This window comes from Oncorhynchus gorbuscha, linkage group LG15 (assembly GCF_021184085.1).
Source record: "Oncorhynchus gorbuscha isolate QuinsamMale2020 ecotype Even-year linkage group LG15, OgorEven_v1.0, whole genome shotgun sequence".
NCBI classification, from domain to species: domain Eukaryota; kingdom Metazoa; phylum Chordata; class Actinopteri; order Salmoniformes; family Salmonidae; genus Oncorhynchus; species Oncorhynchus gorbuscha.
In genome coordinates, this window is record NC_060187.1 from 3,482,658 (window position 1) to 3,611,478 (window position 128,821).

The 128,821-nt window shown below is 44.8% G+C and overlaps 1 protein-coding gene and 1 pseudogene across 2 annotated transcripts; one reads left to right on the plus strand and one right to left on the minus strand.

Annotated features, from left to right (window-relative positions):
* The first annotated feature begins 21,063 nt into the window (after positions 1–21,063).
* On the plus strand, positions 21,064–103,220 carry LOC123996527 (annotated as a pseudogene).
* An 8,487-nt stretch (positions 103,221–111,707) lies between these two features.
* Positions 111,708–116,432, minus strand: LOC123996503. 2 transcript variants are annotated; one of them, XM_046299879.1, is made up of 5 exons: positions 116,191–116,427; positions 115,400–115,471; positions 114,660–114,764; positions 112,139–112,210; positions 111,708–112,031 (listed from the first exon to the last, which is right to left on the minus strand). In XM_046299879.1, exons 1-5 carry the CDS (start codon positions 116,206–116,208, stop codon positions 111,789–111,791), a joined length of 510 nt encoding a protein of 169 aa, XP_046155835.1. In that variant the 5' UTR covers positions 116,209–116,427; the 3' UTR covers positions 111,708–111,788. The 2 variants fall into 2 exon arrangements, with proteins under 2 accessions (XP_046155835.1, XP_046155836.1); XM_046299880.1 differs by lacking the exon at positions 115,400–115,471 and having other exon boundaries at positions 116,191–116,432.
* Between the last annotated feature and the right edge of the window lie 12,389 nt (positions 116,433–128,821).

Consider the following 128,821-nt stretch of genomic DNA (forward strand, 5'->3'; position numbering starts at 1 on the left):
CCAGTGGACAGCCAGTGAAAAATGCGCTCTTGCAACAGATGCATCGTGCAGAGCCAAGCCTATAGAATAACAGATGCATCGTGCAGAGCCAAGCCTATAGAATAACAGCTGCATCGTGCAGAGCCAAGCCTATAGAATAACAGATGTATTGTGCAGAGCCAAGCCTATAGAATAACAGATGCACCGTGCAGAGCCAAGCCTATAGAATAACAGCTGCATCGTGCAGAGCCAAGCCTATAGAATAACAGATGCATCGTGCAGAGCCAAGCCTATAGAATAACAGATGCATCGTGCAGAGCCAAGCCTATAGAATAACAGATGCATCGTGCAGAGCCAAGCCTATAGAATAACAGATACATCGTGCAGGGCCAAGCCTATGGAATAACAGATGCATCGTGCAGAGCCAAGCCTATGGAATAACAGATGCATCTTGCAGAGCCAAGCCTATAGAATAACAGATGCATCGTGCAGAGCCAAGCCTATGGAATAACAGATGCATCGTGCAGAGCCATGCCTATGGAATAACAGATGCATCGTGCAGAGCCAAGCCTATGGAATAACAGATGCATCGTGCAGAGCCAAGCCTATGGAATAACAGATGCATCGTGCAGGGCCAAGCCTATGGAATAACAGATGCATCGTGCAGAGCCAAGCCTATGGAATAACAGATGCATCGTGCAGAGCCAAGCCTATGGAATAACAGATGCATCGTGCAGAGCCAAGCCTATAGAATAACAGATGCATCGTGCAGAGCCAAGCCTATAGAATAACAGATGCATCGTGCAGAGCCAAGCCTATAGAATAACAGATGCATCGTGCAGAGCCAAGCCTATAGAATAACAGATGCATCGTGCAGAGCCAAGCCTATAGAATAACAGATGCATCGTGCAGAGCCAAGCCTATAGAATAACAGATGCATCGTGCAGAGCCAAGCCTATAGAATAACAGATGCATCGTGCAGAGCCAAGCCTATAGAATAACAGATGCATCGTGCAGAGCCAAGCCTATAGAATAACAGATGCATCGTGCAGAGCCAAGCCTATAGAATAACAGATGCATCGTGCAGAGCCAAGCCTATAGAATAACAGATGCATCGTGCAGAGCCAAGCCTATAGAATAACAGATGCATCGTGCAGAGCCAAGCCTATAGAATAACAGATGCATCGTGCAGAGCCAAGCCTATAGAATAACAGATGCATCGTGCAGAGCCAAGCCTATAGAATAACAGATGCATCGTGCAGAGCCAAGCCTATAGAATAACAGATGCATCGTGCAGAGCCAAGCCTATAGAATAACAGATGCATCGTGCAGAGCCAAGCCTATGGAATAACAGATGCATCGTGCAGAGCCAAGCCTATAGAATAACAGATGCATCGTGCAGAGCCAAGCCTATGGAATAACAGATGCATCGTGCAGAGCCAAGCCTATGGAATAACAGATGCATCGTGCAGAGCCAAGCCTATGGAATAACAGATGCATCGTGCAGAGCCAAGCCTATGGAATAACAGATGCATCGTGCAGAGCCAAGCCTATGGAATAACAGATGCATAGAGCCAAGCCTATAGAATAACAGATGCATCGTGCAGAGCCAAGCCTATAGAATAACAGATGCATCGTGCAGAGCCAAGCCTATAGAATAACAGATGCATCGTGCAGAGCCAAGCCTATAGAATAACAGATGCATCGTGCAGAGCCAAGCCTATAGAATAACAGATGCATCGTGCAGAGCCAAGCCTATAGAATAACAGATGCATCGTGCAGAGCCAAGCCTATAGAATAACAGATGCATCGTGCAGAGCCAAGCCTATAGAATAACAGATGCATCGTGCAGAGCCAAGCCTATAGAATAACAGATGCATCGTGCAGAGCCAAGCCTATAGAATAACAGATGCATCGTGCAGAGCCAAGCCTATAGAATAACAGATGCATCGTGCAGAGCCAAGCCTATAGAATAACAGATGCATCGTGCAGAGCCAAGCCTATAGAATAACAGATGCATCGTGCAGAGCCAAGCCTATAGAATAACAGATGCATCAGAGCCAAGCCTATAGAGCCAAGCCTATAGAATAACAGATGCATCGTGCAGAGCCAAGCCTATAGAATAACAGATGCATCGTACAGAGCCAAGCCTATAGAATAACAGATGCATCGTGCAGAGCCAAGCCTATAGAATAACAGATGCATCGTGCAGAGCCAAGCCTATAGAATAACAGATGCATCGTGCAGAGCCAAGCCTATAGAATAACAGATGCATCGTGCAGAGCCAAGCCTATAGAATAACAGATGCATCGTGCAGAGCCAAGCCTATAGAATAACAGATGCATCGTGCAGAGCCAAGCCTATAGAATAACAGATGCATCGTGCAGAGCCAAGCCTATAGAATAACAGATGCATCGTGCAGAGCCAAGCCTATAGAATAACAGATGCATCGTGCAGAGCCAAGCCTATAGAATAACAGATGCATCGTGCAGAGCCAAGCCTATAGAATAACAGATGCATCGTGCAGAGCCAAGCCTATGGAATAACAGATGCATCGTGCAGAGCCAATGCCTATGGAATAACAGATGCAGCAGATGCCTATGGAATAACAGATGCATCGTGCAGAGCCAAGCCTATGGAATAACAGATGCATCGTGCAGAGCCAAGCCTATGGAATAACAGATGCATCGTGCAGAGCCAAGCCTATGGAATAACAGATGCATCGTGCAGAGCCAAGCCTATGGAATAACAGATGCATCGTGCAGAGCCAAGCCTATGGAATAACAGATGCATCGTGCAGAGCCAAGCCTATAGAATAACAGATGCATCGTGCAGAGCCAAGCCTATAGAATAACAGATGCATCGTGCAGAGCCAAGCCTATAGAATAACAGATGCATCGTAGCAGAGCCAAGCCTATAGAATAACAGATGCATCGTGCAGAGCCAAGCCTATAGAATAACAGATGCATCGTGCAGAGCCAAGCCTATAGAATAACAGATGCATCGTGCAGAGCCAAGCCTATAGAATAACAGATGCATCGTGCAGAGCCAAGCCTATAGAATAACAGATGCATCGTGCAGAGCCAAGCCTATAGAATAACAGATGCATCGTGCAGAGCCAAGCCTATAGAATAACAGATGCATCGTGCAGAGCCAAGCCTATAGAATAACAGATGCATCGTGCAGAGCCAAGCCTATAGAATAACAGATGCATCGTGCAGAGCCAAGCCTATAGAATAACAGATGCATTGTGCAGAGCCAAGCCTATAGAATAACAGATGCATCGTGCAGAGCCAAGCCTATAGAATAACAGATGCATCGTGCAGAGCCAAGCCTATGGAATAACAGCTGCATTGTGCAGAGCCAAGCCTATGGAATAACAGCTGCATTGTGCAGAGCCAAGCCTATGGAATAACAGCTGCATCGTGCAGAGCCAAGCCTATGGAATAACAGATGGGGCTTTTATTGCTCATTCTAATTCATGCTGATAAAAATAATCCATAAGACTAATGGACACATGATCACACTTGTACACTTTAGATATACTTAAATGGGCAATCTGTAGTTGTCACATTCATTTTTTATATTTTACTATTTTCTACATTTCTACATTCCACCAAAAGCTGCCTGAACAAGGAGAGGGACCGACTTCGGTGTGGAGGTACCCCCCTCCCTTGACCCACGTGCCGACACTGACCTCGGGGACAACCCGGAGGACGAGGCGCAGGGCGATCCGGATGGAGATGGTGGAACTCCCGCAGCAACGAAGGGTCCAGGATGTCCTCCACTGGCACCCAGCATCTCTCCTCCGGACCGTACCCCTCCCACTCCATGAGGTACTGAAGGCCCCTCACACGACGCCTCGAGTCCAGGATGGCTCAAACAGCATACAGCGGGGCCCCCTCGATGTCCAGAGGGGGTGGAGGATCCTCCTGCACCTCAGCTTCCTGGAGTGGACCAGCCACCACCGGCCTGAGGAGAGACACATGGAATGAGGGATTAATACGATAATCCGACCACGGCTGTTGTGGAACGGGTAGGAGTTGGAATTTCCCTCTGGGCAGGTGCCAGGGAGCCTTGCACTGGGCGCTCACCGAGCAGGAGGAAATATAAAACCTCATGTCCTTGGCCAAGGTGGGCCACCAGTACTTCCCACTAAGGCAACGCACCGTCCGACCGATGCCAGGATAACCAGAGGAGGGTGACATATGGGTCCAATAGATCAAACGGTCGTGGACAGCAGACGAAACAGACAGGCGCTCAGCTGGACACTGGGGGGAAGTGGGCTCTGTGCGTAATGCCTGCTCGATGTCCGCATCCAGCTCCCACACCACCGGTGCCGCTGGGCAATAGGCCGGAAGTATGGGAGTGTGATCCATGGTCGCTCCTCTGTGTCATACATCCGGGACAGAGCGCCTGCCTTAGCGTTCTGGGAACCTGGTCTGTAGGATAGAGTGAAAACAAAAATGGGTAAAGAACATAGCCCACCTTGCCTGTCGAGGGTTCAGTCTCCTCGCCTCCCGGATGTCCTCCAGATTGCGGGGATCAGTACAGATGAGAAAAGGGTGTTTAGCCCCCTCAAGCCAATGTCTCCACGCCTTCAGAGCCTTGACAGCCAACAGCTCCCGGTCCCCCCACATCATAGTTTCGCACTGCCGGGCTGAGAGTGGCCGACTTATCGCACAAACCCCCCGTCGATGAGGTGGTAATTTAGTCGCCCTCTTCTTACAGAAGGCTAGAGCCAAATCGACGTATTCTTATTACCCAACCAGGGTCAGCTCAGCACCACAGGAAACACAGGAGAACCAGGGTCAGCTCAGCACCACAGGAAACACAGGAGAACCAGGGTCAGCCCAGCACCACAGGAAACACAGGAGAACCAGGGTCAGCTCAGCACCACAGGCTACACAGGAGAACCAATGAGGAAGAGACGGATTCTCTCCTTATGACCCTCCTGCGTAACCATGTCTAGTGGAGAAGTGGCCTCCCTAATCAGCCCTGACCCTAATGGTCGACTATCTAGGGCGGGCACGGGGAAGGGCAAAGCCACAGGAACAAGGGGAATCCCTAAACTATGAGCAAATGAACGGTCAAAATCTACGAGCGCCTTATGCTGGGAATGAGGGGAAAACTCAGGAAATGAAATAAACACATACATGTGAGCAACAGGGGGCTCTGGGTGAGCCTGGTGCCGACTCACCTGGGGTGACACGATAGTGCCCTGCCTGCTGCCTCGACTCCCTGAGGAACCACCCCAGCACCGACCAGCAGTGTGCCCTCTGCGGCCACAGATTGTGCAGGGAATGGCCCTTCCACCGGTCGCCCTAAGCGCAGCACCTCCCAGCTCCATGGGCGTCGGAGCGGAGGTGGATGGAACTGACAGGTCCCGATCCGGACTTCCGCGGGTAGCCAGCAGGTTGTCCAGCCGGATGGACATGTACACCAGCTGGTCCAATGTGAGGGTGGTGTCTCGGCAGGCTAATTCCCGACGGACGTCCTCGCACAGACTGCACCTGTAATGATCAATCAGGGCCCTGTCGTTCCATCCCACGCAGGCGGCCAGGGTCCGGAAGTGCAAGGTGAAATCCTGCGCTCTCCTCGCCCCCTGCCTCAGGTGGAACAGACGTTCACCCGCCGCTCGACCCTCAGGCGTGTGGTCGAACACTGCCCGTAAACGCCGGGGGAACTCTGCGTAATGGTCCAACGCCGCATCTCCCTCACTCCATACGGCGTTGGCCCACTCCAGGGCTTTGCCTGAGAGGCAGGAGACGAGGACGGACACGCTCTCACGTCCCTAAGGAACAGGTGGAGTTCCAGCTGTAGTAGGAACCCCTTTCATCTGGCAGCCGTCCCATCATACTCCCTCAGGAGCGCGAGTCGGATCCTGCTGGAACCGGGTGAAGGAGGAGTGGACAGTGGGACCTGTTGTAGTGGGGCTGGTGGAGGCGCTGGACGACCTCCTCCTCTCTCCCAACGATCCATCTTCTGCAGCACGCGATCCATGGCGGTGCCCAGATGTTGCAATATGGTCGCGTGCTGCTGGACGCGCTCCTCTATCTCTGAAGGGAGGGCGTCTGCTCCTGCTGACTCCATTCTTTCAGGTGAGTGATTCTGTCAGGAGGTCTATGTGTAGCTGGTGTGTAGGAGTCAGGCGCAGGACAGCAGATGTAAGTAAATAAACTTATTTTACTCAACATAATATAAATGCACTACAAAAACAGAGCCCACAATAACGGACCTTCCTACATAGAAACAATCACTCACTCACAAACATGGGGGAACATAGGGTTAAATAATGAACACGTAAATGGAAAATGGAAAGAGGATCCGTGGTGCCTAGAAGGCCGGTGACGTCGACCGCCGAACGCCACGGAGAGGGACCGACTTCAGTGGAAGTCTCTACTGTATATAGCCTATCTACTGCATGTAGCCTCTCTACTGTATATAGCCTCTCTACTGTATATAGCCTCTCTACTGTATGTAGCCTCTCTACTGCTTGTAGCCTCTCTACTGTATATAGCCTCTCTACTGTATATAGCCTCTCTACTGTATATAGCCTCTCTACTGTATATAGCTTATCTACTGTATATAGCCTCTCTACTGTATATAGCCTCTCTACTGTTATAGCCTCTCTACTGTATATAGCCTCTCTACTGCATGTAGCTTCTCTACTGTATATAACCTCTCTACTGTATATAGCCTCTCTACTGTATATAGCCTCTCTACTGTATATAGCTCTCTACTGTATATAGCTTATCTACTGTATATAGCTACTCTATATAGCCTCTCTACTGTTATAGCCTCTCTACTGTATATAGCCTCTCTACTGTTATACTGTATATAGCTCTCTACTGTATATAGCCTCTCTACTGTTATAGCCTCTCTACTGTATATAGCTCTCTACTGTATATAGCCTCTCTACTGTTATAGCCTCTCTACTGTATATAGCCTCTCTACTGTATATAGCCTCTCTACTGTTATAGCCTCTCTACTGTATATAGCCTCTCTACTGCCTCTCTATAGCCTGTATATAGCCTCTCTACTGTTATAGCCTCTCTACCTAGCCTCTCTACTGTATATAGCCTCTCTACTGTATATAGCCTCTCTACTGTATATAGCCTCTCTACTGTTATAGCCTCTCTACTGTATATAGCCTCTCTACTGTATATAGCCTCTCTACTGTTATAGCCTCTCCACTGTATATAGCCCCTCTACTGTATATAGCCTCTCTACTGTTATAGCCTCTCTACTGTATATAGCCTCTCTACTGTATATAGCCTCTCTACTGTATATAGCCTCTCTACTGTTATAGCCTCACTACTGTATATAGCCTCTCTACTGTATATAGCCTCTACTGTATATAGCCTCTCTACTGTATATAGCCTGTCTTTTTACTGTTGTTTTATTTCTTTACTTACCTATTGTTCACCTAATACCTTTCTTGCACTGTTGGTTAGAGACTGTCAGTAGACATTTGACTGTAAGGTGAAACACCTGCTGTATTTGGTGCACGTGACAAATAAACTTTGATTTGATTTGAAACTGGCTTTCATGAGGACGGACACAGGAAAGGAAGACCCTGAGTTACCTCTGCTGCAGAGGATAAGTTAATTAGAGTTACCAGCCTCAGAAATTGCAGTACAAATAAACGCTTCACAGATTCCAAGTAACAGACACATATCAACATCAACTGTTCTGACCTTTATTTAACTAAACAAATCAGTTAAGAACTAATTCTTATTTACAATGACGGCCTGCCCCGGTCAAACCCGGACGATGCTGGGCCAATTGTGCGCTTCCCTGTGGGACTCCCAATCACGGCCTGATGTGATACAGCCTGGATATGAACCAGGGACTGTAGTGACGCCTCTTGCACTGCAATGCAGTGCCTTAGACCTCTGCACCAATCGGGGTGAAATTGCTGCAAAAACACCACTAATTAAGGACACCAATAATAAGAAGAGACTTGCTTGGGCCAAGAAACATAGAAATGGACATTAGACCGGTGGAAGTCTGAGTTCAAATTTGAGATTTTTGGTTCCAACTGCAGTGTTTTTGTGAGACGTATAGTAGGTGAACGGATGATCTCTGCATGTGTGGTTCCCACCGTGAAGCATGGAGGAGGAGGTGAACAGATGATCTCTGCATGTGTGGTTCCCACCGTGAAGCATGGAGGAGGAGGTGAACGGATGATCTCTGCATGTGTGGTTCCCACCGTGAAGCATGGAGGAGGAGGTGAACGGATGATCTCGGCATGTGTGGTTCCCACCGTGAAGCATGGAGGAGGTGAACGGATGATCTCTGCATGTGTGGTTGCCACCGTGAAGCATGGAGGAGGTGAACAGATGATCTCTGCATGTGTGGTTCCCACCTTGAAGCATGGAGGAGGAGGTGAACGGATGATCTCTGCATGTGTGGTTCCCACCTTGAAGCATGGAGGAGGAGGTGAACGGATGATCTCTGCATGTGTGGTTCCCACTGTGAAGCATGGAGGAGGTGAATGGATGATTTTTGCATGTGTGGTTCCCACCGTGAAGCATGGAGGAGTTGAACGGATGATCTTTGAATGTGTGGTTCCCACCGTGAAGCGTGGAGAAGGAGGTGAACGGATGATCTCTGCATGTGTGGTTCCCACCGTGAAGCGTGGAGAAGGAGGTGAACGGATGATCTCTGCATGTGTGGTTCCCACCGTGAAGGCGTGGAGGAGGTGAATGGATGATCTCCGCATGTGTGGCTCCCACCGTGAAGCATGGAGGAGGAGGTGAAAGGATGATCTCTGCATGTGTGGTTCCCACTGTGAAGCATGGAGGAGGAGGTGAACGGATGATCTCTGCATGTGTGGTTCCCACCGTGAAGCATGGAGGAGGAGGTGAATGGATGATCTCTGCATGTGTGGTTCCCACCGTGAAGCATGGAGGAGAACTCATGATGTGGTACTGTACATCCATTGATTCTTAAAGAATATAACTTATAAATACCTCGTGAGGTTAGTTCAACTGTCGTATACCATCAGAACCATAAAATATAAGCTGGTTTTACTCCAATGTGTGTAAAAATGGTAAATGTAAGCAAACACTGTATAGCCTCATAACATGGTTCTAACTATAATGTTGATATCATGGATGGTCCGTCCTGTATAGCCTCATAACATGGTTATAACTATAATGTTGATATCATGGATGGTCAGTCCTGTATAGCCTCATAACATGGTTATAACTATAATGTTGATATCATGGATGGTCAGTCCTGTATAGCCTCATAACATGGTTATAACTATAATGTTGATATCATGGATGGTCAGTCCTGTATAGCCTCATAACATGGTTATAACCATAGTGTTGATATCATGGGTGTGTTAGTAGAAGTCTACATAACCAACCCATAATGTAACATTTAACATCCATATGTGATCAGCTATGTAAACTTTAACATCGATTTACCCTGCAATAGATGTTGTCTAATTGGTAACATACATTTATGTCGTCTTCTAATGCCTCTTAAGGGAATACCTAGGATAGGATAAGTAATCCCTCTCACCCCCCCCCCCTTTAAGATCTAGATGCACTATTGTAAAGTGACTGTTCCACTGGATGTCATAAGGTGAATGCACCAATTTGTAAGTCGCTCTGGATAAGAGCGTCTGCTAAATGACTTAAATGTAAATGTAAATGAAAGTAATCTAAAAGTAACTGAATGTAATCAGATTACGTTACTGAGTTTTGGGTAATCCAAAAGATACTCTACTGATTATAATTTTGGGCAGGTAACTAGTAACTGTAAGGGATTACATTTAAAAAGTAAACTACAGTACCCTGCTGGTCTCTCTGAAACACACGGCCCTTCTGATTGGTCTCTCTGAAACACACGGCCCTTCTGATTGGTCTCTCTGAAACAGTACCCAACCCAGAGTATATACAGTATATGTCCTGGATGGCAGGAAGCTTGACCCCAGTGATGTACTGGGCCGTACGCACTACCCTCTGTAGCGCCTTACGGTCGTATGCCGAGCAGTTGCCATAAAATCCTGGACCCTACATTCCCAGACAGACGCAGAGCTTTATGGTGTGGAATGATCATCCTCTCCTGCTCTCAGAAGTCATTTCTTCCTCCACTTTGCCTCTATCAATGCAAGCCAATGCAAAGCGTGAGATTAGGCTCCCATTAACTGTAACAGTGCAGATAGCAGATGTCAGGGAACATACAGTCGACACCAGACAAAGCTGTTTACCAAATGGCACCCTCTTCCCTGCGTAGTGCACCTAGAGTCCACAAGACTCTGGTCAAAAGTAGTGCACTATGTAGGGAGTAAGGTGCCGTTTGGAGACGCAGATTTAGTTATTTCAGAGCGCACAGCTAGATTACAGATCTCCGTGATAGCAGGTAAAGAAATTATTATCGTATACTGACAGTTGGAGAAAAGGTTATCGTGCAACACAAACAGAACTCAACGCTCCACCTACTGCATCAAACAGATCATATAATAATAATAGATAAATCATAGACCTCTGTGTCCTAAACGGCACCCTGTACCCTATATAGTGCACTACTTTAGACCAGGGTCAGTAGGATTCTGGCACCCTATTCCCTATATAGTGCACTACTTTAGACCAGGGTCAGTAGGATTCTGGCACCCTATTCCCTATATAGTGCACTACTTTAGACCAGGGTCAGTAGGATTCTGGCACCCTATTCCCTATATAGTGCACTACTTTAGACCAGGGTCAGTAGGATTCTGGCACCCTATTCCCTATATAGTGCACTACTTTAGACCAGGGTCAGTAGGATCCTGGCACCCTATTCCCTATATAGTGCACTACTTTAGACCAGGGTCAGTAGGATCCTGGCACCCTATTCCCTATATAGTGCACTACTTTAGACCAGGGTCAGTAGGATTCTGGCACCCTATTCCCTACATAGTGCACTACTTTAGACCAGGGTCAGTAGGATTCTGGCACCCTATTCCCTATATAGTGCACTACTTTAGACCAGGGTCAGTAGGATTCTGGCACCCTATTCCCTACATAGTGCCCTACTTTAGACCAGGGTCAGTAGGATTCTGGCACCCTATTCCCTACATAGTGCACTACTTTAGACCAGGGTCAGTAGGATTCTGGCACCCTATTCCCTACATAGTGCACTACTTTAGGCCAGGGTCAGTAGGATTCTGGCACCCTATTCCCTACATAGTGCACTACTTTAGACCAGGGTCAGTAGGATTCTGGCACCCTATTCCCTATATAGTGCACTACTTTAGACCAGGGTCAGTAGGATTCTGGCACCCTATTCCCTACATAGTGCACTACTTTAGACCAGGGTCAGTAGGATTCTGGCACCCTATTCCCTATATAGTGCACTACTTTAGACCAGGGTCAGTAGGATTCTGGCACCCTATTCCCTACATAGTGCCCTACTTTAGACCAGGGTCAGTAGGATTCTGGCACCCTATTCCCTACATAGTGCACTACTTTAGACCAGGGTCAGTAGGATTCTGGCACCCTATTCCCTAACATAGTGCACTACTTTAGACCAGGGTCAGTAGGATTCTGGCACCCTATTCCCTACATAGTGCACTACTTTAAACCAGGGTCAGTAGGATTCTGGCACCCTATTCCCTATATAGTGCACTACTTTAGACCAGGGTCAGTAGGATTCTGGCACCCTATTCCCTACATAGTGCACTACTTTAGACCAGGGTCAGTAGGATCCTGGCACCCTATTCCCTATATAGTGCACTACTTTAGACCAGGGTCAGTAGGATTCTGGCACCCTATTCCCTACATAGTGCACTACTTTAGACCAGGGTCAGTAGGATTCTGGCACCCTATTCCCTAAATAGTGCACTACTTTGACCAGGGTCCGAGGGCTCTTTCTGATCAAAAGTAATGCACTACACAGATGTAAGATCTTAATTTGATCACCCTGTTGTTGCAGGAAATGTCCCGCAACAACAGGGCATACAAACTAGTAGTCTAGGAACCAAGGACTGATCACTCCAATCCATACAAGTGGAGACAAATATGACACCAATAACTACCGTGGAATATGTGTCAACAGCAACCTTGGGAAAATCCCCTGCATTATCATTAACAGCTGACTGATACAATTCCTCAGTGAAAACAATATACTGAGCAAATGACAAATTGGCTTTTTACCAAATGGCTGTACGACTGACCACGCATTCACCCTGCACAGCCGAATTGACAAACAAACAAACCAAAACAAAGGCAAATTCTTCTCATGCTTTGTTGATTAAAAAAAAGAGCTTTTCACTCAATTTAGCATGAGGGTCTGCTATACAAATTGATGGAAAGGGGTGTTGGGGGAAAAACATGATAAAATACATGTACACAAACATCAAGTGTGTGGTTAAAACTGGCAAAAAAACATTTCTTTCCACAGGGCCGTGGGGTGAGACAGGGATGCAGCTTGAGCCCCATCACCAGTGATGTACTGGGCCGTACGTACTACCCTCTGTAGCGCCTTATGGTCAGATGCCGAGCAGTTTCCATACCAGGCGGTGATGCAACCGGTCAGGATGCTCTCGATGGTGCAGCTGTATAACTTTTTGAGGATCTGGGGACCCATGCCCACACACCTCCAGGCTGTATAAGGGCTATTTGAACAAGAAGGAGAGTGATGGAGTGCTGCATCAGATGACCTGGCCTCCACAATCACCCGACCTCAACCCAATTGAGATGGTTTGTGATGAGTTGGACCGCAGAGTGAAGGAAAATCAGTCAACAAGTGCTCAGCATGTGGAAACTCCTCCAAGACTGTTGGAAAAGCATTCCAGGTGAAGCTGGTTGAGAGAATACCAAGAGTGTATTAAGCTGTCATCAAGGCAAAGGGTGGCTACTTTGAAGAATAAAAAATATAAGGATTGAGGATTGTACATCATTCAGAGGGTTAATGGGCTAGACACAAGATTTAAGTGCCTTTGAACGGGGTATAGTAGTAGGTGCCAGGCGCACCGGTTTGAGTCAAGAACTGCAACGCTGCTGGGTTTTTCACGCTCAACAGTTTCCTTTGTGTATCAACAACGGTCCACCACCCAAAGGACATCCAGCCAACTTGACACAACTGTGGGAAGCATTGGAGTCAACATGGGCCGGCATCCCTGTGGAACGCTTTTCGACAACCTGTAGAGTCCATGACCCAACGGGCAAAAATGGGGAGCAACTCAATATTAGGAAGGTGTTCTTAATGTTTTGTGCACTCAGTGAAGATACATTCTACTGCCCAGGTCCAGGACTGAAACGTTCTGTGTTGTTCAAACAGTTATGATACATTTCACTGCCCAGGTCCAGGGCTGAAACGTTCTGTGTTGTTCAAACTGTTATGATACATTTCACTGCCCAGGTCCAGGACTGAAACGTTCTGTGTTGTTCAAACAGTGAAGATACATTTCACTGCCCAGGTCCAGGACTGAAACGTTCTGTGTTGTTCAAACAGTTATGATACATTTCACTGCCCAGGTCCAGGACTGAAACGTTCTGTGTTGTTCAAACAGTGAAGATACATTTCACTGCCCAGGTCCAGGACTGAAACATTCTGTGTTGTTCAAACAGTGAAGATACATTTCACTGCCCAGGTCCAGGACTGAAATGTTCTGTGTTGTTCAAACAGTGAAGATACATTTCACTGCCCAGGTCCAGGACTGAAACGTTCTGTGTTGTTCAAACAGTGAAGATACATTTCACTGCCCAGGTCCAGGACTGAAACGTTCTGTGTTGTTCAAACAGTGAAGATACATTTCACTGCCCAGGTCCAGGACTGAAACGTTCTGTGTTGTTCAAACAGTTATGATACATTTTACTGCCCAGGTCCAGGACTGAAACGTTCTGTGTTGTTCAAACAGTTATGATACATTTTACTGCCCAGGTCCAGGACTGAAACGTTCTGTGTTGTTCAAACAGTTATGATACATGTCACTGCCCAGGTCCAGGACTGAAACGTTCTGTGTTGTTCAAACAGTTATGATACATTTCACTGCCCAGGTCCAGGACTGAAACGTTCTGTGTTGTTCAAACAGTGAAGATACATTTCACTGCCCAGGTCCAGGACTGAAACGTTCTGTGTTGTTCAAACAGTGAAGATACATTTCACTGCCCAGGTCCAGGACTGAAACGTTCTGTGTTGTTCAAACAGTTATGATACATTTTACTGCCCAGGTCCAGGACTGAAACGTTCTGTGTTGTTCAAACAGTTATGATACATTTCCTTTTGTTTTATCTGTCATAATAAATAGATGTAGTTTTTTTTCCAAAAGCTAGAAATAAATCCAATAACAATATTTGTGAAAACTCTTCCTGGTCAGTTTTGTTGAAGTTCCAGACTTCTCAGGGTGGATGGTGCCCTGTGATACTGCTCAATACCAAGAGGGATGATTGGTCATATAGAACTACTCAAAAGGCCCTCGGGGAGTCAATGTAAAGTCAATGTAAAGGAAATGTAAAGGCAATGTAAAGTCAATGTAAAGGAAATGTAAAGTCAATGTAAAGGAAATGTAAAGTTAATATAAAGGAAATGTAAAGTCAATGTAAAGTCAATGTAAAGTCAATATAAAGTTCATGTAAAGTCAATGTAAAGTCAATATAAAGTTAATGTAAAGTCAATGTAAAGTCAATGTAAAGTTAATGTAAAGTCAATGTAAAGTCAATGTAAAGTCAATATAAAGTTCATGTAAAGTCAATGTAAAGTCAATATAAAGTTAATGTAAAGTCAATGTAAAGTCAATGTAAAGTCAATATAAAGTTCATGTAAAGTCAATGTAAAGTCAATATAAAGTTAATGTAAAGTTAATGTAAAGTCAATGTAAAGTCAATATAAAGTTCATGTAAAGTCAATGTAAAGTCAATATAAAGTTAATGTAAAGTCAATGTAAAGTCAATGTAAAGTCAATATAAAGTTAATGTAAAGTCAATGTAAAGGAAATGTAAAGTCAATGTAAAGTCAATGTAAAGTCAATATAAAGTTAATGTAAAGTCAATGTAAAGTTAATGTAAAGTCAATGTAAAGTCAATGTAAAGTCAATATAAAGTTCATGTAAAGTCAATGTAAAGTCAATGTAAAGTTAATGTAAAGTCAATGTAAAGGCAATGTAAAGGAAATGTAAAGTTAATGTAAAGTCAATGTAAAGTCAATGTAAAGTCAATGTAAAGTCAATAAAAAGTTAATATAAAGTCAATGTAAAGTCAATGTAAAGTCAATGTAAAGTAAATATAAAGTCAATGTAAAGTTAATGTAAAGTTAATGTAAAGTCAATGTAAAGTCAATGTAAAGTCAATGTAAAGTTAATGTAAAGTCAATGTAAAGTCAATGTAAAGTTAATGTAAAGTCAATGTAAAGTCAATGTAAAGTAAATATAAAGTCAATGTAAAGTTAATGTAAAGTCAATATAAAGTTAATGTAAAGCACTAAGCTAAAAAACATCAACTGACATGCGTGGAACTGTATCTCTGGGGAATAAGATCATTAATCAAATAGTCTCCTAACCCTAACCCTAACCCTAACCCTAACCCTAACCCTAACCCTGTCATGTTGACACGCCAGGAGGCGAGGTCAGTACAGGGGCCTCATCCATATATTTATATATTCTTCTTCCTTGTTGTGGACTTGTTACATATTACTGGTTTGATATTGCTACACTGTCGGATTTAGAAGCACAAGCATTTCTCTACACTTGCAATAACATCTTCTAGCCATGTGACCAATAGATTCAAGTGGCTCCCGAGTGGTGCAGCGGTCTAAGGCACCGCATCGTAGTGCTGGAGGCGTCACTACAGACCCTGGTTCGATCCCGGGCTGTATCACAGCTGTCTAAGGCACCGCATCGTAGTGCCGTAGGCATCACTACAGACCCTGGTTCCATTCCAGGCTGTATCACAGCAGTCTAAGTTTGTGCATCGTAGTGTTGGAGGCATCACTACAGACCCTGGTTCCATTCCAGGCTGTATCACAGCAGTCTAAGTCAGTGCATCTCAGTACCGGAGACATCACTGCAGACCCTGGTTCGATCCCAGGCTGTATCACAACCTGGCCGTGATCAAGAGTCCCATAGGGCGGTGCACAGCGTCATCCGGGTTCGGGGAGGGTTTGGCCGGGGTAGGCCGTCATTGTGAAATAAGCATTTGTTCTTAATTGACTTGCCTAGTTAAATAATATGTATAGTATATCACAAACGTGAGTACACCCCTCACATTTTTGTAAATATTTGAGTATATCTTTTCATGTGACAACGCTGAAGAAATGACACTTTGCTACAATGTAAAGTAGTGAGTGTTCAGCTTGTATAACAGTGTAAATTTGATGTCCCCTTAAAATAACTCAACACAGCCATTAATGTCTAAACCGCTAGCAACAAAAGTGAGTACACCCCTAGGTGAAAATGTCTAAATTGGGCCCAAAGTGTCAATATTTTGTGTGGCCACCATCATTTTCCAGCACTGCCTTAACCCTCTTGGGCATGGAGTTCACCAGAGCTTCACAGGTTGCCACTGGAGTCCTCTTCCACTCCTCCATGACGACATCACAGAGCTGGTGGATGTTAGAGACCTTGCACTCCTCCACCATCCGTTTGAAGATGCCCCACAGATGCTCAATAGGGTTTAGGTCTGTAGACATGCTTGGCCAGTCCATCACCTTTACCCTCAGCTTCTTTAGCAAGGCAGTGGTCATCTTGGAGGTGTGTTTGGGGTCGTTATCATGTTGGAATACTGCACTGCGGCCCAGTCTCCGAAGGGAGGGGATCATGCTCTGCTTCAGTATGTCACAGTACATGTTGGCATTCATGGTTCCCTCAATGAACTGTAGCTCCCCAGTGCCGGCAGCACTCATGCAGCCCCAGACCATGACACTCCCACCACCATGCTTGACTGTAAGCAAGAAGCACTTGTCTTTGTACTCCTCACCTGGTTGCCGCTACACACGCTTGACACCATCTGAACCAAATAAGTTGATCTTGGTCTCATCAGACCACAGGACATGGTTCCAGTAATCCATGTCCTTAGTCTGTTTGTCTTCAGCAAACTGTTTGCGGGCTTTCTTGTGCCTCATCTTTAGAAGAGGCTTCCTTCTGGGACGACAGCCATGCAGACCAATTTGATGCAGTGTACAACGTATGTTCTGAGCACTGACAGGCTAACCCCCACCCCTTCAACCTCTGCAGCAATGCTGGCAGCACTCATACGTCTATTTCCCAAAAACAACCTCTGGATATGACGCTGAGCACGCTCACTCAACACTGCAAAATGTGTGATAAAACCCAAAGGTTAATGTCAGAACATGTGATGTAAGAGTCATATTAATACTGCCTCTGTTTTCTGGGGAATTACTGTTAATCTGGAAACTGGCAGCCCTGCCCTGCCCTGCCCTGCCCTGCCCTGCCCTGTCCCCTGCCCTGTCCCCTGCCCTGCCCTGCCCTGCCCTGCCTCCTGCCCTGCCCTGCCCTGCCCTGCCCTGCCCTGCCCTGCCCTGCCCTGCCCTGCCCTGCCCTGCCCTGCCCTGCCCTGCCCTGCCCTGCCTCCCCTGCCCTACCTGCCCTGCCCTGCCCCCCCTGCCCTGCCCTCGCCTCCCTCCCCTGCCCCCTGCCTGCCCTCGCCTGTCTCCCCTCCCCTGCCTGCCCTCCCCTGCCTCCCCTACCTCCCCTCTCCTGCCCCCCTCCATCCCCTCCCCCTCCCCTCCACTCCCCTGCCCCCCTGCCTGCCCTCGCCTGTCTCCCCCTCCCCTGCCCCCCCTGCCTGCCCTCGCCTGTCTCCCCCTCCCCTGCCCTGTCCCCTGCCCTGCCCTGCCTGTCCACTGCCCTGCCTCCTGCCCTGCCCTGCCTGTCCCCTGCCCTGCCTCCTGCCCTGCCCTGCCTGTCCCCTGCCCTGCCTCCTGCCCTGCCCTGCCTCCCCTACCTCCCCTCCCCTGCCCCCCTGCCTGCCCTCGCCTGTCTCCCCCTCCCCTGCCTGCCCTCCCCTGCCTCCCCTACCTCCCCTCTCCTGCCCCCCCCATCCCATCCCCTCCCCCTCCACTCCCCTGCCCCCCTGCCTCCCCTACCTCCCCTCCCCTGCCCCCTGCCTGCCCCCATGTAGTGGTAGGACCAGGTTGGAGTGACAGCTGGAGTGATGTAATACACCACCCCACCAACAGACCAGTTATAAAGAGCAATATCCAGTTCCAGGGTTGAGATCAGCTTAGGTAGATTAAAGCTCTAGGACACTGCCGTGTTGGTTGTATAAAAGCCGTGTTGGTAAACAATGTGTCGTTGCTGTATATGAAAGATTGTAATCTGGCAGATGGCTTGAGGTCCAAGAGAGAGCTGCTCCATATTACAGGCAATGCTAGTCCAAGGTTTAGACTTCATATGACTTCATGGGATTTCAGATTCCTTATCATTCAAACGTATTATTGAAAGATAGAGAGAGGTAAAGAGGTAAAGAGAGGTAGAGAGAGAGAGAGAGAGAGAGAGAGAGAGAGAGAGGTAGAAGAGAGAGAGAGAGAAGGTAGAGAGAGAGAGAGAGAGGTAGAAAGAGAGAGAGAGAGAGAGGTAAAAGAGAGAGAGAGAGGTAGAGAGAGAGAGAGAGAGGTAGAAAGAGAGAGAGAGAGAGGTAGAGAGAGAGAGGTAGAGAGAGGTAGAGAGAGGTAGAAAGAGAGAGAGAGAGGTAGAAAGAGAGAGAGAGAGAGAGAGGTAGAAAGAGAGAGAGAGAGCTAGAAAGAGAGAGAGAGGTAGAAAGAGAGAGAGAGAGAGGTAGAATAGAAAGAGAGAGAGAGAGAGAGAGGTAGAAAGAGAGAGAGAGGTAGAAAGAGAGAGAGAGAGGTAGAAAGAGAGAGAGAGGTAGAGAAGAGAGAGAGAGGTAGAAAGAGAGAGAGAAAGAGAGAGAAAGAGAGAGAGAGAGAGAGAGAGAGAGAGAGAGAGAGAGAGAGAGAGAGAGAGAGAGAGAGAGAGAGAGAGAGAGAGAAAGAGAGGTAGAAAGAGAGGTAGAAAGAGAGAGAGAGAGGTAGAGAGAGAGAGAGGTAGAAAGAGAGAGAGAGCGGTAGAGAGAGCGTTGGAGAAAGAGTTAGAGAGAGAGAGAGAGAGATTATTGCACAGATCTCTTCTTTTATATGGAGCTGGCCTCGTGGTTTTAACATTCGTGGAAAGTGAACCGACCAAGGGAGCGTCGACCGTCCGCCCGACCAAGCGCCACAATCAATGAACACTAGAGTGCAGGCAGCCTATCAGCTGAGAGTACCTGACCTATCACCATCGATGCCCTGTGGACCGTTTCGCTAACATGCATCTCGCTCAGTCGGCTCGACTCACTTCAACTCTTCTGCTGTGCCGCCTTTCGAGAAGCGTTTCCATCCTGTCAGGGAAAGATTTCTCCAGATCAGCCGCTCTCTCTGCTCAGTCAACACGCCAGACGACCGCAGCTAGCTGATTGAGACACGAAGCCCCTCCTCCTACCACCAGGACAGACAGCTGTCCCCCCCCAAAGAAGCCCTCCTCCCACCACCAGGACAGACAGCTGTCCCCCCCCCCAAAGAAGCCCTCCTCCCACCACCTGGACAGACAGCTGTGTCCCCCAAGAAGCCTTCCTCCTACCACCAGGACAGACAGCTGTGTCCCCCAAGAAGCCTTCCTCCTACCACCAGGGCAGACAGCTGTGTCCCCCAAGAAGCCTTCCTCCTACCACCAGGACAGACAGCTGTCCCCCCCCAAGAAGCCCTCCTCCTACCACCAGGACAGACATCTGTGTCCCCCAAGAAGCCCCTCCTGCCACCACCAGGATAGACAGCTGTGTCCCCCAAGAAGCACTCCTCCTACCACCAGGACAGAGAGCTGTGTCCCCCAAGAAGCCATCCTCCCACCACCAGGACAGACAGCTGTGTCCCCCAAGAAGCCCTCCTCCTACCACCAGGACAGACAGCTGTGTCCCCCAAGAAGCCCTCCTCCTACCACCAGGACAGACAGCTGTGTCCCCCAAGAAGCCCTCCTCCTACCACCAGGACAGACAGCTGTGTCCCCCAAGAAGCCCTCCTCCTACCACCAGGACAGAGAGCTGTGTCCCCCTAGATGCCCCTCCTCCTACCACCAGGACAGAGTGCTGTGTCCCCCTAGATGCCCCTCCTCCTACCACCAGGACAGACAGCTGTGTCCCCCAAGAGGCCCTCCTCCTACCACCACCAGGACAGATAGCTGTGTCCCCCTAGATGCCACTCTATCTGAGCCTCAATCTGACATCTTGTTTGGTTTCTGAATTCTCCAAGCATTTTTCTGCCGCACTGTCTAAGAATCATCTCGCTTTGCCTCTCTCTGAACCCAGGACATCTCCTCTCTGAACCCAGGACATCTCCTCACTGAACCCAGGACCTCTCCTCTCTGAACCCAGAACATCTCCTCTCTGAACCCAGGACCTCTCCTCACTGAACCCAGGACCTCTCCTCTCTGAACCCAGGACATCTCCTCTCTGAACCCAGGATATATCCTCACTGAACCCAGGATATATCCTCTCTGAACCCAGGACATCTCCTCTCTGAACCCAGGACATCTCCTCTCTGAACCCAGGATATATCCTCACTGAACCCAGGACCTCTCCTCTCTGAACCCAGGATATATCCTCACTGAACCCAGGACATCTCTCTGAACCCAGGATATATCCTCACTGAACCCAGGATATATCCTCTCTGAACCCAGGACATCTCCTCTCTGAACCCAGGATATCTCCTCTCTGAACCCAGGACCTCTCCTCTCTGAACCCAGGACCTCTCCTCTCTGAACCCAGGACATCTCCTCTCTGAACCCAGGATATATCCTCTCTGAACCCAGGATATATCCTCTCTGAACCCAGGACTTCTCCTCACTGAACCCAGGATATATCCTCTCTGAACCCAGGATATATCCTCTCTGAACCCAGGACTTCTCCTCACTGAACCCAGGATATATCCTCCTCCTCAGCACAACAGCTAAGTGAGCTCTGTGGCTGAGAGTCTAGCTCTCCCGTCCTGTTTGGTCTCTCTGAAGACATTTGGACTCAGACCAGAAGCCTTCTTCTTCTACAAGTTCCAGAACTCAGCCGACCCAACAGTCGGGGTTCCACTGAACAAGCACCTTCTCTTCTGACTGACGTCTCACCTCAGCTCCCAGAATGCCTCACTCCTTCCAGCAGAAGCAAGGTGAGAACTTTGCCTTTACCTTAGAGTCGTTGGTGTAGACCACTCCACCTTAGTCGTTGGTGTAGACCACTCCACCTTAGAGTCGTTGGTGTAGACCACTCCACCTTAGAGTCAACGGTGTAGACCACTCCACCTTAGAGTCGTTGGTGTAGACCACTCCACCTTAGTCGTTGGTGTAGACCACTCCACCTTAGTCGTTGGTGTAGACCACTCCACCTTAGAGTCAATGGTGTAGACCACATCACCTTAGTCGTTGGTGTAGACCACTCCACCTTAGTCGTTGGTGTAGACCACTCCACCTTAGAGTCGTTGGTGTAGACCACTCCACCTAGAGTCGTTGGTGTAGACCACTCCACCTTAGAGTCAACGGTGTAGACCACATCACCTTAGTCGTTGGTGTAGACCACTCCACCTTAGAGTCAACGGTGTAGACCACATCACCTTAGTCGTTGGTGTAGACCACTCCACCTTAGAGTCGTTGGTGTAGACCACTCCACCTTAGTCGTTGGTGTAGACCACTCCACCTTAGTCGTTGGTGTAGACCACTCCACCTTAGTCGTTGGTGTAGACCACTCCACCTTAGAGTCGTTGGTGTAGACCACTCCACCTTAGTCATTGGTGTAGACCACTCCACCTTAGAGTCAATGGTGTAGACCACTCCACCTTAGTCATTGGTGTAGACCACTCCACCTTAGAGTCAATGGTGTAGAACACTCCACCTTAGTCATTGGTGTAGACCACTCCACCTTAGAGTCAACGGTGTAGACCACTCCACCTTAGTCGTTGGTGTAGACCACTCCACCTTAGAGTCAACGGTGTAGACCACTCCACCTTAGTCGTTGGTGTAGACCACTCCACCTTAGAGTCAACGGTGTAGACCACATCACCTTAGTCGTTGGTGTAGACTACTCCACCTTAGTCGTTGGTGTAGACCACTCCACCTTAGAGTCGTTGGTGTAGAATGTCTTTAGATCACGTAGGATCTCATTGATTAAAGTTTAGACATATATTTCATCAAATGAAGCCATTTTAATTCAGTGACAGATGAGCACTTATTGTGTAGATAGGAAGCAAAAGAACATAGTCGTTTCACATCAGATTGTGTGTAATAATAATATATGTCATTTAGCAGACGCTTTTATCCAAAGCCACTTTCAGTCATGTGTGCATACATTCTACGTATGGGTGGTCCCGGGGATCGAACCCACTACCCTGGCGTTACAAGCGCCATGCTCTACCAACTGAGCTACAGAAGGACCACTATGTAAATATGGCAGAAGTCCCAAGATTAAAACTATTATCATAGAGAGATGAAACTCATTCAATATACCGATACGATTAATGCAAAAACATACAACATGGATTTATATTGTTTAAAACATATATATTACTGTCTTTTTAGAGGGTTGTATATGTGCGCTTTGTGCATGTATATGTGTGTGTGTGCGTATGTACAGTATGTTTATGTGTGTGTGTGTGTGTGTGTGTGTGTGTGTGTGTGTGTGTGTGTGTGTGTGTGTGTGTGTGTGTGTGTGTGTGTGTGTACAGTGTGTGTGTGTGTGTGTGTGTGTGTGTGTGTGTGTGTGTGTGTGTGTGTGTGTGTGTGTGTGTGTGTGTGTGTGTGTGTGTGTGTGTGTGTGTGTGTGTGTGTGTGTGTGTGTGTGTGTGTGTGTGTGTGTGTGTGTGTACAGTATGTTTGTGTGTTTGTGTGTTTGTGTGTGTGTGCGTATGTACAGTGTGTGTGTGTGTGTGTGTGTGTGTGTGTGTGTGTGTGTGTGTGTGTGTGTGTGTGTGTGTGTGTGTACAGTGTGTACAGTGTGTACAGTGTGTACAGTGTGTACAGTGTGTACAGTGTGTGTGTGTGTGTGTGTACAGTGTGTGTGTGTGTGTGTGTGTGTGTGTGTGTGTGTGTGTGTGTGTGTGTGTGTGTGTGTGTGTGTGTGTGTGTGTGTGTGTGTGTGTGTGTACAGTATGTATATATGTGTGTGTGTGTGTGTGTGTGTGTGTGTGTGTGTGTGTGTGTGTGTGTGTGTGTGTGTGTGTGTGTATGCATACGTGAGAATGTGTGTGTTATTATAACACTGTGTGTTGTGCACAACTCCTAGCACCATCATCCCTGTGGAGGGTAATACAGGTGATCCCTTATAGATCAACAATCTGTAGCGCTGGCATTGCTACAACGTGTCTTTAGTCCAAATAACCAAAAGTGTAAATAGATATGATCCATTAATTTCACACCTTCAGCGTTAACCATCCAGCTGTATCTGTGTATACAAACAAACAATGTTCATTGTTAATCTACTCTTCTTTTTTTTAAAGAAAACACAAATATCCATCTGTGTCACTCAACTCAATCAGATTAATGTCTAATAGGATGAGAATGAGCAGAGATACTGCAGTAGGAGAGCAGAATATCAGTGGCATTTACAGTAATTACATCTTTTGAGATACAGCAGGGATTTACAGTAATTACATCTGTTGAGATACAGCAGGGATTTACAGTAATTACATCTGTTGAGATACAGCAGGGATTTACAGTAATTACATCTGTTGAGATACAGCAGGGATTTACAGTAATTACATCTGTTGAGATACAGAAGGGATTTACAGTAATTACATCTGTTGAGATACAGCAGAGATTTACAGTAAATACATCTATTGAGATACAGAAGGGATTTACAGTAATTACATCTGTTGAGATACAGCAGGGATTTACAGTAATTACATCTGAGATACAGCAGGGATTTACAGTAATTACATCTCTTGAGATACAGCAGGGATTTACAGTAATTACATCTGTTGAGATACAGTGTCATGTTTTGTCATTTATTATCATGTCTTGTCCCTGTGCTTCCCATTCTATTCGTTTCCCTCTGCTGGTCTTATTAGGTTCTTTCCCTCTTTCTAGCCCTCTCTCTCCCCCTCCCTCTCTCACTCTCTCGCTCTCTCTTCTCTCTATCGTTCCGTTCCTGCTCCCAGCTGTTCCTATTCCCCTAATCATCATTTAGTCTTCCCACACCTGTTCCCGATCCTTTTCCCTGATTAGAGTCCCTATTTCTCTCCTTGTTATTCGTTTCTGCCCTGTCGGTTCCTTGTCTAGAATTCACCGTGCTGTGTTTGTGTATCGCCCTGTCGTGTCGTGTTGTCCTCAGATGCTGCGTGGTGAACAGCAGGTTGCCTCGGGAAGGCACTTGAACCAAACAGACTCAGACACCTGCTCACCACGCAGCATCTGAGGACAACACGACACAACAGGGCGATACACAAACACAGCACGGTGAATTCTAGACAAGGAACCGACAGGGCAGAAACGAATAACAAGGAGAGAAATAGGGACTCTAATCAGGGAAAAGGATCGGGAACAGGTGTGGGAAGACTAAATGATGATTAGGGGAATAGGAACAGCTGGGAGCAGGAACGGAACGATAGAGAGAAGAGAGAGCGAGAGAGTGAGAGAGGGAGGGGGAGAGAGAGGGCTAGAAAGAGGGAAAGAACCTAATAAGACCAGCAGAGGGAAACGAATAGAATGGGAAGCACAGGGACAAGACATGATAATAAATGACAAAACATGACATACAGAAGGGATTTACAGTAATTACATCTGTTGAGATACAGCAGGGATTTACAGTAATTACATCTGTTGAGATACAGCAGGGATTTACAGTAATTACATCTGAGATACAACTGTAAAACTCTCTCCACTGTAATTGTTACAGTACATTGAAATTACAGTAAATATCTTGATATAAACTGTTCTGAAATGGATTATATTCTGGAACAAGGTATTCCCCAGAAATGGACTCTTTCAAGCCAAACATCTCTTATCTTCTGTATCCCACAGATGTCTTGTGTTTAAGTCTGGCAAGGAAAGTGAATAAATATTTAATGTTGTTCCCATTAAGCAAAAAAAATGTCCACTAAATGTTAATCGGGATATTGAATTGATGGGACACTATTCAAGCTCTTCAATATTCCGGCTCTTAAATTATATGTTCATATTTTAAAAACTCTTCCTATGATGTTTGTCCATCTGTCACAACAGGTAAGTGTTTTTATAAGTGCAGACACAAAACCACAATAAGTTTTTACATATTTTGTAAAAATGGGAATGAAAAACATCAATTTTTATTAATAACCTTCTAGAGTGGTGAGTCAATCTAAGTAACATAATAAAACAATCCCCGTTAAAATCCGTCAGTTTAAACTAAAGATGTGGTATATGTCTGACCAGAACTCCTCTCAATTGTCTTGCATTGAGTGTCTTGCATGGAAAGATTTAATAAAAAATAAGAAAGTATTCCACTGGCACAATATCAGTAAATTTATTTAACATCTCCTCAAAATGTATCTAAACTCTGAGGAGTTTTGTTCTGTTTATACTCCAGTATTGTTTAGAATGTTATTTGTGGTCTGTCTGCTCTATTTCCTGAGTAGGTTTTAAAACCCCCGAAAGTCTATTGACGCATCGGTGGGTCAATCTAAATCCGTCAGTTAAACCAGTAGAGATACCTGTTTGTCAGACTAGTAGAGATACCAGACCAGTAGAGATACCAGACCAGTAGAGATACCTGTTTGTCAGACCAGTAGAGATACCAGACCAGTAGAGATACCTGTTTGTCAGACCAGTAGAGATACCTGTTTGTCAGACCAGTAGAGATACCAGACCAGTAGATATACCTGTTTGTCAGACCAGTAGAGATACCAGACCAGTAGATATACCTGTTTGTCAGACCAGTAGAGATACCAGACCAGTAGAGATACCTGTTTGTCAGACCAGTAGAGATACCTGTTTGTTAGACCAGTAGAGATACCTGTTTGTCAGACCAGTAGAGATACCAGACCAGTAGAGATACCTGTTTGTCAGACCAGTAGAGATACCAGACCAGTAGAGATACCTGTTTGTCAGACCAGTAGAGATACCTGTTTGTCAGACCAAAAGAGATACCTGTTTGTCAGACCAGTAGAGATACCTGTTTGTCAGACCAGTAGAGATACCTGTTTGTCAGACCAGTAGAGATACCTGTTTGCCAGACCAGTAGAGATACCTGTTTGTCAGACCAGTAGAGATACCAGACCAGTAGAGATACCTGTTTGTCAGACCAGTAGAGATACCTGTTTGTCAGACCAGTAGAGATACCAGACCAGTAGAGATACCAGACCAGTAGAGATACCAGACCAGTAGAGATACCTGTTTGTCAGACCAGTAGAGATACCTGTTTGTCAGATCAGTAGAGATACCTGTTTGTCAGACCAGTAGATATAACTGTTTGTCAGACCAGTAGAGATACCTGTTTTTCAGACCAGTAGAGATACCAGACCAGTAGAGATACCAGACCAGTAGAGATACCTGTTTGTCAGACCAGTAGAGATACCTGTTTGTCAGACCAGTAGAGATACCTGTTTGTCAGACCAGTAGAGATACCAGACCAGTAGAGATACCCGTTTGTCAGACCAGTAGAGATACTGGTTTGTCAGACCAGTAGAGATACCTGTTTGTCAGACCAGTAGAGATACCTGTTTGCCAGACCAGTAGAGATACCTGTTTGTCAGACCAGTAGAGATACCTGTTTGTCAGACCAGTAGAGATACCTGTTTGTCAGACCAGTAGAGATACCTGTTTGCCAGACCAGTAGAGATACCTGTTTGTCAGACCAGTAGAGATACCTGTTTGCCAGACCAGTAGAGATACCTGTTTGTCAGACCAGTAGAGATACCTGTTTGTCAGACCAGTAGAGATACCTGTTTGCCAGACCAGTAGAGATACCAGTTTGCCAGACCAGTAGAGATACCTGTTTGTCAGACCAGTAGAGATACCAGACCAGTAGAGATACCCGTTTGTCAGACCAGTAGAGATACCGGTTTGTCAGACCAGTAGAGATACCTGTTTGCCAGACCATTAGAGATACCTGTTTGTCAGACCAGTAGAGATACCTGTTTGTTTACATGGGACGTGTCTCAATCCACTGCATCCTCAGATGTCGTCCCTTCCACATCTGCGGTGGAAAGTGGCAGCGCTACGGCTGGTTGTCAAACCAGTAGACATCCCGAAAATAGGTCTTCTCACGAAAACCTCTGTTGCATCCGAACGTTTTTTCCTCTAACCATCTGAAGGTATCCCATGCAACTGAATGGAAGTATGGAGGTAGTTACAGTGGGGCAAAAAAGTATTTAGTCAGCCACCAATTGTGCAAGTTCTCCCACTTAAAAAGATGAGAGAGGCTTGTAATTTTCATCACTTCAACTATGACAGACAAAATGAAAAAAAAAATCCAGAAAATCACATTGTAGGATTTTTTAAATGAATTTATTTGCAAATTATGGTGGAAAATAAGTATTTGGTCAATAACAAAAGTTTCTCAATACTTTGTTATATACCCTTTGTTGGCAATGACAGAGGTTAAACGTTTTCTGTAAGTCTTCACAAGGTTTTCACACACTGTTGCTGGTATTTTGGCCCATTCCTCCATGCAGAGCTCCTCTAGAGCAGTGATGTTTTGGGGCTGTTGCTGGGCAACAAAGACTTTCAACTCCCTCCAAAGATTTTCTATGGGGTTGAGAACTGGAGACTGGCTAGGCCACTCCAGGACCTTGAAATGCTTCCTTCGATGCCTGGGCGGTGTGTTTGGGATCATTGTCATGCTGAAAGACCCAGCCTCATTTCATCTTCAATGCCTTTGCTGATGGAAGGAGGTTTTCACTCAAAATCTCACGATACATGGCCCTATTCATTCATTCATTTACACGGATCAGTCATCCTGGTCCCTTTGCAGAAAAACAGCCCCAAAGCATGATGTTTCCACCCCCATGCTTCACAGTAGCTATGGTGTTCTTTGGATGCAACTCGGTATTATTTGTCCTCCAAACACGACGAGTTGAGTTTTTACTAAAAAGTTATATTTTGGTTTCATCTGACCATATGACATTCTCCCAATCTTCTTCTGGGTCATCCAAATGCTCTCTAGCAAACTTCAGATGGGCCTGGACATGTACTGGCTTAAGCAGGGGGACACGTCTGGCACTGCAGGGTTTGAGTCCCTGGCGGCGTAGTGTGTTCCTGATGGTAGGCTTTGTTACTTTGGTCCCAGCTCTCTGCAGGTCATTCACTAGGTCCCCCCGTGTGGTTCTGGGATTTTTGCTCACAGTTCTTGTGATCATTTTGACCCCACGGGGGGAGATCTTGCGTGTCTGGATCTCCTAAATATAGACAGACACATCATAACCTTATGATACGTTTTCTGACTGTCCGTTTTTCTATTTATGAATGTGTTATTCAATGCGTTTCTATTTGCCACGGTAGTAAAGACCGAATTCAAATCATGTAAAAAAAATACAATCTAAATCAAATTGCTAAATGATCCATGGTATGACCTTCTTAAAACAATTCCATATATCAGCTTAGAAAAAAAAACCTTGTTGTATCAGAACCGTCTGTTGTATTGGGTGTGTTGTAGATCAGTTGTAGAAGCCGAGTCTAGACAGGGCCAGAGAGATTAGAAGCAGAGTCTGTACAGTGACAGAGAGGTTAGAAGCAGAGTCTGTACAGGGACAGAGAGGTTAGAAGCAGAGTCTGTACAGAGACAGAGAGGCTAGAAGCCGAGTCTGTACAGAGACAGAGAGGTTAGAAGCAGAGTCTGTACAGGGTCAGAGAGGTTAGAAGCAGAGTCTGTACAGAGTCAGAGAGGTTGGAAGCAGAGTCTGTACATAGACAGAGAGGTTAGAAGCAGAGTCTGTACAGGGTCAGAGAGGTTAGAAGCAGAGTCTGTACAGGGTCAGAGAGGTTAGAAGCAGAGTCTGTACAGAGACAGAGAGGTTAGAAGCAGAGTCTGTACAGAGACAGAGAGGTTAGAAGCCGAGTCTGTACAGGGTCAGAGAGGTTAGAAGCAGAGTCTGTATAGAGACAGAGAGGTTAGAAGCAGAGTCTGTACAGAGACAGAGAGGTTAGAAGCAGAGTCTGTACAAGGACAGAGAGGTTAGAAGCAGAGTCTGTACAGGGTCAGAGAGGTTAGAAGCAGAGTCTGTACAGGGTCAGAGAGGTTAGAAGCAGAGTCTGTACAGAGACAGAGAGGTTAGAAGCAGAGTCTGTACAGAGACAGAGAGGTTAGAAGCCGAGTCTGTACAGGGTCAGAGAGGTTAGAAACCAAGTCTGTACAGGGACAGAGAGGTTAGAAGCAGAGTCTGTACAAGGACAGAGAGGTTAGAAGCAGAGTCTGTACAGGGACAGAGAGGTTAGAAGCAGAGTCTGTACAGAGACAGAGAGGTTAGAAGCAGAGTCTGTACAGAGACAGAGAGGTTAGAAGCAGAGTCTGTACAAGGACAGAGAGGTTAGAAGCAGAGTCTGTACAGGGACAGAGAGGTTAGAAGCAGAGTCTGTACAGGGACAGAGAGGTTAGAAGCAGAGTCTGTACAAGGACAGAGAGGTTAGAAGCAGAGTCTGTACAGAGACAGAGAGGTTAGAAGCAGAGTCTGTACAGGGACAGAGAGGTTAGAAGCAGAGTCTGTACAAGGACAGAGAGGTTAGAAGCAGAGTCTGTACAGGGACAGAGAGGTTAGAAGCAGAGTCTGTACAGAGACAGAGAGGTTAGAAGCAGAGTCTGTACAGGGTCAGAGAGGTTAGAAGCAGAGTCTGTACAAGGACAGAGAGGTTAGAAGCAGAGTCTGTACAGGGACAGAGAGGTTAGAAGCAGAGTCTGTACAAGGACAGAGAGGTTAGAAGCAGAGTCTGTACAGGGACAGAGAGGTTAGAAGCAGAGTCTGTACAGAGACAGAGAGGTTAGAAGCAGAGTCTGTACAGAGACAGAGAGGTTAGAAGCAGAGTCTGTACAGGGACAGAGAGGTTAGAAGCAGAGTATGTACAAGGACAGAGAGGTTAGAAACCAAGTCTGTACAGAGACAGAGAGGTTAGAAACCAAGTCTGTACAGGGACAGGGAGGTTAGAAGCAGAGTCTGTACAGAGACAGAGAGGTTAGAAACCAAGTCTGTACAGAGACAGAGAGGTTAGAAGCAGAGTCTGTACAGGGTCAGAGAGGCTAGAAGCAGAGTCCAGAAAATAAACGCTCACACGTAACACAAAGACAATCCTGCACAAAACAAGGGCGGGTACACATACTTTAAATAAGGAAGCTCATTAAGCACATACAACAGGACACAGGTGAAACGAAAAAGACAAAACAAACAGACAAACGAAAAAGGGATCGGTAGTGGCTAGTAGGCCGGTGACGACGACCGCCGACCACCGCCAGAACAGGCAGGGGAGGGAGCAAACTTTGGCGGAAATCGTGACAGCCCCCATGTTTTGTTATGGCAAACGGGGTACTATGTTAGCCATTGGCGCAGCCCTCTGTGCCCACGAGGGAGCTGGGCTTCATGCAGGCTATACAGTCTCACAGAAGCACAATGTGTGTTGGAAGCACCACACATTCCTGTGTGTTCACCGGGTTCACTATGTATGTTAATCTCCCCAGGGTGGGAGTAATATGTTGGGCGATTCACTCTGTCCACAAGGGGGCATCACTCCTCCATAGGTGGCTCATTACTGGTGTTTATTGCGGATTCCTGCCTGTAGCTCACTATTCGCTATGATATGACTGGTGATATAGGTTATGGGCCTGGTAGGTGATTGGTTGTTGGTAGTGGAGAGGAGGGAACAAGCAGGGTGTTTGGAGGATTTATTGGCACGGCTGTTGTTAGATAAATCCATAACAATGATCTAAGGAGACGTGATTTCACCTGGCATAGAACATGTGCTCTCTCATCAGGACACTGTTGTTCAGAGGAGCTAGCCAACAACACAGCTAACACAATCACTTCAAACTGAAGCTGGAAAGACTGCAAAACTAGCTGATTTATGATTTCGACTGGCTGACAAACGCTGCATGCTGCTCTCTCTCTCGTCCCGACTCCCAACATGTTCATTACTATGGGACAGTTGGAGATCGAATTTGAATATTCAAACAATGTTTCAAATGTCGAAGAGACAGACAGTAAGGTTTATACAATAAATATCCACTGTTGAAAACTAAATGTTAGTCTAAAAGAAATGTGATATAATATCGAGAGGCTTTTTATTAGTGGAGATCAAGTTTATAAATTGCCTGGCTGGGCTGATGAGACAGTGGATTGCGCAGCCAGATTGAACATAGTATATAGCCATTTTAACGTCATAGATTTACCTAGTGGTAACTTGTGGAATAGACACCAGTTGGAATGTGCTTTTAACCCATCAGCATTCAGGGTTAGAACCACTAGTTGTATAATTTCCCCACATACAGTCTCTCTGGTTCATATGAACCCCCAAATTAGCATTTCTTTCTCCAGCTAAGCGCTTTTCATTCATTGGAATTAGATTTGATTACAAATTGCCCGTCTGTTAAAATAGTCCGGTTTTCCAATTCCCAGCAAGGCGCTTTGCTGGCAGTACGTATGACTGGTCAGGAGGGTAACCTCCATGATAAAAATGTAAAAATGTGTAATGCTTGCGGTCCAATGCCAGCTGGTTACCAGAACGCAGAGAGGCCGCCCCCAGGTGGTGAAGGTAGGAAGCAACACCGCCACTTCGCTGATTATCAACACAGGGGCCCCACAAGGGTGTGTGCTCAGTCCCTCCTGTACTCCCAGTTCACCCATGACTGCGTGGCCACGGATGCCTCCAACTCAATCATCAAGTTTGCAAATGACAACAGTTATAGGCCTGATTACCAACAATGATGAGACAGCCTACAGGAAGGAGGAGAGGGCCCTGGCAGAGTTGTGCCAGGAAAATAACCTCTCCCTCAACATCAACAAAATGAGGGAGCTGATCATAGACTCCAGGAAACAGTGGAGAAGGTGAAAAGCTTCCTCTGCGTACACATCCCCAACAATCTGAAATGGTCCACCCACACAGACAGTGTGCCGAAGAAGGTGCAACAGCGTCTCTACAACCTTAGGAGGCTGAAGAAATTTCTTGGCCTCTTTTACAGATGCACAATTGAGAGCATCCTGTCGGGCTGTATCACCGCCTGGTACGGCAACTGCACTGCCCGCAACCGCAGGGCTCTCCAGAGGGTGGTGCGGTCTGCCGAACTCCAGGACACCTACAGCAACTGATGTCACAGGAAGGCCAAGAAGATCATCAAGGACAACAACCACCCGAGCCACGGCCTGTTCAGCGCGCTACAATTTGTTATGCGTCCCCCATGCTTCTGCAAGGTCATTACGCTGATTGTGCTCCAGAAGCAGGCAATCCGATTCCTATGTCCAAGGTCCAGGACGGCTGTTCCAGCCGGTATTTCCTGGTTCGGAAAAGGGACGGGGACATTGAGTCCCGTTCTGGACTATGTTCCCTCAGCCAGCACCCCAGAGTCTACATACTCACAATGCTCACGTGCCGCCGACTATTAAAACCGATTGGCTGGTGGCGGTGGAGTCAAGGGGGAAAGCAGTGTTACACATATCCTCCATGCTACCGACTCCACATCAGCGCATTCTGTTTCTGGGACTAAATCGCTTAATCGTCATTTTCCATCCCCACGGAGGTTGTTTTGGGTTCCGGTGTTGCTTAGCTGGATTTCATCTGGGTCACACAGCGTCTACGCCTACTGGGGATGATGTCTTCTATGATGGAAGTCGTTCTGGTGTTGCTTAGCCGGATTTCATCTGGGTCACACAGCGTCTACGCCTACTGGGGATGATGTCTTCTATGATGGAAGTCGTTCTGGTGTTGCTTTGATACGGCCTTTCCAGAGCATATTGCAGCCAAAAGCCGGTCTCCTGTCAGGTCCATGGGCCCAGTGGTGGAAGCCTCTGTTACTGTCAGGGTTGTATCCCGCAAGGTGATCACTACAGACGCACTGGTGCAGAGCGCATCGCACATCAATTACCCAGAGTTCCTAACCCAGAGTTCCTAACCCAGAGATCCTAGCCCAGAGTTCCTAACCCAGAGTTCCTAGCCCAGAGTTCCTAACCCAGAGTTCCTAACCCAGAGTTCCTAACCCAGAGTTCCTAGCCCAGAGTTCCTAACCCAGAGTTCCTAACCCAGAGTTCCTAACCCAGAGTTCCTAGCCCAGAGTTCCTAACCCAGAGTTCCTAACCCAGAGTTCCTAACCCAGAGTTCCTAGCCCAGAGTTCCTAACCCAGAGTTCCTAACCCAGAGTTCCTAGCCCAGAGTTCCTAACCCAGAGTTCCTAACCCAGAGTTCCTAACCCAGAGTTCCTAGCCCAGAGTTCCTAACCCAGAGTTCCTAACCCAGAGTTCCTAACCCAGAGTTCCTAGCCCAGAGTTCCTAGCCCAGAGTTCCTAACCCAGAGTTCCTAACCCAGAGTTCCTAGCCCAGAGTTCCTAACCCAGAGTTCCTAACCCAGAGTTCCTAACCCAGAGTTCCTAGCCCAGAGTTCCTAACCCAGAGTTCCTAACCCAGAGTTCCTAACGGTGTATCTGGCACTCAGGCACTTACCCCTGGTATGTCAGTGGTGGCGTCAACAGATGAGGAGAGACGCCATGTTGCCTAGGAGCAGTGCACACATGCTCTCACTTTGGGCGAGGCATGTCCCCGGATGCCTCAACTCGGGCACAGATCTTTTATCCAGGTGGGGGCCTCTCCTCTCTCTCTCTCTCTCTCTCTCTCTCTCTCTCTCTCTCTCTCTCTCTCTCTCTCTCTCTCAGGAGTCGAGGCTACATCCCTCGGTGGTCTCCCAGGTGTGGGACATATGACAGGACCGACATCAATCTTTATGCATTGTGAGAAAACGTGTCATATATTTTTCTTGATGAGGGACCCAAGTGCCATGTTGGGAATGGACACTCTGGCTCACCAGTGGCCTCGGGCCCTCCTTTATACCAGTGGCCTCGGGCCCTCCTTTATACCAGTGGCCTCGGGTCCTCCTTTATACCAGTGGCCTCGGGTCCTCCTTTATACCAGTGGCCTGGGGCCCTCCTTTATACCAGTGGCCTGGGGCCCTCCTTTATACCAGTGGCCTCAGGACCCTCCTTTATACCAGTGGCCTCGGACCCTCCCGTATACCAGTGGCCTCGGACCCTCCCGTATACCAGTGGCCTCGAACCCTCCCTTATGCCAGTGGCCTCGGGCCCTCCTTTATGCCAGTGGCCTCGGGCCCTCCTTTATGCCAGTGGCCTCGGGCCCTCCTTTATGCCAGTGGCCTCGGGCCCTCCATTATGCCAGTGGCCCCGGGCCCTCCTTTATGCCAGTGACCTCCTTTATGCCAGTGGCCTCGGGCCCTCCTTTATGCCAGTGGCCTTTGGTACTGATCCAGCCCACATTGGAGAGAGAGCGCTCACTGGGAGGGATTACCATTGACTCTTGTGGAGATCATTCACCTTTTAGATGAGGATCCGTGGCAACTCCCATTGGGCAGGGACCTGCTGCCCCAGTCGCACAGGCAGGTTTGGCAAGCAAGGCCAGAGATTTAGTTCCTATTGGCCTGGCCCCTGGAAGGGCCAATCTGATGACTAAAGGTTTACCTCCAAATGTTATTGCTAAGATTCAGTCTGCAAGGGCGCCCTCCACGAGAGGGCTATATGAGTATAAATGGCACGGTCTGGTGCCAAGATAAAGGACTTGTTCCTTTTCAGTACTCTGTGAGGGACATCCTTATGTGTCTACAGGAGCTTTAGGAGCAGATAGCATACTCCATGTTAACAGAGCTAGCAGCAAGGGGCGGTGTACCCGTCCACTCCACCAGGGAGTCTTGGCAGCGTATTTGGGTTGTCTATTGGAGACATTTGTGCAGTTCGCCCCGGGCAAGTCTAAGGTTAGTGTTGGGTCTAAATGTGGCCTGCGCCCAGAAAGGCATGGCTGTTTGAACAGGTTCTCCTTAGCTTTTGACCTAATTCTCTTTTTACTCCTCCTCCTGTTGCTTCTGAAGAGCAACAGAGGTTACATGTTCGCTGTAGCGTTACACACGTACCTTGAACGAACCCAGGATATCCTGGTTACGTGACCAGTTTTTTGTTGTCTATTTTGCTAATCCAGCTCGCGGCATGACACTCCCTAAGCAACGACTCTCCCACTGGATTGTGGGGGATATCTCCCTGGCATATAGCAGCAAGGGGCGGTGTACCCGTCCACTCCACCAGGGGTCTTGGCAGCGTATTTGGGTTGTCTATTGGAGACATTTGTGCTGCGGAATGTTGAGGCATCACCACACACTGTTGTGATGTTGTAATCACTTGGATGTCACTGCTCTTAGTTTAGCCCATAGGCCCATAGGCAAGTTACGACTATAACTACTGTTCCCTGAAGGAGGGAAATGAGGTACACCTGTTTGTCCCCGTGTTGCCCGTTCCTGGCCTCGGTGTAGAGCGGAATTAAATTGAGGGAATGAATCTGAGCCTCATGCTTGTAACGTGTGGAAGTTGGGCCTTGTCAGGCATGATTGTAGATCCTTCAACCGGAGGTTGGAGCGAGTCTCCCCTCCTTCAGGGAACGGAGGTTATATTCATAACGTTACATTTGCTTCTTATTCTGTGTCCGTTTGTGTGGCTGTGATATAATGTTATGATCTCAAAGATAAAGACAGAGAGATTTTATTTAAGAGCTTGTCAACAGGTTGTGTTTGTGGCTTAAAACATTTTATAAATCTGAAATAGAGTCTATAATTTATTAGATAATTCATGTTCATAGAAAACAAAACACATCAAATAAATGTTATGCTAATGGCTTGGATTTAGTATTCATATTCGTAATATATTTTTTCATAGTTATTTTGGAATAACCTCCCCCCCCGTAAAATAATTTGTAAATCTGACCCCTCCTCCTAAATCCCATGTAAATTGATATGTTATAAAAAATAAAAAATAAAAATTAAAAGTCCTTCATCCCCAACTTGGGTCAGTGGATTTGTTCAGGAGTTGGAAAACATCCAAATCAAATATATATTTGTTTTATTATAGGGGGGTTTAATTTATTTAGGGGATGTAAGGGCTTGGTGGGATTGCTTTCATCCTGCTGGCCAAAACCCATACTCCCATGTTGCCATGGATTATAGTCCGTTTACTGCCCCGTCGAGATGACACAGTAATAAACAACTCCACACAACATTTGTACCTGTGCTACAACTGGCCTAATGGATGGATGCTGCCCGGTCTCTCAGGCATTTGGTGGCGGCGGGGCGGAGGGGGTGGAAGGGGGGGGGGGTGCAGATGGAGCTTTCCTCTTTTCAGATATTAAAATATGTTTTGCTGTGACAGATTTAACTTATTAAAAAGCATGTAAGCCTTAAAAAGGTGAATGTCTTAAAGGGGTAGCTCAGAGAAATGACACGACCACACAACATCACAGTGATACGGAGGTGATTGAGCTGTTGTAGTTCAGAAATATGCTGACAAAGTTCTGTGACGTCTATTGTTCTAAACTAACCAGTTTTTTTGGGTGGGGTTGCGGACTTTTAGGGTGAACTATTTCCTGGTTACACCCCCCCCCCCCTCCGATCTCCCAATCAAAATTAAGTAAATGTATAATTTAGGTGAACTATCCCTTAAATGACAACACAAATGAATTAGTTAGCAGTTTTGTTTTCCTCACCGTCTGGTATAGACACCACATAGAGGCATGTTGAGCGCTGCTCTGCTCTACACCCCAAAATGGAATGTTTCTTGTGTTAAAACAGATAGTCTTGTTTCTGTTGATCTAAGGAGAGTTGTTTTAAAAAAAATGTTGTGTAATGTTATTGTGTGTTATTTGTGTAGCGCAAATATAATGCGTGATGGACAATATAATCAGCAGCACCTGAAGTGTTTTTTTTTACAACCTTCCTTTTGTTTTCTCTAGAGGAGTCTTTCACAGCCGGTGGAAAAGTACTGGGGGAAAATCCATTTGTATTCAATGATCTTCTTGGCCTTCCTGTGACATCGGGTGCTGTAGGTGTCCTGGAGGCAGTTGGTCCCCCTGTGATGCGTTGGGCAGACCGCACCACCCTCTGGAGAGACCTGTGGTTGCGGGCGGTGCGGTTGCTGTACCAGGCGGTGCGGTTGCTCTACCAGGCGGTGCGGTTGCTGTACCAGGCGGTGCGGTTGCTGTACCAGGCGGTGCGGTTGCCGTACCAGGCGGTGCGGTTGCCGTACCAGGCGGTGCGGTTGCCGTACCAGGCGGTGCGGTTGCCGTACCAGGCGGTGCGGTTGCCGTACCAGGCGGTGCGGTTGCCGTACCAGGCGGTGCGGTTGCCGTGCCAGGCGGTGCGGTTGCCGTGCCAGGCGGTGCGGTTGCCGTACCAGGCGGTGCGGTTGCCGTACCAGGCGGTGATGCTGTTTTTGACAGCACCGCTTTTGATTTGAACAAGACCTTCCATACATGTAGCAGTCGGAAAGTATTCAGACCCCTTGACTTTTTCCACTTTGTTACGATACAGCCTTGTTCTAAAATTGATTAAATTGTTTTTTTTCCCAACCTCAATGTACACCTTGAATATGTGGACATCTATAAATACCTAGGTGTCTGGCTAGACTGCAAACTCTCCTTCCAGACTCATATCAAACATCTCCAATCGAAAATCAAATCAAGAGTCGGCTTTCTATTCCGCAACAAAGCCTCCTTCACTCACGCTGCCAAGCTTACCCTAGTAAAACTGACTATTCTACCGATCCTCGACTTGGGCGATGTCATCTACAAAATTGCTTCCAACACTCTACTCAGCAAACTGGATGCCGTTTATCACAGTGCCATCCGTTTAGTCACTAAAGCACCTTATACTACCCACCACTGCGATTTGTATGCTCTAGTCGGCTGGCCCTCGCTACATATTCGTCGCCAGACCCACTGGTTCCAGGTCATCTACAAAAGTCGCTCTGGATAAGAGCGTCTGCTAAATGACTTAAATGTAAATGTAAATGTACAAGGCCATGCTAGGTAAAGCTCCGCCTTATCTCAGTTCACTGGTCACGATGGCCTTTTGGCAAACTCCAAGCGGGCTGTCATGTGCCTTTTACTGAGGAGTGGTTTTCATCTTTTCACTCTACCATAAAGGCCTGATTGGTGGAGTGCTGCAGAGATGGTTGTCCCTCTGGAAGGTTCTCCCATCTCCACAGAGGAATTCTAGAGCTCTGTCAGAGTGACCGTCGGGTCCTTGGTCACCTCCCTAACCACCTCCTCTCCCCTGGTTGCTCAGTTTGGCTGTGCAGCCAGCTCAAGGAAGAGTCTTGGTGGTTCCAAACTTCTTCCATCTAAGAATGATGGAGGCCACTGTGATCTTGGGGAACTTCAATGCTGCAGACATGTTTTGGTACCCTTCCCCAAATCGGTGCCTCGACACAATCCTGTCTCAGAGCTCTACGGTCAATTCCTTCGACCTCATGGCTTGGTTTTTGCTCTGACATGCACTGTCAACTGTGGGACCGTTTATATAAACAGGTGTGTCCCTTTACAAATCATGTTCAATCAATGGACTTTACAACAGGTGGACTCCAATTAAGTTGTAGAAACATCTCAAGGATGATCAATGGAAACAGGATGCATCTGAGCTAAATTTCTAGTCTCATAACTGAATACTTATGTAAATAAGGTACCTGTTATAAAAAAAAAATGTTTTAATAAATTTGCTAAATTTTCTACAAATCTGTTTACTTTGTCATTATAGGATATTGTGTGTAGATTGATGAGGAACAAATTGTATTGAATCAATTTTACAATAAGTCTTCAGCGTAACAAAATGTAGAAGTCAAGGGGTCTGAATACTTTCCAGATGTTTCAGTAGATAAAGGACACATCCTTGTCTTCATAACTAGAAAACATAAAGGGTCATGATTGATATAATTTACAATCTAACAAACTATTTGATCATTTCTGGATTTAATTTTAAACAAAATAAAAATTATAAAAATGATGTACTTTTCTAACCTTTAAATGTCAATTGTTAAAAAGAAATGGGTAAAACTGTTTCTCATATTTGCATAATGTTGTAGCTTAAACCCTGTTTATCATCACATCGTTTTTTGTTGTTGTTGTTGTTGTTGTTGTTGTTGTGTTGTCGGGGCCTTGAACACAGGGTCGGTGTCAAGTTTTTGCCTGATAAATGTACTAAAATGGGAATGTCAACTTTCAAATGGCGGTTGGAGGTCCACTCATCAGAGAACGTTGACTTGAATAGGAATATCTGTTGTTTAAAATGGTACTGTCAATCCTCCATAGGAAACCTATTGAAATCATAGACGTATAGATAATAGAACATCGATTCCCATTTAAGTTGCCATTCAAATGGTGGCTGGACCGGGCGGTCATCTTGTGGTAGTAATTAGAAGTAAAAACGTCAATACAATTCTATGAAATATATTTCTGTGATTGAAATGACACATCCATTAAAGAGCATGTTGTGTCTCAACCAATAGCGGACAAACACCTCAGACAATGTGGGTCTGAGCTACAACATTATGCAAATATGAAACTAATCGGAATTCATCTGTTTTTAGATAATTTACCTTCCAAAATTACAATGTATTTTCTATTTTTTTTTCAGGAATAATAAAATAGTTTGCAACACTGTTTGTATGTAAGCTTTTTAAATGATCAAACTCAACCATTTATCTTTGTTTCGTGATGACTTCATGGAAAAATGGGTCAACTTTGAATTTGAATTTTGAAAGTGAATTTCTGACCACATCTATGAAAAAGTTTTGTTTAAATGAAAAGGGATGTTTTCAAAAAACAGATTGAATTCAAAATAGATTAACTGGCAAAGCTGTAGATACAAAATGGCACCCTCTTCTCTATGTAGTACACTTATTTTGTCCTCCCGAGTGGTGCAGCGGTCTAAAGGCTCTACAGACCCGGGTTCGATCCCGGGCTGTATCACACCTGGCTGTGTTCGGGAGTCCAATAGGGCGGCGCATAATTGACCCAGCGTCGGGGAGGGTTTGGCCGGTCGTCAGATGAGACATTGGTGCAGCTGGCTACCGGGTTAAGTGGGCGGGTGTTAAGAAGCGATTTGGCGGGTCATGTTTCGGAGGACGCTGTCACGTTCTGACCTTTATTTCCTTTGTTTTGTCATTATTTAGTATGGTCAGGGCGTGAGTTGGGTGGGCAGTCTGTTTGTTTTTCTATGATTTGGGGTATTTCTATTTTTCGGCCTAGTATGGTTCTCAATCAGAGGCAGGTGTCATTAGTTGTCTCTGATTGAGAATCATACTTAGGTAGCCTGGGTTTCACTGTGTGTTTGTGGGTGATTGTTCCTGTCTCTGTCTTTGCACCAGATAGGACTGTTTTGGGTTTTCACTGTTCTTGTTAGTTTGTTCATGTGAAGTGATTTATTAAAACATGAATCAAAACAACCACGCTGCACTTTGGTCCACCTCTCCGTCAATGGAAGAAATCCCTTACAGACGCATGACTCCATCTTCGCCTCTCGAGCCCGTTGGGGAGTTGCTGCGATGAGACAATATCGAAATTGGGGAGAAAAGGGGGTAAAACCCCACACAAAACACACATGGAATATCCCTTTGAGCATGGTGAAGATCTTAATTAGGCTTTGGAATATGTGTAAATACACCCAGTCGCTACAAAGATACAGGTGTCCTTCCTAACACAGTTGCCGGAGAGGAAGGAAACCGCTTAGGAATTAAACCATGAGGCGATTGGTGATTTCATTGTTTAATGGTTGTGATATGAGGAAAATTGAGGATGGACCAACAACATTGTAGTTACTACACAAGACTAACTCAAATGAAGAGTGAAAAGAAGGAAGCTTGTATAGAACAAAAATATATAAAAACTTCCTGTTTGCAACAAGGCACTTATTTAACACTGCAAAAAAAGAATTTGCAAATAAATTAACTTTTTGTCCTGAACACAAACTGTTATGCTTGGGTCAAATCCAATACAACACATTACTGAGTACCACTCTTCATATTTTCAAGCTTAGTGGTGGCTGTATCATGTTATGGGTATGCTTCTCATCAGCAAGGACTAGGGAGTTTTTTAGGGGGATAAAAATAAACCTTTCAGCAAGACAATAACCTAAAACGCAAAGCCAAATTTTTACCAAGACAACATTAAAGGCTCCTGAGTGGCATAGTTACAGTTTTGATTTAAAAACGTCTTGAAAATCTATGACAAAACTTATATTATCAACAACTAATTTGATAGTTTGAAGAATCATTTTTGAATAATGAGAAATATTGTACAATCCAAGTGTACAAAGCTCTTACAGACTTACCCAAGAAGACCTTTAATCTCTGCCAATATCACAGCCGTCAGAAGAAGTGGACCAAGGTGCAGCGCTGTGAGCGTACATTTCCCTTTCTATTTAAAATGGCGCCAACAAAACAACATACGAAGACAGAACCGTGAAGCTTAACAGGGCTTTAGTGCCACTAACAAAGACAACTACCCACACTGATAGGAGGGGGAAAAGGGCTACCTAAGTATGATTCCCAATCAGAGACAACGATAGACAGCTGATTGAGAACCATACCCGCCCAAAACATAGAAATAAAGAAACATAGAAAACAAAACATAGAATGCCACCCCCACATCACACCCTGACCTAACCAAATAGAGACATAAACAGGCTCTCTAAGGTCAGGGCGTGACAGCCAAAGGTGTTTCTAACATGTATTGACTCAGGGGGATCAATACTTATTTAATCAATATATTAATACTTATCTAATCAAGGTGTATATATCAATACGTATCTAATCAATATATCAATACTTATCATTACTTATCTAATCCATATCTAGGCTTGACGTAACAAAGGTGTATATATCAATACGCATCTAATCAATATATCAATACTTATCTAATCAAGGTGTATATATCAATACGCATCTAATCAATATATCAACACTTATCTAATCAAGGTGTATATATCAATACGTATCTAATCAATATATCAACACTTATCTAATCAAGATATTAGTGTTATATTTTTCATACATTTTAAATAAATGTTAGAATGTTTCTTCCACTTTGACATTACACAGTATTTTGTATAGATTGTGGATTAAAAAAAGACAATTGAATCCATTTTAATCCCACTTTGTAACACAACAAAATGTTTAAAAAGTCAAAGGGTGTGAATTTAGGGACAATGGTGACGTTTGAAACACAGTCTGGTGTTAATGCTCACCCACAACAATCTGTAGAAATGTACCTTTGGAGGAAAGCAGGCATATCTGTCATACTCGATTCCCTTTCCAAGAGAAATCAGTTTCATAAATTCAACAAAATGAAGAAACGTTTCATTTTCAACCGCGTTCTGCACAGCTCGGTATATTCAACAAAATGAAGAAACGTTTCATTTTCAACCGCGTTCTGCACAGCTCGGTATATTCAACAAAATGAAGAAACGTTTCATTTTCAACCGCGTTCTGCACAGCTCGGTATATTCAACAAAATGAAGCAAATTTGAATTCAGGCCAAACTGAATCTGAGAAACCACTGCATTCTCTTTGCTGTCATCAGAGGAATCTAGTGGACAACTCACTCAGCCACAAAGTATAACAATAGAATGAGCACTACATTTTAGATAAGACAAACGTGTTGCAGGATAACCACTGTTATTTTAGTTCACTTTGAGTGTGTTAGTGTGTTTTTGCCCCAGAGCAAAAAAAGCATTTTAGATTGACACTGCATTTCTGAGATAGATTTAGTCAGCATTATGTCTCCGTTTTCTATCGGGTTATATTAAAATGATGTCTTAGATTTTTAAATTATAAATGAGTAATGATTGTGTTATGTTACTATAACAACAACAAAAAACGGTTATGTGACTATGCCATAAATTTTGTATGCACTGAATAGTTAAACTATGAAGAGACTCTAGAGCAGTGTTTCTCAATCCTGGTCCCGGGGACCCAAAGGGGTACACATTTTAATCCTGTTCCCCTAAGGGGTACACATTTGAATCCTGTTCCCCAAAGGGGTGCACATTTTAATCCTGGTCCCGGAGACCCAAAGGGTTGCACATTTGAATCCTGTTCCCCAAAGGGGTGCACATTTTAATCCTGGTCCTGGGGACCCCAAGGGGTACACATTTTAATCCTGGTCCCCAAAAGGGTACACATTTTAATCCTGGTCCCCAAAAGGGTACACATTTTAATCCTGTTCCCGGAGACACAAAGGGGTACACATTTGAATCCTGGTCCCCAAAGGGGTACACATTTTAATCCTGGTCCCCAAAGGGGATCACATTTTAATCCCGGTCCCGGGAACCCAAAGGGGTGCACATTTTAATCCTGGTCCCGGGGACCCAAAGGGGTACACATTTTAATCCTGTTCCTGGGGACCTAAAGGGGTACACATTTTAATCCTGTTCCCGGGGACCCAAAGGGGTACACATTTTAATCCTGGTCCCCAAAAGGGTACACATTTTAATCCTGTTCCCGGGAACCCAAAGGGGTGCACATTTAAATCGAGGTCCCAGGACTCAAGGGGGTACACATTTTAATCCTGGTCCTGGGGACCCAAAAGGGGTACACATTTTAATCCTGGTTCCCAAAAGGGTACACATTTTAATCCTGTTCCCGGAGAAACAAAGGGGTACACATTTGAATCATGGTCCCCAAAGGGGTACACATTTTAATCCTGTTCCCCAAAGGGGTGCACATTTTAATCCTGGTCCCGGAGACCCAAAGGGGTGCACATTTTAATCCTGGTCCCGGGGACCCAAAGGGGTACACATTTTAATCCTGTTCCTGGGGACCTAAAGGGGTACACATTTTAATCCTGTTCCTGGGGACCCAAAGGGGTACACATTTTAATCCTGGTCCCCAAAAGGGTACACATTTTAATCCTGTTCCCGGGGACCCAAAGGGGTACACATTTTAATCCTGTTCAAGGGGACCCAAAGGGGATCACCTTTTAATCCTGTTCCCGGGGACCCAAAGGGGTACACATTTTAATCCTGGTCCCCAAAAGGGTACACATTTTAATCCTGTTCCTGGGGACCCAAAGGGGTACACATTTGAATCCTGGTCCCCAAAGGGGTACACATTTTAATCCTGTTCCCCAAAGGGGTGCACAGTTTAATCCTGGTCCCGGAGACCCAAAGGGGTATACATTTTCATCCTGGTCTCCAAAGGGGTACACATTTTAATCCTGTTCCCGGGGACCCAAAGGGGTACACATTTTAATCCTGGTCCCCAAAAGGGTACACATTTTAATCCTGTTCCCGGGTACCCAAAGGGGTACACATTTTAATCCTGGTCCCGGGACCCAAAGGGGTACACATTTTAATCCTGGTCCCGGGGACCCAAAGGGGTACACATTTTAATCCTGTTCCTGGGGACCTAAAGGGGTACACATTTTAATCCTGTTCCTGGGGACCCAAAGCGGTACACATTTTAATCCTGTTCCCGGGGACCCAAAGGGGACCATATTTTAATCCTGTTCCCGGGGACCCAAAAGGGGAACACATTTTAATCCTGTTCCCGGGGACCCAAAGGGATACACATTTTAATCCAGGTCCCAGGACTCAAAAGGGTACACATTTTAATCCTGGTCCTGGGGACCCAAAGGGGTGCACATTTTAATCCTGTTCCTGGAGACACAAAGGGGTACACATTTTAATCCTGTTCCCGGAGACCCAAAGGGGTACACATTTTAATCCTGTTCCTGGGGACCCAAAGGGGTGCACATTTTAATCCTGTTCCCGGGGACCCAAAGGGGTACACATTTTAACCCTGTTCCTGCGGACCCAAAGGTGTACACATTTTAATCCTGGTCCCCAAAAGGGTACACATTTTAATCCTGTTCCCAAGGACCCAAAGGTGAACACATTTCAATCCTGTTCCTGGGGACCCAACGGGGTACACATTTTAATCCTGGTCCCCAATAGGGTACACATTTTAATTCTGTTCCCGGGGACCCAAAAGGGTACACATTTTAATCCTGTTCCCGGGCACCCAAAGGGGTACACATTTTAATCCTGTTCCCGGGGACCTAAAGGGGTACACATTTTAATCCAGGTCCCAGGACTCAAAGGGGTACACATTTTAATCCTGGTCCTGGGGACCCAAAAGGGGTGAATTTTTTAATCCTGTTCCCGGGGACCCAAAGGGGTACACATTTTAATCCTGTTCCTGGGGACCCAAAGGGGTACACATTTTAATCCTGTTCCCGGGGACCCAAAGGGGTACACATTTTAATCCTGTTCCCGGGGACCCAAAGGGGTACACATTTTAATCCTGTTCCCGGGGACCCAAAGGGGTACACATTTCAATCCTGTTCCCGGGGACCCAAAGGGGTACACATTTTAATCCTGTTCCCGGGGACCCAAAGGGGTACACATTTTAATCCTGTTCCCGGGGACCCAAAGGGGTACACATTTTAATCCTGTTCCCGGGGACCCAAAGGGGTACACATTTTAACCCTGTTCCTGCGGACCCAAAGGTGTACACATTTTAATCCTGGTCCCCAAAAGGGTACACATTTTAATCCTGTTCCCAAGGACCCAAAGGTGAACACATTTCAATCCTGTTCCTGGGGACCCAACGGGGTACACATTTTAATCCTGGTCCCCAATAGGGTACACATTTTAATTCTGTTCCCGGGGACCCAAAAGGGTACACATTTTAATCCTGTTCCCGGGCACCCAAAGGGGTACACATTTTAATCCTGTTCCTGGGGACCTAAAGGGGTACACATTTTAATCCAGGTCCCAGGACTCAAAGGGGTACACATTTTAATCCTGGTCCTGGGGACCCAAAAGGGGTGAATTTTTTAATCCTGTTCCCGGGGACCCAAAGGGGTACACATTTTAATCCTGTTCCCGGGGACCCAAAGGGGTACACATTTTAATCCTGTTCCCGGGGACCCAAAGGGGTACACATTTTAATCCTGTTCCCGGGGACCCAAAGGGGTACACATTTTAATCCTGTTCCCGGGGACCCAAAGGGGTACACATTTCAATCCTGTTCCCGGGGACCCAAAGGGGTACACATTTTAATCCTGTTCCCGGGGACCCAAAGGGGTACACATTTTAATCCTGGTCCCGGGGACCCAAAGGGGTACACATTTTAATCCTGTTCCCGGGGACCCAAAGGGGAACACATTTTAATCCTGGTCCTGGGGACCCAAAAGGGGTGCATATTTTAATCCTGTTCCTGGAGACCCAAAGGGGTACACATTTTAATCCTGTTCCCGGGGACCCAAAGGGGAACACATTTTAATCCTGGTCCTGGGGACCCAAAAGGGGTGCATATTTTAATCCTGTTCCCGGGGACCCAAAGGGGTACACATTTTAATCCAGGTCCCAGGACTCAAAGGGGTACACGGTCATAACAAATAGAACACGAGTGTTGATCGTGGTTCATGAGGGCCAACTTGGCTTTGTGAAGCTGAAGCAGAGCTGTCCATAACCTGGTGTGATGACCTGGCATTGATTGAAGTTATTGATGGGTTCGAACCTGACTGTACTCCTTGCATTGTCAGCGTAAAGACAGGTTCACCTCCACCACTGGAGCCACTGGCCTGACCCTCCCATCCATGGAAACACACCCAATGTGACGTGACATCTGCGGTGCACTCTACAGTCGTGGCCAAAGGTTTTGAGAATGACACAAATTTTAATTTTCACAAAGTCTGCTGCCTCAGTTTGTATGATGGCAATTTGCTTAATATACTCCAGAATGTTATGAAGAGTGATCAGATGAATTGCAAAGTCCCTCTTTGCCATGCAAATGTACTGAATCCCTCAAAAATATTTCCACTGCATTTCAACCCTACCACAAAAGGACCAGCTGACATCATGTCAGTGATCCTCTCGTTAACGCAGGTGTGAGTGTTGATGAGGACAAGGCTGGAGATCACTCTGTCATGCTGGTTGAGTTTGAATAACAGACTAGAAGCTTCAAAAGGAGGGTGGTGCTTGGAATCATTGCTCTAAACCTCTGTCAACCATGGTTACCTGCAAGGAAACACGTGCCGTCATCATTGCTTTGCACAAAAAGGGCTTTACAGGCAAGGATATTGCTGCCATTAAGATTGCACACAAATCAAACATTTATCGAATCATCAAGAACTTCAAGGAGAGCAGTTCAATTGTTGTGAAGAAGGCTTCAGGGTGCCCAAGAAAGTCCAGCAAGCTCCAGGACCGTCTCCTAAAGTTGATTCAGCTGCGGGATCGGGGCACCACCAGTACAGAGCTTGCTCAGGAATGGCAGCAGGCAGGTGTGAGTGCATCTGCTCGCACAGTGAAGCAAAGACTTTTAGAGGATGGCCTGGTGTCAAGAAGGGCAGCAAAGAAGCCACTTCTCTCCAGGAAAAGCATCAGGGACAGACTGATATTCTGGGGTAAAGTCCTTTTCTCTGATGAATTCCCTTTCCGATTGTTTGTGGCATCCGGAAAAAAGCTTGTCCGGAGAAGACAAGGTGAGCGCGACCATCAGTCCCGTGTCATGCCAACAGTACAGCATCCTGAGACCATTCATGTGTGGGTTTGCTTCTCAGCCAAGGGAGTGGGCTCACTCACAATTGTGCCTAAGAACACAGCCATGAATAAAGAATGGTACCAACACATCCTCCGAGAGCAACTTCTTCCAACCATTCAGGAACAGTTTGGTGATGAACAATGCCTTTTCCAGCATGATGGAGCACCTTTCCATAAGGCAAAAGTGATAACTAAGTGTCTCGGGGAACAAAACATTGATATTTTGGGTCCACGGCCAGGAAACTCACCAGACCTTAATACCATTGAGAACTTGTGGTCAGTCCTCAAGAGACGGGTGGACAAACAAAAACCCACAACCTCTGACAAACTCCAGGCATTGATTATGCAAGAATGGGCTGCCATCAGTCAGGATGTAGCCCAGAAGTTAATTGACAGCATGCGAGGGTGGATTGCAGAGGTGTTGAAAAAGAAGGGTCAACACTGCAAATATTGACTCTTTGCATCAACTTCATGGAATTGTAAATAAAAGCATTTGACACTTCTGAAATGCTTGTAATTATACTTCAGTATTCCATAGTATCAACTGACAAAAATATCTAAAGACACTGAAGCAGCAAACTTTGTGGAAATGAATATTTGTGTCATTCTCAAAACTTTTGGCTACGACTGTACAACGTGCCACGTCACAAATGCTTCCTGGTGGTTGCGTATGACCTACATTCAAAAGGACGGTCTCACCAGTGGGTTCCGTCACATTACGGACCATCATAAACGGGATATTCCTGGATATTTATTTGATTGAACCTTTATGTAACTAGGCAAGTCAGTTAAGAACAAATTCTTATTTACAATGACAGCCTAGGAACACTGGGCTCCGCCCCTATGAGACTCCCAATCACAGCCTAGGAACGCTGGGCTCCGCCCCTATGAGACTCCCAATGACGGCCCACCCCGGACGACGCTGTGCTCTGCCCAATTATGGCCAGTTGTAATAAAGCCTGGAATCGAACCAGGGTCTGTAGTGACGCCTCTCACACTGAGATGCAGTGCCTTTAGACCACTGTGATACAGCCTGGAATTGAACCAGGGTCTGTAGTGACGCCTCTAGCACTGAGATGCAGTGCCTTTAGGCCGCTGAGCCACTGGGAAAATACTCTTTACTCACTGGGGATTGACCCACTCTGACCACGGACAACGGCCCTCAGTTGGTCTCTGCCAAGTTCGCAAGTTCAGCAAGAGGACGTCAGAACAGCCTACTACCACCCCCGGGTGTGGAGAGGTTCAATCAAACCCTGAAAAAACGGACTGAGAGCTCACCTCGTTCAGGTTTGCTCCTTCACTGAGTCATTGTCGAAAACTCTGCTGCGCTACAGAGCTGCTCACCACTCCACCACCGAAGTCTCTCCTGCCAAGCTGATGCTATGATCCAATTTGTAAGTCGCTCTGGATAAGAGCGTCTGCTAAATGACTTAAATGTAAATGTAAATGTGAATTACAGATGCCCTTAGACAGGCTCCATCCCTCTGTTGGCAACCCTACAGGCTCGACAGTCAAACCAGCAGCGTAAAAGTCAGGAGCACTACAATAAATGAAAGAGAGCACGACTTCTTTTAATCCAAGTGAGGGATTGGTCAACACCATGTCAAGTTTAAGTTGAGTTGTTTTCAAATATAAGACCAGTCATTCTGAATAGAGGCTAAAGACTGCTTTACCTAAATGACAGTATAGTGGCATGGAAATAAAATGGCATTGGACAAAGAAGGTAAATATTTAGAAGGAAACAACTTTGTCATTGTCATCATGTTGTCAAATGTACTTTGGACAAATGGCAATGATGTCATTAGCTAGAACATTTTGCACAGTATAGTTAAAGTCCAGTGATTTTCCCTCAATCTTATCTAGCTAGCTAGCAATATACTGCATCTAAAGACAATCTTAGCTAGCTAGCTAGCAATAAACTGCATCTAAAGACAATCTTAGCACGCTAGCTAGCAATATACTGCATCTAAAGACAATCTTAGCTAGCTAGCTAGCAATATACTGTATCTAAAGACAATCTTAGCTAGCTAGCTAGCAATAAACTGCATCTAAAGACAATGTTAGCTCGCTAGCTAGCAATATACTGTATCTAAAGACAATCTTAGCTAGCTAGCTAGCAATAAACTGCATCTAAAGACAATCTTAGCTAGCTAGCTAGCAATAAACTGCATCTAAAGACAATCTTAGCTCGCTAGCTAGCAATATACTGCATCTAAAGACAATCTTAGCTAGCTAGCTAGCAATATACTGTATCTAAAGACAATCTTAGCTAGCTAGCTAGCAATAAACTGCATCTAAAGACAATCTTAGCTAGCTAGCTAGCTAACAATATACTGCATCTAAAGACAATTTTAGCTAGCTAGCTAACAATATACTGCATCTAAAGACAAACTTAGCTAGCTAGCTAGCTAACAATATACTGCATCTAAAGACAATCTGGCGACATCAAAAATGATGACAAAAGGTTTTTTCTTCTAATTATTTGCCTCCTTTTGAAATGTTGTTGTATTTCCAAGCCACTGTAATGCTCTTTGAATTAAATCTTAATCAGCACTCTTTGAAAATGCATTGAGTAGAATACTCAGTAGGGCATCAGGGGAGGTGAGAGGAGTACTAACAATACTCAGTAGGGCATCAGCCCTGAAAATAAACTTGCATCCCATGAATACGACTGTCAGGAAAAAAGGGGAGGTGAGAGAGGAGAAAGGGGAGGTGAGAGAGGAAGAGGAGAAAGGGGAGGTGAGAGGAGAACGGGGAAATGAGAGGAGGAGAAAGGGGAGGTGAGAGGAGGAGAGAGGTGAGAGAGGGGAGAAAGGGGTGGTGAGAGGAGGAGAAAGGGGAGGTGAGGGAGGAGAAAGGGGAGGTGAGAGAGGAGGAGAAAGGGGAGGTGAGAGAGGAGGAGGAGAAAGGGGAGGTGAGAGGAGGAGAACGGGGAAATGAGAGGAGGAGAAAGGGGAGGTGAGAGGAGGAGAGAGGTGAGAGAGGGGAGAAAGGGGTGGTGAGAGGAGGAGAAAGGGGAGGTGAGAGAGGAGAAATGGGAGGTGAGAGAGGAGGAGAAAGGGGAGGTGAGAGAGGAGGAGGAGAAAGGGGAGGTGAGAGGAGGAGAACGGGGAAATGAGAGGAGGAGAAAGGGGAGGTGAGAGGAGGAGAGAGGTGAGAGAGGGGAGAAAGGGGTGGTGAGAGGAGGAGAAAGGGGAGGTGAGAGAGGAGAAAGGGGAGGTGAGAGAGGAGGAGAAAGGGGAGGTGAGAGAGGAGGAGGAGAAAGGGGAGGTGAGAGAGGAGGAGGAGAAAGGGGAGGTGAGAAGAGGAGAACGGGGAAATGAGAGGAGGAGAAAGGGGAGGTGAGAGGAGGAGAGAGGTGAGAAAGGGGTGGTGAGAGAGGAGAAAGGGGAGGTGAGAGAGGAGGAGGAGAAAGGGGAGGTGAGAGAGGAGGAGAAAGGGGAGGAGAGAGAGGAGGAGGAGAAGGAGGGGAGGTGAGAGGAGGAGAACGGGGAAATGAGAGGAGGAGAAAGGGGAGGTGAGAGGAGGAGAGAGATGAGAGAGGAGAAAGGGGTGGTGAGAGGAGGAGAAAGGGGAGGTGAGAGAGGAGGAGAAAGGGGAGGTGAGAGAGGAGGAGGAGAAAGGGGATGTGAGAGAGGAGGAGGAGAAAGGGGAGGTGAGAGAGGGGAGAAAGGGGTGGTGAGAGGAGGAGAAAGGGGAGGTGAGAGAGGAGGAGAAAGGGGAGGTGAGAGAGGAGGAGGAGAAAGGGGATGTGAGAGAGGAGGAGGAGAAAGGGGAGGTGAGAGAGGGGAGAAAGGGGTGGTGAGAGGAGGAGAAAGGGGAGGTGAGGAGAAAAGGGAGGTGAGGAGAAAGGGAAGGTGAGGAGAAAGGGGAGGTGAGGAGAAAAAGGAGGTGAGGAGAAAAGAGGAGGTGAGGAGAAAGGGGAAGTGAGGAGAAAGGGGAGGTGAGGAGAGGAGAAAAGAGGAGGTGATGAGAAAGGGGAGGTGAGGAGAAAAGAGGAGGTGAGGAGAAAGGGGAGGTGAGAGAGGAGGAAGTGGAGAAAGGGAAGGTGAGAGAGGAGGAGGAGAAAGGGGAGGTGAGAGAGGAGAGAGGGGAGGTGAGAGAGGAGGAAGAGGAGAAGGGAAAGGTGAGAGAGGAGGAAGAGAAAGGGGAGGTGAGAGAGGAGGAGGAGGAGGTGAGAGAGATGGAAGAGGAGGTGAGAGAGGAGGAGGAGAAAAGGGAGGTGAGCGGGGGAGAAATGGGAGTTGAGAAAGGAGAATGGTTGATTGGCTACCCAAACCCCTTGCTCCAGCCAGCTGCTACGCCACGTCCACGAACATTAGTTGCTTATTCGCAATGAGTCTGGATCTGAGTACCTCCCTGATGATTTCTAGAAGGCAAACACATTCTAACCATTCTGATTGGGTCCAGAAACCAATGGGTTGGGCAAGAGCCTGAACACACATGTGTAAAGCTGCATTTTGAAAATGTGGCTTTGATACTGTAATTGGCTTTGATACTGTAATTGGTTAGAGATGATCCAATCGCTGATGACTGTTTTGTACAACACCCCTCATTTTGACATCAACACTAATGACTTCAATTATGGCAGTCTCAGACTGAAGTATGTAGGGAACACAGAGCAGCAGAAGAATTCAGTTTGAGTCCTCAGGCAAAGAGAAAGGGGAAGTGAGGAGAAAAGAGGAGGTGAGGAGAAAGGGGAGGTGAGGAGAAAGGGGAGGTGAGGAGAAAGGGGAAGTGAGGAGAAAGAGGAGGTGAGGAGAGGAGGTGAGGAGAAAGGGGAGGTGAGGAGAAAGGGGAGGTGAGGAGAAAGGGGAAGTGAGGAGAAAGGGGAGGTGAGGAGAAAGGGGAGGTGAGGAGAAAGGGGATGAGAAAGGGGAGGGGAGGAGAAAAGAGGAGGTGAGGAGAAAAGGGAGGTGAGGAGAAAGGGGAGGTGAGGAGAAAAGAGGAGGTGAGGAGAAAGGGGAGGTGAGGAGAAAGGGGAGGTGAGGAGAAAGGGGAAGTGAGGAGAAAGGGGAGGTGAGGAGAAAAGAGGAGGTGAGGAGAAAAGAGGAGGTGATGAGAAAGGGGAGGTGAGGAGAAAGGGGAAGTGAGGAGAAAGGGGAGGTGAGGAGAAAGGGGAGGTGAGGAGAAAGGGGAGGTGAGGAGAAAGGGGAAGTGAGGAGAAAGGGGAGGTGAGGAGAAAGGGGAGGTGAGGAGAAAGGGGATGAGAAAGGGGAGGTGAGGAGAAAAGGGAGGTGAGGAGAAAGAGGAGGTGAGGAGAAAGGGGAGGTGAGGAGAAAGGGGAAGTGAGGAGAAAGGGGAGGTGAGGAGAAAGGGGAGGTGAGGAGAAAGGGGATGAGAAAGGGGAGGTGAGGAGAAAAGGGGAGGTGAGGAGAAAGGGGAGGTGAGGAGAAAGGGGAGGTGAGGAGAAAGGGGAAGTGAAGAGAAAGGGGAAGTGAAGAGAAAAGGGAGGTGAGGAGAAAAGAGGAGGTGAGGAGAAAGGGGAGGTGAGGAGAAAAGGGAGGAGAAAGGGGAGGAGAAAATGGAGGTGAGGAGAAAGAGGAGGTGAGGAGAAAGGGGAAGTGAGGAGAAAGGGGAGGTGAGGAAAAAGAGGAGGTGAGGAGAAAGGGGAAGGGAGGAGAAAGGGGAGGTGAGGAAGAAAGAGGAGGTGAGGAGAAAGAGAAGGTGAGGAGAAAGGGGGGGGTGAGGAGAAAAGGGAGGAGAAGGGGAGGTGAGGAGAAAAGGGAGGTGAGGAGAAAGGGAGGAGAAAGGGGAGAAGAGGAGAAAAGGGAGGAGAAAGGGGAGTTGAAGAAGAAAGAGGAGGTGAGGAGAAAGGGGAGGTGAGGAGAAAGAGGAGGTGAGGAGAAAGGTGAGGTGAAGAGAAAGAGGAGGTGAGGAGAAAGAGGAGGTGAGGAGAAAGGAGAGATGAGGAGAAAGGAGAGGTGAACAATGAAGGGCGCAGCATTTTGTTTACACTCTTCCAAGCCTTTTGCAACATTCCTGCCTTTTCTGCCTCACGTTGAATATATCCCATAATTAGGGCAAACCCAAACCACAATCGTATTTCAAAACAAACTGGAACGACGTGTCTGTGTGAGAAAATATTATTTGATGTGCATATTCCTGAATCTTACAACATACTTCAGAGTCCACGAGTTGTGCAAAATGTTTGTGAACTTCAACCCTTTTTTTTCGAGCCAGCTACTTTTCTTCTGCCTCAAACAGCCTTCTACGCCAACCTGTAACCTACAGAACATGTAAGAGCAGATCAGAGAGAAAAGTCTAAACATTTCTTTCACTTTTAATAACCCCCTGAGGTACGTGTCTGTGCCCCCGCGGAAATCGAATTAGCATAATAAAAAAATCCCCATAAAAAATGTGTCAGTTTAAACTAGAGATATCTGGGGGTCAGTTTAAACTAGAGGGGGGGGGGGTCAGTTTAAACTAGAGATATCTGGGGGGTTGTGTCAGTTTAAACTAGAGATATCTGGGGGGGGAGTTGTGTCAGTTTAAACTAGAGATATCTGGGGGGGTTGTGTCAGTTTAAACTAGAGATATCTGGGGGGGGTTGTGTCAGTTTAAACTAGAGATATCTGGGGGGTTGTGTCAGTTTAAACTAGAGATATCTGGGGGGGTTGTGTCAGTTTAAACTAGAGATATCTGGGGGGTTGTGTCAGTTTAAACTAGAGATATCTGGGCGGGGGTTGTGTCAGTTTAAACTAGAGATATCTGGGGGGTTGTGTCAGTTTAAACTAGAGATATCTGGGGGTTGTGTCAGTTTAAACTAGAGATATCTGGGGGGTTGTGTCAGTTTAAACTAGAGATATCTGGGGGGGAGATATCTGGGGGTTGTGTCAGTTTAAACTAGAGATATCTGGGGGTTGTGTCAGTTTAAACTAGAGATATCTGGGGGGTTGTGTCAGTTTAAACTAGAGATATCTGGGGGTTTAAACTAGAGATATCTGGGGGGTGTCAGTTTAAACTAGAGATATCTGGGGGGGTCAGTTTAAACTAGAGATATCTGGGGGGTGTCAGTTTAAACTAGAGATATCTGGGGGGGGGTTTAAACTAGAGATATCTGGGGGTGTCAGTTTAAACTAGAGATATCTGGGGGGGGTGTCAGTTTAAACTAGAGATATCTGGGGGGGGGGGTGTCAGTTTAAACTAGAGATATCTGGGGGTTGTGTCAGTTTAAACTAGAGATATCTGGGGGGGGGGTTGTGTCAGTTTAAACTAGAGATATCTGGGGGGGGGTGTCAGTTTAAACTAGAGATATCTGTGGGGGGGTGTCAGTTTAAACTAGAGATATCTGGGGGGGGTGTCAGTTTAAACTAGAGATATCTGGGGGGGTGTCAGTTTAAACTAGAGATATCTGGGGGGGTGTCAGTTTAAACTAGAGATATCTGGGGGGGTGTCAGTTTAAACTAGAGATATCTGGGGGTTGTGTCAGTTTAAACTAGAGATATCTGGGGGGGTGTCAGTTTAAACTAGAGATATCTGGGGGGTTTTGTGTCAGTTTAAACTAGAGATATCTGGGTTTTGTGTCAGTTTAAACTAGAGATATCTGGGGGTTGTGTCAGTTTAAACTAGAGATATCTGGGGGGTTGTGTCAGTTTAAACTAGAGATATCTGGGGGGTTGTGTCAGTTTAAACTAGAGATATCTGGGGGGTTGTGTCAGTTTAAACTAGAGATATCTGGGGGGGTTGTGTCAGTTTAAACTAGAGATATCTGGGGGTTGTGTCAGTTTAAACTAGAGATATCTGGGGGTTTTGTGTCAGTTTAAACTAGAGATATCTGGGGGGGTTTTGTGTCAGTTTAAACTAGAGATATCTGGGGGGTGTCAGTTTAAACTAGAGATATCTGGGGGGTTGTGTCAGTTTAAACTAGAGATATCTGGGGTTTTGTGTCAGTTTAAACTAGAGATATCTGGGGGTTGTGTCAGTTTAAACTAGAGATATCTGGGGGGTTGTGTCAGTTTAAACTAGAGATATCTGGGGGTTGTGTCAGTTTAAACTAGAGATATCTGGGGGGGTTAAAGTCAGACTGTTCCACTGGATGTCATAAGGTGAAGATATCTGGATAAGAGCGGGGACTTAAATGTTGTGTCAGTTTTTAATATCTCTAAAGAGATATCTAGTTTAAACTGACACCCCCAGGTTTAAACTGACACAACCCCCCCCCAGATATCTCTAGTGTCAGTTTAAACTAGAGATATCTGGGGGGGGGGTTGTGTCAGTTTAAACTAGAGATATCTGGGGATGTGGTTGTGTCAGTTTAAACTAGAGATATCTGGGGGTTGTGTCAGTTTAAACTAGAGATATCTGGGGAGTTGTGTCAGTTTAAACTAGAGATATCTGGGGATTGTGTCAGTTTAAACTAGAGATATCTGGGGGGTTGTGTCAGTTTAAACTAGAGATATCTGGGGGTTGTGTCAGTTTAAACTAGAGATATCTGGGGGTTGTGTCAGTTTAAACTAGAGATATCTGGGGGTGTCAGTTTAAACTAGAGATATCTGGGGGTTTTGTGTTTCAGTTTAAACTAGAGATATCTGGGGGTTTTGTGTCAGTTTAAACTAGAGATATCTGGGGAGGGGGGGTGTCAGTTTAAACTAGAGATATCTGGGGGGGAGTGTTTTGCATTGGTGGCATGTAATTAAGGTGAGCATCATTGAACAAACTATATTAATTTGGTGATGGGTCGAAACACATGAAACATTCATGAACATTTAGCTACCTCGCTTGCTGTTGCTAGCTAAGTTATCATATTCAGCTAGCTTGCTGTTGCTAGCTAATTTGTCCTGGGATAGGTCCTTCTACACCTGCATTGCTTGCTGTTTGGGGTTTTAGGCTGGGTTTCTGTACAGCACTTTGAGATATCAGCTGATGTACGAAGGGCTATATAAATACATCTGATTTGATATAAAGGACACATGTTTTTTCTGGATCATTATAAAATTTGGACCCATTTTTGAGTCACATAAAATCGTGTGTTCTCTCCTCCAATAATTAGTCCACAGACAAAAGGGGAAACCTAGTTAGCATTTAGTAATCTCCTTCACACTTCTTCTTCTGTGGACTTTATATGGCGGTCGGCAACCGACGTTTTGGTGCATTTACCGCATTACCGCATTTACCGCATTACCGCATTACCGCATTACCGCATTACCGCATTTACCGCATTACCGCATTACCGCATTACCGCATTTACCGCATTTACCGCATTACCGCATTTACCGCATTTACCGCATTTACCGCATTACCGCATTTACCGCATTACCGCATTACCGCGCATTACCGCGTTTACCGCATTTACCGCATTACCGCGTTTACCACATTACCGCATTACCACATTACCGCATTACCACATTACCGCATTACCGCATTACCACATTACCACATTACCGCATTACCACATTACCGCATTACCGCATTACCGCTACCAACTAGACAGTTTGGATGAAATGATTGAAAAACATGTACAGATTTGTGTGTGTACATTTATTTAGTAATGCTGACGCATGTGCCGTGTGGTCAGCATGTAACACGGAACCCAAACCGGCTGTGCACGTGCGCTATCGTGCGCTATCGTGAGCTATCGTGCTCTATCGTGCGCTATCGTGCGCTATTGTGCGCTATCGTGCGCTATCGTGCGCTATCGTGCATAAATGTATTTTGTCCCCCCCAAACCAAACGCGATCATGACATGCAGGTTAAAATATCAAAACAAACTCTGAACCAATTACATTCATTTGGGGACAGGTTGAAAAGCATTAAACATGTATGGGAATTTAGTTAGCTTGCACTTGCTAAATAATTTGTCCTATTTAGCTAGCTTGCTGTTGCTAGCTAATTTGTCCTGGGATATAAACATTGTGTTAGGTAGTCTGTGTGTATAGGAGTCAGGCGCAGGACAGCAGATGTGAGTGAATAAACATATTTTACTCAACATAATATAAATGCACTACAAAAACAGAGCCCACAATAACGGACCTTCCTACATAGAAACAATCACTCACAAACAAACATGGGGGATCACAGAAGTAGAGGTAGGTCCCTACCTCTACCTCTACACATCTACTTCTACCTCTACCTCTACACATCTACTTCTACCTCTACCTCTCCACATTTACCTCTACCTCTACACATCTACTTCTACCTCTCCACCTCTACCTCTACCTCTACCTCTCCACCTCTACCTCTACCTCTACACATCTACTTCTACCTCTACCTCTACACATCTACTTCTACCTCTACCTCTCCACCTCTACTTCTCTACCCCTACTTCTCCACCTCTACCTCTACACATCTACTTCTACACCCCTACTTCTCCACCTCTACCTCTACACATCTACTTCTACCTCTACCACTACACATCTACTTCTACCTCTACCTCTCCACCTCTACTTCTCCACCTCTACTTCTCCACCTCTACTTCTCCACCTCTACTTCTCCACCTCTACTTCTCCACCCCTACTTCTCCACCCCTACTTCTCCACCTCTACTTCTCCACCTCTACTTCTCCACCTCTACTTCTCTCCCTGTGTGCGTCGTATAAATAGTGAATCAATACGTAATAGTAATAAGGTTATCCTGACAATAATTATATCCCTAGAGCAGTAAAAACATAAATATACAGTACCAATCGAATGTTTGGACTCACCTACTCATTCAAGGGTTTTTATTTATTTGTACTATTTTCTACATTGTAGAATAATACTGAAGACATCAAAACTGTGATATTACACAAATAGAATCGTGCAGTGACACCACCCGATGTCACAGGAAGGCCATAAAGATCATCAAGGACATCAACCACCCGAGCCACTTCCTGTTCACCCCGCTATCATCCAGAAGGCGAGGTCAGTACAGGTGCATCAAAGCAGGGACCGAGAGACTGAAAAACATCTTCTATCTCAAGGCCATCAGACTGTTAAACAGCCGTCACTAACACGGAGAGGCTGCTGCCAACGTACAGACTTGAAGTCATTAGCCACTTTAATAAATGGATCGCTAGTGACTTTAATAATGCCACTTTAACAATGTTTATATATATATTACATTACTCATCTCATACATATATACTGTATTCTATACTATCTACTGAATCTTAGCCTATACCCTCTGTCATCACTCATCCATATATTTATATTTATATATTCTTATTTTATTCCTTTGGTGTTTGTGTATCAGGTATTTGTTGTGGAATTGCTAGATATTTCCTGTTAGATTTTACTGCAGTGTCAGAACTAGCATTTGGCTACACTTACAATAACATCTTCTAGCCATGTGACCAATAGATTCACCGAGTGGTGCAGCCGTCTAAGGCACCGCATCGTAGTGCTGGAGGCGTCACTACAGACCCTGGTTCGATCCCGGGCTGTATCACAACCCGGCCGTGATCAAGAGTCCCATAGGGCGGCACACAGCGTCATCCGGGTTCGGGGAGGGTTTGGACGGGGTCGGCCGTCATTGTGAAATAAGCATTTGTTCTTAATTGACTTGCCTAGTTAAATAAAGATTAAATAAAAAACGTTTAAAAAGTTGAGCAGCAGCTGCCTCGGCCGACCACATCCTTGTTCATAGTATTTAACTCTGTGACTGTAGGCCGTCGCTGTGCACCAGGTCCCAACTCTGTGACTGTAGGCCATCGCTGTGCACCACGTCCCAACTCTGTGACTGTAGGCCGTCGCTGTGCACCGTTCAGGTCCCAACTCTGTGACTGTAGGCCGTCGCTGTGCACCACGTCCCAACTCTGTGACTGTAGGCCATCGCTGTGCACCACGTCCCAACTCTGTGACTGTAGGCCATCGCTGTGCACCACGTCCCAACTCTGTGACTGTAGGCCATCGCTGTGCACCACGTCCCAACTCTGTGACTGTAGGCCGTCGCTGTGCACCATTCAGGTCCCAACTCTGTGACTGTAGGCCGTCGCTGTGCACCGTTCAGGTCCCAACTCTGTGACTGTAGGCCGTCGCTGTGCACCGTTCAGGTCCCAACTCTGTGACTGTAGGCCATCGCTGTGCACCGTTCAGGTCCCAACTCTGTGACTGTAGGCCGTCGCTGTGCACCATGTCCCAACTCTGTGACTGTAGGCTGTCGCTGTGCACCATGTCCCAACTCTGTGACTGTAGGCCGTCGCTGTGCACCACGTCCCAACTCTGTGACTGTAGGCCGTCGCTGTGCACCACGTCCCAACTCTGTGACTGTAGGCCGTTGCTGTGCACCACGTCCCAACTCTGTGACTGTAGGCCATCGCTGTGCACCACGTCCCAACTCTTTGACTGTAGGCCGTCGCTGTGCACCACGTCCCAACTCTGTGACTGTAGGCCATCGCTGTGCACCGTTCAGGTCCCAACTCTGTGACTGTAGGCCATCGCTGTGCACCACGTCCCAACTCTGTGACTGTAGGCCATCGCTGTGCACCACGTCCCAACTCTGTGACTGTAGGCCATCGCTGTGCACCACGTCCCAACTCTGTGACTGTAGGCCGTCGCTGTGCACCGTTCAGGTCCCAACTCTGTGACTGTAGGCCGTCGCTGTGCACCGTTCAGGTCCCAACTCTGTGACTGTAGGCCGTCGCTGTGCACCGTTCAGGTCCCAACTCTGTGACTGTAGGCCATCGCTGTGCACCGTTCAGGTCCCAACTCTGTGACTGTAGGCCGTCGCTGTGCACCACGTCCCAACTCTTTGACTGTAGGCCGTCGCTGTGCACCCTTCAGGTCCCAACTCTGTGACTGTAGGCCGTTGCTGTGCACCGTTCAGGTCCCAACTCTTTGACTGTAGGCCGTCGCTGTGCACCGTTCAGGTCCCAACTCTGTGACTGTAGGCCGTCGCTGTGCACCACGTCCCAACTCTTTGACTGTAGGCCGTCGCTGTGCACCCGTTCAGGTCCCAACTCTGTGACTGTAGGCCGTCGCTGTGCACCGTTCAGGTCCCAACTCTGTGACTGTAGGCCATCGCTGTGCACCGTTCAGGTCCCAACTCTGTGACTGTAGGCCGTCGCTGTGCACCACGTCCCAACTCTTTGACTGTAGGCCGTCGCTGTGCACCCTTCAGGTCCCAACTCTGTGACTGTAGGCCGTTGCTGTGCACCGTTCAGGTCCCAACTCTTGACTGTAGGCCGTCCCAACTCTGTGCACCGTTCAGGTCCCAACTCTGTGACTGTAGGCCGTCGCTGTGCACCACGTCCCAACTCTTTGACTGTAGGCCGTCGCTGTGCACCATGTCCCAACTCTGTGACTGTAGGCTGTCGCTGTGCAACATGTCCCAACTCTGTGACTGTAGGCTGTCGCTGTGCACCACGTCCCAACTCTGTGACTGTAGGCCGTCGCTGTGCACCGTTCAGGTCCCAACTCTGTGACTGTAGGCCGTCGCTGTGCACCGTTCAGGTCCCAACTCTGTGACTGTAGGCCATCGCTGTGCACCGTTCAGGTCCCAACTCTGTGACTGTAGGCCGTCGCTGTGCACCACGTCCCAACTCTTTGACTGTAGGCCGTCGCTGTGCACCCTTCAGGTCCCAACTCTGTGACTGTAGGCCGTTGCTGTGCACCGTTCAGGTCCCAACTCTTTGACTGTAGGCCGTCGCTGTGCACCGTTCAGGTCCCAACACTGTGACTGTAGGCCGTCGCTGTGCACCACGTCCCAACTCTTTGACTGTAGGCCGTCGCTGTGCACCGTTCAGGTCCCAACTCTGTGACTGTAGGCCGTCGCTGTGCACCATGTCCCAACTCTGTGACTGTAGGCTGTCGCTGTGCACCATGTCCCAACTCTGTGACTGTAGGCTGTCGCTGTGCACCATGTCCCAACTCTGTGACTGTAGGCCGTCGCTGTGCACCACGTCCCAACTCTGTGACTGTAGGCCGTCGCTGTGCACCACGTCCCAACTCTGTGACTGTAGGCCGTCGCTGTGCACCACGTCCCAACTCTGTGACTGTAGGCCGTCGCTGTGCACCACGTCCCAACTCTGTGACTGTAGGCCGTCGCTGTGCACCACGTCCCAACTCTGTGACTGTAGGCCGTCGCTGTGCACCACGTCCCAACTCTGTGACTGTAGGCCGTCCCAACTCTGTGCTGTGCACCATGTCCCAACTCTGTGACTGTAGGCTGTCGCTGTGCACCATGTCCCAACTCTGTGACTGTAGGCTGTCGCTGTGCACCATGTCCCAACTCTGTGACTGTAGGCCGTCGCTGTGCACCACGTCCCAACTCTGTGACTGTAGGCCGTCGCTGTGCACCACGTCCCAACTCTGTGACTGTAGGCCGTCGCTGTGCACCACGTCCCAACTCTGTGACTGTAGGCCGTCGCTGTGCACCACGTCCCAACTCTGTGACTGTAGGCCGTCGCTGTGCACCACGTCCCAACTCTGTGACTGTAGGCCGTCGCTGTGCACCACGTCCCAACTCTTTGACTGTAGGCCGTCGCTGTGCACCACGTCCCAACTCTGTGACTGTAGGCCGTCGCTGTGCACCACGTCCCAACTCTGTGACTGTAGGCCGTCGCTGTGCACCACGTCCCAACTCTTCTGCCCTACCAGAAGAACAGCATCACACACCTCTTCCACTTTACTTCACTTTACCAGCCAGCTTACTTTGTTTTTTGTGTGTTTTTGTGAATGAACTCTGCATCCACCTGAAGATGTGCGACGTTAAGCAAGTTTGGTCGATGGCTAAACCCACCACAAGGACTTCCTGTTCTCTCCCACAAAGCACACGGCAACAAACTCTTTCAGCTGCCTGCCTGCGCTGAGAACAGAGCAGTGACGTCGTCTCCTCTTTAGGCACGCCCCCTGACCTATATGTGCTCGTAAATCTCCTCCTTGGGACTCACGACAGTAGAGCACCTGTATGTTGTTGTTTTTTAACCCATGCGAACTACCTGTCTGTTCATGTGTGCAACGAAAGATTACTTCTTAGAGAAAAGAGAAAGCAGCGAACGTTGTAAACATAAACGTTGGCCTTTTGCTGTGCATCCTGGACCCTGATGTTGCGCAAGCGTTCAAGTGAAGGGTCAGAGGTCGGAGGTCAACCTCAGCAGTCAGTCAATCCTTGAGACTGCAGCTTCATCTGGCAACAGACAGTGAATGTGTGTAACAATCTATCCAGGGTTATCCTTCCAGGGACATCCATCCAGGGACATCCATCCAGGGGTATCCATCCAGGGGCATCCATCCAGGGGTATCCATCCAGGGGTATCCATCCAGGGGTATCCATCCAGGGGCATCCATCCAGGGACATCCATCCAGGGACATCCATCCAGGGGTATCCATCCAGGGGTATCCATCCAGGGGTATCCATCCAGGGACATCCATCCAGGGGTATCCATCCAGGAACATCCATCCAAAGTCAACTACCCACAAAGACAGGAGGGAAAAAGGCTACCTAAGTATGATTCCCAATCAGAGACAACGATAGACAGCTGATTGAGAACCATACCCGGCCAGAACATAGAAATTAAGAAACATAGAAAACAAAACATAGAATGCCACCCCCACATCACACCCTGACCTAACCAAATAGAGACATAAAGGCTCTGAATGTGTGTAACAATCTATCCAGGGTTATCCTTCCAGGGACATCCATCCAGGGACATCCATCCAGGGGTATCCATCCAGGGGCATCCAAGGTCAGGGTGTGACAGGGGTATCCATCCAGGGGATCACAGGGACACCCTGACCTAACCAAATAGAGACATAAACAGGCTCTCTAAGGTCAGAGTGTGACAGCTGTTTGAGAATCACACCCTGACCTAGAAATTAGAAACATAAAAACAAAAGGTCAGAGTGTGACCATGATCACACCCTGACCTAACCAAATAGAGACATAAACAGGCTCTCTAAGGTCAGAGTGTGACAGGCTATGATCACACCCTGACCTAACCAAATAGAGACATAAACAGGCTCTCTAAGGTCAGGGCGTGACAGATATAGGACCCGTTTTACTGTGGATATAGATACCTTTGTACCGGTTTTCTCCAGCATCTTCACAAGGTCCTTTGCTGTTATTCTGGGATTGATTTGCACTTTTCACACCAAAGTACAGTACGTTCATCTCTAGGAGACAGAACGCGTCTCCTTCCTGAGCGGTATGATGGTTGCGTGGTTCCATGGTGTTTATACTTGCGTACTGTTGTTTGTACAGATGAATGTGGTACCTTCAGGTGTTTGGAAATTGGATGAACCAGACTTGTGGATGTCTACCATTTTTTCCTGAGGTCTTTCTTTTTTTTCACACACACACACACACACACACACACACACACACACACACACACACACACACACACACACACACACACACACACACACACACACACACACACACACACACACACACACACACACACACACACAGATCACACACACACACACACACACACACACACACACACACACACACACACACACACACACACACACACACACACACACACACACACACACACACACACACACACACACACACACACACACACACACACTATGCAGGAAAAACACCATGTTCACAATGAATGAAACTGGAAAAACTGGAAAAACTGTTTAGAAGATTTTACACTTCTTTGACTGCCATAAAACATATTTTGGGCCTGCTGAAGCAAGTCACAATTTGTATTGAGAGAAATGACCCTTTCTTGTATCACAACACCACTTAGATGTAGCTCAGTTGGTAGAGCATGGCGCTTGTAACGCCAGGGTAGTGGGTTCGATTCCCGGGACCACCCATACCACATCAACATGACAGAAGCGTCTGCTAAATGGCATATTATTATTATTTATTATTAGATGGTCACGATAGAACATCAAGTAATCTACCACATCAACAACAGAATGAAAACCACACACACACACATACATAAACTACGCCACAAAGTCACATGACGAGGGCTGCACATGCAGGTGCACTACGTCACAAAGTCACATGACGAGGGCTGCACATGCAGGTGCACTACGCCACAAAGTCACATGACGAGGGCTGCACATGCAGGTGCACTACGTCACAAAGTCACATGACGAGGGCTGCACATGCAGGTGCACTACGCCACAAAGTCACATGATGAGGGCTGCACATGCAGGTGCACTACGCCACAAAGTCACATGACGAGGGCGGCTTAATACCCCTACAGTTGATGTCCATGCACCTGTGGAAACCGAATTAGCATAACCAAAGGATCCCCGTTAAAATCTGTCAGTTTAAAGTAGAGATATCTGCTTGTTTACATGGGATGCGTCTCAATGGCAGCCTTCCTCATCTGAGGTGAAAGGTCGCTGAGCTACAGCGGTGTTTGTCACACCAGGAGACAAAATCAGTCTTCTCATGAAACGTCTGTAGCATCCAAATGGTTTGACACTACTACCCCCACAAGCATCACGGGACTTGTCTGAAGTCAGTACCTCCCACCTGCTAACTTCAGTCTGAACAGTTTGACCTAAACACTAATATGATAATATGATAATAATATATAATAATAATATGATAAAGTTGGGACTCTCACATAGATGTTGGTTGTTTTGCTGTAGGACGCCCACAGGCTTCACAAACTCATCTGAATGTAGTCTGGTACCACTTCAAAGATGTATGGAAGTGTGCTGTGTATAGAAGTGTACTGTGTATAGAAGTGTACTGTGTATAGAAGTGTACTGTGTATGGAAGTCACATGATAGAAGCTGCACATGCAGGTATAGAAGTGTACTGTGTCACATGGAAGTGCTACATGCAGGTATACAAAGTCACATGATGTATGGAAGTGTACTGCAGGTGCATAGAAAAGTCACTGTGTATAGAAGGGCTGTGTATGGAAGTGTACTGTCACAAAGTCACATGACGAAGTGGCTGCACATGGAGGTGCACTGTGTATAGAAGTGTACTGTGTATAGAAGGCTGCACATGTGTATAGAAGTGTACTGTGTCACATGAAGTGGCTGCACATGCAGGTGTACTACGCCACAGAAGTCACATGTATAGGGCTGTACATGCAGGTGCATAGCCACAAAGTCACATGATAGAAGTGTACTGTGTATGGAGGTGCACTGTACGTACAAAGTCACATGATAGAAGCTTAATACTGTACAGTTGATGTCCATGCACCTGTGTATAGCATAACCAAAGATGTAAAATCTGTCAGTTTAAAGTAGTGCTTGTTTACATGGGATGCGTCTCAATAGAAGTGTAGGTGTGTATAGAAGTGTACTGTGTATAGAAGTTTGTGTATAGAAGTGTACTGTGTAGGAAGACAAAATCAGTCTTATAGAAGTGTACTGTAGTATGGAAGTTTGACACTACTATGGAAGTGTACTTGTATGAAGAAGTGTCCCACCTGTAATCAGTCTGAACAGTTTGACCTAAACACTAATATGATAATATGATAATAATATATAATAATAATAAGTTGGGACTCTCACATAGATGTTGGTTGTTTTGCTGTAGGACGCCCACAGGCTTCACAAGACTCATCTGAATGTAGTCTGGTACCACTTCAAAGATGTATGGAAGTGTACTGTGTATAGAAGTGTACTGTGTATAGAAGTGTACTGTGTATAGAAGTGTACTGTGTATAGAAGTGTACTGTGTATAGAAGTGTACTGTGTATAGAAGTGTACTGTGTATGGAAGTGTACTGTGTATAGAAGTGTACTGTGTATGGAAGTGTACTGTGTATAGAAGTGTACTGTGTATAGAAGTGTACTGTGTATGGAAGTGTACTGTGTATGGAAGTGTACTGTGTATGGAAGTGTACTGTGTATGTGTATGGAAGTGTACTGTGTATAGAAGTGTACTGTGTATGGAAGTGTACTGTGTATGGAAGTGTACTGTGTATGGAAGTGTACTGTATAGAAGTGTATAGAAGTGTACTGTGTATGGAAGTGTACTGTGTATAGAAGTGTACTGTGTATAGAAGTGTACTGTGTATAGAAGTGTACTGTGTATAGAAGTGTACTGTGTATAGAAGTGTACTGTGTATGGAAGTGTACTGTGTATAGAAGTGTACTGTGTATAGAAGTGTACTGTGTATGGAAGTGTACTGTGTATAGAAGTGTATACTGTGTATGGAAGTGTACTGTGTATAGAAGTGTACTGTGTATGGAAGTGTACTGTGTATGGAAGTGTGTATGGAAGTGTACTGTGTATGGAAGTGTACTGTGTATGGAAGTGTACTGTGTATAGAAGTGTACTGTGTATAGAAGTGTACTGTGTATAGAAGTGTACTGTGTATGGAAGTGTACTGTGTATAGAAGTGTACTGTGTATGGAAGTGTACTGTGTATAGAAGTGTACTGTGTATGGAAGTGTACTGTGTATAGAAGTGTACTGTGTATAGAAGTGTACTGTGTATGGAAGTGTACTGTGTATAGAAGTGTACTGTGTATAGAAGTGTACTGTGTATAGAAGTGTACTGTGTATGGAAGTGTACTGTGTATAGAAGTGTACTGTGTATGGAAGTGTACTGTGTATAGAAGTGTACTGTGTATGGAAGTGTACTGTGTATAGAAGTGTACTGTGTATGGAAGTGTACTGTGTATAGAAGTGTACTGTGTATGGAAGTATACTGTGTATGGAATTGTACTGTGTATAGAAGTGTACTGTGTATGGAAGTGTACTGTGTATAGAGGTGTACTGTGTATGGAAGTGTACTAAGACCCAATAGCAGTAAGGACTATCTGTTATTCAGTGTGTTTCTATTGGCTAATAGCAGTAAGGACTATCTGTTATTCAATGTGTTTCTAAGACCTAATAGCAGTAAGGACTATCTGTTATTCAGTGTGTTTCTATTGGCTAATAGCAGTAAGGACTATCTGTTATTCAATGTGTTTCTATGGGCTAATAGCAGTAAGGACTATCTGTTATTCAATGTGTTTCTATGGGCTAATAGCAGTAAGGACTATCTGTTATTCAATGTGTTTCTATGGGCTAATAGCAGTAAGGACTATCTGTTATTCAATGTGTTTCTATGGGCTAATAGCAGTAAGGTAACATTCAATGTTTCATCAAATCATTTAAAATAAATATATATATATAAATAGTTAAATGATTCTCGGTACAATATGACCACCAGTTCCATAAAAAAGAGTTCTTCGGCTGTCCCCATTGGATAGAACCCTTTTTGGTTCCAGATGGAACCCAAGAGAGTTCTACTCGGAACCGAAAGAGTTCTAACTGGAACCAAAAAGGGTTCTTCGGCTGTCCCCATTGGATAGAACCCTTTTTGGTTCCAGGTAGAACTCTTTTGGGTTCTACATGGAACCCAAGAGAGTTCTACTGGGAACCCAAAAGAGTTCTACCTGGAACCAAAAAGGGTTCTTCAAAGGGTTCTCCTACGGGGACAGCTGAAGAACCCTTTATTTTCTAACAGTGTAGCTAGGAATCAGGACACCCAGATCTAACTTATGGGCTAATAGCAGTAAGGCCAAATGCAATGTTTCATCAAATCATTTTATGAAAGCCACCCCAGCTTAGACTTATTAAAAAACTTCATATTTATGAACTGCTGTCCACGTGACCATCCTTCAGGGATTCAAGGAGAAACATCCTGAAATACTTATTAACAACAGAAGACTTACTTTAAAAATTTTAAAAAAGATAATAAAATGAGGGAGGAACTGAGAAAGACATCGGCTGTGTCCAAAATGGCACCCTGTTTCCTAAATAGTGCACTACTTCTGATAAGAGGCCTATTAAGGGAATAGAGTGCCATTTTGAATGCACCCGCTGTGTAGTTGCTACCAGCGGATCTATGCTGCTGTTACAGCCCAGTTGCATCATGTCAGCCTCACAGAACAGAAGAAGCAGACTCTCCACACATCTTTGCTGACAATGAAACACTGAAGTTGGCAGAAATGTGCTGTGAAACCAGAGCAAAGTGTGCAGTTTATGTTGTGAGGCAATCTCCTGGCCCCCGGCGGTCGACACTGGGCACAGCTCTCCAATCACCTCTTCTGCTATCACCATCATTATACACCATCACAACATCGTAAGCTAGCACAGATAGTTTCACGCTGTGTCGAGATGTCTAGGAGAAGAGAGAGGGGGGAGAAAGATGGGGAGAGAGAGACAAGAAAGGGGGAGAAAGACAGGGGGAGAAAGACAGAGAGAGAGACAAGGGGGAGAGAGAGGGGGAGAAAGACAGGGAGAGAGAGACAAGGGGGGGAGAGGGGGAGAAAGACAGGGGGGAGAGGGGGGAGAGGGGGAGAAAGACAAGAGAGGGAGAGACAAGGGGGAGAGGGGAGAAAGACAGGGAGAGAGAGAGAGACAAGGGGGGAGAGGGGGAGAAAGACAGGGAGAGAGAGAGAGACAAGGGGGGGGAGAGGGGGAGAAAGACAGGGAGAGAGAGAGAGACAAGGGGGGGGGGGAGAAAGGGGGAGAAAGACAGGGAGAGAGAGAGAGACAGAGGGGAGAGACAGGGAGAGACAAGGGGGAGGGGGAGAAAGACAGGGAGAGAGAGAGAGACAAGGGGGGAGAGGGGGAGAAAGACAGGGAGAGAGAGAGAGAGAGACAAGGGGGGAGAGGGGGAGAAAGACAGGGAGAGAGAGAGACAAGGGGGGAGAAAGACACAAGGGGGGGGAGAGGGGGAGAAAGACAGGGGAGAGAGACAAGGGGGGAGAGAGGGGGAGAAAGAGAGGGAGAGAGAGAGAGACAAGGGGGGAGAGGGGAGAAAGACAGGGAGAGAGAGAGAGACAAGGGGGGAGAGGGGGAGAAAGACAGGGAGAGAGAGAGAGACAAGGGGGGAGAAAGACAGGGGGAGAAAGACAGGGGGAGAAAGACAGAGAGAGAGACAAGGGGGGGGAGGGGGAGAAAGACAGAAAGGAGAGAGAGAGAGACAAGGGGGGGAGAAAGACAGGAGAGAGAGAGAAAGACAAGGGGGAGACAAGGGGGAGAGGGGGAGAAAGACAGGGAGAGAGAGAGAGACAAGGGGGGAGGGGGAGAAAGACAGGGAGAGAGAGAGAGACAAGGGGGGAGAGAGAGGGGGAGAAAGACAGGGGAGAGAGAGAGACAAGGGGGGAGGGGGAGAAAGACAGGGGGGGAGAGGGAGAGGGGGAGAAAGACAGGGAGAGGAGAGAGAGGGAGAGAGAGAGAGAGGGAGAGAGAGAGAGAGGGAGAGAGAGAGAGAGAGAGAGAGAGAGAGACAAAGGGGGGGAGAGACAGGGAGAGAGAGAGACAGAGAGAGAGGGAGTAAATCTCAGTAAGACCAAAATAATGGTGTTCCAAAAAAGGTCCAGTCGCCAGGACCACAAATACAAATTCCATCTAGACACTGTTGCCCTAGAGCACACAAAAAACTATACATACCTTGGCTTAAACATCAGCGCCACGGTTAACTTCCACAAAGCTGTGAATGATCTGAGAGACAAGGCAAGAAGGGCCTTCTACGCCATCAAAAGGAACATAAATTTCAACATACCAATTAGGATTTGGCTAAAAATACTTGAATCAGTCATAGAGCCCATTGCCCTTTATGGTTGTGAGGTCTGGCGTCCGCTCACCAACCAAGACTTCACAAAATGGGGCAAACACCAAATTGAGACTCTGCACGCAGAATTCTGCAAAAATAGCCCCCGTGTACAACGTAAAACACCAATGCATGCAGAGCAGAATTAGGCCGATACCCACTAATTATCAATATCCAGAAAAGAGCCGTTAAATTCTACAACCACCTAAAAGGAAGTGATTCCCAAACCTTCCATAACAAAGCCATCACCTACAGAGAGATGAACCTGGAGAAGAGTCCCCTAAGCAAGCTGGTCCTGGGGCTCTGTTCACAAACACACTCTACAGAGCCCCAGGACAGAAACACAATTAGACCCAACCAAATCGTGAGGAAACAAAAAGATAATTACTTGACACATTGGAAAGAATTAACAAAAAAACAGAGCAAACTAGAATGCTATTTGGCCCTAAACAGAGAGTACACAGCAGCAGAATACCTGACCACTCTGACTGACCCAAAATTAAGGAAAACGTTGACTATGTACAGACTCAGTGAGCATAGCCTTGCTATTGAGAAAGGCCGCCGTAGGCAGACCTGGCTCTCAAGAGAAGACAGGCTATGTGCTCACTGCCCACAAAATGAGGTGGAAACTGAGCTGCACTTCCTAACCTCCTGCCCAATGTATGACCATATTAGACAGACATATTTCCCCCAGATTACACAGATCCACAAAGAATTTGAAAAACAAATCCAATTTTGATAAACTCCCAAATTCCACAGTGTGCCATCACAGCAGCAAGATTTGTGACCTGTTGAAGAAAATGTCAACCAGTGAAGAACACCATTGTAAATACAACCCATATTTATGCTAATTTATTTTCCCTTGTGTACTTTAAACATTTGTACATCATTACAACACTGTATATATACATAATATGACATTTGAAATGTCTTTATTCTTTTGTAACTTCTGTGTGTGTAATGTTTACTGTTCATTTTGATTGTTTATTTCCTTTTGTATATTATTTACCTCACTTGCTTTGGCAATGTTAACACATGTTTCCCATAACAATAAAGCCCCTTGAATTGAATTGACAATTGAGAGAGAGAGAGAGAGAGAGAGAGAGAGAGAGAGAGAGAGAGAGAGAGAGAGAGACAACCAGGGGAGAGAGAACACAGAGAGTGAGGGGGTGAGAGAGAGAGGGAGGGGGAGAGAGACACACAGAGAGGGAGGGGGTGAGAGAGGGAGGGGGAGGGAGAGAGAACACAGAGAGGGAGGGAGTGAGAGAGAGGGAGGGAGAGAGAGAACACAGAGAGGGAGGGAGAGAGAGAACACAGAGAGGGAGGGAGAGAGAGAGGGAGGGGGAGAGAGAACACAGAGAGGGAGGGAGAGAGAGAACACAGAGAGGGAGGGAGAGAGAGAGGGAGGGGGAGAGAGAACACAGAGAGAGAGAGAGGGAGGGGGAGAGAGAACACAGAGAGGGAGGGGGTGAGAGAGGGAGGGAGGGGGAGAGAGAACACAGAGAGGGAGGGGGTGAGAGAGGGAGGGGGAGAGAGACACAGAGAGAGGGAGGGAGTGAGAGAGAGAACACAGGAGGGAGGGAGAGAGAACACAGAGAGGGAGGGAGAGAGAGAGGGAGGGGGAGAGAGAACACAGAGAGGGAGGGAGAGAGAGAACACAGAGAGGGAGGGAGAGAGAGAGGGAGGGGGAGAGAGAACACAGAGAGAGAGAAGGAGGGGGTAGCTAGCTGTAGGTATTGATCAGACTCCCTTCTCATCTTCCTCTATCTCCATCTGATCTAAGTGGGTCATTTATTTAGTGTAGAATTGGTTGAGTAAAAAGTTTGCCAAGGTTCTGCAGTAATTATCTCCATGCCTGTTTCACTGTGCCCAGCAGGGGGTACATTATCTGGTCTCTTCTTCTCTCCCAACTCCTGGATGCTTTGTGGACGTGCATAATGCATCAGTCCTGTGTTGGAGGCCTTAAACATCCCCCGAGTGGATTGGAATAAAGTTGACGCTGCTCTTTGCTTGGAGACATAGAAGAGTCTTCATTTGGCTGAATCGGAGATTGTTGTAAAAGAGAGAGTTAGGCCTTAATTATTTTGGAATGGTTGGTGTTCCGCCTGTTGGATTGGGAACACCTGGGGTGATTTTAGTGGGACACCGCGGCGCCACGCCCGGATACAGATAGGAGAATGGATGCAGGAGAAACGCTCCACAGGGAAAAGTATTTTAACGATATGACGGGAAGCAGCTTCACACAAAGGCTGAGAAAACACAAAATAAATCATAATATTTAAATGAAATAAAAGTGAAAATAGTGCATCATTACTAATATAATCAACAACAACTTGATTCACTTGCAGCCCCCAAAATTTAATTTAATATTAACTTCTTGCCCTTTGTGCTGTTGTCTGTGCCCAATAATGTTTGTACCATGTTTTGTGCTGCTACCATGTTGTGTTGCTACCATGCTGTGTTGCTACCATGTTGTGTTGCTACCATGTTGTGTTGCTACCATGTTGTGTTGCTACCATGCTGTGTTGCTACCATGCTGTGTTGCTATACCATGCTGTGTTGCTACCATGTTGTGTTGCTACCATGTTGTGCTGCTACCATGCTGTGTTGCTACCATGTTGTGTTGCTACCATGCTGTGTTGCTACCATGCTGTGTTGCTACCATGCTGTGTTGCTACCATGTTGTGTTGCTACCATGCTGTGTTGCTACCATGCTGTGTTGCTACCATGTTGTGTTGCTACCATGTTGTGGTGCTACCATGCTGTGTTGCTACCATGTTGTGTTGCTACCATGCTGTGTTGCTACCATGCTGTGTTGCTACCATGCTGTGTTGCTACCATGCTGTGTTGCTACCATGTTGTGTTGCTACCATGTTGTGTTGCTACCATACCATGTTGTGTTGCTACCATGCTGTGTTGCTACCATGTTGTGTTGCTACCATGCTGTGTTGCTACCATGTTGTGTTGCTACCATGCTGTGTTGCTACCATGTTGTGTTGCTACCATGTTGTGTTGCTACCATGTTGTGTTGCTACCATGTTGTGTTGCTACCATGTTGTGTTGCTACCATGTTGTGTTGCTACCATGCTGTGTTGCTACCATGTTGTGTTGCTACCATGCTGTGTTGCTACCATGTTGTGTTGCTACCATGTTGTGTTGCTACCATGTTGTGTTGCTACCATGTTGTGTTGCTACCATGCTGTGTTGCTACCATGCTGTGTTGCTACCATGCTGTGTTGCTACCATGTTGTGTTGCTACCATGCTGTGTTGCTACCATGTTGTGTTGCTACCATGCTGTGTTGCTACCATGTTGTGTTGCTACCATGTTGTGTTGCTACCATGTTGTGTTGCTACCACGTTGTTATCATGTTGTGTTGTCATATGTTTTTGTCTTAGGTCTCTCTTGTTGTGATGAATGTTTTGTCCTATATTTATATTTTATTATTTATTTACCGTCATTGTAAATAATGATTTATTCTTAACTGACTTGCCTGGTTATAAAATGTAAAAACAGTTATAATGTTTGGCCAGGGTGGAAGGTTGTCTACAATCTGTATAATCTACGGTGGATCCCAAATGGAGCCCTATTGACCCCATGGGTTCTGGTCTAAAGTAGTGCACTATAGGGAATAGGGACCCATAGGGTTCTGGTCTAAAGTAGTGCACTACATAGGGAATAGGGTGCCATAGGGTTCTGGTCTAAAGTAGTGCACTACATAGGGAATAGGGTGCCATAGGGTTCTGGTCTAAAGTAGTGCACTACATAGGGAATAGGGACCCATAGGGCTCTGCTCTAAAGTAGTGCACTACATAGGGAATAGGGTTCCATAGGGTTCTGGTCTAAAGTAGTGCACTATATAGGGAATAGGGTGCCATAGGGTTCTGGTCTAAAGTAGTGCACTATAGGGAATAGGGACCCATAGGGCTCTGGTCTAAAGTAGTGCACTACATAGGGAATAGGGACCCATAGGGCTCTGCTCTAAAGTAGTGCACTACATAGGGAATAGGGTTCCATAGGGTTCTGGTCTAAAGTAGTGCACTATAGGGAATAGGGACCCATAGGGCTCTGGTCTAAAGTAGTGCACTACATAGGGAATAGGGACCCATAGGGCTCTGCTCTAAAGTAGTGCACTACATAGGGAATAGGGTTCCATAGGGTTATGCTCTAAAGTAGTGCACTATTTAGGGAATAGGGTGTTAGGGTTCTGGTCTAAAGTAGTGCACTATATAGGGAATAGGGACCCATAGGGTTCTGCTCTAAAGTAGGGCACTATAGGGAATAGGGACCCATAGGGTTCTGCTCTAAAGTAGTGCACTATATAGGGAATAGGGCTCTGGTCTAAAGTAGTGCACTATATAGGGAATAGGGTGTTAGGGCTCTGGTCTAAAGTAGTGCACTATATAGGGAATATGGTGCCATTTGGGACGAATATATAAAGCGCATGACCTCAGAGAGTCTATCTTATTCCGCACCAAGGGCCCGAATCATAATCTGAGATAGTAACATAATCTCCCGGTTAACCCAGAACTAAAATCTGGTTTAATTTGGTCAGATGCTCTGAGTTTATGGAGTGTGCCCACAAGAGATTAGCATTTCTCTACACCCGTAATAACATCTGATATAATCTGTGACCAATAACATTCCTCTACACCTGTGATGTCATCTGAAATGTGACCAATAACATTCCTCTACACCTGTGATGTCATCTGAAATGTGACCAATAACATTCCTCTACACCCGTAATAACATCTGATATAATCTGTGACCAATAACATTCCTCTACACCTGTGATGTCATCTGAAATGTGACCAATAACATTCCTCTACACCCGTAATAACATCTGATATAATCTGTGACCAATAACATTCCTCTACACCTGTGATGTCATCTGAAATGTGACCAATAACATTCCTCTACACCTGTGATGTCATCTGAAATGTGACCAATAACATTCCTCTACACCTGTGATGTCATCTGAAATGTGACCAATAACATTCCTCTACACCTGTGATGTCATCTGAAATGTGACCAATAACATTCCTCTACACCTGTGATGTCATCTGAAATGTGACCAATAACATTCCTCTACACCTGTGATGTCATCTGAAATGTGACCAATAACATTCCTCTACACCTGTGATGTCATCTGAAATGTGACCAATAACATTCCTCTACACCTGTGATGTCATCTGAAATGTGACCAATAACATTCCTCTACACCTGTGATGTCATCTGAAATGTGACCAATAACATTTGATTTTAAGTAACACATTTTCTTTATATATTTTTTTTGTTGCAAGAATTTATATTTTTAAGAAAGCAACATTTAAGTAACGTACAATCAATATCCAAATAAAACGGAGATATTTCATTCACTTCTTTTTCAATAATTAGCTTTCTACTACTTTCTGTCATCTAATGTGGACCCAAATAACACCTTTGTTTGATCATTAAAATAATGAAACATTTATCATTTGTCAATCAAAACACAATTTATTAGTGAGGAGGGAGGGGGGGGCTCATCTGTTATTAAGAAATATGGATGTCATTGACTTCCTGGAGTCAGTTAGCGCTACAAAACGTAAAGGATTTAGCATGTTTTGTAATGACTATTTATTTGACAGGTCACCCGCTTCATCGTTGCTTTTATTTCATAGCCTTTATTTAACCAGGCAAGTCGGTTAAAAGCTATAACTCTAATTTTATGACAACCTGACAATTACTAACACGTACAGAGCATTCGAGAAGTATTCAGACCCCTTGACTTTTTCCACATTTTGTTACGTTACAGCCTTATTCTAAAATGGATTAAATCATTTTTTTCCCCTCATAAATCTACACACAATACCCCGTAATGACATCACAATACCCCATAATGACATCACAATACCCCATAATGACATCACAATACCCCATAATGACATCACAATACCCCGTAATGACATCACAATACCCCATAATGACATCAAAATAACCCATAATGAAATCACAATACCCCATAATGACGAAGCAAACCCCGTTATTTAGAAATGGAAGGTGAACTTTTGCCCCAGTCTGAGGTCCTGAGGTTGGAGCAGGTTTTCATCAAGGCTCTCTCTGTACTTTGCTCCGTTCATCTTTCCCTCGATCCTGACTAGTCTCCCAGTCACTGCTGCTGAAAAACGTCCCCACAGATGTGGCGCTTGGAATTCAGGCCAAAGAGTTCAATCTTGTTTTCACCAGACCAGAGAGTCTTGTTTACATGGTCTGAGTCCTTTAGGTGCCTTTTGGAAAAGTCCAAGCAGACTGTCATGCACCTTTGACTGAGGAGTGGCTTCTGTCTGTCCACTCTACCATAAAGGCCTGATTGGTGGAGTACTGACTGGAGAGAAGGTTGTCCTTCTGGAAGGTTCTCCCATCTCCACAGAGGAACTCTGGAGCTCAGTCAGAGTTACCATTGGGTTCTTGGTCACCTCCCTGACCAAGGCTTTTCTCCCCTGGTTGCTCAGTTCGGCCGGTCGGCCAGCTCTAGGAAGAGTCTTGGTGGTTCCAAACTTCTTCCATTTAAGAATGATGGAGGCAACTGTGTTCTTGGGGACCTTCAATGCTGCAGTTATTTTATGGTACCCTTCCCCAGATCTGTGCCTTCCACACAATCCTATCACATAGCTTTAAGGTCAATTCCTTTGACATCATGGCTTGGTTTTTGCTCTGACATGCACTGTCAACTGTAGGGACCTTTTATATAAACAGGTGTGTGCCTTTCCAAATCATGCCCAATCAATTGAATTTACTACAGGTGGACTCCAATTAAGTTGTAGACACATCACAAGGATGATCAATGGAAACAGGATGCACACTGAGCTCAATGTTGAGTCTCATCGAAAATGGTCTGAATTCTTATGTAAATAAGATATTTCTGTTTTTAGTTTTAATAACATTTGCAAGATTTCTAAAAACATGTTTTGGCTTTGTCATTATGGGGTATTGTGTGTAGATTGATGAGAATAAATATATATTGAATCCATTTTAAAATAAGGCTGTAACTTAACAAAATGTGGAAAAAGTCAAGGGGTCTGAATACTTCCCGTATCTGTACTATCAGACTAGGTTGATTGTGTCTATACAGAACTTAGCCACTGATATAAAGATCCTGAACAGTTATAACTAAAAGTCATAACCATCTCTGGCCCCTGTATCAACTGTGCTCTATCTCAACCCAACGAGCCCACACGGAGAGAGTCTGAGCAGAGCACAGTATCAACTGTGCTCTATCTCAGCCCAATGAGCCCACACGGAGAGAGTCTGAGCAGAGCACAGTATCAACTGTGCTCTATCTCAGCCCAATGAGCCCACACGGAGAGAGTCTGAGCAGAGCACAGTATCAACTGTGCTCTATCTCAGCCCAATGAGCCCACACGGAGAGAGTCTGAGCAGAGCACAGTATCAACTGTGCTCTATCTCAGCCCAATGAGCCCACACGGAGAGAGTCTGAGCAGAGCACAGTATCAACTGTGCTCTATCTCAGCCCAATGAGCCCACACGGAGAGAGTCTGAGCAGAGCACAGTATCAACTGTGCTCTATCTCAGCCCAATGAGCCCACACGGAGAGAGTCTGAGCAGAGCACAGTATCAACTGTGCTCTATCTCAGCCCAATGAGCGGAGAGAGTCTGAGCAGAGCACAGTATCAACTGTGCTCTATCTCAGCCCAATGAGCCCACACGGAGAGAGTCTGAGCAGAGCACAGTATCAACTGTGCTCTATCTCAGCCCAATGAGCCCACGGAGAGAGTCTGAGCAGAGCACAGTATCAACTGTGCTCTATCTCAGCAGAGCACGGAGAGAGTATCAGCACAGTATCTCTATCTCAGCCCAATGAGCCCACACGGAGAGAGTCTGAGCAGAGCACAGTATCAACTGTGCTCTATCTCAGCCCAATGAGCCCACACGGAGAGAGTCTGAGCAGAGCACAGTATCAACTGTGCTCTATCTCAGCCCAATGAGCCCACACGGAGAGAGTCTGAGCAGAGCACAGTATCAACTGTGCTCTATCTCAGCCCAATGAGCCCACACGGAGAGAGTCTGAGCAGAGCACAGTATCAACTGTGCTCTATCTCAGCCCAATGAGCCCACACGGAGAGAGTCTGAGCAGAGCACAGTATCAACTGTGCTCTATCTCAGCCCAATGAGCCCACACGGAGAGAGCTGAGCAGAGCACAGTATCAACTGTGCTCTATCTCAGCCCAATGAGCCCACACGGAGAGAGTCTGAGCAGAGCACAGTATCAACTGTGCTCTATCTCAGCCCAATGAGCCACAGACGGAGAGAGTCTGAGCAGAGCACAGTATCAACTGTGCTCTATCTCAGCCCAATGAGCCCACACGGAGAGAGTCTGAGCAGAGCACAGTATCAACTGTGCTCTATCTCAGCCCAATGAGCCCACACGGAGAGAGTCTGAGCAGAGCACAGTATCAACTGTGCTCTATCTCAGCCCAATGAGCCCACACGGAGAGAGTCTGAGACTATTTATAGAACAACTCTTTTCCTGTCTTCACTCTTTCCTATTACCTCATAGGGCCCCACTTGTTACAAAAGATAAAGTTTCAAAACATGTTTGTCTTTTTATCTTTTGCGGGGGAAAGGGGGCTTGACGCTGGAAGGGGGCTTGGCGCTGGAAGGGGGGCTTGGCGCTGGAAGGGGGGCTTGTCGCTGGAAGGGGGGCTTGATGCTGGAAGGGGGCTTGACGCTGGAAGGGGGGCTTGGCGCTGGAAGGGGGGCTTGACGCTGGAAGGGGGGCTTGGCGCTGGAAGGGGGGCTTGACGCTGGAAGGGGGGCCTTGACGCTGGAAGGGGGGCTTGACGCTGGAAGAGGGGGCTTGACACTGGAAGGGGGCTTGACGCTGGAAGGGGGCTTGACGCTGGAAGGGGGGCTTGGCGCTGGAAGGGGGGCTTGGCGCTGGAAGGGGGGCTTGGCGCTGGAAGGGGGGGGGCTGGACAGGGGAATTCAAATCAAACTTTATTTGCCACATGCGCTGAATACTACAAGGGTTGACTTTACCATGAAATGCTGAATACTACAAGGGTTGACTTTACCGTGAAATGCTGAATACTACAAGGGTTGACTTTACCGTGAAATGCTGACGAAAAGCACTTAACCAACAGTGCAGTTCAAGAAGACGAAAAGATTTACCAAGTAGAATCAAATAAAAAGTAAAACAATGAGAATAACGTTAACGAGGCTATATACAGGGGGTACTGGTACAGAGTCAATGTGGAGGCTATATACAGGGGGTACTGGTACAGAGTCAATGTGGAGGCTTTATACAGGGGGTACTGGTACAGAGTCAATGTGGAGGCTATATACAGGGGGTACTGGTACAGAGTCAATGTGGAAGCTATATACAGGGGGTACTGGTACAGAGTCAATGTGGAGGCTATATACAGGGGTACTGGTACAGAGTCAATGTGGAGGCTATATACAGGGGGTACTGGTACAGAGTCAATGTGGAGGCTATATACAGGGGTACTGGTACAGAGTCAATGTGGAGGATATATACAGGGGGTACTGGTACAGAGTCAATGTGGAGGCTATATACAGGGGGTACTGGTACAGAGTCAATGTGGAGGCTATATACAGGGGGTACTGGTACAGAGTCAATGTGGAGGCTATATACAGGGGGTACTGGTACAGAGTCAATGTGGAGGCTATATACAGGGGGTACTGGTACAGAGTCAATGTGGAGGCTATATACAGGGGGTACTGGTACAGAGTCAATGTGGAGGCTATATACAGGGGGTACTGGTACAGAGTCAATGTGGAGGCTATATACAGGGGGTACCGGTACAGAGTAAATGTGGAGGCTATATACAGGGGGTACTGGTACAGAGTCAATGTGGAGGCTATATACAGGGGGTACTGGTACAGAGTCAATGTGGAGGCTATATACAGGGGGTACCGGTACAGAGTCAATGTGGAGGCTATATACAGGGGGTACTGGTACAGAGTCAATGTGGAGGCTATATACAGGGGGTACCGGTACAGAGTCAATGTGGAGGCTATATACAGGGGGTACCGGTACAGAGTCAATGTGGAGGCTTTATACAGGGGTACTGGTACAGAGTCAATGTGGAGGCTTTATACAGGGGGTACCGGTACAGAGTCAATGTGGAGGCTATATACAGGGGGTACCGGTACAGAGTCAATGTGGAGGCTATATACAGGGGGTACCGGTACAGAGTCAATGTGGAGGCTATATACAGGGGTACCGGTACAGAGTCAATGTGGAGGCTATATACAAGGGGTACCGGTACAGAGTCAATGTGGAGGCTATATACAGGGGGTACCGGTACAGAGTCAATGTGGGGGCTATATACAGGGGGTACCGGTACAGAGTCAATGTGGAGGCTATATACAGGGGGTACCGGTACAGAGTCAATGTGGAGGCTATATACAGGGGGTACCGGTACAGAGTCAATGTGGAGGCTTTATACAGGGGGTACCGGTACAGAGTCAATGTGGAGGCTATATACAGGGGGTACCGGTACAGAGTCAATGTGGAGGCTTTATACAGGGGGTACCGGTACAGAGTCAATGTGGAGGCTATATACAGGGGGTACCGGTACAGAGTCAATGTGGAGGCTATATACAGGGTATTACACTACAGAGTCAATGTGGAGGCTATATACAGGGGGTACCGATACAGAGTCAATGTGGAGGCTATATACAGGGTATTACAGTACAGAGTCAATGTGGAGGCTATATACAGGGGGTACCGGTACAGAGTCAATGTGGAGGCTATATACAGGGTATTACACTACAGAGTCAATGTGGAGGCTATATACAGGGGGTACCGATACAGAGTCAATGTGGAGGCTATATACAGGGGGTACCGGTACAGAGTCAATGTGGAGGCTATATACAGGGGGTACCGGTACAGAGTCAATGTGGAGGCTATATACAGGGGGTACCGGTACAGAGTCAATGTGGAGGCTATATACAGGGGGTACTGGTACAGAGTCAATGTGGAGGCTATATACAGGGGGTACCGGTACAGAGTCAATGTGGAGGCTATATACAGGGGGTACCGGTACAGAGTCAATGTGGAGGCTATATACAGGGGGTACCGGTACAGAGTCAATGTGGAGGCTATATACAGGGGGTACCGATACAGAGTCAATGTGGAGGCTATATACAGGGGGTACCGGTACAGAGTCAATGTGGAGGCTATATACAGGGGGTACCGGTACAGAGTCAATGTGGAGGCTTTATACAGGGGGTACCGGTACAGAGTCAATGTGGAGGCTATATACAGGGGGTACCGGTACAGAGTCAATGTGGAGGCTATATACAGGGTGGTACCGGTACAGAGTCAATGTGGAGGCTATATACAGGGTATTACACTACAGAGTCAATGTGGAGGCTATATACAGGGGGTACCGGTACAGAGTCAATGTGGAGGCTATATACAGGGTATTACAGTACAGAGTCAATGTGGAGGCTATATACAGGGGGCACCGGTACAGAGTCAATGTGGAGGCTATATACAGGGTATTACACTACAGAGTCAATGTGGAGGCTATATACAGGGGGTACCGGTACAGAGTCAATGTGGAGGCTATATACAGGGTATTACAGTACAGAGTCAATGTGGAGGCTATATATAGGGGGCACCGGTACAGAGTCAATGTGGAGGCTATATACAGGGGGTACCGGTACAGAGTCAATGTGGAGGCTATATACAGGGTATTAAGGTACAGAGTCAATGTGGAGGCTATATACAGGGTATTAAGGTACAGAGTCAATGTGGAGGCTATATACAGGGGGTACCGGTACAGAGTCAATGTGGAGGCTATATACACGGGGTACTGGTACAGAGTCAGTGTGGAGGCTATATACAGGGGGTACTGGTACAGAGTCAGTGTGAAGGCTATATACAGGGGGTACTGGTACAGAGTCAGTGTGGAGGCTATATACAGGGGGTACTGGTACAGTGTCAGTGTGGAGGCTTTATACAGGGGGTACTGGTACAGAGTCAGTGTGGAGGCTATATACAGGGGGTACCGGTACTGAGTTAGTGTGCAGGGGTACAGGCTAGTTGATGTAATCTGTACATGTAGGCATGATAGCAATATAAACATCAACTGTATCAAAATGTAGGGCATGGTCTGTTTCCAGAAAGGGAGGGCTTTACCTCCAGGGCATGGTCTGTTTCCAGAAAGGGAGTGCTTTACCTCTAGGGCATGGTCTGTTTCCAGGGGGAGGGCTTTACCTCCAGGGCATGATCTGTTTCCAGAGGGGAGGGCTTTACCTCTAGGGCATGGTCTGTTTCCAGAGGAGAGGGCTTTACCTCTAGGGCATGGTCTGTTTCCAGAGGAGAGGGCTTTACCTCTAGGGCATGGTCTGTTTCCAGAGGAGAGGGCTTTACCTCCAGGGCATGGTCTGTTTCCAGGGGAGAGGGCTTTACCTCCAGGCCATGGTCCTTCTCAAGGTTTCATTCTACCCAAGTCCTTGCCGTTGTCATTAGGAGAAACCATTCCAAATTCATAGGCAGGGCTATAGACGCAAGGACTGACCATCCATGATATAACCATTATAGTTTTAGCCATGTTTTGAGGCTATATAGTGTTTATTTTTTTTATTTTTTTTAACATATACTTTGTTTACATACATTGGAGTTAAACAAGGTTACATTTTGGTTTCTGACGGGGTACGACAGTTGAACTAAGCTCATTTATTTTTTAAATGTACCTTTATTTAACTAGGCAAGTCAGTTAAGGACAAATTCTTATTTACAATGACGGCCTTCCAAACGGCAAAAGGCCTCCTGTGGGGACGGGGGCCTGGGATTAAAAATAAATCAATCAAAATATAAATATAGGACAAAACACACATCACGACATGAGAGACAACACAGCACTACATAAAGAGATTATAAGTAATATCCTTCAAGAATCATTGGGTACATTTCATTAATTCAAAAGTAAAAAAAATAAAAAAATGGATGAAACAACCGCACATTGCCCCTTTAAGCTTTGACTCTATTAGGAACGAGCTTAACAACGGTGTCTTAGATTATTTATTTTTAAACAACATTCATCCTACCCTGGTAATCTACGCAAAACATACCATTTATTTTCAGACTAATCTAATTCCAGATGTTTTACTAAATGTTTTCCCCTTGTCTCCCAAGCCCAGCAGATGCTCCTCCTATGCCAGGGAGTGAGTCGGCTGAGACAAGAGGCAGGACAGTCCACGATGCCGAGCCACCATAACCACAGCTACCCAGGTGGGCTAGATCCCAGTCATACCATAGCCTGGTCACAGATCTGTTTGTTCACTCATTATTACGCCAAGGAGTTGACACGATTAACACAAACAGATCTGGGACCAGAGTAATCATACCATCCTACTTATTTAAATGCATCTCTCAAGTCCACAAACTATTTCTATAAATATGTTTTCCTTTTATTTTTATTTTTTTGCGGCCTGTATAGACACTTGATATTGTAACCAGAGAAGACACTAAGTAGGCTGCAACATGGGGTTATGTGCTCAGTGATCACAGCCTCAACATCCCAAAATGGCACCCTAAGTCCCTATATAGTGCACTAGGTTTTTTTTACCAGAGCCCCTATGAGAATAGATAAGGAATAGGGAACCATTCAGGACGTGGCATTGGTCTCCTCTTCAGTAACCATCTTAAAGAGCAGAGGTCAGTATATAGAGCCTGGTTGGAAGGACATGAATCAGCTGAAGCCAGTCCCACTTAAGGAGGCGGGGACAGAGTAGTGACACACAGCAGTAGTGTAGGATAACAGGCAGTACTGAGGGCTGCTGCTCAGTGCCCGGCTCCACTCCACACAACGCTAAAGACAAAAACAAGTCGTGTTCACTTACAGAAAAGGAAGGACAGACTATAAGTATGTCATGTCAACAATTAAAAAATATAAAAAATAAATGGGAAGGCCACCCTAGCTGTCGCTCAATTTAGACACTTTAATAAGAGCCAGAGCTGGATCTAAGAAAAAGGACCAGACGGAACGACGTTTATAAAGTTAGAAAGTATTTTAATGTTGTTGTTTTGGTTTTTTTTTTCAATTCAAAGAGAGTAGAGCAGCGTAAAAGGAATGATACCATGAAAGGGATTCAATAGCCTACGTCAATAATACAATTCTATTGTCCCCCATACATTGGCATACATCTTATTCATTTTTCATACTTAAAAAAAAAGGACTTTCTTAAAATAAACGTTTTAATCCAATATCAATTGCACAAAAAAAAGTGGACGGGTTAAGTTTTAAAAAGCTGAGAAAACAAGAGGCGCCCTCTATTAGCTCAGTCGGACAGACAGGTCACTAGATGTGGCCGTTAATGGCTGAAAACGATCCTCATGGAAACCGCTAGAACATTAACAAGGAAATGCAAGGAAAGCCCTTTATGCAAAGTTAAGGTTTATTATAAAGCATGAGGTTACTAAAGCACTTTGTGACAACTACTGACGTAAAAAAGGACTTTTAAAAAGAAATGTGATTGCGTGGTTATTATGCCTATTAGTAAACAGATAATAAACAAATGACACAAAATCGCCTAAAATAGACTTTAAAGATACATGTTTATATGTATATATATATATATATATATATATATATATATATATATATATATATATATATATATATATATATATATATATATATATATATATGTATACATGTATATATATATATAAAGGATTGTTAGCTTTAATACCCATAAAGCAAATTAGCCGACAGGTCTTTGCTTTAGGCATAACTTCAATAACTAATCAATCAAATAGGAACTAAAATATAAAGGCTCATGCAGAAGGTTTACTATAACGCGCTATCACGCAGTAGCCTAATGTCACTAAGTGGGATCTGTATTTGAAAGTTGCTATGCAACAAAAGCAAATCTTAATTCGATAGGCAGAATTGTGCCAGGCGCATTGATTTCCAATATTCACTTGACACAATGTTGCGCACTTCATATAGTTCTGTCTGTTGGACATGTTCAGCCTACAATTCATCACACAAATTGACCACATGGCTAGTCGACGCATTGATGATTCTCCATCCATTCGGAAGCGTCCGGTCTCTAAATTTCAGATCAACCGTAAATTATTTCCACTGATTTGGATCCAAATCTAAATTGAATTTTGGAAGAAAAAAAAATAGGCTTATTTATATTTCACGATTTGAAAGGACTATATTTTGCCTTGTGAGAGAGTACATTACATAGGTCTACACTGTTTATTTAGGAGCGCTAGAGTTCATTTAAAGGGTTTGACATTCAGGGTTTATTGGCCTTGGCCTTGACTCAACGACCTGAGTGGTTGCCATACACTTCAAACACTATGCTAATTGAATCACATTAACAATCCGCTCCAATCGCTCTGATTTGGAATAACAATGATGACCATTAAAATGTTGGCTTATTCTAATATTCTAATAATAAGTCTAAACCTATTTTCCCTATTATTATTATTTAACCTATGTTGGGGCGGCAGGCGGTTAGAACGTTGGGCCAGTCACCGAAAGGTTGCTAGATCGAATCCCCCGAGCTGTCAAGGTAAACATATGTCGTTTGTTCTTAACTGACTTGCCTAGTTAAATAAAGATTTTTTTAAAAAAATATATATATATATATATATATATATATATATATATATATATATATATATATATATATAAACGCAGTCAATAACGTTTAGTGGGGGGTTATGCTGTAGTTGGAATACATTTCCATCTGTGTATAAGGCCCAGTCATGCCTAATATATATCCTAATTTAGCCTTTTTGTCTTGATTGATTTGAAGGCTAAATGGCACTTTGCAGGCAGACTTAAGTTTGTGTGGCATTTAAGAATTCATTATAAATAAGTCATTTTATTCGAACACTATGCCTATGGTTTTTCATTCGCACGTTGAACATGTAAACCCTATTTAAATGAGGTAATTGCCATATTGCCCATCATTGGCTGCTGATTTACGTAAGAGAGAGAGAGAAAGAGAGAAAGAGAGAGAGAGAGAAAGAAAGAGAGAGAGAGAGAAAGAGAAAGAGAGAGAGAGAAAGAGAGAGAGAGAAAGAGAGAGAGAAAGAGAGAAAGAGAGAAAGAGAGAAAGAGAGAAACAAAGAAAGAAAGAAAGAAAGAAAGAAAGAGAGAGAGAGAGAGAGAGAGAGAGAGAGAGAGAGAGAGAGAGAGAGAGAGAGAGAGAGAAAATAGTTAATGCTTTGCATAGCAGCGGACGGTGGCGATTATATAGGCTAGATACACTGTATAGCATTAACCAGTTGTTAACCTATGATCAATCTGACCGCAATCGCGCAGGTTGGAATTTATTGTCCTGTATCTTGCCCTGGAGGCAGCTCTGCAGAGTGGTCACTAGAAGGCAAAGCCACAAAGTCATAACAGCGGATTTGAAACCTAACCTTAAACCCCAAATACCTAACCCTACACTTTTTTTTCATACGTTTTTACGGTATAGACAATTTTGACTTTGCAGCTGGCCAATCTAGCGGAAATCGTTGGTGTTCTGCCTCCTGGGCAAGATTCATGACAATAAACACCAACCTGCGGTAATAATTTAAGTCTAGAGCATATTTCCCGATAAACCTGATATAAACAGTCAGCCTCAAAAGCAACAAAAAGGCTACAGCAACGGGAAATCCCAGTGATGAAGGTTGTGTTTTAAAACACAAATGTCTTTGGTTCACAAATATAATCTCATCCTAAACAAACCCTTGTGATGATATGCCAGCAGACAGTCCACGGCAATGAAGGTAGAACTGCGGTTTAAAAATAAAAACATATTCCCCCCGCAGGAGAAGCAAAATAAAAGATGATAATATCACAACAAATAGGCCTACGCAACGCATGTCCGTGTGAATAAGCACTCCGGTTAGGTTCTGTGTAAATGATTTATGTGGGTTTCACACAGGCAACGAAAGGACGGACACTGCTTATGTCATAGAATAGCAAATTAGTTCAGAGAATTTAGGGGCTGGGTTTAGAGGCGTGGTGACGTAGACATCTCGTTTTCCCCATGTGACCGTCTCGGTCTGGTACAATCCAAAAGTAGGGGGAATAACAAACTCAACGCTCGATTTCTCTTCAAATACATCAAACATATTATGATATTTGTAAATCATTTCATTTTAAATTTGTATTACACTTGTTCCACAATTTATGTTGTACAATATTCACTAAAATAAAAATGTCAGAAAGATGATTTCTCAACTAGCATTAAAACCTGACTCTCCCCTGCCCGCTGAAAGTGGTATCGCCACAAGCTCAAATTCCGAGAATTGAGCTCCTCTGATTCTTAGAACTGGGGGTTCTTAGAAGTGGTGATGCAAGAAGTTTCTAGGAAAGCAATACCAGGTGATTTTTTTTTTAATTCCTTTTTTTCCTATGTAATTTGGCGCGAAATTGTACTCTTTATTGCAGGTGTTGGTGTGTGTCTGAGTGTGTTTTATAATGTGATTTTTGACGGGTTTGAGCGCATTATTTTAGCGGGTGACATCTGCTCTTGACACAGCTTCTGCCTGTATAATATCTCGCTGTCTTCCCTTCACTCTCTACGGCTCTGTTCGCCTTGTGTCGGTTTGACAGTAGAGGCTTTAAAAAAAATCTACTGTTGCTGATCGCAAAACAGAAATGAGATTAGGTGGTTATTCTGCTAGACTGACTAGTGTGCTGGAATACCAGCAATAAACAAGTTGTTTAGTTTGACTAAGTGCTGCCTTCTTATATATTCTTAGCATACCTAAGTATAGCTCTAACCTGGGTGGATTTTACAACTGTGTTCACCTCATTGTGACTGTATTAAATAACAGCGGTGTAAATATACACGGTTCTGTTTATTTATAACGTGATTCCCACAGACATAATTAAATAGCCTAACTTGCACAGTGTGGCAGATAGGCAGTGGTATGTGTGTCAAGGGTGTTAAGATACATCGTTTTAGATATCCAGGCAATCTAGGAGGGGTAAAAAAAAAAGAGTCAAATTGAACAATCGTTACTGAACGAGCACGTTGGGATCTGGTTGCACGAGATATTGATCGTCTTGTCTCGCGGTTACCCCCCCCCCTCACCACCTCCACGGAAATGTTATTGTTTGTAGTTTGTAACGTTCCGCTTCTGCACAGACCAGCATATGCGCACGTTGGTACCTGCATGCGATCTGTCTGGGGACAGGGGAGGGTCACTTTAGGCAGAATGACTTCAACCGATACAATGTCGCATTGAATTGAGTGATTAACAGCTACAATGTTGCAGTGATCGAGTGCTTATAGCGGATGCAATAAACATGTATTTGGTTGCTAAGCTTCAATGCGAGGAGTCTTGCGTAAAATAGTATTGTTGTGTTTGTGTTGGCCTAGCTAGGCTAAGGGTCTGAAAGTAGGCTATGGATAAAAGAGCGAGAAAAAGTGACTTTGAATGTGATTGAAGAAGTGAATAACTGAAAATAATTGACAAAATTGGTCTGACATGACGTTTTGTCGCTGAAGCCGTAGTCGTAGGTGGGTTATAGCCTATATATGAACACCGTGGTTACTTCAACCTGTGTCTAGATTCTTTATTTAAAGTTCATATCGAGAGGAGTCAAGTGACAGCCTGAGACACGGGGTTGAGACCGAGTGCTACATCTGTGTCCAATGTGTTTGCGTGTTATTGAACCGGTTGGCTCCACGTGTTTGTTCCACGTGAAGAAACTATGTCAGTTTAACAATTTATTACATGAGGTTGGACGGAAAGATCTGAGGCCAGTAGTAAATTACCCGTTTGAAATTCGCAGACTGTAGCTGAAACATTAACTATGCCAAAAAGTGTTTTCAAAATATGCTGAAGTCTTGTGGATTGCGCTGTGTTTTGCCATAACGTTCTCCTGCGTCGGACTACCCGCTATTTATATCGCTGAAGATCACACACACTTCTGGGCTGATATATTCATGATCAGACGTATCAACTTCTACAGTAAATTGATGACATCTTGTGGTAGAATTTGACGTATCATATTTTTCAAATTCATGGGGAAATTTTTGCCGTTTAATCTACTGTTAAATGCATAAAATAAAAACATTTAAACTCGGATTATTATTACTACTACAATTATTATCGTTACTACTATACTATAATCATTAAAATGTTCTCTGGCAGTCAACAGTACATTTACATCTGCCAACTCTTGTCTGGAATCTGCTCAAACTGTTTTGTCCATTGTGAATAAGTAAATAAACGGGTTGTTTATTAACGATATAACGGGAAAATGAAGGCTACGTATTTTGGCGCGTGTTGTTGGTTCAGAGGGCGAAAAAATGATCACGTTCGAATCCAATACGGAATGTTCAACACGTAAGAAATGCCCAGATGGCACAGACATTATATTATTTAAAGACACGCCAGCCTGGTTTCCTAGTCTAGACGTAACATAGTAAACGTAAATCCAGGATGAGGTAAATTAGTATCATATGCTGTGCATGGTTCCATAAAACACAAGGTTACATAAGGGGAAAAGGGTGGTTGGGTGGGAATGTAACACAAACATCCAGAAACCCAAAGGTTGTGCATGTTTGAATGTCATCACAGACCATTGTTTAGCTAATTAGCCACTTTGCAACTACTTAGCATGATAGCTAACCCTTCCCTAAATAACAGCCTAGCTAATGTTAGCCACCTAGCAAACGTTAGCCACAACAAATTGCAATTCGTAACATATCGTACAAAAATGATGGACATCGACTAATCCATACCTCACAAAACGTAACATATCGTACTAATTGGAGTGTGGTCCAGATTTACCTTTACTTTGTTATGTCTAACCCTGAGTCCAGGTTGGACACGTCCCCTTACAATAAGTCATAGCCTGTGTGTCAAAGTCAGGTGTGTTGTGATGCACGGTTTCGGCTACTGTACTCAAGGGAAGAATACTCCTACACCTGGTGCTTGCATTTCTCAACTATATATCATAAATTGTTCCCACGTCATGTTTCCATGCCGAATGACAGTGTGCTGCTATGAGACATTATATCATGTAGGCTAGGCTGCTGCCACAGAACCATACAGAACCAGTGTGTTACTGCAGAATGCTTTAATTTGATTGAATAAGGGTTCAGGTAAAAATATATATATATATATATATAATTAATCTTCTAAATTCATGTTTGAGTGCCAGCAATAAACAAATTAAGTGTTTCCCCACTTTCGGGAACAAGTGTGGCCGCCCAGAAAATGTGTCTTGAAAGCTCCATAGTTTATTTACTCTGTTGAATGGTGCCACCTAGTGGTCGAAAAGTTCCACTGCAACCAGACAATATTGGAGAGGGTGGTGAACGTTTCTATTATTAGAATAACCAATACAATAACCAAAATGACTGACTAATACATTAAAAACCAGTGCAAAATGACAACCACCCCAGCCTTCATAAAAGTTGCCATGCTTTATCTTGTATAAAAATGTGTTCTTTAACTGACTTGCCTAGTTAAATAAAGGTTACATTTTTAAAAAAAAGTGTGTATATATGTCATAAGGTGAATGCACCAATTTGTAAGTCGCTCTGGATAAGAGCGTCTGCTAAATGACTTAAATGTAATGTAAATGTAAGATACTACTTGCTGGTTATTCATTAAATCAAATACCCTTTTGTATGTCTGTCCATGACTCTGAATACAATTTGTTTCACTTTTGTTTCCTTCCCCCACCACCGGCAGAGCTTGACATGATGGCTTGTGCAGCAGACAGCTGCATCCAATTCACGCGTCACGCCAGCGACGTGCTGCTGAACCTCAACCGGCTGCGGAGCCGGGACATCCTCACAGATGTCACCATCCTGGTCAACAGACAGCAGTTCCGCGCTCACAAGACTGTCCTCATGGCCTGCAGGTGTGTTGACTCCCCAAGTCCCAGTATGTGTACCAGTCTGTGTCATCATGCCTGTCCTCATGGCCTGCAGGTGTGTTGTGTTCACGTGACTCTTAGACGGCATCCCAAATGGCACTCTGCCCCCCCCCCCCCCCCGAGTAGTGCACTCTGTTATATCTGGTGTGACCATCATTTACCTCATGAAAACCAGTCAGTATCTGGTGTGACGACCATTTACCTCATGAAAACCAGTCAGTATCTGGTGTGACGACCATTTACCTCATGAAAACCAGTCAGTATCTGGTGTGACGACCATTTGCCTCATGAAAACCAGTCAGTATCTGGTGTGACCATTTACCTCATGCGGTACGACACATCTTCTTCACATAGAGTTAATCAGGCTGTTGATTGGTGGAATGTTGTCCCCACTCCTCTTCAATGGCTGTGAGAAGTTGATGGATATTGGCGGGAACTGGAGCACGCTGTCTTACGTGTCGCTCCAGAGCATCCCAAACATGCTCAATGGGTGACATGTCTGGTCAGTATGCAGGCCATGGAAGAACTGGGACATTTTAAGCTTCAAGGAATTAAGTACATGTTGTTGCGTCATAGGGCCGTGCATTATCATTCTGAAACATGAGGTGATTGTGAAGATGGTGGATGAATTGCACTACAATGGGGCCTCAGGATCTCTGGTCATCCCTACTGCCTCTGATCTGGCGGACTCACTAAATTCAAATCTTGGTTTGTAAATGATTGAGTGTGCCCCTGGCTATCCGTAAATAAACAAAACAAGAAAATGGTGCCATCTGGTTTGCTTAATATAAGGAATTTGAAATTATATATACTTTTACTTGTTATACTAGCTGGAAACTACCAAAATGTTACATTATTTTAAATGGAATATCTACATAGACGTACAGAGGCCCATTATCAGCATCCATCACTCCTGTGTTCCAACGGCACGTTGTGTTAGCTAATCTAAGTTTATCTTTTTAAAAAGGCTAATTGATCATTAGAAAACCCTTTTGCAATTATGTTAGCGCATCTGAAAACTATTGTTCTGATTAAAGAAGCAATCAAACTGGCCTTCTTTAGACTAGTTGAGTATCTGGAGCATCAGCAATTTGTGGGTTCGATTCTTGTTCTGAAAAATGAAGGCTATTCCATGTGAGAAGTTGCCAAGAAATGGAAGATCTCGTACAACACTGTGTCCTACTCCCTTCACAGAACAGCGCACACTGGCTCTAACCAGAATAGAAAGAGTGGGAGGCCCTGGTGCACAATTGAGAAGAGGACAAGTAAACTCAGCAACAACAACAAAAAATGTCCCTTTTTCAGGACCCTGTCGTTCAAAGATCATTCGTAAAAATCCAAATAACTTCACAATCTTCATTGCAAAAGGGTTTAAACACTTTCTCATGCTTGTTCATTGAACCATAAACAATTAATGAACATGCACCTGTGGAACGGTCGTTAAGACAATAACAGCTTACAGACAGTAGGCAATTAAAATCACAGTAATGAAAACTTAGGACACTAAAGAGGCTTTTCTACTGACTCTGGAAAAACACCTAAAGAAAGATGCTCAGGGTCCCTGCTCATCTGCGTGAACGTGCCTTAGGCATGCTGCAAGGAGGCATGAGGACTGCAGACGTGGCCAGGGCAATAAATCTCAATGTCCGTACTGTGAGACGCCTCAGACAGCACTACAGGATGAAAGCACAGCTGATCATCCTCGCAATGGCAGACCACGTGTAACAACACCTGCACAGGATTGGTACATCCAAACATCACACCTATGGGACAGGTATAGGATGGCAACAACAACTGCCCGAGTTTCACCAGGAACGCACAATCCCTCCATCAGTGCCCAGACTGTCCACAATAGGCTGAGAGAGGCTGGACTGAGGGCTTGTAGGCCTGTTGTAAGGCTGGTCCTCACCAGACATCACCGGCAACAACGTCACCTATGGGCACAAAGTCAATGTTGCTGGACCAGACAGGACTGGCAAAAAGTGCTCTTCACTAACGAGTCGCGGTTTTGTCTCGCCAGGGATGATGGTCGGATTTGCGTTTATTGTCGAAGGAATGAGCGTTACACCGAGGCCTGTACTCTGGAGCAGGATCGATTTGGAGGTGGAGGGTCCGTCATGGACTGGGGCGGTGTCTCATCGGACTGAGCTTGTTGTCATTGCAGGCAATCTCAACACTGCGTTTGTCACACCCTGACCATAGTTTGCCTTGTATGTTTCTATGTTTTGGTTGGTCAGGGTGTGATCTATGTTGGATGTCTTGTCTGTCTATTTCTATGTCTGGCCTGATATGGTTCTCAATCAGAGGCAGGTGTTAGTCATTGTCTCTGATTGGGAACCATATTTAGGTAGCCTGGGGTTCACTGTGTGTTTGTGGGTGATTGTTCCTGTCTCTGTGTTTTGCACCAGATAGGGCTGTTTTTGGTTTACCACGTTTATTGTTTTTGTTAGTTTATTCATGTCTAGTGTCTTTATTAAGAACATGAATAACCACCACGCTGCATTTTGGTCCACCTCTACTTCACCTAAAGAAAAGCGTTACAGGGAAGACATCCTCCTCCCTCATGTGGTACCCTTCCTGCAGGCTCATCCTGACATGACCCTCCAGCATGACAATGCCACCAGCCATACTGCTCATTCTGTGAATGATTTCCTGCAAGACAGGAATGTCAGTGTTCTGCCATGGCCAGCAAAGAGCCCAGATCTCAATCCCATTGAGCACGTCTGGGACCTGTTGGATCGGAGGGTGAGGGCTAGGGCCATTCCCCCCATAAATATTCGGGAACTTGCAGGTGCCTTGGTGGAAGAGTGGAGTAAGATCTCACAGCAATAACTGGCAAATCTGGTGCAGTCCATGAGGAGGAGATGCACTGCAGTACTTAATGCAGCTGGTGGCCACACCAGATACTGACTGTTACTTTTGATTTTGACCCACCCTTTATTCAGGGACACATTATTCCATTTCTATTCATCACATGTCTGTGGAACTTGTTCAGTTGGTCTCAGTAGTTGAATCTTGTTGTGTAAATATTTGTATGAACACATGTTAAGTTTGCTGAAAATAAACACAGTTGATAGTGAGATGACTTTTTTTTTTTTTTTTTTGCTGAGTTTACAGAAACAGACAAATAAAATTTAAAGATTAAGATGGGCAAAAGAACACAGACACTGGACAGAGGAACTCTGCCTAGAAGACCAGCATCCCGGAGTCGCCTCTTCACTATTTAGTGAAGCCTCACAAGTCCTCAACTGGCAGCGTCTGTTTCTAAACCTAGACACTCTAATGTACTTGTTCTCTTGCTCAGTTGTGCACCGGGGCCTCTCACTATTCTGGTTAGAGCCAGCTTGCGCTGTTCTGTGAAGGGAGTACACAACGTTGTATGAGATCTTCAGTTTCTTGTATGGAATAGCCTTCATTTCTCAGAACAAGAATAGACTGACAAGTTTCAGAAAAAGTTATTTGTTTCTATCTATTTTGAACCTGTAATCGAACCCACAAATGCTGATGCTCCAGATACTCAACTCTTCTAAAGAAGGCCAGTTTTATTGCTTCTTTAATCAACACAACAGTTTTCAGCTGTGCTAACATAATTGCAAAATGGTTTTCTAATGATCAATTAGCCTTTTTAAAATTAAAAACTTGGATTAGCTAACACAACATGCCATTCGAACACAGGAGTAATGGCTGTTGTTATTAATGGGCCTCTGTACACTTATGTAGATATTACATTTAAAATCAGCCGTTTCCAGCAACACTGGTCATAACATTAACAATGTCTACATTGTATTTCTTATCAATTTGATGTAGTTTTTTTTGTCCATTTAAAATAACATTTTTAAGTTACCCCAAACTTTTAGTTTAAGTATACAAATACATTAAGACTTTTTCTGGAGTGGTGTTTTACTGGGTATTTCTGCAGTGGCATAGGGAAACCATAGGGACACCATAGGAGAACCATAGGGACACCAACCCTGTTACATAGGGACACCATAGGGGACACCATAGGGGACACCATAGGGGACACCATAGGGGACACCATAGGGGACACCATAGGGGACACCATAGGGACACCATAGGGACACCATAGGGACACCATAGGGTAACCAACCCTGTTACATAGGGACACCAACCCTGTTACATAGGGAAACCATAGGGTAACCACTGGGACACCATAGGGTAACCATAGGGTAACCATAGGGACACCAACCCTGTTACATAGGGAAACCATAGGGACACCATAGGGTAACCATAGGGACACCAACCCTGTTACATAGGGGTTACATAGGGACACCAACCCTGTTACATAGGGACACCAACCCTGTTACATAGGGACACCAACCCTGTTACATAGGGACACCAACCCTGTTACATAGGGACACCAACCCTGTTACATAGGGACACCAACCCTGTTACATAGGGACACCATAGGGACACCATAGGGACACCATAGGGACACCATAGGGACACCATAGGGACACCATAGGGACACCATAGGGTAACCATAGGGACACCATAGGGTAACCATAGGGACACCAACCCTGTTACATAGGGTAACCATAGGGAAACCATAGGGACACCATAGGCTAACCATAGGGACACCAACCCTGTTACATAGGGACACCAACCCTGTTACATAGGGTAACCACTGGGACACCATAGGGTAACCACTGGGACACCATAGGGTAACCACTGGGACACCATAGGGTAACCACTGGGACACCATAGGGTAACCACTGGGACACCATAGGGTAACCACTGGGACACCATAGGGTAACCACTGGGACACCATAGGGTAACCACTGGGACACCATAGGGACACCAACCCTGTTACATAGGGACACCAACCCTGTTACATAGGGACACCAACCCTGTTACATAGGGACACCAACCCTGTTACATAGGGACACCAACCCTGTTACATAGGGACACCAACCCTGTTACATAGGGACACCAACCCTGTTACATAGGGACACCAACCCTGTTACATAGGGACACCAACCCTGTTACATAGGGACACCAACCCTGTTACATAGGGACACCAACTCTGTTACATAGGGACACCAACCATAGGGTAACCACTGGGACACCATAGGGTAACCACTGGGACACCACAGGGACACCAACCCTGTTACATAGGGAATAGTGTGGCATTTTGGATGCAGACTCTTTTCCGCACGGTTTGCTTGTTGCTGTTGATCCTTAAAGTCCTCCCTCGCACTCTGTGTGTCTCTGTCTGTCTGTCCGTCCCTCGCGCTCTGTGTGTGTATGTGTGTCCCTCGCGCTCTGTGTGTGTGTGCGTGCTCTGTGTCTCGCGTGTGTGTGTGTGTGTGTGTGTGTCCCTCACTCTATTGAACACAATGCTTCCTCTAATGTGTTGTTCTACACTATGTTTACGGACTCTCTGACCAGTCTGTCACTCCACTGAACACGATGCTTCCTCTCTCTCTAGTGGGTTGTTCTACACTATATTTACGGACTCTCTGAAGTGTAACCTGAATGCCATCAGTCTGGACCCCAAGGTGGTCACTGTACTGAACACGATTCTTCCTGTTATGTACAGCACATGGTGTTATATCTTTGTCCTCTCCTCTCTCTCTAGTGGGTTGTTCTACACTATATTTACGGACTCCCTGAAGTGTAACCTGAATGCCATCAGTCTGGACCCCAAGGTGGACCCCGAGGGGTTTGCCATCCTCCTGGATTTCATGTACACCTCTAGACTGACGCTGAAGGAGAGCCTGGTCATGGCCATCATGAACACAGCCATCTACCTACAGATGGATCACGTTGTGGACACCTGCCACAGATTCATCAAATCCAGGTATTTGGATGATGGAGGCAGGGGGGGGGGTATAAGATGGGAGACTCAACTTATAATGAAATTGTATTTGTCACTTGCCTTTGTAAAAGAACAAGTGTAGACGAACAGTGATATGCAGATAATAAAACCAGTAATAACTTGAGGTATAAAGATGCACAAGGAGTAACATTAACGTGGCTATATATATATATATTCACACACGGTTTTACCAGTAAGATCACCTGCTGGGTGTCGTGGAATGAAATACAACATCGATGGTCTGTGGTCGGAGGCGCTAAGATGGCCGCCGGCCCTGCACCCTTACGTCTGTCTTTCTCACTCAATTAAGAAGACATTTCTATTTGCAAATGAGGACCTGTCAAGAGACGTGCACAGCAGAGAAATACATTGGTGTAGTTTGTTGTGGACAGGGATGTTTCTGGTATCAGTCGGTCTTGTTCAGGTTCTGTCTCACTCTTCTTCATCTATCCTCCTCACAGTGACCCTGGCCAGGCCAACAAGCTGCCCAGAGATGAGTTCTTGGTCAGCCCCTTACTGTTACCTCAGGGTGTCCATGCATACCGGCCCCACGATGTGGTCGACAACCTGCCCGGCCGCGTCGGCCCCTTCAGAGACGGGAGGCCCTACGCCTCCAGCGTGTTCAACGGGGTCAATTCCCCCAGCAACTACCACCTCTACGGTCAGTTCCCCGTCCAGGGGTTCCCTTTCCCGCTCTGCAAGCTGACAGACGCAAAAACACATTCGCTGACTTCTCTAAAGGCGGGATCCACCACAAGCACTGTTCCCCCCCGGACACGGGCAGCGCCATGAGGGTTGATTACAGCCGAGCGGTCAGCGGGGGCTCGGCCAGCATCCACCATACAGCCAGCTACGTCTCCTCAAGGGAGGAGGAGATGAGGAAGGAGAGCCATGAGGGAGGGGTCAGCCAGACTGGTGGGGTGGGAGGCTCCAGGAAGAGAGCGTTTGCCACGGCGGGCCACAAGGTTCTGGGTAAGGAGCACGGTCCTCAGACGACAGAGGAAGACACGAGCCAGCAGCACTACCCTCTGGGGATCTCCTCAGCTGGACGGAAGGGCCTGATGAGTAGTCCTCAGAGCCCGCTCAAATCGGACTGCCAGCCTAACTCCCCCACCGAGTCCAGCAGCAGTAAGAACGCAGGCCTCTCCCTCTCCCAGGCCGGCCGGTGTGGTGCCCTGCCCCTTCAGGGCAGCCAGGATCCCAAGGCACGCAACTGGAAGAAATACAAGTTCATAGTTCTGAACCAGAGCGCCACCAAGGAGGAGAATACTGGGCCGCAGGAGGTGGTGGTCCCCTCCCCCCAGAGCCTGGGTCTGCCCCCCTACCCCCAGCCCTCTGACTCAGAGCACCTGGACACGCAGGCCAACGCCAACATCAGCGAGCACGGAGAGGATCTGCTTGTTCCACAGGCCTCCAGACTCAACAGCATCATCAACAGGTAAAGTCTACAGTCATACTGGACGAATCAAACACTAAACTACAACTCTAGCATAAACGCTTGATTGTTCCCATGTTGAGGGGGGTGTAAGTGTCGGACTTTACGGCTTTATCTAGTTGAGATGCTTTTGTTTTCCCTTTCATGAACTGAAAAGTGTTTGTCATGCATTTTAAAGAAACATAGAATAAAATTGCCATAAAAAGTATTTCTCGATGAAACTCTCCGCAGTGCACCTCTGTGTCCGCCTTCCAGCCCATTTCAAACATTCCTAAAGCTTTTTCTTCCATCACGGCAGGACCCGAGACGACTGCCTTCCGACTGTCGCCTCTTTCTCTCTCTGCCCCCTTGTCTTGCGGCTGTATTGTTGTGTGTGGTGGGGGGGGTGATGTCTGACACACAGCCGTTTGTGTCTCCAGAGCTCTGGCGGGATCACAGAGGAGCTCTAACAACCACTCCTCTCTCTACATCAGCCACTTAAAGTGCACCTCCTGTGGTGCCCCGCCCCCGCAGCACTCTGAAGTGTGTCCCAACACCCCGGCTTCCTGTTTAGCGGAGGACATGATGTCAGAGTTACACTCTGAGTACTCAGACTCCAGCTGTGGTGAGTATGTAATAGATGTGAAACGGCTAGCTTAGTTAGTGGTGGTACATGCTGCTTTTTAAAACGCCGAAATGAGTCGCAAATGGCACCCTATCTAGTGCACTACTTTTCAGCAGAGCCCTATATCGGGGAAACTAGTGCACTAGTTTTCAGCAGAGCCCTATATTGGGGAAACTAGTGCACTAGTTTTCAGCAGAGCCCTATATTGGGGAAACTAGTGCACTAGTTTTCAGCAGAGCCCTATATCGGGGAAACTAGTGCACTAGTTTTCAGCAGAGCCCTATATCGGGGAAACTAGTGCACTACTTTTCAGCAGAGCCCTATATCGGGGAAACTAGTGCACTACTTTTCAGCAGAGCCCTATATCGGGGAAACTAGTGCACTACCGATGCGTTGTCTTAGTGTGACCCTGGTTCTTACAGCAGGAAAATAATCCCGCAGCAACAGGACATATGAATTATTTACGTGGATTATAATTAAATGGACATTTCTGTAGGGGTTTACAAATGTTTTCATTAGGTCAAGTCTGTCATTTAAATTTTAAAAAAGAAGTAGAAATGACAAACATTAGAAGCCTTTTTAAACCTTTAAATTACACTACAATTTGTATTTTCTTTCTGCACAGGGAAAAATACTACGAGTCGTAACAGTGATCAAATTAAGATAACAGATCTGAATGTAAGGAATAGGATGGCCGTTTGTGGAGGCAGACATTAACACCTCCCGGACAGCGGGAAGCTTAGCTGCCCGATTTGAAGCGCCACTAAATCTTGCCGTATTCATAAGTTTTGACCTAACGCTTCTCCTTTACAGAAAATGGTACGTTCTTTTGTAACGAATGCGACTCCAAGTTTGCTGACGACGGAGCACTGAAACTCCACATGCTGCAGACCCACAGTGATAAGCCATACAAGTGCGACCGCTGTCAAGCTGTTTTCCGCTACAAAGGAAACCTCGCCAGCCACAAGACAGTCCACACCGGTACATCCGAAGCAATAATAAATCGCACGTTAACGGCTCTGCCCACTACATTCGGTAACTGGCTAACCAGTTTGTTCTGTGGGGTTTTTTGTTTTGTCGTTGTTGTTGCGTTGCAGGAGAGAAGCCGTATCGCTGCAACATCTGTGGTGCTCAGTTCAACAGACCAGCTAACCTCAAGACCCACACTCGTATCCACTCAGGAGAAAAGCCATACAGATGTGAGACATGCGGAGCTCGATTCGTGCAGGTGAGCCGAGTCCCCCCTCTCTTTTCAACGGAGGGCTAGTCTTGGGGTGGGGGTAATACCATCACTATGCTCTATGCTGCACATCACCCATTTCTGCCCCCCCCCCTCATTTCTTCCATCATCATAGTCTTTGTAAAATACAACTCACCACCACACCGACCCAGTTGTCTCATGTTGTTGTCATGGTCAGGTTGCCCATCTCCGTGCCCATGTGCTGATCCACACCGGGGAGAAGCCATACCCGTGTGAGATCTGTGGAACGCGCTTCCGTCACCTGCAGACGCTGAAGAGTCACCTGCGCATACACACAGGAGAAAAGCCCTATCATGTAAGTAGAATGACACCATTATATACACTCTATGTAAGTAGAATGACACCATTATATATATACACCCTATGTAAGTAGAATGACACCATTATATATATACACCCTATGTAAGTAGAATGACACCATTATATATATACACCCTATGTAAGTAGAATGACACCATTATATATATACACCCTATGTAAGTAGAATGACACCATTATATATATACACCCTATGTAAGTAGAATGACACCATTATATATATACACCCTATGTAAGTAGAATGACACCATTATATATATACACCCTATGTAAGTAGAATGACACCATTATATATATACACCCTATGTAAGTAGAATGACACCATTATATATATACACCCTATGTAAGTAGAATGACACCATTATATATACACTCTGTAAGTAGAATGACACCATTATATATATATATACACTCTGTAAGTAGAATGACACCATTATATATATATACAACCTCTGTAAGTAGAATGACACCATTATATATATATACACCCTCTGTAAGTAGAATGACACCATTGTATACACACTCTGTAAGTAGAATGACACCATTATATATATACACACTCTGTAAGTAGAATGACACCATTATATATATACACCCTATGTAAGTAGAATGACACCATTATATATATACACCCTATGTAAGTAGAATGACACCATTATATACACCCTATGTAAGTAGAATGACACCATTATATACACCCTATGTAAGTAGAATGACACCATTATATACACCCTATGTAAGTAGAATGACACCATTATATACACCCTATGTAAGTAGAATGACACCATTATATATACACCCTATGTAAGTAGAATGACACCATTATATATACACCCTATGTAAGTAGAATGACACCATTATATATACACCCTATGTAAGTAGAATGACACCATTATATATGTAAGTATACACCCTATGTAAGTAGAATGACACCATTATATATACACCCTATGTAAGTAGAATGACACCATTATATATACACCCTATGTAAGTAGAATGACACCATTATATATACACCCTATGTAAGTAGAATGACACCATTATATATACACCCTATGTAAGTAGAATGACACCATTATATATACACCCTATGTATGTAGAATGACACCATTATATATATACACACACTCTATGTATGTAGAATGACACCATTTATATATACACACACTCTATGTATGTAGAATGACACCATTATATATACACACACTCTATGTATGTAGAATGACACCATTATATATACACACACTCTATGTAAGTAGAATGACACCATTATATATACACCCTATGTAGGTAGAATGACACCATTATATACACCCTATGTAGGTAGAATGACACCATTATATACACCCTATGTAGGTAGAATGACACCATTATATACACACCCTACAGAAGTAGAATGACACCATTATATATACACCCTATGTAAGTACACCAACTATACAATCCAACATGATCTATCAGTCAGTGTCATTGATGTACGCACTGAAATGTAGGTGTTAAACCATGTAGATTGGAGACAGAAAACTCACCTTGCTTTTCTTCTTTCAGTGTGAGAAATGCAACTTGCACTTTCGCCACAAGAGTCAGCTTCGATTGCACCTCAGACAGAAACACGGAGCGATTACCAACACCAAGATCCAGTACCGCACGTCTACCACAGAGCTGCCAACAGACCCGTCCAAGGCGTGCTGAACTGGCGGGGGGGGGGTGGACGACGACGACGACGCCGCCGCCAATCTTGACCATGGCATTGAAAACACCCCAATGTATACAAATCATCCCAAAAAATTGTAGTGCCACACTGTGTTGATTTAGAGGGTGATTCATGCATACGGCCTGCGTACGCCGTTCGAAACGGGTTTCCTCTAAACGAACGTAGAACCTCTCAGTCCATTTGTTTCTTTATATTAGTATGTCTCTTTTAATTTAGTTAAAATGTTTAAAAGCTTTAGAGGAATATTAAAAAAAGCTTTATTTTTGTCGGAGGAAAAAGCACGGAATGTAAACATAAATCCCGTTGAAGGATACGGTATTTTATAGCAAATAACTTACTGAAAGGATACGGTATTTTATAGCAAATAACTTTACTGAAAGGATACGGTATTTCGATTTGAAGGGGGGGGGTTAACAGTATATTTTAAAGATAAATTGTATTTATCCTGGCTGTATAAGATATTGAATTGTCTATAGATTTTATATATTGATGTACATGTTATACCATGTAGACCTGCCCCCTTTCATGTGAAAGGAAAAAAAAAACAAGTTTTGGGACTCTTAATAATGACTACTGCTCTCGTTGGAAGACAAACTGATGCATGATGAGGTATACGTACGCTACTACCGTTGCCAATAGTTACCAATCCATGAAGCGGGCAACTGCAGTCATAAATATTGTGACCTACTGTGTAATTAACTAACTATATCGACTGGGTTGCTCTCTGCTGGCAGAACCAATCTAGTATTTAAAATGTTTTTTTTTTTATATATATGCATTTCAAGGTACTGCTTTGGGTATGAACCAAGAAGATATTTTTGCTTCAAAATGTATTTGTATGGATGTGTTATAGTTTATTGTTTAAGTGAACGTTCCCAGTTGTCATTGTACTAGATGCTACAGTAAAACCGGTGTATCAGATGTTGTTTGTACATACACTGTGTACTGAAGGTGCCTTCTCTATGGTGACTGAATTCATTTCTAATCAGCCCAGTTCTGTTTATATACAAAGGTACAACTCAAGGACAAGCACTAGTAGTCCTAGTTTTTATTTCGGGTGTGCGTGTGTCATTTAAAAAAAAAAGAAGAAAAAAATACGCTTTTCACCAACCTTTACAACATGCAAATTAATCATTAATCGAGCTGTAAATCTTCAGGACTTTTTTTTTTGTGTTTAAAAAAAAAAAAAAAAAAACTGCATTCAACTTATTGAACAATTTATAGATGTATGAATGTAAAATAAAGGTTTTGTATTTGTATGTATTAAGTCATGTGTGAATTCTATTTATTTAACAGAAGACTGGCATCTATCTCTACTCCAGTAACTAATGACTTGTTTACGCAATGTTTGACTGTGTAAAGTCCCAGACTTTATCGTGTGTTATACAACGGGTGGGTCTAATCCTGATTGCTGATTGGTTAAAACCGCATTCCACCCAATGACTTTGTTTTCCCTCCATGATCCTACTCATGTGCATGTACTGTATGTGTTTTCTCCGGTTTGTGTGCTTGTTTTAAAAAGACTATTCTTCAAGAGTTGTCTAATGTGGGAGAGAATTCTTCTTTTACAAGAAGCAGATCACAAGGCATCTGGTCAGTCCCCAGATACATTACTTAGGGGGTTTTCACATACAATACATGAACAAAAGTATGTGGACACCTGCTTGTCCAACATCTCATTCCAAAATTAGGGGCATTAATATTTTATTTATTTTTTATTTCACCTTTATTTAACCAGGAAGGCAAGTTGAGAACAAGTTCTCATTTACAATTGCGACCTGGCCAAGATAAAGCAAAGCAGTTCGACAGATACAACGACACACATTTTAACTACACATGGAGTAAAACAAACATACAGTCAATAATACAGTATAAACAAGTCTATATACGATGTGAGCAAATGAGGTGAGAAGGGAGGTAAAGGCAAAAAAAGGCCATGGTGGCAAAGTAAATACAATATAGCAAGTAAAACACTGGAATGGTAGATTTGCAGTGGAAGAATGTGCAAAGTAGAAATAAAAATAATGGGGTGCAAAGGAGCAAAATAAATACATTAAATACAGTTGGGAAAGAGGTTGTTTGGGCTAAATTATAGGTGGGCTATGTACAGGTGCAGTAATCTGTGAGCTGCTCTGACAGTTGGTGCTTAAAGCTAGTGAGGGAGATAACTGTTTCCAGTTTCAGAGATTTTGTAGTTCGTTCCAGTCATTGGCAGCAGAGAACTGGAAGGAGAGGCGGCCAAAGAAAGAATTGGTTTTGGGGGTGACGAGAGATATACCTGCTGGAGCGTGTGCTACAGGTGGGAGATGCTATGGAGACCAGCGAGCTGAGATAAGGGGGGACTTTACCTAGCAGGGTCTTGTAGATGACATGGAGCCAGTGGGTTTGGCGACGAGTATGAAGCGAGGGCCAGCCAACGAGAGCGTACAGGTCGCAATGGTGGGTAGTATATGGGGCTTTGGTGACAAAATGGATTGCACTGTGTTAGACTGCATCCAATTTGTTGAGTAGGGTATTGGAGGCTATTTTGTAAATGACATCGCCAAAGTCGAGGATTGGTAGGATGGTCAGTTTTACAAGGGTATGTTTGGCAGCATGAGTGAAGGATGCTTTGTTGCGAAATAGGAAGGCAATTCTAGATTTAACTTTGGATTGGGGATGTTTGATATGGGTCTGGAAGGAGAGTTTACAATCTAACCAGACACCTAAGTATTTGTAGTTGTCCACGTATTCTAAGTCAGAGCCGTCCAGAGTAGTGATGTTGGACAGGCGGGTAGGTGCAGGTAGCGATCGGTTGAAGAGCATGGATTTAGTTTTACTTGTATTTAAGAGCAATTGGAGGCCACGGAAGGAGAGTTGTATGGCATTGAAGCTTGCCTGGAGGGTTGTTAACACAGTGTCCAAAGAAGGGCCAGAAGTATACAGAATGGTGTCGTCTGCGTAGAGGTGGATCAGAGACTCACCAGCAGCAAGAGCGACCTCATTGATGTATACAGAGAAGAGAGTCGGTCCAAGAATTGAACCCTGTGGCACCCCCATAGAGACTGCCAGAGGTCCGGACAGCAGACCCTCCGATTTGACACACTGAACTCTATCAGAGAAGTAGTTGGTGAACAAGGCGAGGCAATCATTTGAGAAACCAAGGCTGTGGTGTTGCCCCCCCCCCTTGCTGCTGTAACAGCCTCCACTCTTCTGGGAAGGCTTTCCACTAGATGTTGGAACATTGCTGCTATAACAGCCTCCACTCTTCTGGGAAGGCTTTCCACTAGATGTTGGAACATTGCTGCGGAGACTTGGTTCCATTCAGCCAAAAGAGAATTAGTGAGGTCGGCACTGATGTTGGGCGATTAGGCCTGGCTCATGGTCGGTGTTCCAATTCATCCCAAAGGTGTTCGGTGGGGTTGAGGTCAGGGTTCTGAGTAGGCCAGTCAAGTTCTTCCACATCGATCTCGACAAACCATTTATGTACGGACCTTGCTTTGTGCACAGGGGCATTGTCATGCTGAAACAGGAAAGGGCCTTCCCCAAACTGTTGCCACAAAATTGGTAGTACAGAATCGTCTATGTCATTGTATGCTGTAGTGTTAAGATTTCCCTTCACTGGAACTAAGGGGCCTGACCCGAACCGTGAAAAACAGCCCCAGACCATTATTCCTCCTCCACCAAACATTACAGTTGGCACTATGCATTCGGGCAGGTAGCGTTCTTCTGGCTAACCCAGAATCGTCCGTTGGACTGCCAGATGTTGAAACGTGATTCATCACGCCAGAGAACGAGTTTCCACTGCTCCAGAGTCCAACGGTGACGAGTTTTACACCCCTCCAGCCGATGCTTGGTGATTTTAGGCTTGTGTGTGGCTGCACGGCCCTTGTAAACCCATTTCATGAAGCTCCCGACTAACAGTTCTTGTGCTGACGTTTCTACCAGAGGCAGTTTGGAACTCGGTAGTGAGTGTTGCGGACGATTTTTACGGACTACGCGCTTCAGCACTTCAGCGTTCTAGTTCTGTGATCTTGTGTGGCCTACCACTTTCACGGCTGAGCTATTGTTGCTCTTAGATGTTTCCACTTCACAATAACAGCACTTACAGTTGACCGGGGCAGCTCTAGCAGGGCTGAAATTGTATGAAATGACTTGTTGGAAAGGTGGCATCCAATGACGGTGCCACATTGAGCTCTTCAGCCATTTTACTGTCAATGTTTGTCTATGGAGATTGCATTTTATAGACCTGTCAGCAACAGGTGTGGCTGAAATAGCTGAATCCACTCATTTGAAGGGATGTCCACATACATTTGTATATATATATATATATATATATATATATATATATATATATATATATATATATATTTATTTATATATATATATATATATATGTACATACACAAAAGTGTGACACCTGGCGTAATCATTTCACATATCAAATATGTGGTGTATTAAAAAGGCTTCTAAAGTTAAGTTTACACTTCAAAATATTTGACATGATTTGCCCTAACAGAAAGTGTATCAAACCCCTACAACAATGTTATAATCCACATTTCTGTTACTGCAAGATTATTTTCCTGCTGTGAGAAACAGGGTCAAATTAAGATATGACATCTGTAGCACAGTGCTTCTTCTTACATTCCCTATAGAGCCCATAGGACTCTGGTCAAAAGTAGTGCACTACATAGGGAATAGGACTCTGGTCAAAAGTAGTGCACTACATAGGGAATAGGACTCTGGTCAAAAGTAGTGCACTACATAGGGAATAGGGAGCCATTTGCGATTCATTCATAAATTTGGTACCGAATTGAAACCGCACGAGAACACTGAATTTCATGTGAAAACACCCTTAACCTCCAAGACTACATGTCAAAACACCCTTAACTTCCAAGACTATATGTGAAAACGCCCTTAACTTCCAAGACATGTCAAAACACCCTTAACCTCCAAGACTATATGTGAAAACGCCCTTAACTTCCAAGACATGTGAAAACACCCTTAACCTCCAAGACGACATGTGAAAACACCCTTAACTTCCAAGACATGTCAAAACACCCTTAACTTCCAAGACTATATGTGAAAACGCCCTTAACTTCCAAGACTACATGTCAAAACACCCTTAACCTCCAAGACTACATGTGAAAACGCCCTTAACTTCCAAGACTACATGTGAAAACATCATTAACTTCCAAGACTACATGTGAAAACACCCTTAACTTCCAAGACATGTGAAAACACCCTTAACCTCCAAGACTACATGTGAAAACACCCTTAACCTCCAAGACGACATGTGAAAACACCCTTAACTTCCAAGACATGTCAAAACACCCTTAACCTCCAAGACTATATGTGAAAACGCCCTTAACTTCCAAGACTACATGTCAAAACACCCTTAACCTCCAAGACCACATGTGAAAACACCCTTAACCTCCAAGACTACATGTGAAAACACCCTTAACCTCCAAGACTACATGTGAAAACGCCCTTAACCTCCAAGACTATATGTGAAAACACCCTTAACCTCCAAGACTATATGTCAAAACACCCTTAATGTCCAAGACCACATGTGAAACTGAGACAAATAATTGGTTCATGAACGTTCTTCAAACAGACCAGTAACGATGACCCTACTGATGTCCCATACTGATAAAGCCTCTAAATGTTCCCATTGACAATACAGTGCCTTTCAAAAGTATTCATCCCCTTTGGCATTTTTTCCTATTTTGTTGCCTTACAACCTGTAATTTAAATGGATTTTTATTTCAATGTCATGTAAGGGACATACACAAAATAGTCAAAATTGATGAAGTGAAATGAAACAATAATGTGGTGTGTTCATATGTATTCACCCTCTTCACTATGAAGCCCCTAAGTAACATCTGGTGCAGCCAATTACCTTCAGAAGTCACATAATTAGTTAAATAAAGTCCACCTGTGTGCAATCTAATTGTCACATGATCTGTCACATGATCTCAGTATATACACACCTGTTCTGAAAGGCCCCAGAGTCTGCAACACCACTAAACAAGGGGCACCACCAAGCAAGCACCACCATGAAGATCAAGGAGCCTCTCCCAACAGGTCAGGGACAAAGTTGTGGAGAAGTACAGATCAGGGTTGGGTTATAAAAAAAATCTAAAACTTTGAACATCCCACGGAGCACCATTAAATCCCTTATTAAAAAATGTAAAGAACATGGCACCACAACAAACCTGCCAAAAGAGGGCCACCCACCAAAACTCACAGACCAGGCAAGGAGGACATTAATCAGAGAGGCAACAAAGAGACCAAAGATAGCCCTGAAGGAGCTGCAAAGCTCCACAACGGAGATTGGAGTATCTGTCCATGGGACCACTTTAAGCCATACACTCCACAGAGCTGGGCTTTATGGAAAATTGGCCAGAAAAAAAGTTGATTGCTTAAAGAAAAAAATAACCAAACACGTTTGGTGTTTGCCAAAAGGCATGTGGAAGACTCCCCAAACATATGTAAGAAGGTACTCTGGTCAGATGAGACTAATATTGAGCTTTTTGGCCATCAAGGAAAACACTATGTCTGGCGCAAACCCAACACCTCTCATTCACCTGAGAACACTATCCCCAGTGAAGCATGGTGGTGGCAGCATCATGCTGTGGTGATGTTTTTCATTGGCAGGGAAACTGGTCAGAATTGAAGGAATGATGGATGGAGCTAAGTACAGGGAAATTCTTGAGGGAAACCTGTTTCAGTCTCCCAGAGATTTGAGACTGGGGTGGAGGTTCACCTTCCAGCAGGACAATGACCCTGAGCATACTGCTAATACAACACTTGAGTGGTTTAAGGGGAAACATGTAAATGCCTTGGAATGGCCTAGTCAAAGCCCAGACCTCAATCCTATTGAGAATCTGTGAAATGACTTAAAGATTGCTGTACACCAGCAGGAACCCATCCAACTTGAAGGAGCTGGAGCAGTTTTGCCTTGAAGAATGTGCAAAAATCCCAGTGGCTAGATGGGCCAAGCTTATAGAGACATACCCCAAGGGACTTGCAGCTGTAATTTCTGCAAAAGGGGGGGGGGGTAAATAGTTAGGGATGTTCAAGCGTTCTGTTTTCTTGTTTGTTTCACATATATATTTTGCATCTTCAAAGTGGTTGTGTAAATCAAATGATACAAACCCCCCCCAAAAATAATAATAATAATTTCAGGTTGTAAGGCAACAAAATAGGAAAAATGCCAATGGGGTTGAATACCTTCACAAGGGACTGTAATCTCATTGTTTCCTTTAAATGTGTCACATCCCCAAAACTTACGGTAAAAAGAGATCTGGTTATATTGGTTATACAGATCCCAGTCCAAATAGTTAGATCATATCTTTCACTTCATATTTTGTACTATTATATATATATTTTAACAATACAAAATATCCACATACAAACGACAACATACAGACGCACACAAACATCCACAACACAGACCCACACCTCCATCACTCTCCGCCAAAAGGGCCTCAAACTGCACCATTTTGTTTTTCCTGCCACTTTCAACATTTACATTATGAAGCATTTGACCTTTCCATTGTGTTAATGGAGGATTTTGTTGATGTCCAGTTAAGTATAGTTTCCCCCCCCCCAAGATGATTGATGAGAAGAGAAAACTCCAACCCATTGGGTATCTCACTGCACGCTCATGTGCCACGTCTTGAAATATGCAGAGAGACGGATTAAAAGTTGACATTGTGATACTTCTGACAGCCAACGTTCTAACTCCGCCCATAACTTTGACATCATAACACTCCCAGAAGGCATGGATTATGGAGTCATTGTTCGTTTTACACTAAAGACATGACTCTGCCATTGTGCTGTAGTAGAATTTGTGTATTTTGTCTCTTGCGGAATAAATTCTATACATGACTTTATACTGGATTAAGTGTACATTTTAATTAACTGTTATTTCATAATGCTCCAACTTTCCCCCCCCCCCGTCTTGAACCAATATCAGTTTTAAGTCTTGGTTACAATAGTTTATATATTTTTTGTCTAAGAGATTGTCAGTTGGATAGGCTCTCTGCAAGGTTTTGTATATCTTACCTATCATATGAGCATCAAATAGGATTCCCTCAAGATTTCAGATTGACATGAAACTTTTAAGTATGTGAAAATATCTACATTGGTCAGTCCAAAATGCCTTTTTAAATCGGTCATGGAAATAAATGTGAATTCTGGAAATGCTATCCTGAGGATTGTTCCATTAAAGGCTTGTAATTTTAGGGGGTGTTTTTGTAGAATACTTCAATGTTCTTCCATATTGTTAGTGTTCTATAAGTGTTCTACTATTAAGTTGTCAATCCTTAAGAGTCTAGATATAAACAATTAAATTATATATTTGATGAAACATCGAATTTGGCCTTACTACCATTAGCCCATAGAAACACATTGAATAACAGATAAAGTCTGTCCAATATCTGGGAGACATAAGATCAGGAAATTTAGATTTTAAAAAATAAATGCATATTTAACCCCTTTATTGGCACTAAACTATTTCCATTTTTCTAAACTGGTACCATGCTACATTGACAGGTCCTGTGAGCGTCTCTAGAGCAGAACACTGACACGTACTTGCTCGTGAGTCTCACACCTTTCCAAAGAGGGGTGATATTAGTGCGTTGGCCAAACCTGTCGGACGCTACAACACCAATTAATCGGGATGTCTCCTGGTCTGACAAACGCCGCTGTAACTCCGCCACCTTCCATCGCGGGAGGCCACCATCAGCGGATTGAGACCAAGTCCATGCAAAAAACAAAACAAAAACTCTTGACAATTCTGATGGGGATTTGACAGACTCTTTGGTGGGGGGGTTAACGTTCTTATCTTTATCCTTTGAAAATAGACACGTGAAGTTTCCGGGGACGAGCATGATCTTCACTATGTACTCGTTCCTCTTTAGTGCATTTTAGGTGTCGCTAGTAAAAGCCTTGGAATCGCATCAACTCACCACCCAAGTATGGAACCAAGTTAAAACCACCCTCAGATTTAGGAAGATGTACAATTGTTTATGCTATGAGTTTAGTTGCCCACAAGTCTCGTGACCGTATACTTATTTAAAATACTACATACCAATTACCCCACCGAAGACAAGAATAAAAAAAAAAACTTTGGGAGCCATGACTGAGGTTATTTTTAAAATAGATTTAATTAGATCGGCTTTCTTTGAGTAATGAGATACAGTTCTTTATATTTGCTGCTTGCTTTCATCTGAAGTATTTGATTTGTCCACTTTAAAAGGATTGCTGTTTGGTTGTTTACCTGTTGCCATTTTCAGAGTTTTTTTTCCCCACATGGGTTGAGCAACAGAAAACACAAAAACAAAATGCTTCTTTGTACTTGTATTTTCCTTGAATTAACTCAGATTTTAATTCTCAGATTATAATTTTAATGTACACCTTAAAAGCATTCCAATTTATAAAAATCAGGGGACATCTTCTCTGTATGTCTACTGTACATTTACAATGTTAAATGTAAACTTTGACATATTTAATCACATCGTTTTGACGATGCGCTCCGTTCATTCTCTATATTCTGTTGCTCAGCGTAAACAAACATGATACAGAAGAGCCAATAAAGAATCTTAAACTGTCAATCCTTAAAATAGCTTTTCTAGGTAGTCTCCAGGTGTACATCATGTTTAGAGATTTTATTACATTTGTCAATCTTATCAAATGTTTTAGGTTACCTGCTAGAATAAGAGTTTGCCTGGATTTGATCTAATATATTGTTGAATAAGAGCCCAAATAATAATAATCCATTTTATTAATTCATAAAGATATTTAGACATTAAAAAATATGTAAAAAGCCACAACACACACCTCACAATCAGCCAACAGAGGGTCTATCCATACTACAAAACCTGTATCTGTGTGTTCGACAGGACACTTCATCCTCGGCAGACTTCACCATCTCCTCCGGAGTATCACGGTCCATGTCAAAGTCATACAGAACAGTATTATCAAAGTCAAAGCGAACAGCAACACTATGGTTCAAGTTGCCCGTGTAGGGAATAGTATCACAGTGATCTGCTGGTCCAAGTCTCCAATGCATCGCCTTCTTGGTTGAGATCTGAAAAACAACCGTGTGTAGAGTTCCTGTACCATAGTGTAGTGTCCCGCAACTTTAACAGAAACATATCCTTCATATTAGATTACGTCAAATGATAAAGGACATACCTCATCGTCGGAGTACTCCTCGTGTGACATTGATCTCGACAGGGAATCATGGGTGATGAATTCCACCGCCAGCTAGAAAACAAAGACAATACATTAGACTGGAGTCCTGAGTTATGTGGTAGTACCATGTGACAACCACCAAGTCAAGTAACCAGTAAATTAGATAAATCAAATAAATAAATGAGTGCAAATGTTTGCAACAAACTGATTGGGGTGGGGTCATTTTGTTTTAGTGTACAGTTTGTCCTAAATGTCTCATGTCTCTTCACAGGAAAGTACATGACACAGAGTTAATACTTCCTGATCAACACCTGGACAGGTACATAACGCTAGCATGGCTAACACACCTGGACAGGTACATAACGCTAGCATGGCTAACACACCTGGAAGGCTACATAACGCTAGCATGGCTAACACACCTGGACAGGTACACAACGCTAGCATGGCTAACACCTGGACGGGTACATAACGCTAGCATGGCTAACACACCTGGACAGGTACATAACGTTAGCATGGCTAACACACCTGGACAGGTACATAACGTTAGCATGGCTAACACCTGGACAGGTACAGAACACTAGTATGGCTTCCACACCTGGACAGGTACATAACACTAGTATGGCTAATACACCTGAACGGGTACATAACGCTAGCATGGCTAACACACCTGGACGGGTACATAACGCTAGCATGGCTTCCACACCTGGACAGGTACATAACGTTAGCATGGCTAACACACCTGGACAGGTACATAACGTTAGCATGGCTAACACCTGGACAGGTACAGAACACTAGTATGGCTTCCACACCTGGACAGGTACATAACGCTAGCATGGCTAACACCTGGACAGGTACAGAACACTAGTATGGCTTCCACACCTGGACAGGTACATAACGCTAGCATGGCTAACACCTGGACAGGTACATAACGCTAGCATGGCTAACACACCTGGACAGGTACATAACGCTAGCATGGCTAACACACCTGGACAGGTACATAACGTTAGCATGGCTAACACACCTGGACAGGTACATAACGTTAGCATGGCTAACACACCTGGACAGGTACATAACGTTAGCATGGCTAACACCTGGACAGGTACAGAACACTAGTATGGCTTCCACACCTGGACAGGTACATAACGCTAGCATGGCTAACACACCTGGACAGGTACATAACGCTAGCATGGCTAACACACCTGGACAGGTACATAACGCTAGCATGGCTAACACACCTGGACAGGTACATAACGTTAGCATGGCTAACACCTGGACAGGTACAGAAAACTAGTATGGCTTCCACACCTGGACAGGTACATAACGCTAGCATGGCTAACACACCTGGACAGGTACATAACGCTAGCATGGCTAACACCTGGACAGGTACAGAACACTAGTATGGCTTCCACACCTGAACGGGTACATAACGCTAGCATGTCTAACACACCTGGACGGGTACATAACGCTAGCATGGCTAACACACCTGGACAGGTACATAACACTAGTATGGCTAATACACCTGAACGGGTACATAACGCTAGCATGTCTAACACACCTGGACGGGTACATAACGCTAGCATGGCTAACACACCTGGACAGGTACATAACGTTAGCATGGCTAACACACCTGGACAGGTACATAACGTTAGCATGGCTAACACACCTGGACAGGTACATAACGTTAGCATGGCTAACACCTGGACAGGTACAGAACACTAGTATGGCTTCCACACCTGGACAGGTACATAACGCTAGCATGGCTAACACACCTGGACAGGTACATAACGTTAGCATGGCTAACACCTGGACAGGTACAGAACACTAGTATGGCTTCCACACCTGGACAGGTACATAACGCTAGCATGGCTAACACACCTGGACGGGTACATAACGCTAGCATGGCTTCCACACCTGGACAGGTACATAACGTTAGCATGGCTAACACACCTGGACAGGTACAGAACACTAGTATGGCTTCCACACCTGGACAGGTACATAACACTAGTATGGCTAATACACCTGAACGGGTACATAACGCTAGCATGGCTTCAAGAAACTTCTAGGTTCAATAGAAGAGTGATTTGACTAGAGACCAGTATTACAGTAAACCCATGATGCTCACAGTAAAATCAATGTTCATTAATAAATTAAATATCGTATATCACAAGAATTATGGTTAAAAGTAGTTTTATTTGCCCCAGATACCGAATCAAACATTTCAAAACATTGCGCGTTATGTAGCCTTCCAGGTGTGTTAGCCATGTTAGTTTATTGTAAATAGTCAAAACTACTGAATCTGTCCACGATTTTTTTTGACAATTTCCTATGAAATGTTATTAAGGAGTTAACTGCAGGATGACCAGGAGGTCATCTAAAATAAATAGTTGTTTACCATTTTGCAATAATTTTAAAGCCATTTATTATTTCGTATTAAGTATTAAAATGAACCAAAACCACCCCAATCATGCAACACAGGGTCTGTCCGTGTTAGACAGGCCACACCATTGTCTGCAGACTTCACCAGTATCTCCTCCTGGGTATCACAGGCCATCTCAAAGTCATACAGGACAGTATCGTCGTGGTTCTCTGGGCCAAGTCTCCAGTGCATCTCTTTCTTGGTTGAGATCTGAAAATAAAACCGTGGCGAGATGGTTGATGGATATAGTCTCGATGTGACCGATGTGACACCAACCCCCTCTGCCGGGATAGCCTCAACACACACATTTTATTATTTTTACTAGCAAAGACAAAACAACAACAAAAAAATCCCTCCAGAAAGTCAAATACAATATAATTGTCATCTACTCTGCCGGTTGTCCGTACTGTTGGTTCTTATTTAGTGAGAAATTATCCACAGGGAAGCTAAACTTCAAAAACGCAGGTCCATGCGCCCATCACAATCTGATCGCGCGTCACCCAATGAGGACGTTTCTAGGTTTCCAGAAATTCAACGGCAGCCGAGACACTAACGTCTGGGGAAACACCTTCCTGTGTATAGTTCAAATAAAGACCAAACTGACCACACACAACCGGTAGAGGAAGTTACACTGTCATTTAATAAACCTTCTGGCTTGTAAGGAAACTTCAAACATTTTGGCAGTGCTTTAAATTCAGACTAGATCCCAGAAAGATGGTCTCAGTCTGATTAATTAGGCTACTGTGTACGAGAGCTGGCATACTGCCTTCATACATTGACCACTGGTGTCCCCGCCAGTTGAATTCAATTCTCCCTCGAGTTAGAGTACAGCAAATGAAAGATACCTCGTCATCCGAGTACTCCTCATGCGATGTTGAACTTAACAGGTACTCATGCTTGTTGCATCCTACCGTCACCTAGAAAACGGACGGCAGAAGGACTTCAGTTCCCCAGAACGTTTAATTGTACGTTACCCTGTGACAGTTAAAGTCAGGTCATTGAAAAAGAGCTTCAGAGAAAAGGGCTTACTGTTCATGTGGAAGCGCATGGCATGAAATCATGGACAAATAGCAGTTATTCAACTTGGTGAGAATTGAAAGCAGATCTCCCAAACAGAACAGTGAACTCATTAGAAATGACATCTGCAGGCCCAACACGGCTGGACATTTCAAATCCCACGTGATTAGTGACAGGCAAATTCTGTGTGCCGAACATGAGCCACAAGCATTTCGCACACACAGCATTTGTGATGCATTAACATCACACAGATGTGATGTGACAAATAAAATTTGATTTGACTCACTCAAAGATGTGATGCATAGGCCACACACACACACCAACACACACACGATCTTTTCACTGATTGATATTTTTTTAATTGAAATCAGATCAGCTCTTTTGCCAATAATAGAGCTTCCTGTGTTTGAGCCTGCAAATGCCATGTCGGGTACAAACCGCAGCCGGACTATATTTGTTTGCGTGACCAAACCCTAGTTTGATTTGTTCTAAAACAGTTTGCTACTTGAATGATGAATGACTTGGTTGAAATGGTTGTTTTGTTTTGAAAGAATCCTCATCATCTCACAGTATTAAACAGATCGGTCTGAAAAGACACTAATGAAAGTAGTAAACTTACCATAGCAACAACTTCCATTTACCGCTACAAGGTATGTTGACGTGACGTCTTCCCTGAATATTTTTTTCTGAAAAATGTTGATTGATATTCTAGCAGTCTACTTGCGAACATTATGGAGTTTTTAATGGGACTTGATCTACACCAAATGATCTACACCTGGCTGACCTCACGTAGCCTCAACCAATCAGCAGAACCCTGGGCCCAATTCCAATTCCTCCTGGCCGCTCTGACAATGAAAATACACGTCTTCAAAATGGAAGGCAGTTGGAAGGTGGCAAGATCAGGTGGGACTATTCTTAGCCAATGAGAGGGCAGATAGGTGTTTGAACAACAGGCACAACTCTGATATAGTTTTTTTTTGCAGGAAAGTCACGTGTTCTACTTATTTCAGTTTTTACATTTACATTTAAGTCATTTAGCAGACACTCTTATCCAGAGTTCACTTGTAACAACTTATGAAACTTCTATTGGATAAAATAAAACCTCAAGAATCAAAATGAGCCATTCATTTTTTGTTGTTGACCAAATTCAACACTCTCATTGAACTCCATACAAAAACTGCTGGAGAAGACAGATTTTGGGCACAGTTATCTCTCTGGCTTTGCCTCTTTCTCTCTGATGTGGTGCACTCTGGGAAGTGTGATGATTGAAAATATGCTTGGCCTATCATGAGGGTGTCTGTGTGTGTTTAAAGCAACATTTTGCAACATATGGTGTGACTAGTGGAAAGGCTGTGGCTGGCCTTGGGTGTAGGCAGCTATCATGAATTGTTGGGGGCACATACAGAACGTAGGGTAGGGAACAAACAGTCTTTTGTTAGATAACAGGAGCCAGGTGTGTGAAAGCTGTATATTCTACACAACTACAACGACTGACCGCTGAAGCGCCTAGGGGGCTGGGACCAGCTCGGGCGCAAACAATCAACGATAGACTGGGTGAGTTTAACCACGCCCAGTCTCTACACTCTGTGCCTGCTCGGAAGCAGGAACTACTTCTGTCAGAGTATATTATAATAACTTTGTCAGGAATAAGTCAGTTCTCTGTTTGCCCTGCGAGGTGTGATATATAAAATATACGAATATTATATACGAAAATTGCATTTACCACTTATTGTTTAGCTAATAAAAAGTACATAGTATACAATTGGGTGACTCAGAGTCATACTTATCCTGGTACCAGATTCGATTGACGCAACAGAAGAAGGAAGAGAATTCTGCTTGTTCAAGACACTGGTCTACTGTGTATAGCAAACATTAGGAGCACCTTCCTAATATTGAGTTGCACACTCAGCAATCTGGTCAAATCAAAGTTTATTTGTCACGTGCGCTGAATACAACGGGTGTAGTAGACCTTATAGTGAAATACTTACTTACAGGCTTTAACCAACAGTGCAAAAAAGGTGTTAGGTGAACAATAGGTAGGTAAAGAAATAAAACAACAGTAAAAAGACAGGCTATATACAGTAGAGAGGCTATATACAGTAGAGAGGCTATATACAGTAGAGAGGCTATATACAGTAGAGAGGCTATATACAGTAGAGAGGCTATATACAGTAGAAGGTCTATATACAGTAGAGAGGTTATATACAGTAGAGAGGCTATATACAGTAGAGAGGCTATATACAGTAGAGAGGTTATATACAGTAGTGAGGCTATATACAGTAGAGAGGCTATATACAGTAGAGAGGCTATATACAGTAGAGAGGCTATAAAAGTAGCGAGGCTACATACAGACACAGGTTAGTCAGGCTGATTGAGGTAGTATGTACATGTAGATATGGTCTATTGTGCAAGTGGCTATCCCCCTGGCATTATATAGCTGTACACATATTGTATATAGCCCATACATTCAATTGATTGAACGGCAACTGCAAAGGCTTCAAAACAAGGTTTTGTGTACACCAAATATCAAAGAAGTAAATCAAAATACTATATTCAGCGCTTAAATATCCTGGGGTGTATTCATTTAACAGAAACCATTTAAGAAACAAACAATCAAACAGAGAAAATGGAATGAAACGGGGCGGGACCTACCTGATTATTATCCAATAGAAACTCTCGTTTGCATTTTTTTCCCATTCGGAGTTAAATGGTTTTGCAACAGAATCCGTGTAATGATTAGTCCCCTTGTGTTACATTATGAAGAAAAAAACAACGAGGAGAGAACTCTCAATCTAAAAGGGAAAACAAAAGCAGAGCATTCATTGAACATGGGAACATTCAGACAGACAATACCGTATATCAATGTTCCATACACCACCATGTTTCTGGAAAACATGAACATAGAAAAAACAGAATAACCAGGGTAGAATCTGGACAGTCATTTCAAACATCCGCTAATAATGCTGATCTATCGAATACATAAATGTAAGAGTCGTCAGCTTTTCAAAAAATCCCCCCAAAATAAGAGATGAATGACAAGAAGCGTTGTGGTAAAATTGAGCTAGCCAACAACTAGCACTTTCAGGGGGATACAGTTTGGCAAGTTTTCTGTTTTGAAAAAAAGAAGAAATTATAAAAGTATTAACCCCAACAGGCCCCAACCCCTAGCCTGGTCCCCTCACCAACAGCCCCCAACCCCTAGCCTGGTCCCCTCACCAACAGCCCCCAACCCCTAGCCTGGTCCCCCCACCAACAGGCCCCAACCCCTAGCCTGGTCCCCTCACCAACAGCCCCCAACCCCTAGCCTGGTCCCCTCACCAACAGGCCCCAACCCCTAGCCTGGTCCCCTCACCAACAGCCCCCAACCCCTAGCCTGGTCCCTCACCAACAGCCCCCAACCCCTAGCCTGGTCCCCTCACCAACAGCCCCCAACCCCTAGCCTGGTCCACCCACCAACAGCCCCCAACCCCTAGCCTGGTCCACCCACCAACAGCCCCCAATCCCTAGCCTGGTCCCCCCACCGAAAGGCCACAACGCTAGCCTGGTCCACCCACCAACAGCCCCCAATCCCTAGCCTGGTCCCCCCACCGAAAGTTTCTAAAACTGTTTGAATCATGTCTGTGAGTATAACAGAACTTATGTAGCAGGCGAAACCCAGAGGACAAACCATTCAGATTTTTTTATTTTTTAGGTCACTTTTCAATGAATTTTGATTGGGAATCCTGATTTCTAAGGGACTTTCTTGCAGTTCTTAATGCTTCCACTGGATGTCACCAGTCTTGAGAAATTGGTTGAGGTTTTCCTTTGTGAAATGAAGAAGTAGCCCTGGTCAAAACGAGGGTCACTCGGAGTGTACTGTAAGATAGAGGCGCTTGACCAGAACGCTAGCTACAGTTTGTTTTCCGCCTGTATTGAACACAGATAATCCTGTCTTCAATTTAATGGATTATTTACTTTAAACAATACCTAAAGTTGTATTACGTAAGTTGTTTGAAATGTTTTGGCAAAGTTTACAGGTAACTTTTGAGATATTTTGTAGTCACGTTGCACAATTTGGAACCGGTGTTTTTCTGGATCAAACGCACCAAATAAATGGACATTTTGGATATATATCGACGGAATGAATCGAACAAAAGGACCATTTGTGATGTTTATGGGACATATTGGAATGCCAACAAAGAAGCTCGTCAAAGGTAAGGCATGATTTATATTTTATTTCTGCGTTTTGTGTCGCGCCTGCAGGGTTGAAATATGTTTTCTCTCTTTGTTCACGGAGGTGCTACGCTCAGATAATAGCATCGTTTGCTTTCGCCAAAAAGCATTGATGAAATCTGACATGTTGGCTGGATTCACAACACGTGTAGCTTTAATTTGGTATCTTACATGTGTGATTTCAGGAAAGTTAGATTTTTATAGTAAATTTATTTGAATTTGGTGCTCTGCATTTTCACTGGCTTTTGGCCAGGTACCACATATCCCAGAGAGGTTTGAACCAGTCATTGATTATTATTACCACCTGACCAAGCGGGAGCAAATAAACCATGCAGCAAAGCAGACGAGTGACGAGACGTTACAGACAATTTTTTTTTTTTTTTTCACAAATGCTGACAACTAGAAAAGCTCTTTAGATTATAGGAATCATTTTTAAAGACTTGTACAACAATCTCAATTAAACTAAAGGGAATTGTTCTCACCTGCCTCTCCTATTCATGTTTCACATGCCCAGTGGCCAGGTATCTGCCCCTGAACAGGCAGTTAACCCACTTTTCCCAGGCCGTCATTGAAAATAAGAATGTTCTTAACTGACTTGCCTGGTTAAATAAAGGTAAAATTAAAAATGAAAATCCTTTATATATTATATATAATGCTACCACCTGCTGGTTTGTAGATGGTATTGCATGCATGTGATAAAAATAAAAAAAACTTTATTTAAATAGGCAAGTCAGTTAATTAAGAACAAATTCTTAATTACAATGATGGCCTACTCTGGCCCCAAAGACACTGGGCCAAATGTGCACCTCCCTAAGGAATTCCCAATCACAACCGGATGTGATACAGCCTGGATTCAAACCAGGTACTGTAGTGATGCCTTTTGCACTGAGTTGTAGTGCCTTAGACCACTGCACCACTCAGATGCCCCAAAATACATTTACAATTATGTGGCCAACATAATTGGATTGACAAAGTTAAACAAACTGCATAGAAGATATACAAAGTGTATTAGTCTATTTAATATACTCGGTCCATGAATTAAAATCGTAATTAAAAAAATAAATAAATAGAATAATTAATTTTAATTAAAGCTGCATTCTGTAACTTTTTGTGCGACCCGACCACATTCGCATAGAAATGTGAGTTATGGGCCTCCCGAGTGGCTCAGTGGTCTAAAGGCACTGCAACATAGTTCCACTAGATATTTTGGGTTTGAGTCCAGGCTCTGTCGCAGCTGGTGGTGCACAATTGGCCCAGCGTCGTCCAGGTTAGGGGAGAGTTTGGCTGGCACTCTGACACGGTCGCCAGGTGTACAGTGTTTCCTCCGACACATTGGTGCGGACGGCTTCTGGGTTAAGTGTACATTGTGTCAAGAAGCAGTGTTGTGTTTCAGAGGTCGCACAGCTCTCAACCTTTGCCTCTTCCGAGTCCATACGAGAGTTGCAGCGATGAGACAAGACTATAACTACCAATTGAATACTAGGAAAAAGGGGGAAAAAGAAGAAATGGGAGTAATAGGATGAAATGTCTTACACACACACACAGTACTACTGTACACAAACTAAAACATCGTACAAGACAAACACATTAAATACATTACCCTTATCATCATACATTTCTCATACATTTCTAATAGAGCCATAGATCTGCCATTCCCATTGATAAGCACGTCTAAGTTATAGATCTACCATTCCCATTGATAAGCCAGTCTAAGAAACGGTAGATCTGTTCTATGTGTAATAGATCTGCCATTCCCATTGATAAGCCAGTCTAAGAAACAGTAGATCTGTTCTGTGTGTTATTTCTCTGCTTCCCGTTCTTAATGTTTGAAAATGGAAAAATATATTTTGCCGTTTAGATGGTACAAGAAGAAGAGATCGCTGTATTGAATGGAAGCCATTTTGTTGACGCCATTTTGCGAGCTCCGACCCAGCTTTGCTATTTAGTGATTCTTTTGTTGTTTTGTTATTACTTTATTCTACTTTATTTTCTCTAAATGTATGTCTTACATCTGTCTTTTGAACATCAGATCGGATTACAGAACCTTCAAAAATTATTCATACGGTTGATTTATTCCAAATTTGTTAGTCTTAATTAAAAATGGATTGAATAAATACAAAGTCTGACCCATCTACACACAATACCTCATAATAACAAAGTTAAAACATGTTTATTTAGATTTTATTTGAGCACATTTATTGAAAAAGAAATACTCAGAAAGAAAAGAGGACCAAGGCGCTCTTCATATAATTAACTAAAATGCCTTTATTAGTATGGTTCAATAGAAACAACGGGTTTTTAAATGCCTTTATTAGTATGGTTCAATAGAAACAACGGGTTTTTAAATGCCTTTATTAGTATGGTTCAATAGAAACAACGGGTTTTTAAATGCCTTTATTAGTATGGTTCAATAGAAACAACGGGTTTTTAAATGCCTTTATTAGTATGGTTCAATAGAAACAACGGGTTTTTAAATGCCTTTATTAGTATGGTTCAATAGAAACAATGGGTTTTTAAATGCCTTTATTAGTATGGTTCAATAGAAACAACGGGTTTTTAAATGCCTTTATTAGTATGGTTCAATAGAAACAACGGGTTTTTAAATGACGTGTTTCGGCTGCATGGCCTTCGTCAGGGAGTACAAAGAAATAACACAATGTCCTCTTCTGAACAGCTTTTCCAATTAGCCCGAATTAGAAGAGGGAGTGGTTACAAAATTGATTGGACAACACCTAGTAAGCAATACTATCCACATTAAAAAAGTGTAGCTATGTTATCATAAAAATACAACTCCACGATAGAAGTATCAGAACACTTAGAAAGGTAGTTCTAACCTTTAAATATGACTGGGAGAAGTGTCAAGAATCAGAAAGCATTATATTCCATAGTCTACTAGAACACAGCAAAACATGAACAACACCAGTCTAAACATAGCTGAGGGTAATTGAGCAAAATGCCCACTAGATGACAGCAAATGGACCAATCACAACCCTACAGGAAGGGTGAGAAATCCAGATCTCCATTTAAACCAGGGCATTTAGTGGCCTGTAGTTTGTAAATCCATATCTCCATTTAAACCAGGGTACTTAGTGGCCTGTAGTTTGTAAATCCATATCTTCATTTAAACCAGGGTATTTAGTGGCCTGTAGTTTGTAAATCCATATCTTCATTTAAACCAGGGTACTTAGTGGCCTGTAGTTTGTAAATCCATATCTTCATTTAAACCAGGGTATTTAGTGGCCTGTAGTTTGTAAATCCATATCTTCATTTAAACCAGGGTACTTAGTGGCCTGTAGTTTGTAAATCCATATCTTCATTTAAACCAGGGTATTTAGTGGCCTGTAGTTTGTAAATCCATATCTTCATTTAAACCAGGGTACTTAGTGGCCTGTAGTTTGTAAATCCATATCTCCATTTAAACCAGGGCATTTAGTGGCCTGTAGTTTGTAAATCCATATCTTCATTTAAACCAGGGTACTTAGTGGCCTGTAGTTTGTAAATCCATATCTCCATTTAGACCAGGGTATTTAGTGGCCTGTAGTTTGTAAATCCATATCTCCATTTAAACCAGGGTACTTAGTGGCCTGTAGTTTGTAAATCCATATCTCCATTTAGACCAGGGTATTTAGTGGCCTGTAGTTTGTAAATCCCAAAACTTTCCCTTTGGTTTAACTTTTCTAATAGAGGCCGGAATATGATCAATACCCATAGCTTGTAGGGAGGCAGGGTTGCCATGGTGTAAGGACTTGTAGTGCCTTGCCATGGGGTAGTCTTCATTACCTACCCGTAAGGTGTAAATGTAAATGGTGTACTTGTGTTCCGCTAAGCGGTCTTGAAGGCTTCTCTTTGTCCGTCCAATGTAGAACACCTTGCACTGTGGACATTCCAATCTATAGATGACATGAGTGGTTTTACAGTTAATGAAATGCTTGACGTAATATTCCATTTAGGAAGCTGTGTCAACAAAATACTTCTTCTGTGCCATATTACTGCAATTGGTGCACTGGTGTCGTGGGAATTTCCTGTATTCGTGGGAATTTCCTGTATTAACCAAATCATGAGAGCAAACCACACACAAGTCAGAGTCAGAGTTATCATAACGTCCATCTTTAATTATATGAGCTCCATCACAACCCTGTGACTCTAAGATAAATTCAGTGTCTATAAAAGAATTCTCTGAGAGACCCTTACACATTGCAACTGAGATCCTTTATAGCAAAGACACACAGCCAGACAGCATCGGCATAATTTATCGTTCAGCTTTGTCTCCTAAACTATGTCCTTTTCTCAAACTCAGATCCTAAACCAATCCTCCATATCAACAGGCATATATCAAATCCATCCTATCTTGACAAGATCATAGAGACACACTGACTGGCACACAGACATTGTGGAGCCAAGAGATACACGCTTGACCTCTCCCCTCTCTCCGGCCCAAGCAACTTAGTCTTGACAGAGAACAGATACTGCAACCCTGCCACAGTATTATACAAACACATTCTGATGAGAAGTACCTTACAAACATATGATGAATATAAAACATCTTACCTATGTTACCAACCAATTCTGATTATTCCCCAACACTGGTTCCACTTAAAAGAGCCCTTGGGTTTGTGGTCAAGACAGGTTTTTTGAGAGTCACCCGGAAGATAACTGTGGACTAATTTGTTATTTAGGGTAGGACATCTCTTAAAGGGTAGGACATCTCTTAAAGGGTAGGACATCTCTTAAAGGGTAGGACATCTCTTAAAGCTTATGACTGGTGGCTCAGGAAAGACTTGGCGTAGTAGCGTATCACTTTGGATGATTCCCCAATGATTCTTTTAATAATGTTCTCTGCTTCAGTGCTGTATCTTGTAACAAAATACACTCTCTCCGATGTATCACGAGGCTCTCCCCTTTGCAACAAGTTCCCTCTGTCAAGTAATCCAGCCCTTATACCTGCATCTTTCAGGACCTGAACGCTGTAGCCTCCATTCAAGAAGCGATTCTCCAATTCAGCAGATTTGACACTGTAGTCTGTTTCCTGATCGCAGATTCTACGGACTCTTTGGAATTGGCCGTATGGAATGTTCTCTTTTAGCCTTTTGGGGTTGAAGCTGTCTGCCCTCAGAATGGTATTCCCATCTGTAGGCTTCCTAAAGATTGATGGTTAGTTTGATGTTAGGGTTAATGAATGTTATCCTTTTGGGGTGGAAGCTGTCTGCCCTCAGAATGGTATTCCCATCTGTAGGCTTCCTAAAGATTGATGTGTGCAAACAACCTTTGTCATTTTTTACTAATGACGAGTCCCCAAAAATGAATGTTATCCTTGCTGTACTCCATACTTAAGTTGATGTTAGGGTTAATGCTGTTAACTTGTTATGGCTGGGAGCAGTATTGAGTAACTTGGATGAATAAGGTGCCCAGAGTATACTGCCTGCTACTCAGGCCCAGTTGCTAATATATGCACAGTATTAGTATATTAGTATATTTGGATAAACACTCTGAAGTTTCTAAAACTGTTTTTGCATGTCTGAGTATAACAGAACTCATGGGGTAGAAAAAAACCTGAGAAAAAATCCAACCAGGAAGTGGGAAATCTGAGGTCTGTAGTTTTTCAACTCTTTGCCAATATACAGTGTCTATGGGGTCATATTGCACTTCTTGAGGCTTCCACTAGATGTCAACAGTCTTTAGAACCTTGTTTGATGCCTCTACTGTGAAGGAGAGGGGGAATGAGAGGGGATTGAGTCAGAGGTCTGCCAGAGAGGCATGAGCTGACCACGCGCGTTCAAGTGAGAGTTAGCTTGAGTTCCATTGCAATTCTGTAGACAAAGGAATCCTCCGGTTGGAACATTATTGAAGATTTATGTTAAAAACATCCTAAAGATTGAGTCTATACATCGTTTGACATGTTTCTACGAACTGTAATATAACTATTTAGACTTCATCTGAACTACTTGATCGCGCATTGAGCGTTTGGATTACTGGGCTAAACGTGCAAACAAAAAGGAGATATTTGGACATAAATGATGGACTTCACCGAACAAATCAAACATTTATTGTGGAACTGGGATTCCTGGAAGTGCATTCTGATGAAGATCATCAAAGGTAAGTGAATATTTATATAATGTTATTTCTGACTTCTGTTGACTCCACAACATGGCAGATATCTGTATGGCTTGTTTTGTTGTCTGAGCGCCGTACTCAGATTATTGCATGGTGTGTTTTTTCCGTAAAGCTTTTTTGAAATCTGACACAGCAGTTGCATTAAGGAGAAGTGTATCTATAATTCCATGCATAATAGTTGTATCTTTTATCAAAGTTTATTATGAGTATTTCTGTAAATTGATGTGGCTCTCTGCAAAATCACCGGATGTTTTGGAACTACAAGCTATTAGTCATTGTTAGTTTTTTAAAACCTGGATAACACTCGCCAGTCCAGCTTCTCTGCCCCATCCACCGCTGTCCCCTGGACACTGATCACTTGGCTACATAGCTGATGCACGCTGGACTGCCCATTAATCACGGTACTCCATTCTGCTTGTTTATGTTTTATCTGTCGGCCCCGTTGCCTAGTCAACGCCATTTTACCTGCTGTTGTTGTGCTAACTGATTAGCTGTTGTTGTCTCACCTACTGTTTTAGCTAGCTTTCCCAATTCAACACCTGTGATTACTGTATGCCTCGCTGTATGTCTCTCTCAAATGTCAATATGCCTTGTATACTGTTGTTCAGGTTAGTTATCATTGTTTTAGTTCACAATGGAGCCCCTAGTTCCACTCTTCATACTCCTGATACCTCATTTGTCCCACCTCCCACACATGCGGTGACCTCACCCATTACAACCAGCATGTCCAGAGATACAACCTCTCTCATCATCACCCAGTGCCTGGGCTTACCTCCGCTGTACCCTACACCCCACCATACCCCTGTCTACGCATTATGCCCTGAATATATTCTACCATGCCCAGAAACCTGCTCCTCTTATTCTCTGTCCCTAACGCTCTAGGCGACCAGTTTTGATAGCCTTTAGCCGCACCCTCATACTACTCCTTCTCTGTTCCGCGGGTGATGTGGAGGTAAACCCAGGCCCTGCATGGCCCCAGGCACCATCATTGGTTGACTTCTGTGGTCTAAAAAGCCTTGGTTTCATGCATGTCACATCAGAAGCCTCCTCCCTAAGTTTGTTTTACTCACTGCTTTGGCACATTCTGCTAACCCTGATGTCCTTGCCGTGTCTGAATCCTGGCTCAGGAAGGCCACCAAAAATTCTGAGATTTCCATACCCAACTATAACATCTTCCGTCAAGATAGAACTGCCAAAGGGGGAGGAGTTGCAGTCTACTGCAGAGATAGCCTGCAAAGTAATGTCATACTTTCCAGGTCCATACCCAAACAGTTCGAACTACTAATTTTGAAAATTACTCTCTCCAGAAATAAGTTTCTCACTGTTGCCGCCTGCTTACCGACCCACCTCAGCTCCCAGCTGTGCCCTGGACACCATTTGTGAATTGATCGCCCCCCATCTAGCTTCAGAGTTTGTTCTGTTAGATGACCTAAACTGGGATATGCTTAACACCCCGGCAGTCCTACAATCTAAGCTAGATGCCCTCAATCTCACACAAATCATCAAGGAACCCACCAGGTACAACCCTAACTCTGTAAACAAGCGCACCCTCATAGACGTCATCCTGACCAACTGGCCCTCCAAATACACCTTCGCTGTCTTCAACCAGGATCTCAGCGATCACTGCCTCATTGCCTGTATCCGCTATGGAGCCGCAGTCAAACGACCACCCCTCATCACTGTCAAACGCTCCCTAAAACACTTCTGTGAGCAGGCCTTTCTAATCGACCTGGCCCGGGTATCCTGGAAGGACATTGACCTCATCCCATCAGTTGTGGATGCCTGGTCATTCTTTAAAAGTAACTTCCTCACCATTTTAGATAAGCATGCTCCGTTCAAAAAATGCAGAACTAAGAACAGATACAGCCCTTGGTTCACTCCAGACCTGACTGCCCTATACCAGCACAAAAACATCCTATGGCGGACTGCAATAGCATCGAACAGTCCCCGCGATATGCAACTGTTCAGGGAAGTCAGGAACCAATACACACAGTCAGGAAAGCTAAGGCCAGCTTCTTCAGGCAGAAGTTTGCATCCTGTAGCTCCAATTCCAAAAAGTTCTGGGACACTGTGAAGTCCATGGAGAACAAGAGCACCTCCTCCCAGCTGCCCACTGCACTGAGGCTAGGTAACACAGTCACCACCGATAAATCCATGATTATCGAAAACTTCAACAAGCATTTCTCAACGGCTGGCCATGCCTTCCGCCTGGCTACTCCAACCTCGGCCAACAGCTCCGTCCCCCCCCGCAGCTCCTCGCCCAAGCCTCTCCAGGTTCTCCTTTACCCAAATCCAGATAGCAGATGTTCTGAAAGAGCTGCAAAACCTGGACCCGTATAAATCAGCTGGGCTTGACAATCTGGACCCTCTATTTCTGAAACTATCCGCCGTCATTGTCGCAACCCCTATTACCAGCCTGTTCAACCTCTCTTTCATATCGTCTGAGATCCCCAAGGACTGGAAAGCTGCCTCAGTCATCCCCCTCTTCAAAGGGGGAGACACCCTGGACCCAAACTGTTACAGACCTATATCCATCCTGCCCTGCCTATTTAAGGTCTTCGAAAGCCAAGTCAACAAACAGGTCACTGACCATCTCGAATCCCACCGTACCTTCTCCGCTGTGCAATCTGGTTTCCGAGCCGGTCACGGGTGCACCTCAGCCACACTCAAGGTACTAAACGATATCATAACCGCCATCGATAAAAGACAGAACTGTGCAGCCGTCTTCATCGACCTTGCCAACGCTTTCGACTCTGTCAATCACCATATTCTTAGGACCGGGCATGCTGTCCGGTCCTCTGGCAGTCTCTATGGGGGTGCCACAGGGTTCAAATCTCGGGCCGACTCTTTTCTCTGTATATATCAATGATGTTGCTCTTGCTGCGGGTGATTCCCTGATCCACCTCTACGCAGACGACACCATTCTA

Coding starts and splice junctions, on each gene's coding strand:
- LOC123996503 (XM_046299879.1), bottom strand. Junction 114,765..115,399: donor AGGAGTACTCGGATGACGAG/GTATCTTTCATT, acceptor TTTTATTTTCAG/ATCTCAACCAAGAAAGAGAT. Junction 112,032..112,138: donor AGGAGTACTCCGACGATGAG/GTATGTCCTTTA, acceptor GTTGTTTTTCAG/ATCTCAACCAAGAAGGCGAT.